Here is a 144,179-nt window from a genome sequence, read left to right as displayed (position 1 = left end):
TAGGTGCGAGAATCTAATATCGAGATTTCTTTCCGTTTGCGGCAAAAATTAGGACAAATTACTTCAATTGTTACTCGCGCATGATCGAGTAATTGTAAAATATTCGTTTTAGAAAGATGTGTTTAAAACACGTTGAATTAAATTTCGAATCGTTTTGAATGTTACTTGAGACCAAAAACCTGTCGAAAGTTTGGAAAGTTTTAATTATTTCGAAAGTTTGAAATGCGAATATTAAAAATATAAGACCTGACAATGATAGTTGTTTTTATTGCAATTCATTTTTCAATTTATATATAGACGTAGATAACAAATCTATTTCTTTTTATTTTAAATTATTTAGAATAGTTCGAATCTTTACATGATCAAACTATTAGAAAACTTTCAAGAAGAAGAACGAACGTTTAAAGGAATTAATTTTATGAATTTATAATTCTATAAGACATTCAAAGAGAGAGATTTAAGCAATCCACGATCTCGAAGCAATTCACTTTATGTGATTATTTGCGACATTAATTCGAGAAGTATTAGCGAGAAGAATATTATAATTGCAAAAGTATATATAATAATTTGTGCAATTAGTTTTCTTTCCATTCCGAAAAGTTTCATGCGTGTCATCTCCTTTAGAAGAAGATGAATAATAAGTATTATTACATGGATTAGAGTTACGATATTCTTTTGAGTGAGAAAATTCATTGGTATCGTTGTACTATGTTTTAGCTTTATTTTGTCGAGGCGTCGAACGGAAGCGAAGTAACGTAATCGAAGTAATGTAATCGCGCTTAAATCGTACGTCGCGTATTATGTACGGTAATTAACGCAGCGCGCGCTCAGGCGCGAGTTCGCGTGGCGGAGTTCGCCACGCAACGCGGCCTTTCGCGGCGACGAGATGGGCATTACCGCCTGTGTAATCTGGGCCAATGGGTCACACCACACGAGCGAGTTTCCCGCGTATCTTTTAGTCGTCGCGCGCGCCTCGCCATTTTGTCGGCGTTCTCCATTTGTCGGCGCTCCTTTATCGCCGCTTTCGCGAAGGAGGACGACGTGACGCGCGTCTACCGCAGAATCGGGAAAAAATTAATGCTTAGGTGCATGTAGTACCGTCTTCTAGCCATCGTAGAATTCCTTCGTGATTAATAAATCAAATATATACGACACACACGAAGTAGCGTTTTTTAGGTCAAAATTATTATTTCATAAAAAATCTTGATAATTTTTTATTTCGACGTAATAAAGGCTTAACAAAATTTACATTATTTACAATATGCCATAATTTTGTGCGAAATTAATAACGATATTTAATACGATATCTTGTTAAATTGTCATTTATACAACCTCGTTGAATGTTTCGAGTTGCCTTTCGACTCGCGACGGCTTTGATTAGAAAAATCGACTAATTGCGAGGACCGGGGATATTACACGGAGTTCACGGTAAGCCGGTCGAGGTCGATAGGCGAAACGTGCGCACGCCACGTTTATTACTTTTTAATTTACGTTAACCTGGCAACATAGAGTTACGTTGATATCAGCCGATGTAACGGGATCTCGCGCGACCTTGCAATTAAGATCTGCCTATACATATAGGTATGTGTATGTATGCACCGCGCGGTTCTTTGAAACCATCTCTTACGTAAAAGTGGTAAGTGCCTGCGAACGTAATACTTCCTACGTTTGCATATTACTTACCACTGCATAATAGGCGCCGATAGAGCGCACGCGACACATACCGTTGCGTCCAGAAATAGATATTTTGCCGCGCAAATATCATTTCAATATCGTACAAACGTTTTTGAACTCGCGCCACGCGAATAATATACACGATATCGATTCTCATTATTGTAATTCATGTTAATTCACGATATAAATCCTTGAGCGGCTTGCTTTAGGAAAATGACCGCGATTGCTTTTGCAGTCGTTTCGCGCGTTGTCGCGATTTGTCACAATGCAATTCATGCGTCTGTGTAACATTGTTCGCAATCGCTCAATTTTGCAATCCCTGCAATTAGCAAGTCTTACTCCGACTCCAAAGTTGCATGTAAAATAAACGATTACCTCGGGAATAATACATCGCGACGCGATGTTTACGGAAATGTGTGCGCGGTGCCGCCGCGCGCAAAATGCGAGGTTGCTTCGCGTTCAATGCCGAGTGCATTCCAAGTCCTTAGACATTAATCCTTGAATATTTCTCTCATGCTTCTCGCGGGAGATAACTACGTTTCTGTAATTCTTGAAATTTCCGCGCCGTTATTGCGGTCCTTCGAAAGACCATAAATCTTTCGATTTACCATGCAAGTAAGCTTCTTTAAAACTTCTTTTTTTTTCTCCTTGGGCAGAGATGCCATGGGTGTCGAGGATCAGCGCGTCGCACTCGCGCGACGACTTCGTTTCCGAGCGCTCGAATTCTCGGCCATGACGACGCGGACGACGACGACCGCATTTCGCGCGACTTGCGGCGCGCACTCGCGCGAGAAGCGCGATGCGCCGCGCCGGCTATTGACACCGACGGTACCCCGATTGCCCAATACTCTCCGTTAGTCGGTTGCCTCATCATTGTCGTCGCCAGTAACCGACAACCGGTTGCCCTATCAACGGCCGTTGAGAACCGCAGGAAGTCGATTGCTCATCTTTTTAGCTAATTGCTAGACCTTCCGTCGTCGCCGTCGCCGCCGTCGCCGCCATTGTTGTTACCGTGTCCAGTGTTATCGCGCGATTACGCATTGACGCGAGAGCAAACAATGATTATAATATAATTGCTAATGTCACGTATCATTCGTGTGCCCCGTGGTTATGCAAAATTATATATCGCTTGTCCGATGAATTGCTTCAAGAGCCAATGAAATCAGCTTATTATGCTATTAGCCAAGTGCAAGAACAGCGATCGATTTTATTGTTATAATATATTTCCTTGTTTTTATACATATTTTTATCTTGTAGCCTGATTGATTTATTGCGTATTGAAGATTAGACGAGAATCGGCACGTATAGATATTTTCCCCAGTTGCGATTCGATACGATGACGCATATAGTCGAACTTTTGCAACTCGCGCGCGCGAGCTATATAAACAAAGATCGCCTTTGGCAGCGAGATGCACTTAAAATTCTACGAACCGGTTTCAGGCCCTGCCGCACTCGCAGGTTACTCGAGTACCCGGTATCTCGTTCGCTTGAGTTACATTTATTTAATTTTAATCGGCTCGCGCGGTTAATATGTATCGCGTGTGTGGCGCGCATTGCGAAACGTCGATATCGCGCGGAGCAATTTATTAAAATTACGGTGGCTAATCCGCGTCGGCTTATTTTGTAAGCGTTAATTTTGCAACTCACACGGGGCTGTGTACGAGCTGTGTGTGTTGCGTAACACACACGGCCGCGGAATAACACACTACTAATAGCGTTAAACAAGCGCTTGAATAATGCTTGAATGAGATGCAACGTTGATGATGCAATATGCGCGCGCGCGATTATCGGTTATTATTTTATATCGACGAGAGGAACGACGTATGGCCGTCGTTTGAATATCGTCGCGGCTAAACGAACGAATCCGCTCCGTCGTCGACAGCTACGCGCGCATCCTTGTTCCAGTTTCGTAAAACTTTTTTCTCTCCCGGGTTTTTTCTTTTTATTTTTTATTATCAGCCGATCGCCGATTATGCAACGCGCGCGACGTTTCCCGTCCCCGCTGAAACAAACACCGCGTCATTGAGGACGGTCGCTTTTTAACGTGACTTGTCTCGGCCGTAATTAATTCCCTTTTGCGATCTTATCTGTCCCGTAAACCGTGATTATGCGGATGAGTGCGCAAGTTCGAAGACGGCGTCGATATTAACGCGAGATTTTCCGCGGCTTTTTAAATAGACGCTTGCGAGACGTTCGAAGGTTTGAATTTGTGGTTCTTTGTGTTTGGCTCTTCGCGAGTTTTTTTTTATTTTTGATATTTTTTATTTCGTCAAACTTTTGTGTTCGTCAACTTTTTAAATCCTTGATGCCCGGAATCTTCGAATTTGTTCGATTCTCGCTCGATTCTTCCTGGGACAATCGGATCGAGGAAACGAAGGGATCCACCGACGCGATCGGCGCGTTGCGGTCATGAAGATTTATCGCAGATATCTGCATAAGGGTGTCGCGTGTCGACGTTTTTAACCCATTATCGTTATTGCTCTGCCCCGGATACGCTCGATAGCGTCCCACATCTCGCGCCGCGCCGCCTGGTGCCGGCGTGGTGCCGATGTGGAGCAAAGGTGAGACCTCTTTTAGAGAGCACGCTCGTCGGAGTCACGAGAGAGAGAACGTCACGTCCATCCAGGACGGATTCGCCTTGCAGTCTCGCGATTACCGTTAAACTACGCACCGGTAGACACTTAATTCCCTAAACTTGCACGGGCTCTTTCCCGATCTTCGTATTCTCTAAAAATTTGGATAATTTTACGACAATTTTACGTACGTGCTTGTGCAATTTGAGTTGTGTAATTCGAGTAGTTGCAATTTATCCTAATTCTTAGTAATTTAAAATCTTTTGTCGTTTTTTTGTTTTCAATGTTGCGATTTTTAGACGTAGAAACGGAAATGCGAGTTGTAGACCGCGAAGGGCCTCAATCTGACGATCGAGAATCGAAGAAAGAATTAAGTGAGACGGTCGTTAAGACGGTTAGCGACCGTTTCGATCGTCCGAAAAGGGATCCGAGGTGAGGATCCGTAATTCGGTTTACCCTTATTCCACGGCTGCATGTAACGGGGAATAGTTACCGTTATCGCGCGAGAGTCCGATTTGTTCCGATTCATTACCGATCTTTCTGCCGATCGATAACCGACTAGCGTCCACCCACACACGTAGGCACCGTGCCGCGCGTCTGTGACCGTGGGCGCGGTGCATATTTCTCGACTCGGATAATCGACGATGTATCAAGTAGATCGCGATTTATGTACTTGTTCCGTTCCCAACAACTTCGGGTGATTAAACGAGATAATGAGATAAACGAACGGCGTTGTTATCTTTCTTTCTCAATTCGGAAGTATGTTCGCCATATTTCGATTTTGACATTTACTTTTATCTTTAAATTGCTTAACGCTTCTAAAATTTGGTTTGTAGATAATTATAGAGGTAATATTCGCGTCTGTTGTCGATTCCATTTCGATAACTCGAGGGAGTCATTCTCGGAAGGACGCTAATTTCTGTGGAGTCTTAATTACGAATTAAGGATTGCGTGGTGGCATCGCTAATTGCGCAGCAGCCCTATTGCAACCCATTGACCTATATGCGTAATGACACGACGGCCGCTCGGCGTATTATGAAATCTGACGTAACATGACTAACGAATGGCCGAGAGATTGCCGAACTACAACCGTTAGGCTGCAAAGAATGTAAGCCGTTAGCTGAATTAGAGAAAGAGAGAGAGAGGGAGAGAGAGAGAGAGAGAGAGAGAGAGAGAGAGAGAAAAAGAGAGAGAGAGAGCGCTCGTGTCCTTCGGCATCTCTCTTCGCCTCCGTCTCGTTATCGCGCGAGATCTCGAGGATCGAGTTGAGATATAAGTATAATATTATTGAAGACAAGTTCCGCTATTTCGAATACTCACGAATAATCGTGATTATTGAAGAGTGATATTAAGTATTTATGACTATTATATAATATTTAATATTATAAATGTTAAGTATGTATAAATAATATAAACATATATAAATGTTAAATTGTCAAATTGTGACATTAAAATTAATTAAGTGTTATTATTTATAATACTAATTATTTATAATATGTAGATGAAACAGTCATAAAATACTAATATAAAAGTAAAAGATAAATAAATAAGTATAGATATGAATAAAAAATATATAAATATTACCTTTTTTTTGGGCAATATAAAATAAATTTTTTAAGACGATTTATTCGACTGTCTTTTGGGTTGAAGAAACTGAGCGATTTCGTGACAGTGAGACGATTACAACGCCGGATAATTAAGCGCGCGTGTCGCAAGCGCGTTGGAAAGCCTAACCGTAAATTCGTGGCAACATGCTAATTATTGATAGCGATTAGATTGACGAACACATTAAGCCGCTATTACGTAATCGATACGCTACGCCCCGCTGCACCTCACGTCAATTAATATCTTATTACGAAATGCTTCACTATTTGCATCACACGGACGCTGGCCATCTGTGTCTAGGCCTTACCTGACTTCTGCAGTTTGTTCGAAGGCGTTTGTTGTTCCCGATGTGTTAAGTGCGAATCACTCTTGCGCTCATCGTGCGCGAAGAAGATTGTCCGTTAATTGAGTTAAAGTAATTAAGACATAATTATTAACTAAATTAAAATTAATTAATAACAAAATATATTTGTTCTATATTATATTAAATTTTTCACAAATCGTCAGAATTGATTTAAAAACAATATAATTAAGATGGATATAGCAACGTTTCTTACTGATATAATGTTTTAATACATATATTGTTAAGTATTTTTGAAATTTTTAGTTTAGAAAATTTTTAATGTTAATATAATTAAGTTTTATTGCTTTCCAATTTTCTAAGTTTATAAATTTTTATAGTTTATAAATTTATAATTTTAAATTCTGGAAATTTTTAATTTACGAAATAAAATTAAAAAACCTCGAAATTTTATATTAAACTTTAATATACAGTTTTAATCATTTAATTAAAATTTTAAATTTTTATATTAAGAAATTTAAGTTAATATATATATATATGTATATATATATATATATATATATATATATATATATGTATATATATATGTTATAATATAATTATATTATAACATACGATGTCTCGAGGTGATCACTTAACATTACGGGAAAAGGAGGAATAATTAGATACGCATATCGATTTACATAACTCTTCAAGAAGTGTATACATATAATATAATATATGAATAAGTATAGAAAAATGGAAATATTCCACACAGTTATGTAACAGAAACTAACAACTAGATATCTATATTTAATACTACATGTTTTCGAGTTATTTAATAAAACATGCACGATTAATAATTAACGCATTTTGTGTTATGTTAGTTTTTTACAAGTTATCCATCTATTAATAACAACTTTGAATTATGACTATTATATGCGATTTCATGTGCGACCAGTTATAAGAAATTAATTATAAAATATCGTACGATAATTGTAAGCTCACTTATGCTTACATACGCCCCGTGTACGTAAGAATATTTTAGTCAGGGATATATATTATGTCTGTGGCTGTCCTCGATGACTCGGTTTCCGCGCGAGGTCACGCGCATTCGTTTTCTGCGAGATTTAAACATGTTTTTCTAAACGCAGACGGAGCAACCCTTTCGGGCACTTCACCCTCGATAAGTGACCCGCGGCGCGGGTCGTATCTGGTGCATGCAAGTCGCATGCAAGAAACCAGGCTGCGGCACACTCTCAAAAAAAAGAGGGAAGCGAGAAAGAGCGGCCGCGCGGCGTAAAAATAATGTTTCGCGAACACGTCATTAACCGGCGAGACGAAAATAAGGCGCGAACGTTGCGCGTAAGCGAGAGAGGAAGGAATAAGGGAAGACGGGCGAATAAATCACGGTGGCTTTGCCCCGCTAAAGTCACTTCTCCACCCAGACAAAAATCGTAAAAGAATTTAGGGACCAACGAGACGTCCACGGGTGTCTCGGCTGCGTCCTAAAAGCTCGACTGCATGTCGTCGACGTCTTCGTCGTCTTCGTTGTCGTTACGCGGTCGTCGTCTTCCACCGGCTGGCGTGTCTTTGTCTGACGCCAGCTGCATCCTTCGCCTGGTCACCGACATCCGAGGGATTTTACCTCGAGACGCCCGTTCGAGGCGAGCACCGAACGTGCCAAGAAAAATGCTGCTCGGCGAGGCCGAGATTATAATGATAATAATGATACGCTTTTAAAGCCGCGCCGCGTCGCTTCGCAGACTGTAAACCCGCGGGAATATGGCGTTATTAGAATAATAAATGCAACGCGCGACGTATAATAATAGTGGTGATATATAATTTTGCGCCATTAATTAGAAAAGTGGGGATTAAGTGCAGAAGGAGGATATACGCGAAGCGAGCGACACGGCAACGTGGAAGCGATAACGCAGCTCGACGGACAAGGACTGTGACAACAGATTTATGACATGACATATCGATGCATTTTAATCTGGTGTTATTTGCGCGATCGAATTCGCTCGCGTCGATAAATCGAGTTTTCCTTCGGATAATTAATCAGCAATCAAATGAATAGTTTTTGCCTTGAAAAAATAAAATAAGTAATAGCAACAATATCGTCATTCGATTTGCCGGCTTAACTCGGTCGCGATCCGCAATCATTTTTGTGTTTCATGGATCCTAATAAAATATAAAATATATTTTAATATACATGAAAATTGGCGGACAGATTAAACGCTTCGTACTCGCTTTCGTTAACGCGCTTCGACACACGTGAAAGAAAGAGAGAAGAAAAAAATATTACGTACGCGGCGCGTTGCATAAACAAACCGGGAAATTGCACGACTTGCGTAAGGAGCTCGTGCAAAATGGCGTCTTTATTACAAGGTCTCGTTGTGTGATTATGCTTATCCACCTCGCTTACATCATGCTAAGCAGGCATACTTTGTATGCGCGTAGCGGTACACGCGGCGTATATCTCGAAGAAACGATTAACGAACTTATACTACGACGCGCGGTATATTCCGGGAAACGGCGCGACAGCTAGCTTCTTTTCTTCTCTCGCGACTTTCGAAATCCGCGCGTGATTTTTCGCCAACGACGGCTCTCGCAGCAATTAATAACCGATGCCTATTTTTAAACCGATAAACAGATAATCAGGAATTTTCTCGCGGTTTGTCGATTCCGACACACACGAGAGAATTACGCGTAAGAATACAATCGTAATTAAGGAAATGTTTTAATAGTTTAATGGCATCGAAGGGAGAATGAAAAAAAAAAAGAAACGAACGGCGGACTTTGGCTCGCGATACCTCGCGAATATACTATTGCGGATAAAGAAGGTGGTTTACACCGCCATTAATCCGCGCGGGCATCTTCCATAATCCTACGATTTAATAATATCGTCCGACCGTACGTTAGCTTCCATCCGTAATAATAATAACGAGACGCGCCGTCATAATTTCGAGCAACTTATCGGGGGTGCCGCGTCGAGTCTCTCTCTCTCTCTCTCTCTCTCTCTCTCTATTGCTCCCTCTCACCCCTCAGCCTCGTCAAGGTAGGTCTTAAAGGTGAGCATTGCGCGCACGCGGTGAGCAACGGTGTAACGCCGGGGATCTTGTATCTCGCCGTTCCGTCGCGGAGTGAAAGCCAACAACCTTGATTTAATAATAAAGGTTGCGGAGTCGTCCCCCTCTTCCCTCCCTCTCTCCCTCCCTCCCTCCCCCTTCCATCCCTTGCTTGCATCGCGCGCGCGCGATGTTGGGCGCTCCAATAAAAATAACCGGTAGACATTTCCCGCTCTCGCGTCGCAATACAAAGACGAGAGACTTGCCCGATAATTTCTCTTTTATTCTTTTTCTCGTGGATACCCCGGCCCCCGCTAGAGATCGGCGCGAGGGTATCGCGCGACTCGTGCGAGATCGCCCCGTCGAGAGATGCACGGGGAACGGGGCGCGCACTCTCAATAGGATCTTCAGCAGTCATTGATCGGTGAAGAGCCAAAATGACTCTGCAAACAGCGTCTATTGTGAGGTGTTTTGAAGCGCAATCCCTCCCGTCAATGCTAATTCATTTACTGCAACTGGGTCAGCGCGCACATGTGTATACTGGTAGTCCGAGAGGAGTGTGTTTGCATTTAAATAACAAACCGATCACTGTTCGGAGAGTTTAGGCGCGGGTGTTCGGGCTTATCTACGAATCTTCGCGAGATATATATATGTATATGTTTTATTGCGATCTCTCCATTATATCACACGTGCCTTCTATTATGTCGTAACGAATTTCAATATCTAGAGATATATTTGTACTCACGTAATATCTTTTTGTGGACTTATACAAGAAGATTTCGATCAAATTGAGTGGAGTTCTTCGACAATTCCCGTGAGCAACTTTTCAATAGATAATAAATATTGTTTCAATAATAAGTTTCAATAATAATATTCATATATGCACAGGGGAGTTGTTTCACGAGTTCCTCAATCGCGCCTGCAGCGTATTTATGTAGTAAAGCTTAAAAAATTTTGGCTTAGAAATATAAAAAAAAATACTTTTATTGTTTTTATATTTTTATTCTTTAAATCTTCCTTTACTTTAATTTTTTAGAATAAATTAATTTTTCTTTACTACTAAAATATTTATTCTGAATTTTTGTTCTTAAAATAATTTAACACCGCTGAGAACCCTTCTTCATCACCCGCTTTACAGCCCCTAGGTCCCTACTGATTATTTTTTATTTTCAAAATTAAAGTCCGATTTGCGTGAAAAAGAATTTCATCATTCAATTTCTTCAATTCATCAGTGATGAAGTACAAGAATAAATAAATTTATTATATTAAGAAATAAAAATAATCGTTTATTTTATTTTATTTAATTTTTTTAATAGCCTTGCATCGGAAACTTTTTACGCGTATCTCAATTACACACGCGAAGAACCCGAGATCCCAGGACTCTTATAAATTAACGTTTTTGAATTTCAAATCGACGATAAGACTAATTGGCGCCGCGAATTCGCGGGGACTCGCGACGATGACGATTTCCGTCGCCGCGCCGGCGAGCCGCGGCTAGTTAAGTCCCTCAAATCGCGAGTAATTGTTATTCGACGATTATTATTCAACGAGATTGCAGACACGCATATCCATATCAATGCGCGCTGACTCATTTGCATTCTCATTGTCGCTCGCGCGATTGTAATGGTCCCACGTAACGCTTGTAACGTGTGTAAGTAGCACGTAGTAGATAAGCCTCCCTCTTGCCCCATCCTTCACCCCCTTTTTCCTTCCCCTTCCCGCTGGATGGCTCTTTTCACACCGATGAAACGTGCTCACGTGTACGATGTACGATCTAGTTCCTCTGTTATACGCTCGTTTTCGAAAAGTTCATTTTGTTTGTAACGCGATTGCATTTTATTTACGTTTGGACGTGATAAGCGGAGGTAATGTAATCTGTTGGCATAATCGGTTGACACAAACCTTAATGTACCTAATCTCCGATGGACTTGACCGAAGGGACATTGTTTACCTTCCGATTTTCATTCGGGACTGAAATGTATTTGCCCGAATTATCTCTCATTATAACAGGCCACATAATCGGAATTTTATTTTCCGTGCAACGAGCCATAACTTCGCTTTTGCGTTATCTCTCTCCTCGGCTGAGAATACGCCGATTAAATTAGAACGACGGCCGGCAGGCTGAGATAAGAAATAAAAGGTTATGATTATTTTTGTAGCAGTTTTTTTACGTAATGTAATTTTAATTTGCCGTAAATAAACTGATGCGCATACATAATAAACTGGTTTACGTCACGCCGCGCGCGCGCGCGGCTAAGGTCAATAAAAATCAAGCAATTAAGTATTGCCGTGGTTCTACGCTTATCTCCGGGGACGCCGCATTAATAAATCGCATTATCGCGTCGCGATCGCGGCCGCGAGTCTTGCATCAAATCGCTCAAGCCTTTTCATATCGATCGGAAAGCGGATCTGCAGCGCAGAGCGCATTATTCGTATGCAAATCGCCCTCGAGGGCAACATTCCGTTTTCATCGGCGCGCACATGGTCGACGACATCCACGGTCGATTATTCGCGCGCGCGGGATTTGCGCGAAAATATAAAATGTAAAAAATGAAGTTCGACAAAAGGAACGCGGCGTGCCAAGGTTCGCGTCTTTGCACGCCCGTGTCCTTCGTTCGTAATCCAATTCACGGACGTCGCGTGCGATTTTTTCCGTCTGGATTAACTCGCGATCATAATTTACGTCTGAATTTGCACAATAATTCCCGCGTAGTCTCCCGCATTTTTTCACGCCTCTCCTCTGCGACGTCGATGACGTCGGCGCACGATAAGACGCGCACGAAAATCAGTTTCTCGATTACTGTAATTCTCGAAAATTTATTTTCGATAATTTCGAAGGTTTAGAAAACTTCAGGATTTTTTAATATCTATTTACATATTTATATAAGGTGATTTCGGTATCTAAACAGTTTCTCTACAATTTTCCCAAAGAATTATTTGTTTATTTTAGGTTTTGATGAGAATACAAGAATACCTGTCCCAAACTAGATCTCCTTAATTTTTTATCCTGAAATTCTTTCTGTATTGTTAGGAAATGAGTCAAAGTATGTAAAAGAATGGTACCTGATGTTGCGTCAGATCCGAGGATCGAGGATGTCCCGTTAGATAATGGGACGAGGATCGATCGGACGAGGGTCGCGTTTACGAGGCAACATTGTGCATTCTCGCCGTTGTGTAACGCTCACGTGCTCACGTGTGTGAGGAGTGCACGCTCATCCGTGGAATTTTTGCGTCGTTAAGTAGAGCTCGTTAAAACGCGGCTTTTTTTCAGCGTTAAGCCGAAGGGGCGAGGGGGAAGTCGATTAAGATGTTTTGTATACGTCGAATAATACCGTCGTGTCACGACGCGCTTGTCGGATTTTTCCGCGAATTAAATAAAAGACGTAAATCGACGAGACGATGGCGGTGACGACAGTTAGCGATTTAATAAGATACTGAACGCTATTATTAGAACGATGGCCTGGAGAAGCCCTGGAACGGGAGAATGAAAATTTCGAGGTTATTTGCACGATCGGACGGACTTTGCGACTGCATAACTTCCTCCCACAATATCTCGCCGGTTGTATAACGATCACGTTTTTCTGCTTCAAGCTCCAAGATACACGCGAAGACGGGGGGACTTGATCGGCGTCCTGTATCGAAATCCTTCTTCGTTCAAACGCAAAATTGATGTATTTGCCTAATATTTACCCTTCGGCTTTCCGTCGCGTTCATCGCCGCGAGTTTTCACGATTTGAGCGTAATTCGTTAAAAAACGGAGTCCCAGGTAGAACATAAAAAATCGCTATAAAATAAGATTAAAACTGTTAAAAGACGTCAAAATGATGGTAAAATAATGGTAAAATGACAAAAAAAAATCATTTTACTGTCATTTTGACATCATTTTGACTTTATTGTGACTTGCTGTTCTACCTGGAACTCTTCCGCCGATGTCCGGGAATGGCGTATAGCTCGCGCGCGTCCCGTCGCCGTTCCCTCTTTTTTTAGAAAAATAAATAACGACAATCAGAGCTAATTGCCGCCTCACTTGCGACGTATCACCCGCTCGATCGGGCGTCTCGAGCGGATGACGCAAGCGGCATCGATTACGGATATCTTTTGAAAGCGGCGTCGCCCGTCTAGTCTCGTCCCTTCGATCGCGCACCTGCCTGTCGTCCGATTAAATCTATCGTATGCAACTTGATTTCGCAAATTGCAATATAGACCCATCGAGCTCTGAAAACATTCATTCGCTATTCGAGCGGAATTTACACCGTCGAACTTATAGTCCAATTTTGCTTGATGCGAAAGCTTGTCGACGTTCATCGGACATCAAAGTAACAATTAAATAATTTTGACATAAAAAATTGCATGTTGCACAACATGCTTCTCTTGCGAATCTTTTGGAATTTTTTTGAAGAAACTGTTAGAACGATACTGTCATAATAAGAATTACGAAAAGAATACGAAAATGGATACGAACTTAATGTATCCATCATTAATATTAGTAGGACTTGAAGCGTTCTACCATAAGGATTAGTTAAAGGTTTTAAATAATATTTTATTATTTATAAATATAGTAAATATGATACATGAAATTTGGATAATATTTATAATTATCTTTAATTATATTTTAATTAACATTTTAAAAAGAAGATAGTTTAATTTATTTTAGAAAGACAGGTTTCAAACGCTCCGATTGCAGTTCTCGCACCGTGGGTCTTAACGTCCTCGTGAATCACCGAGTTACCGCACACACCGTGATGCATTCACCCTTGACGCATAACATGCATGCGTGCGGAAATGCGTGGCGAGATCGCGAACACGTGACACGCGCGGGAGCGGAATATACGTGATTCCGCATGCCTCGCACGAGCCGCGAGTAATTACACACTTTAATCGGAGCTTCCATGATGTAAACAATCGGAGCGACGATCGTTCAATCGATTTCGTAATTTGCGACTATCGCGAGGGACGGAAAGAATGCTTGTTCGAGGATTCAAAGAGACAGCAGCCCCGATAACTCGCGTTGTTTAAATCTTGCGTGTGATATTCCGTGGATTGATTTCGAGCGAAAAGATCGCGGGCGTATTAAATTATGTTAAAACAAATCTCTGCGTCTCAACCGCGATTCGGCTCTCGTTAATTACGAAACAACACATTTCGGAAGACGATTAGTCATTTCTTTCGTCAGAGACACGTGTTTAGCGCTGCTCACGATATCCGCTTCTTTGTGGGCAGTCGTGACTCATGCAGCCCGCCCGCTCGCGTATATGTATATGGTCTACATACCCGACCTAGTCCCGTTTTTTTCTCTTCTTTCCAGCGGTTTCGTAACTAGCCAATCCATTCCATTTTCTGGCTCAATTCATGTGCGCGCGAATTATATTTCCAATCGCGCCGTTTTTCGGATCCGGCAGTCTCTCGAGAATCTATTTTTCTTTCCTCGTAAAAATGTAATATATTTATCCGCGATCTCGATTTTAATCTGAACCTTAAAAATGCATTTCCAGCATTTCTTCCATTCTTAAATATGAGATGGAACAATTAATCGAAAATAAAATGAAGATCAAAGATTGAAGTACGAGGATTACTTACATTTTTATCATTCCTCGTTAATCCTTAATACACTTTAGTTTTTACCCCGGTTTTTATTTCATAAATATCGCGAGACAAGTCAATAAATCAATTATTCGTCCAGGACTTTATTAACCTTCGTTTCTTTTTAATTAATGCAGCTCCATCAGTTTTCTCGCCCTATTTTCCACAACTTCTGTCGCGTACTACGGGCGTTTAAACTTTCGCGACAGGGGAGATTGTAGTAACGTTGTGTCGCACGCGTATTTATGCGTGATCTCGCGCGCGCATGTGAGTCGCGAACACGCGAGAGGAGACAGAAAAAGGAGGTGGGGGGAGGGGGGAGAGAGAGAGAGAGAGAGAGAGAGAGAGAGAGAGAGAGAGAGAGGAAAAATCGCGTCGTTACGTAACGGCCGGCCATTCCAAGTAGGCGAGCTACGTTACTACGAGGTGTGGTGCATAGTAGTCACGTGCTGCTCGTAGGATAGCTTTACAGCCGGCGCTAATGAGAGGGCTGCTGCTGCGCCTCGCTAACGAGGCTGCCTCTTCGATCACCCCTCTCGGTTAACACAGCTCGTTGCCTCCTTGATACGACCGAGATGTAACCGAGACCTTTGGAGCAACGATGTTGCTCGAGAATGCTCGAGAATGCTCAGTGGCGTTCGCACTCTTAGAATTAATTGAGTTGAACACTTATAAATATTGAGTATACCAAAATTCAGTAGAAATCTTGAACTGCACGTAACTTTGGCACATTGTGAGGATAGAAATTTGAGATAATTATCATTATCGATTTAAATATACAATTGCTCTCTGTATGTACATGATTTTTTAAATTTATTTGCTTTATTTCTGCAGCTTGTGAGAAGTCGCGTTTAATTATTGGTCGCGAAAAAGAATTACTGCCACCGAATAGCAATGATCTCGATATTAATCACTATCGAAAAGGTCATCCGGTCTGGTATTCAGTATGTATATCGGTTATACTTGACATTGTATTCTACGCTTTTTCATCAGAGAGTTTAGGTTTCATTATTAATGAAGAAAAGAAAAATTCCGTCGCAGATTTGCGGTTTTCTGGGTTTTATCCTAAATTCTCAGACAATGACGTTAGAATTACCTTTGGTTAAGGGCCAGTTCCACAAACGTCGGTTAACTCTTAACCTTAGGTTAACTTACTCTTCGTCTCTTTCTAAGGGGGACGTTAGAAAGAAACAAAGGATAAGTTAACCTGAGGTTAAGAGTTAACCGACGTTTGTGGAACTGGCTCTAAAAGATGTAAGATTTGTAATCAGATCAAGGTTTTTAAGAAAATGGATAGGTGTAAAATTATAAAGATTTGGTACAACTGATTGGTTTTTTAGTATCTTGTTGCCCACTCGTTCAATATGGTTGGGCACGTATAAAGGATATGGGAAGAGAGAAGTATTTAGCCTTAATAAATTCGGACCCCGAGAAATATTATTGGCTGCACCTTTAAAAAAGAATGACGCGGGGGGAGCGGGAGAGCACGGATAGTGAACGTCTTTAGTTTAACTTTAGAGTTTATGGCGCCCTCGGCATAGAGTCAAGGAGTACTACATTTTATCTTTCGTTCGTTTAATCTTTAATCATTTGATTATTCGCTGCATCACGATGCAAATGTACGACGCGATAGCGAGATTAAAGTCGCGTTTACGGCAACGTGAGGTCTGTTGACTGTATTTTTAGTCAAATTACAGCCTAGCCGCCACTGGAATTAAATCTCATTCTGCAAGAACGGCTGACGATCTCAGAAGCGATTCAGCACTTTCATTCATTTCTACATGACGTTACCTTATTGCCGGTCACGCGCTCGCATATTAATTGCTACGAGAAAGCGCACGTTGCTTTATGTTGACCAGTGTTAATTTATAAGCTTCCACCGTTCGATTTCCATTCGAGACTATTATCTGAAATCAAAATGTATCGTCGCAACGAGTATACATAATAAAGTGTCCGCATTAAAATTTTCTAATATACGTGTTGTTGCGAGCTTGACGACGCAAAACTGGATTTTTAAGTATATAAAATCCAGTTGACAGAATAAACGTTAAAAACAAACGTGTTAGCTTACGAACACTTTTACTAACGTATATAGCGATCAGCGTGACAATATGACGTTATTCGCGACTCGATCACAGGCAGTCGCGATAACGTACGTCCTGGATGAAATCACGGCGTTATGAAATCGTCGGCGCAGTACTCGTCGATGTCCATCGATCGATTCTTTTTTTTTTTCCTTGCACCCGACCCGCTGCCGCGCGATCGGATTCCGCCTCCGTGAGTCATTCACACACACGGTTTTCATACACGTGACACGCGGTCGGTCGTCATTGATGCCTCGTCGCATGCAAAAACGTATTATCGCTTACGCTGCCGCGTTGCGTAAGCGAGAATCGCGAACCTCGGGCTCGTCACGTTCCTGAAGGTGAAAGAGAGAACGCACTAATTGAAATCTGTGCCTCGTACACGTGACCGGAGCTGACGTCTACGATTTCGCGAAACGCGAGTTGCGCCGCGCGCGCGCGCGTTTCGATAGAATCTGCGTAGTTTTCTCCGATAAGAGGCGAGAGATGCTTTCGGCCGAGTCTAACTTGAACCGCTTCAAAAAGTTACACTGGATGTATCACATTTTCGGACGAAGCATATATATCAATCTTTCATAGCCGACGTAATGCGGTTGAAAATATTCGCTAATTATAATTGAACTGATCGCGTTTGTATAATTTATGGACGCGCTAAAAATCGCCGAATCTGAAAAGATATAAATTTGATGGAATAAATTAGGTCGCCGGTTTTTTAATTATAAGATTAAAATTGGAGTCAGAAGAATTGGAGACAAGATAAACATCTTTTCTTAACAAAGCTCGAGTATATTATCGACGTTATGTCATCGTTATATAATGCGAAGCCGTTTTATTAGCTGCGACATCAAAAACACGAAATTCTATTGTATCACGGACTGTACTATCTTTAGCTCTCGTTCGTTATCGCGATGAAATTCGATCTGAATTGAGAGAGATCATTGGGAGTCGACCCCGGCGAGGCGATTGCGCCAGCAGCGGTTGCTACATTACGAAATTGTATAATTTCTGTCGTTCGTAATCGTAGTACAAACAGTAGAAAATGTGAACGCGAAAAATGACGCACGACGTTCGACTTTTTGTGTCGCGAGTGCGCTGGAAATGAGTGCCATGCAAGCTTTAATATTAATACTTTTCAGATAGCTGCATGCTGTTCTAAAACTAACAGTTTAAGTAAACCGCAAAAAATTCTAGATTTAAGTTTAAACATTGTAGAATATATTCTTATTATAAAAAATTTAACTTTTGAGTGGCATCTTGTTAAAAAAAATTCTTTAAAAAATGTTCAAAAAAGAGGTGTGACAACCAAGGGTTAATACTACGTTGTCTACTCAGAAATTTTTGTATGGCTTACCGCGTACTACTGTAGAATTATTAAAAATACGTGATGATAAAATATTATGTAATATGATTAGATATGTCTTTAGTCTCATAGGTATTATAAATTGTATTTTGTTTATTTAAATACATTGTTTTCTTTATGTCATTTAAATTTTTATATTAAATTATATTAAATAATTCAAATTGTATTTAATTTTATATTAATTTTTGCAAGTGTTTTGATACTAGAACTACTAAAGAGGTCAAAATAACTTGTTTGATATTTTTTTAAAATAATAATAATTTTTTTTTAAACTTCATAATTTCTGAAATTTTCTCTGACTTTTATTAAAATGTACAAATAATGAAATATAATTAATTTTATAAATATATTTTATTTTTTTTTTTTATTTTGATTTCTTCGGTAGAAATAGGTATTAGATTAATCTTCGGTAGTTCTAGTGTTAAAGAGTTTCAATAGAGCTAGCACTAGGGCACCACTGGAAAATCAGGCGCCGGTCACGGATGATTACCGTGGCAGTTACCGTATCAATACTTAGCTTCTTTTCTTCGCTCGTCAGTCTCGCGTCGCATCGACGACGTTCGAGACTGATTTCTTTGTTCTAATCTCTTCCGGATTCTCTTTTCGTCGTAGAACATTGTTGACAAAGGCGGGATTGAGAGCGGGTCGACCGTGTGTGTGTGTTTTCGAAACAGACGCTGATAAACCATCCGCGCCCGGCTACCCGACGCTAACGCTTTTTGACGTAAGAGGGTCATTGAACGTGTGGGCATTGCAGCTTCGTAACGCGCCATGCAGCGATGAACTTTAGACTCCGGCGCTCTCGTGCTCGAGAGGAGGCCCATTGTCGTTGCATAACCAACCGCCGCGCGCCGCGGAGTCATCGCGCGCGACGGAAATTGAAGACAACGATGAAATGTGTTATCACCCGCTCCCTCCCCTCTTTCGCCAGCCTTCGCAAATAACGGCGAGTCGATAACGCTCCCGTAAGGAGCTAACCGACGTATCGGCGCAAGATGCAGCTGGATCTCCTACGATTTCGCGTCTTTTGTGTTTTCAAACTTCGTAGGTATTTACAATTGAAATGAATCTTCTCGCGTGATAGTTTCGAAATTCGGATTCCAATTGATTCATAATTTGACGCGCGACTCTCGCTCAAACAGATCTCGGTGTTATTTTATTACTTACGAATTTAAATGTATCTCGAGGGATCTTCCATCTGTACGTTTTTTTGTAGACCGTTAGAGTGTATACGTGGGTCTGTCACGCGTTTGACGTTATTTTTCCTTATCTTATTTAGTATTTAGTATTTAGAAAAATCTGAAAAGATTCACAAAACATCTGTTTACATTGTAGTTGAAGATTTTATATAGTCATTTTGATAATCATTGTTTATTTAAGATTTTCTGGCACGGTTTGCAAGTTTTACAATTACGAGCAGATTTCATTGGCTCGAACGCCTACGTAGGTATACAGGATGGTTAATTCGGTGAATATTTCTATTCGTGCGATTCGTGGCGACGAATTCGAGGTGCGTTCGCGCGACCGCGTTATCGAAAGACACGTATTGACCTAAAGAAGAGAGAAAAAGAGTGAGATACGCCGTGCGTCTAAATATAAGCGTAAGTGTGGGCTTTTATCGCAGCGGTGAATTTTATTTCCGTCGTAAAATCAATCTACGAGAAGGGCGAACGTGCGATATAATTAGCTGCGGTGGAAAAAAATGGCCGTCAAATGGGGCGGTTAATGCGCCCTTCGGTCAAAATAAATGCTGCGTTTATCTTGCGGTGGAAATCGATCGCGCTTTATTTTCAGGACGAATCTTCCCCCCCGTCTTTGCGTACAACTAACGTCGAAAAGATGTCCAGGGTGGAATGATGCTTTCGAAAGTCGCGAATCAATTCAGACAATACATAAAAAACTGTATTTCTTGATTCTGCAGGTTTTCAACGAAAGTATTATAAAAAAGTAATAAAAAAAAAAAAGAAAATAGAAGTACATGGAGAGAATTTTCTCTTAAAATTTACCCTGAAATCATGGTAGTTGTGGGACAACATGTACCACCAAGAATTTTTTGCGAGCTATTCTGATTAATATCTACCATAATAAAAAATATTAATATTTATTACATTAAAATATAAAATATGTAATTTTTTACTAAAATATATCTAGGAAATTTCAATATTTTTTCAAAATCTACCAATCTGCTTGGTAATTTTTATCACGCTGTTTGTAAAATGTTTTTTATATATTTCAAAAATTCCTTGGTTGCCAAGTTGTCCCACAAGTTTGTAGCGAATTTAAGGGTAAAATATAACCAAAAAATTCTCTCCGTGTAGGAAAAAGGTTGATGTGAAATAATGCGAAGATTTCTTAAACTTTAAACAGCCTGATAATTATATGCGTATCGCGAGATTTCACATGTTTTCTTTCTTGCGTTCGTTATAATTTTCTTTCCTTGATGCTGCAGATTTTGTGTAACGAAACGTAATTATTTAAAAGACAATGGAAAATATTAATATAAAATTAGCGAAGATTTTTTTAAAGAGCAATTTATGCATATCGAACGATTTCGCACGTTTCCTTCCTCATGTCTATATAACGTATCTCAAGACTATAATTACATCCTTTGTTTCGGAATGCAGCTGCGTCAAATACGTGCTTTGGTCCGCGTGCCAAAAACGCAGGCCTTTGTGCGGACTTTGACAAACGCGTGAAGGCTGAACGAATATTTTTCGCTTTTTTCCTGCAAATGTTGATTCATTTGTGTCCCAAGATATCTTTGAGATTACATCAGCCGCGTATATCAATACTCTCGTTTTTTCAGCATTGCCTTATTGCATTCCATGACGTGTGTTTCCAGTTTAATCGAAGTTTGGCAGAAGTTCAGTTCGAAAGTCCCTCGCGAAAAATATTCATAGAACGAGAATCATATCGAGAATAAAAAAAAAACATACAGAAATACGAAGACGATCGCACACTATTTTATGCTATATTATAGATAAAAAAACTCGCATTCTTCAATTCTTTTTTCAGCCCATTACAAGTTTGCAGTGGCAAGTGCATTATTTGTTGCGCAACGCTGTGCAATCGGGCGAGCTACGTTGTGAGATTTAAAGTAATTCTTTGTTTTTTAAATTCGAGAACGTCAAGACGAATATAAATGTGTTTCAATTTTTGATTCGACGTTCTCGAGAAAGGGGATCCCGGATCTGGCTTCTGTTGCGTTATTTAAATCCTTTAAGCGAGATACATTTTTTCCCCATAGAATCGGCATTGTTCTCCTTCGATCTGGGAATATTCCTTCACGCTTTCGCCGCTCGGCGCTTCTCGTGGCCGGCAATCGCGAATCGCGAAGGCGTTTCCGAGTAACGATTCGCAATTAACCGCGGGGACGAGAGCGTCATTGAGCGAGATATCGCCGACCTTGCGGCGTCGGCTCCGCGAAATATCGCGAGTAGGCGAGCGTTGAACTTTTGTCGATCGCGGCTTAAAACGGCGAATCGCGTGTCGCGCCTTTCGGCCCACGAAGACGACGATGACGGCAGTCGGGGTCCCTCCTCTCAGTCCTCTCCTCTCCTCTTCCCCGCCACCCTCCCAATCGATTCGCCGCCGCTCGGTGCATCTCGCGATAACAGTTGCGTCACGTTGCGCAATCATTGTTTACGCCCGCCGTTAGCAATAATCGGCCGTCTTGCCTGCTCGAGGCGAGAGAGCTCGTTTTATAAATATAGAGATTTCCATGCGCGGCCGCGTTTCTAGACCATCCGAGGCGCGTCGTTCTCTCTCAAGGCGCCTCGTAATAACGGAAAGTTAATACTCGGTACGTTACGGATTTGGATATGCGAAACATATATCTCGCTCTAGTTTCTTGGATACAAAGGATCAATCGATCGAAGTAGAGACACATGAGATAGATCGAGAGATAAATGAAAGATGATCAATATTTTTCCTTTGTCTTCTGTATTTTTTTTTATCGATTATTGGAAGTATTTTCTCTCTCTCTCTCTCGCTGTGCCGCGGAAGCCTGTTGTGTCGAAACCGCAGGTGCACGAACAGCACATTCGGATTCACAGCACGGCACATATGCACTTCTGAGTTTGCATTCCTTACGATTCATTGTCTCGTACCATTGTTTGACACTATGCGGCGCGATGCCGGACGCGGTTCGACGACCGACGATCGCGCATCCTCTTATCAAAACACGGTCGAGTATTTTCGCAGCGCGGTGCAGTCTAGACTTTTATTAAATAAACATGGTTGTCGCTGGCTGCCGTTGCGAGACAAATTGCGCAGAAATTGTTGAACACGCGTGAACACGAGTTACTAAGTTAGGTGACGTGTTTCGACTGCTATTATTATAATTATTTACATTGTTTAATTTAGGATTTTCAATATTAACTTCCTAATACAAATATTATTGTTCCATGTAGATTGTATTAAACATTTTTTTTCTGGAGAGAAACGGAAAACGGAATAAATAAAAAAATTAAATACAAAAATTAAATAAAATAAAAAAAACTTTAACGAACAAAAATCTTGAAGTATAATATGTAAAAAGGTATTGACGGTTTCTACAAATTAAGATGTTGGCCGATTAGACGTTAATTGATATTATTATCTCTTTTAATTTGTTAGACGATCTAATCTCGGAAATGTATCGACACGCCTCTTTAAATTGATTTTTATTCGACAATAACGCTGTTAACACGATCGATAATCGAGGAGGAAAAACGTGCGATCTCCGTTCGTAACGGATGCACTCGCGAAACGAGCGGCACTTTTATCGCACGTTTACTCAACCGGTGGATTCCTAATTAGAATCGCTCGCTCAGAATAGTATCTCGCTAATTAACGAGTTAGTAATAAATCACCGCTTTTGCCTAGCGCTGAATTACGCGCGCGCGCGATTAACATACTAACTGCACTTTGCACGCGAGGATGTGTACGTTTGCCTGGTTGGCGCGTTGCGTCCTATGGTCTTCTTCGCATTTTCCGATCCCTTGCTTGATGTAATCGCAATAATTATTGCCGTAATTCCTCGAAAACATATCGATTATAATATAAAGCAGACGGTTCTTACATCTTTATTGATTAAGTTCTCCGAAATTTCTTTATTCTTTAAGTATATAGCAATTTACTTTTCAAATTGCTTATTCTTTGACTTTTCAAGAAGTATGAATTCTTCGCAAACATTTAATCAGTTTCTCTCGCATATTCACGTCTTAATTACGTTAAACTTTATCTGCGCAAAAAATACGAGGAGCGATGCAGCTGGAGAGGACACGCCTGCGGCTTACTCGTTTCTGCCTTCGCATTCGATTGGCAAACACAGCTCAAATCAACGGCGGCGTTATCAATGTCGCGCGATAAGATGAGCCGCAAATATATAGAATGCACGCGCAGATGCAAACGGTGCGCGCGTTAATTCGGTGCGTCGTCGAGGTGAACGACGAACATCATTTCGATCGTTGTGCCAAGATGGATCCGCGATCAGCGGATCTCCCCTCTCGACAAAACGCAGCTTCTCGGTGCTTTCGACGAGATTCCCTCGAGATACAAAGCTCCCCCGCACAAAACGCATTTTTCCGCCCGATCGCGTTGCATTCCGTGCCGTGAGATGGACGCGAAATGTCGCGACATTCCCGGCAGCGAACGGCTATATTTAAATCGAAATCCCACGGTATTATGTATACGGTTACATCATGCCTCCTCTCCCCTTGCTCTCCCGATTAAAATAGCAAATTTGCCCGACGTGTGATGGAGTCGCGTAGCTTCGATGATAACGGACGATCTGCGCGGGCTGGCCGCGACCGCACAGCTGCATTGTAACCACGATAAGGAGGCCCGTTATCAATTCCTGACGGCGACGACTGCAAATATGTTTGCGCGACGCTCGAACGCGCTTCGCCGCGCGGCCGTGCGCATCATCGTCATCGGTTCCTCGCCTTGTTATTCGGGCACGTGCATCACGCTTCCACCTTGCTGACTTTGGACTTTGCGTTGCATTGTTGCGATGAGATGATAGCCGGTGCATTTCGTCAGCGCTCGGCCATCGGAATTCTTACCATCTCTATATTGTAAATTAAAAGAGTTTAACGTTTAACTTAATTAAAATTAAAATTACAATTAATTTAAAAGAAACTTAACTTAAATTTAATTAAAATTTTAACAAATTGAACTAAAATTTAGTTTGGTTAAAGATGATTAATTTAAGTTTCCACTAATTTGTCAACTATGTCCGTCTTGCGTCCCGCAAGAACGATTTACGAATGGCAGGTAGATAAACATAAATCTAAAACCGTTTATCTGAAATTTTTCACGTGCGTCGATTTGTCTTCGAGTCGTCCGAGTGATATTAGTTGGATTTAGGTCACGTGAAAAGACCAAGTTGTACTATTGTAATGCGCAAGAGTCTCACTTATCGCGTGTGTTTATAAGTTATTGCAGCGGTTCGCGGTGAACCGTGCAGTCCCCTGGTAGATAAAAAGGCAAAGAGATTAATTGAAAAATCATCGCCGATGCTCACAACGGCTGCGATTGTTCGATGCACTTGCGGTCGTACCGCGAGCTACGATTATGTAACGAGCAAACGATGTAAATATCAAGCGAGCAATAAACAGCGATATTTTTTTTATCTTACGTTACCTTGAAAGTTTAACTGTTGTTTGTTAATATGAGTTAGAATAAATTCTTCACAGTTAATCGTCCGATTAATCGCAAAAAATCGTACGCGCTGAGTACGGAAATCTGGCGCGTTCTGACGCAATAATAAATCGCGTCGACTGACTAAAAGCAATGGCGAATCGATTTTGAGGGAATTACGAGTGTATAAATACAGCCACGGATATATTGCAGTTCTGTCGCTTGAAATATCGGAATTGGAGAGAGAAAGAAAGGAACATCCGCGTCGCAATAAAGCGTCGGCACGAGGCATTAATCTTTGTAGCGAGCAATTGCACTTTAGTTTTCTTCTAATCGGTTCCCTCGGTGTTCAAAGTCTTCTTCCACTCATTCTTTACATTAATAGCGCCCGATGCGATTGATATACCAGATAACACTTTGTGCTCTCTGTACTCATACGATTCCTCTAAGAAGATCGCGTTAGAAACGCGACAACGTGGCACGCACAAGCGATCGCCTATAGTCCGGTTAGGTAATTGACGCAATCATCTCACAATAGGTCATTCCGCAAATAGAAGCATTATTCATAGCCGCAAGTTGCGCTTTTCCATTGTAGTAGAATTTATTTATCGTCACATTAGATCCTGAAATAGATCTTGGCACTCAGATTTATTAATATCTCGATTTTTGCAAGGTTGATCGGCTCGCTTCTTTCGGAAATACTCCAGTTCGCGAGCATTTATTATTTACAACGAGCTCGATTATTCAAGATTCGCACAGGGACGAGGGAGGGGAGGGAAGGGGGGCTGAAATCGCCCCGGGTTTCCTCGGCTCGCAGGGCGCTCGCTTTTTTTTCTCTTTTCTCCCTCGGTTGACATAACAGCCGGTGGCACGCGAGATTGCGGGGGATCCGTCGTCGCTGTGCCACGGTGACTCGAAAAAGTAGGTTTCTGGAGCAGACGAGGGGGCCCGGGCTGCACGCTCCGGAGGCCCTGCGCGGAGGAACGCGAGCGGCGCGGCATGGCGGAACGGAGCCGCGAGATAAGTGTTACGCGGCATGCAACGCGAGTTAGCGCGTCGCGTCGCTCGGCTCGTTTTCCATCGTGGGCCACCGCGTTATTTTTCTCGGGGCGTTATCTACGCTCCGTCCAACAATAGCCGTCACTTCGACGATAATTACGACCGACGGTGGTGCCTCTGGGGTATGCTATCGCAGCGCTGACAATAAGTGCGACGACAGACAGTTGACGAATTAATAGAGAGAAACTTACATATTAATTATCTTTAATCAAACTAAATAATTATAAAACTAAAATTATTTACCTTTCATTTTTAAATTAAATATCTCTCCTTATTTATTCGCGATTCATTAGCCAGTCGATCGATTTCTAGAATGCTTTTCGCTGCCGTGCGTGCATATTTTTCTGGAAGACTGCAACGATAGTGAGATTGAAGACACGCTCGATTGGACCTTTGCGTTAAACTTTTTTTTTTATTTTTACGTATCTTGACATTCTTGTCAAAGGGGCGGGATAAAAATAATTATCTCCGTGCGCGAAGATACATAACACACAAAACTCGTGGGCGTCTTTACGCAGAGGTATTTCGTATAGAGAGCGAGGAGGACGTCCATAATTATCGCAGCCGGCCTCGTTAAGGAGCTGAACCCATTCCGTCATGTACTCCACAATCTCTGTTCTTAATTTTAATTTAATGAGATTTCTCGTAGAACGTATTTTTAGAGCGTATTTATCCGTATTTAGGAAATGTCAGGCGGATGTTTGTTACGCGTTTTAACGAGGAGATACCTGAAAATATACATATTATAAAATAAATAATACAATGATATAGTCTTTAAATTAAATTTTTTTAAAGCAGAGATTTTTTGGAACGCACTTTGGCATTGAAAACACTGATTATCGTATTAAATCGAACAGACAGTAGCTGGTTATTTATTTTGCAGGTTTACGTAAAAAAAATTGGAATCAATATCTTTTTCACAAAAATAGGTGATTGTTATACGAAAAAAATATTTGTTATTATTATATTCTGATTATATGCATATACACACAGAAAAATATCATTCTACAGCCAAGAAAAGTAATTACTTATTTTATTTTATTTGCTTTAAGTAATAATTTTCTTCAACAAAGAATATTTTCTTAATAATAGTTTTAAGATATACTTGGCACACAAGTCTTAGAAAAGCTCATCATTTTATGCTCAAACAAGAATTTATTCTTCTTTCAAGAATATTATACATATATTTAAGTATATGTTTCTCTTTCACCCTATATAGTAAGTAAACCGAATTCTTGTATTAATTTAATATTCTTGTTTGAAGTACTCCAGACTTGCTAAGATTTAGATACTTTGTGATGAGACTTTATGGTATATAGATTTGCGGATATATAAACTTATCAAATACTTATAGAACAAATAATATTTACTTGCAGATAGTATGTGCTTTTCTGTGTGCACAATTATGCTTATTATTAATTTTATATTTGTCTGCACGGGCGAAAAATTAGAATTTAGTTTTGTGCCAGACTGGGCGGCGGACGAATCATTGCGCTACCCGCTGCCCCCTCACTTAAACGAGAGGGACGCCCGAGGGGTTTTAGCCGGTAAAAATTCGGCACTCCCCTCGTCTTTTCCCGGAGGCGAGGGGGTCTTCCCCTTCTTTTGAAGGGGCTACTGGGCAAATCGGGTTTTGGCCTGAGATCCCAGCAGTAGAAGATATCCCCGCGTTAAAAAAAAAAAAAGTTTTGTGCCAGACTAGAGTCAAGCTCAACAGAGTCTTCTTTCCCCGCTAATTTTTCCAAGCCCGTTCCCTTGGCAGTGATTTCGCTAGATAGTAGATAGGGACAGTGAGAATCTCATTAAATCCATTCATGCGCGTCACTAAATAGATGACGAGGCATTTGGTTACCTTAAGAGAGTCATTTCCCCACGGAAATTGGGATTCTCTTTCTCGGAAGTAAAGTTTAATATTAACCAGCAGTCTATCGCTACGATCGTACGAAGCGCAGGCGTGGGTGGAAATACACGTTCAGATATATCTACATCCGTAACCCGCTCTCTTACATAAGGATCTCGCGTTCACCACGTGTACCGGAGATCACGTTATAGCGGGCGGTCCGATAAAATTGCGTCAGGAAAGGCGCCGCGACGCGTGGACACGTGTGGATCCCTCGTAATCGCATCCGTGACTCTTCGCTCAGGCGCAGAGTGCTGCACACGAGGGAGGCGCGTGACTCGGGGCATCGCGAAACAATTCATGTAAACGGACACGGCGGACACGCGTGTAATCGGGCACGTGAAACGCACTTGGACCGTCGCGCAGGGCGATTGCGCAGGAATTCCTGCCCTCGCGCGCGCACGTCAAAGAGAAATTCGGCCTAATCGCGCGTCCGTATACGAATGAATGAATAGTGGTACTCTGCAATTCAGGACGCACAGAGGGCAAGAACGCCTCGGATCCGTAGCCATAGATAGTTTCGCGCGAGCTTGCCAAAGCGCGCCGATGTCAGAAATGATCGAAGTCTCGGCGATTGTTCTCTTCGGCGATTCGATAGCGCGTCGGAAATGTATCACGGGATGTATCGTCGCACTTCGCCCGTCGTAAATATAACGAAACGCTTAAAAATAGTCCACCTTGCGCGGAGGAGGTGATGCGCGTTCCGCGCGAAGCGCATCTCACGCGTATAAATCAGCTCTCGTCGTGAATTTCGCGGAACTCTGAAAGTATAACCGCCCGTGAATTCGTCGGACTTTCTGGTAACTTCATGGTCAGCGCGATTCGCGCCGACGAATTCGACGCGCGGACGAACCGTTACTATCCGATTTTCGTTCGAGAGGGTTCTTCGGTAATTTCAGAATTACCGATGCAAAATTATTTTAAGGATATCTGCGAGATATATTTACGTCTCAGAATTTTACGCATCTCGTCGACCAAGTGGATCGTTAGCGAATATTGAATCCATGCGTTCTGTTCTCTCAAATTTTCTTGGAATTTAAAATTTTCATGTTTACTTTACGTTTAAATGTTTTTCTCGTTTTCTTATATTTATTTCTCTGTTCGAGGTCAGCGAGTTTACGTCGCGCTGCGATTTATATATTTTTATATGCCATGTATATTTCTTCATTATTTTCGATTCAAACGCAACGCGTTCGCTCGAACGTTCCGTACAGTTTAATTCCTCGACGTATCGATTTTGATGCAGGCTCGGCGGAGAAATGACGTATGATAGCGCAACTAAGGCACTAATTATACGCTATAAACATTGCCATTATCCCGGCATAAGTGCTCCCACCTGGCCTCTGAACAATGTGACTGGACACGGAGACCTTTGCGGGATTTGTCTTGCCCAACTCGCGCGCGAGCGGTGCGGCGCGGCGCGGCGGCCGGCCTAGCGAAGTGTCGCAACGCAGCCGCAAACGAGCGAAATTATCGTTAACGGTAAAACTGGCGACAGAAATATTCGCGGCGAACAGCCGGGGATCTAAAATTAATTCTCATTATCCTATACGGCCGTAGCCGTGTAATCGCCGAGAAAATTCACCGCCCCATAAAACGCGGAACATTTATATTCCCCGCGAAGTCTTCGAAGCGACGGCGCTTGCGTCATCGAGCACGAGGAGCGAGAGAAAAAAAAGGAAAGACTGTAATGATAATATAAACAGTTACTTTCCACGGCCTAGATTCGGCAAGTGCACGCGCGAACGTAATTCTAATAATTCTTCGCTATTTTATCTAACGTAATTTGTTATTACCTCGCTTTCCTTTTTCTGAATCTCTCTTCGAAGAGATTGCTGCGATTAACACACAACAGATGCACGTGACTCTGAGAAATTTAATTGAGAAGGTAAAGTTTAAGTCAGTCTATAAAGAAAAAGTAATGTGTCGGGGATCTGTTTTATAATATCTTTGTACACCGATACCAATACCAATATCAATACCAATACCAATACCAATAATATTTCCATTTTTTGTACAATATAATATTTTTGTTTTTTTTTTATATTTAATATATTAATTAACAGATAATATTTAAGATAATTACAGCATAATATTTTTTTGTGTCCGCCATGTCTGCTCTACATTAATAAATATTAATCTAATATTTATTCATATCGATAGATATATCAGTCCGTAAAGGAAATTGCGTTGGCTCTCGCGCGCTCGCCGGTTTCCCAGTTAGTGCGAACGCGGTGTAGGTGATTGGCGAGCCTATTATGTCACAACTCCTAGTTGCGGTGGCAAGGTAGAGTCGGGCCGTGAACTCAGAACACAGCCGGCGGCACGTTGCACAGGCGCACGTGACCGGTTCTCTCCGCAGGTTTTCTCTGGCGTCTCACTCCCGCCTTCTCACCGACTTTTCAGTCGGGATAAACGTGCGCTCTCTCCTTCTCTATCTTTCTCTCTCGCGATAACTCCCATGGGGAACACGCCCGTTTCCCCGACGCCTTACGCCCCCGTATTATGTTCCCGCCGCGTCTCGGGGCCTTGCAGCCCGCGCGCTCCGATCCCCATGTTTATCTCTCAGATGCAAAATAGCAATCTGTGTTGCACCGTTATGCACGCTCACCTAGAGTAATACGATCGGAGCAACGCGGAAAGATGATATTACTTTTAATGCTCCGAAATTATTTATTCTCAGTTGTTATATAATCATCCGGGAGAGAGAGAAAGAGAGAGAGAAAGAGAATGAAAGAGCGATATTATTTTTATACCGGAATTAATGTTTCTTCGTCGAGGAAGCTTTTTAACATTTTCTCTCCATCGATAATTTTAGATGATACACGTTTTCCTGCAATCGTGTTATTTCCGCATGCTAAAATAGCCGAGCGCAAGTGTCGTACCGCCCATGCTTGCTTCATTATTCGCGCGATAATAGCGCTTCCATGTATACACAAACAGGCTCGTAGAGAGAACGCGCGCGTGTGTACGAGCACCGTTACACGGCGTAGACAATCTTATCTAAATATTTGCATGTCATTGCGGGATTTCATTTCAGTCCTCCTGCGCGAAGTAATCTCTTATTTCGATTTTATCTGCATTACGCAATCGCATTCCAGCTGTGCGCCGCTTTCTGCGGGGGCGACGCGAGAGGGTTAATTTAATTTATCCTCCCCCCCCCCCGACCGACGGATCCCGTTGTGTCTGATTAACTTGTATTGTGACCGTTTTAATCGGGTCCGTCCGGATGTCGAGTCGGTCTCGAAAGAGTCTTCTCGAAAGGGAAAGAAAGCTTCGTAGGAGGGAGAAAGAGAGAGAAAGGTCAATTTCGCTATATATAAAAAATTATATCTATCTGCAATAATATAAAGTTTATATTTAGATTAAATATAGGAACTTCCTGTAGCACATTTTATGCAAAATATATTATTCCTTTATTGCTTATACATTTTTCTGAAAAGAAACATACAGTGAGTACAGTTTGATTAGGATGAGAAATGTCACTTCGCTAAAATGTTTCTCTTCTACCGGTACTCATTTACATAAATTAGTAATTTGTTCAATAGTAATTACATGAAAATCGCATACATAATAATTTTCCCATTGATCGGTATTTATTACGCATAAGAGAAGTTATGGTAAAATATATTCAAATAAATTAATGTAATATGTAAAGTTTATAATATATCATATATGATATATATATGTTGCAGGCATAATACAAAATCAGGCATTTTACAAAAAGTCGGCATAACGTCATGCATGTACCTACTTATAACGCGCATCATTTAGATTTTGCTTAAATATTTGAGAAATATAAGAGTCTCAGTGCTAAGGGAAGTAATTTGCTGATATGTGTGTACAGACAGTACATATGTAGGCAAGGGAGGGACGTAGCTCCTTCCCCGCATAAAAAACTAATCTAACTCCAAGCCCATTTTAACCAAGTTTCAGTTTTAAGTTTTTAGAAATAGGCTTGGAGTTAGATTTTTTTATCCGGGGGAGGAGCGGAGCCACGCGCCCACGCATATATTTACAAATTGTTTTTATTATATTATGTACAAGAATCTCATTTTTCTAAACTCTTCTTATCTAAAATCATTTCTAAACTATTTTTTATCTAAAAATCTCGTTATGCCGGCTTTTTGTAAAATGCCTGATTTTGTATTATGCCTGCAACATATATATGTATATATGTATGTATGTATATACATAACTCAATATTATACATACAACGAGATTTATCATATATTAATGTATTGGCTTATTTTAACATAATTTCCTCGCGTGTGATATTAAGCGTCGTTAATTAATGTATATCACAAATTTCTTATAGGACATCCGTAATGTATTAATTATTTATGGCAATATCAGTAATTAAATTATTTATTAATTCGATTAGCATATTGTTTAAAATTCCGATAAAATCCTGCAGTCAAGTTTTTCGTGCGACGTGATTGGCGTATTGCAGCAATCTTCATCAGTGAAGTAAGAATCACTTTCAGAATAGTCGCACGAGGACCGCGACAAACGTCCGAGGGAGTCCGCCATAGTTGGTGCACGTATAATTCGAACCAGGCCGTCGGCAATCGGGCAACATCCAAGATGGTGAACTTTACGGTAGACGAGATCCGTGCCATGATGGACAAGAAGAAGAACATCAGAAACATGTCCGTCATCGCGCACGTCGATCACGGAAAGTCAACTCTGACCGACTCCCTTGTATCTAAGGCCGGCATTATCGCCGGCGCCAAGGCTGGCGAGACCCGATTCACGGACACGCGCAAGGACGAGCAGGAACGTTGCATCACCATTAAATCCACCGCTATTTCCATGTTCTTCGAGCTCGATGAGAAAGATTTAGTCTTTATCAAAAATCCTGATCAACGTGACAAAGATGAGAAGGGCTTTTTAATTAATCTGATCGATTCACCCGGACACGTAGATTTTTCGAGCGAGGTCACAGCTGCCCTCCGTGTCACTGATGGAGCCCTTGTTGTTGTTGTTGTTTGTTGATCTTAGAACACAAGAATAAATTTATAAAAGAGAGAAATGTCATATATATTATATATCTATACAAAGTATCTACACTAATACATCTATACACTGTTGGAAAATTTGTGTTAAATATAACATAAATTACATGTCCAAAACGGTCCACTCAAATTTTTGTGTTAATTTAACATAATATGGATGTGTTAAGTGGTAACACTGATATTATGTTAAAATATTTTAACAGAAAAGAAATGTAATTCTGATCGTAATTTGAAGTTAATTATGTGTACAATTAACATAACTTTTATGTTGAAGTTGAGATTGTAAGATAAAATCAACACTCTATTTCTGTAAATGTTTATTCCTACTTTTTTTATAGAGTAAAATCAACATTCTTTTTCTGTAAATTTTAACACATTTAATAAATACGTTCAAATTGTGTTACTTTAACATATTTTTTAAGTTATTTTAATTATTTTACATTTTAAATTTGTAAAGTTCAATTAACATAGCAGGCATATGTTAAATCTACACACGTATGTGTTGATTATTTTACACAAAAATTTTAACAAGGACTTTTTTTAACACACAGGACCTCTGTTTTCAACAGTGTACAAGAAATGTCTGTACATGAGTTGATAATTATTTAGTTAAAATATTTTCTTAATAATGGTGGTTAAAAATAATATTATTCACAATAGTTAATAGTAGTTAATAATTAGTTCCGAGTAACAGATTGGAGTAATCAAATGTCTATAGCTTTTGCAGTAAAACAAATAATTCTCAAATTACATCGTAATTAATAAAATTATATACAAAAAAGAAATTATAAAGAAGAAAAATAATGATAAGTTATACATTATCACATGGAAAGTAGTCACGATTATCGTCCATAAAAATTTAACAGCTTTAATTACAAGGAAAGCAGTTATACATGTCATGATTATCCTCCATAAAAATTTAAGATGGTCTTTGAACGTACTTTTAGAAAATATTTCCGCTGTTTGTTTCGAATCCTCCTTATTTTTAACTGATTCCTCGATTACCGAAGACGTTCCGATATTACGAAGAAGTTCCGATAATCTTGTACTTGTTGAGGCTCTCGTTCTCTCGGATCTGTGTTTCAACTTTTTTTTCTTTGTAGTTATGATCTCTCCACAATCCGTACAGCCCGAATTGTAGTCGTTGCTGTTACTGCTAGACGAATCAGGAAACCAGTTTTTCATGAAGTCTCCTATTAAAACAAAATTTGTATAATAAGAATGTATGTATATATAATAATAAAATAAAAAATAACGTATAAAAGTATATTAGTACTTGAAATAAATTAATAAAAATAAATTAGCTTGAGCTATATATATCCCGAATTGAAATATTTAATATGTCTGGTTTCTGGAAGTAAAATAAATAGTCGAAAATCTATCGCGTGACAGTCATGATAGGTCGAGTGTTATAAGTTAAAAAAATGTGGATTTAAATGTACAACATGGAATTTGTGCGTAACGTACTCTCAGAAATTTCCGCCACTACGTTCTTCGGAACTTTCTTACTGCTGATCAGTTTTAGAGTTCTCACAGTTTTCGTTGTTTTTAGGTTTTTTGAAATTCTTGCCGATGTCCTCTTCTCGGTTTTTGGTACTCGTTCCTTAGGTGTATACAGCTTGACATTACGTTTTATGTAGACCGACTTACGATCGCAACTGCTGGAGGACTCGGGATAGCAGCTTTCCAAGGCTACTTCTACTACAAATTTATATAGAAGCAGTGTGTGCTATTAACGGAGTCTTATTACATTAGTCTAATGGAAAATAACCTTGTTAATTTGATATAATATGTCATGTTCTTGATTTAATAAAACAAGTATTTATTTTATTAACACTGTTATACCGGGATTGCTGATATAACAAAGATTAATATCTAATTACCGGAATACCGGAAGATACTGATATAACAAGATTATTTTTCCAATTAGATTTAATGCTGTTAATACATAATTTTTTTTCGTGTATAAAGTATAATTAGATAAATTATAGTTTTGATCTGCCGTATTCAACTAAACTCATATTTAATTTTTGGAGTTAAAACAGTCGAAAATCTGTCAAATTAAAGCTATGTAATCGCGGATAGTATAATTAGAAAGTATTTTAAGTAAAAGTTTTGAATTACATAGCGCTTTACGAATGTGAACGTGTAACGTACTTTTAGGAAATTTCGCCTTTTTCTTCCTTGAAATGTTCATAGTAAATAATGAAAATGATTTCGCAGTTTTTCGACTTCCGTTAGACGTCTTCCTGAAACCGTTTGAGGATCTTACGTACAGTGGTCTGACTTTACTTGTCAACTTGCTTTTGTTCTTAACTGTATACGTATAGAGTGCGTAGTCGCATTTCGCGCAACCCGATTTGCAGCTGCAATTATCGGAGGAATACGGACAGTAGTTGACAAAGAGTTCGCCTGTTAGAAACAAATATACTTTAGACCAAACACGAAATACAAAATAATTCGGCAAATTGATCCGGATCTCTCAGAGAGATCATGCTAAACATTTGATTCTCGGAAGCGAAGTGGACAGTCGAACAATTTTTTGTCAAGTAGGAATTACGAATAATAATTACGGATGTATGGTAGACAAGTATTATGATTGAAAACTGTGGATTGAAATATCTAGACCCTATACAACGCGAATTCGAAACATACTTTTGGATTTCGTTACGGTCTTCGTTACGGTCTTCACTACAGAGACTTCGTTGGTTTTAGGCGATTTCGTATTCTCCTCAAATGAGTTAGATGTCTTTTTAAAAGGAACAGACACTTCAACAAAGGAAGACCCCTCGGAAGAAGAAGACACCTCAACAAAGGAAGGCCCCTCGGAAGAAAAAGACTTCTTTGCACTCGGGAATTTTTTCCTGCTCCGTCTCTTGTAGGCGCATTTCTCTCTTATTTCGGCAAAAGCTCCATAATTACACTCTTCGCAGCCACTTGCGCAGTTACAACTGAGAGTTAGAAAAGACGAGTCGGCTGTCGATGGGGGTAAATAAGGCCACAAGGGTAACAAGGACAAACTCCCGGCTTCATCCTTACGTTGCTGCGTTCTCTCAGCGTTCGTCGATTCCATTTTTCTGACGTAGCATTCCCGGCGTGTTGCAAATTGTGCCAAATAATTTTTGGACAATTTTCAATCCTCTGTGCTACAGTTGCGGAAAAAAATATGCCTTGGAATAATTCTGAAAAAGATGGATGACATTTGTATGCTGCAATGTTTACGTTTGCAGGTTTGAAGTAACGCGACGTATGAAATGGTTTGATCCCAAATTACTTCATATTGTTTATGCTTTATTGCGAATAATATAATTTTGTGGAACAACTATCGAAAGGAATCGAATTTTAATTGCAATAAAACTTCTCCAGCACATCACATATCGTAGTTATAATATGCCAAAATACACTAAAATAGTTCCTTTTTGCAATTTTAACTGTAAAATTGTGGTAGAGCAACTTAGCAAACGGGATGCTATTCAGCGTTCAAGAAACTATAAGAAACGATTATTCTCGTTCTTGTGCTCCAAAAAAGTGATTTTTTGTTAAACAATGTTGAACATATATATGCATTAAGAAACATGAGTTTACTGTTAACACGAATGGGCGCCGGATGAATTAATCAGAAGGAATTTGCTTTAAATTAAACAAGACGTAACGTTCGCTGGGAGCCATTTTTTATAATTTGAAGGCACACACGATCGAAATAACTGTTAATTGTTTAATAACGTGTTTCTTGAGTAAAATAAAGAAAAAAAAGATAGTTTTATTTAAAATACTTAAATTGTATAAGCAATATTAAAGTATCTAAAAATAATTGTAATAAATAAATACTTAAGTTTTAAACAATAATAGAGTATCTAAAAATTATTTTAACACGAAGTAAAGTGAGACAAGGGAAACAAATACGATACGTAAACAAGATACTCGTACCTCGTGAAGAGAGTAATTTCTCTGATTTATCTATCCAACGTGTAGCACAATTTATCCGTAATATATCAGGCCTTTCGTTTCACGGAACTCTATGACATGCAAATAAATGTTATCACAACTGAAACGAGCGAAGCGGAATGATCTAGACAGGCATCGGCGAAGACGAGGTGCTGGCACGGTAACGCTTGATCGCACAGTGATTCGAACTGTTTGATTTTCGTGTTTCTTACATGTGTTTGGCATCCTCACCTTTCGACATGGTATATTTACAGAGGCTATGTATCGCGTGTCGCGACAGAAACTAATGGCAATTCGGTCTCCTCTGTGTTAAATTATAAGTTTGCGTCTTAAACCTTAGACGATCTACATGTCGATTCGTGTCGGAATTTAGGATATTATTATTCTATTTCTAATTTTACGTGCCGTGTAAGTCGTGTCAGTCTGCATTTCGAAATGACTGAAGAACCAGAATACCCATGTATTTAAAATTAATATAAGAATAGACATGAGAATAAACGTGGAAAGTTTCTATTCTGAAGTCCGACGTGTGAATTTAAGGTGAACTTCATTGTTCGCGTCGAGAGGAGAATACCTCGTCCAATGTGGATGTTTACGTTCCAACGGAACGCCTATGTAACGATTCTAGCTTGATAAACCGTCGATCGTTGGCCAAGAGCCACATATTACGACGATAACATCGTGATATCCCCGTCGATAGCGCTGCAAAATAGAAATATCGTGATCGTGAACGCGACGGGCGTGTGCGCGCGATACGCGGAGTTATGCCATATTACAGATCATTATGCAACGCGCGCGTATTGACGCAATTCAGATCCGATCTCGAGCACGAACCGATCCATGGGAAATCTTGAATTACACGTTTTATATATCGGCCACCACCACCGCCGCCGCCATCGCCGCCACCGCCGCTGCCGTCGTCGTTGTCGTCGCTACTGAGGAAATTGAAAGGGCCGTCGTGACTGTGATTACGTTAATTTCTTCACTTATGATAATGGCACAGGGCGGCCTTGTGCTCGTAAATTTTCGTTTCATAACCGGAGGAATTACATATTGACACGGTTGGCGAGTCCGGCCGCGCCACGGAAATCACGGAATAGCTATAGATTTACATTTCGTTATGGCGCCGCGACTAACGTACAGGGTGTCGAATAATCGAACCACGGAGTGACGAGTGATGATTTTTCGAGAAACGTGAAGGGAACTGATCTTGATTTTCGAATCAATCTTATGCAAAAAAAAAATAGTCAATTGTAATTCTTTAAAATTAACTCGAGAGAAAGGTAATCTAAAAGAGAAGTTAATCAATCTTGATTTTCAGAAACTAATTTCTCTCCGAAAGGACAGATTAGGTAATTTTAATTCTTGATAATTAACATGTCACCGAAGATTGATCTCACTTTCTGGGAACCTACCTTCTGCTTTCGATTGTACGAAAATGCTCTCTCTCCGACATTTTGCACACTCGACGTTTCGAAAACATATACCCCGAGCGCTATTCGGGACATACAATTTCACCCGATAGCCCTGAATACGAGGGTGGCGAATGTTTACGATGTCCCGTGGGGTGCGATAGAATGGCGTGACTCAGCGGCTATGGGGATGACGTAAGAAAATGGGGATTTCATAGTCTTCTAGCAAGGGCTGCGAGAAGCCCGAGCACTTTATCCTCTTTGTCAGTTTCTCTGTATTCTCTGTATAATATCTTTTATTTTTAGTTCTCTATTTATACACATGCATTAGGAAACTGAAGGAAAAAGATTGAATATATTTTTAGAATTGAACAGTAACCTTTTGGAGTTAAACGACATACGATCGTTCTTAATCCACTGCAAATGTTCCACTACAACCTCTTCATTTTTTCCAAAGAAGATATCATCCATTCAAAATACAGAGTGAAACAATAAAATAATAATAACTTTGTTGAAGTGAAAGAGATATGAGATAATATAATGTAATTAATATAACATAACAGAATAGTAATAATAATAATAATGTAACGATAAATCATACATGGAGATACAAAACTTCGAGTAAAAGCTGTGTTATGGATTATCACGCGACGTGTCAACAGAATCGCTCGAAGAGGCGCTCGAATAAATTTGGAAAATTGTGGATGAAACATCGGCGCGCGAAATTCCATCGGGGATTAACGTCGAATGGATCGCCGAGTGAGATATACGCGAATTACCAGGCGGGAGAATCGAGGTGCGGCTGCGTCAGCTGCGAATTCTCGTTCTCGCAATTCCCGACGCGGGATCACGAGGGGACCGGACGAGGTGATTGTATGGCACTTTTCCATCTATAATACGACAAAAGTGCGCACCCGTTATGGCTCGTGACGGGACGCCTGTCGTGACTGTCGTGCTTACGCAATTGGGCTCCAGATCCGATTTAAGCGCCGGAATGTCCTTCGCGACACCCGCCAGACGTCAACCTCCATTCATGTCTCCCCCGCTTCGTCATCCGCAGATCGAGCCGCTACCCCGCATTGTCCGCGTTGATCCTCGACGATCTCCGTTGGAATCGACAGCGACGAGACGCGTGTCTCGTGTCAAAAATCGTAGCAATCGCCTCTCGAATCCTTTTGACCGCGATAACAACGTGAAAAAAGGGTAATAATTACATATGTAGTAATGTCTAAAAGTTCCCGGCTTAAGGATAAAATGAAACAATCGTTTTTATTTTTCAATATAATTACTCTTTATTTCAATAAATTTTTTAAAACGATAAATTAATTTTTCTATATCGTAAAAAAATAGTTTAACATTGCGGAGATCACCTTTTTCATTATTTGGTAAACTTTTTCCATGCAGAAATTAGACTTTCGAACATTATTTCTTATTTTTAAGTGTTACGGATAAAAATAAGTATTTTAAGGATCAAAATTCAGAATAGTTTTTATTAGTATAGAAAAATTAATTCATTATTTTAAAAAATTTATTGATATAAAGATTGATTATATTGAAAAATGATAATAAAACTGTTTTTATTTTTTTATATTCTTAGGCTGAAAACTTAAATACCTAACTACGTATGCATAATTAAATGTATTGCATAATTTAAAAAAATCTGAACATGAATCTGATATGAATAAATCTGATATATGAAATACATTATACAGAGCCTGTTATCTTTTTATCCGTTGATCTTTTATAGAATGTTACGTAAGACATGACGTAACAGGAAAGAGTGAGAAATAAACCAGTTTTGTTACAATTGATGATAATAAAACGAGGACTGTTTAAATTAGTTTAAATTCATATAAATGTATTGAACGATCGTTTTACACGATCTGTTGGTAAAGCTGCGAGTTAATTTCAACGTGTATACCACTGACTCCATCTGTTGACTGTAGATGGAAATTTCAAACGTTATGTTCTGATAATTAAGCGCATATTATTATACTTATAATCAACGATAATAGCAGTTGCTTTGCGTCACGTTAATTATCGCGCTCCATTAATATCGAATCATCACAACGATGAATCGAAAGAAGCATTTTTTCCCCGCGCAATCTTCAATTTGAATTTATGACGAACGAAAAAATGAATAAATTATCGTTCACTTATTATACATTTGTGAAAAATGAAATTTGACGTAAAAATATTGGTTAAAGCTATTTAACAGTTAATTTAACAATTAATTTTCCCCCAAAATATTACACTATGACACTTTTTACAGTAACCGTCGCAGTATTTTAATTTTTGTCTTCACTTTGTGTTATATTACTGCAATAATATTTTTTTCTTACGGCATCGAAATTACGTCGCCCGCGCGGGCCGTTCACTTTCGTTTTCCGGGGTGGTTGTACCCCGTCGGATCAACAAACACTGACCGGCCGCGAGGGGTTGAAATCCTCGGCAGTGCGCAGCCGCGCTGACCGCTGTCCACTTCTCTCTTCCTTAGAATTCTCCGGATTATTCCCCTGCCATGCTTATACTCGCGTAGCGCCCAAGTGTACCACGAATACTGCTCTACTCCCGTAAAAGTGAAGCGACGCGCGTGTCAGTGCCGCAATCCAGGCAGTAAGGGTTCCTTCCAATATTTCACGATCCACCGGCAAAATAAGGGGCTCCAGGGTGGCGAACGGCGAACCGAGTGAGTATATCGTTTCCGCGAGCGCGCTCTCCCGAGAACGAGGGTAGAGGATCCACCCTCGGGAGATCCCGTGTTCTCCAGATCTCCCGAATCCGCGGTAGCGTGCCGTCGCATCTCAGTCTCGGTAGATCGGCCCTCGCGGTGGAGAAACGGCGTCGCCGGTAACAGGAGAAGAAGAAAAAAAATAGAACCGGATCCCTCGACTTTTTTTTCCGTCGTAATGCGCCGAGACAGCGAGTGATTAAGGACGAGGAGTAGTAGCGAGTCGGAATAGAATCGCGGAAATAATTGATGACGCGAAGCAGGTAATTCGATCGGCCGAGCTCCACTTTGTGTCTTTGTTGGACACCTAGTGGCATGTGTAATGGAGGAATTTATTATTAATTGGAGCGAGAATCGCGTGGGAGTTCTCCCGGGGAAGTTTTGCGTTAACTAAAACCCGAGAACGAAGTAAAAACCCCGCGACGAGGAAGAATCGGAAACAGTCGCAGGCTCGGCGGTTTCTCGGTACTTGAAACTTTTCGCGAGTCGATAATCGCGCGTAGCGTAAAGCGCAGACCGCGTCCGGTCGTTTATGAGCAGGGGGAAGAGCGGCGATATAGATACGATCTGCAACTTTTCTGAAGGAAGTAGGGCAAAGTCGCGGTATCGTAATTTCTGGTTTACGTCTAGTTTCCGTTCAGGCCGCTTCTACACCCCATAATTCTCGTAATTTTTTACAGATTAGCCGAAATAGTATATTGTACAACTAGTGGGGAAAAGTGGTCGATTCTGAATGAGTGTGAAGTTGGTCGCACGAGCGAACCGAGTGCGACCATCACACTCATTTGGGCTCGACTACTCTTCCCACGAGTTGTTCATACTATTTTTCCTAACAAGAGCGTGAAACAGGCCGCTTTTCGCGCTTGTTTTACAATTTCATTTCTCCACTAGTTGAGAAATGGCTCCATGTTTCAACGCTTACGTCATCATTGCGAAATGGATCGTTTTGCTCACTCAAAACAAGCGCGAAAAGCGGCCCATTTCACGCTGGCGTTATAGGAAAAATTATTTTTTACCTTCTTGTCACTGCGACAAAACATGTGATATATTGTTCTTTTCTCGAAAAAGGAAAAACGGAAAAAATATCAAACAGTTTGCTTTCCTGCCTCTCATGACTTTAGTCTATAAATCTAGTCTAATTAAGTGATAACATGTCTGCATGTCGTTCAGATAAAGAAGCACGAAATCTTTTTCAGTTCATTCAATTGATAGGGTTATTTTTTTAATTTAAAAAGTTTATGTTAATAAGTATATATGTATTTTATACGATTTTTTATGCTCTAAGAGAAATTGTTTTTGAAAAGAAATATATGACGTCGAAAATTTATCTCGGAGCGGCATTGCACTGGCATTGCAATCGTCCTCGCAGGGGGCGACGTCGCGACGCCACGTGCCTATAAAAAAATCCGCGACCTCGTCGCGCAATCCCGCTATAGAATCTGGCCGAGTGCAACAGTTGAAGTCAAGACGGGGAGAGTTGAAAGTGTAGCCCCGTTGCGTCTCGAATCGATAGCCCGCGATTACGGGAAGGTACACGCTATACAGTACACGTAAATACGCGCCCCCCCCCCCCCAACGCAGTCGGGTCGCGAGATCGGCGAAGGCTCGTCGCGCGTCGCGGAGGAGGCGATCGCGCACCCTTGATCGCAACCCTATTGTCCTCCTCTTTATTTTCTCGATCGGGGGCGGGTAATTCCGCTTGCTGACTCCGTCGCACAGCCAGTGTAGCGCGCGAATTTATTATTTAACGGGAATAATCGATGGCTTATGGATACGTGTACCCGGGGGTACGTATCCCTCGCGATAGTCGTCATTTTCGCGATGGTGACGCGCCGCGTGGCAGGGAAAGCCGCTCCTCGTCCTCGTTTGCCGCCGCGAGTTGGCGGCGCGTGAAAGTCGCGAAAAATCACCCCAGGGCGGGAATAAAGAAAGTGTGACCACTCGGGCCACTAGCGGGGAACCATGCTGGGGAGATTCAGGAACAGCTTCCGCTGCGGCATGCCGAAATGCCCGACTATCCGTATTCCAGGGATGGAGAAGCCGGAGTCCTCCGCGGCGGCCGAGAGCGCCGAGGAGCTCGAAGATCGGGACCCCAACAACCTGAATCAGCATCTTCAGGTAAACGGAGCTGCCTCCAAGCGATCGATGTATCAGAACTTGTACTTGTCTTCGCAAAATTTTGCACATTGATGAAAGTTTAATGCGGTGTGGATTTTTTTTAATCAACGGAAATGAATGGCACGCGTCCTTGAAGTCTGTTTCTCAAATGCATGATTGTTTCATCTTCTCATCTCCTAACAAAGCACCGTACCAATCTATTGCATTACACATTGCAAGTTCCAAGTTGAAACTTCCAACTTCGTTACATAATTTAATTATTAGAGAAAACGATTAATCAAGCTTTTTCTTGTTCGCACTTTTTGTATTTTTAAATTGTCGGATTTGTAAGCGACAGCGTGAAGGGAAAAAGCTGAAAGCCGCGAACCACATTTCTCCGCGAAAATAATTGAAGATCGATGGTCAACGACGTAGACTAAAAGGGCCACTTCGACCAACGCCGATTAACTTTAATCGACGATTAACTCAATCAGCAGTGTCGCCAACAACAAGATATTTGTCGTTGTGTATGTCGTTTTTAACCAATCTTTTCAAACATTATACTACTTCTCTTTAATTTGAATAAAGGTGTTTCGATTTTATTTTAAAATATCTACGAAAACGTGTTTATGTAACATGGATAGAATTATTAATTTTTTATTATTTGATGAATACGAGGGTTATGATCTTTCAATAAGAAGGAATCGACGAAAATCACGTATAATCAGGCCGTTGATCAGCGTTGGTCGAAGTGGCCCTAATGGGACTTTAGGCTGACGAGGCTGACTATCGCGTTGCTCACAGTTTTGCCCGCGACAAAGTAATAACCGCCGCTTATCCCCCGCACGATCGCATGCATGCACCGTGTCGAATTAAATGGCGCGATTGAAGCGCGATTGATATCGATTTTACGCGAGCGTGAACGCATCGTACGCAGGTGATGTGGGACGACGTGATCGGCGAGCCGGAAGGAATTCGAAGTCCCGAATGCGCCTGGCGGCTCAGCGGCCACTGCTTCCGGCTCTCCAGGGGATGCTGCTACGTACTCCTCTCTGTTCTCATCGCGCCTCTGCTCGCCCTGTGTTTGGGTTTCACATTCGCCTGTCTCGCGTTTCAGGTGAGTCCGATAACCCACCTCACGGCGCGTCCGTGTGTTCCCTCCGATTTCTACCGATCGATTCCGGGTGTATCCCGCGTGTATCACGATTATGGCAAGTGGAAAACGTCACGCGTCGAGTGCTTACTCAAGATTGATTTAAGATCGCGGAACAGCAATTAAAACGTCATGCATATTCATTTTCAATTTAATTAATTGGTCTTAATAAATTTAACATAAACGATTACGTTTACACAGAAAAAACAAGAATATTCCTGATTTTGAAAATATCTTTAATTTTAACGTGGAAATGAGATTATATTGCGTTAAACGAAGAAAACTTGCTTGAATAGTCATTTTATATAGTTCCAAGAAAAGAAGTTGAAATAAAAAGTTGAAATTGTTACAAGAAGATTATAGATTGTTGCGTATATACAAACAATGAATAGTTAATTTGAGTATATAAGTTTTGACACTTTCTTCTGTACATTAGATACCGATAGTTTGAAGAAATCTAATATTTATTACAGTTATAAACAAGACGGACAATTCCTTTATTCTTTTTTGAGATGCGAAATAATTATGGAAAGAATTTATATTTTCCCTCGAATTCAATTTTTCTCAAGCTTTTCCGGGAAAAATCTAAAGCAAACGGATCGCTTTTCGTTCCTTAAAATTTCGACAGTTAGTGGCTGGTCTCGTTCGACTCTCGTTAAACGATTCATATATATTCATCTACCCTTGTTATCCCTTGCAGCATATATGGTGTCTCGCACCATGTCTGCGTGTGTGGAAGATTACGTGCGCGGCGACGCGAAATTTCTTAGCGGCGGTGACGCAGGCGATCGTACGGCCGATCATGGAGGGGTTGGGTTACCTCTGCTACAATATCCGCGTATTCAGTCAGAAGCTACCGGACGGCCCTCACCAGAAGGAGGACCTGCTGATCGTGTAATCCGGCGGCGGTCCCAGCGGCGCCAGCGGCTTCGACGGGCGCCCCCCTTCACCGTCGAGTTCGCGTGCGGCAGCGACTTTCTGCTATCGCAGTTTCCGCATCCTTCTGAATACAAACGCGCCGCGATGCGATCGCGCAAACCGTACATGTCGGTAGTGTTATAGCGTTTAGAGTTAAGCGGCCAGAGAGGAGGCGTCTAATTAGAGATACTTGCGATACACTTGCGAGACGTCCAAATGAGGGACATATCAAAAGTGGGATACACCATAATTTTTACGTAATATCCTAATATAAACATCGAGAAAACGCGGACGGTCTAGGATAGGCGAGAAGGACACAGCGACATGCGCATCGTACATAATCGGGGCGGTATATTTTTGTAGCTCATAGTTATATTGGCGCGTCAAAGAATTTTTTTTCCGTTAAACTACCTGCAATATAGCGTGTAACGAGTCGCTGTTAAGTGTACTAGTGAGTGTAAAGGTCTCTCGTGCTGGCCTTGTAGGAGGTATAATATAATTTTAACTCGTGCGCATGTCTCGGAGTGGACGCAGATCGGGAGTTAAGAAGCTCGAGTAGCAGGCCAGTCGATACTTTACACGGGCCAGTCTTTTTTTGTTTACTTTTTGTCGTCCACTCACGAATCCAAGACGAGAGAGAGGTCTTGGTGCTTCGTCAGACGAGAAGATAATTATTATCCAAATGAGAAGTGATCTGAATACGCGGGCCGTCGAGCGGGATCCGTTTAGTAAAATATTAATCTAAAATTCCAATTTAATTGGGAATATAAATTATTAGGGAGAAAATGCATACGAGGAGAGAAATTATTAATAGGCATATAAATATGCAAGAGGAGTACATGTTTATTACGTCGCGTCGAAAGCAAAGAACGCAAAGAGGGAAAGATCCGTCCATTTAATTTCTGTACAATCGTACAATTAATATTAACGCAATCAATGTTTCTCGATAAAACGATAAGCGTAACACAGAGCTGTACTTTCAATACTCTATATAGCGTAAATTTGTCATCGTTACCATCCTATCATGGTTTTTCTCTGCATTCTCAGCCGCTGTAGACAATTGTAAGCGGAACATCAAGTCCCAATAACATTATCACTATATCCACTCTCTCAACCCACACTGCTCATTCCAAATATTTCAATAAACTCTAACACGTCTCGATATAGCTCAAAACAACCTCATCAATCCAATTATATAGGTATTATAGGTACTTCATATTAAATAACATATAAATTTGTAAATTGTTAGTTGTTTATAGTTATATGTCTTGCGTTACATCACACAAAATCAACACATTACATATAAGACATATAAGACGCTACTATAAAATGCGTGATATACTATAAAAACACCTTTTTAAAAAAGTAAACTAAGGGCGCCAAGTGTTCACGCCCTATTATAAAGTATTTAATGCAAAAGAACTCGTTAATGAGCATTAAACATTATATTTATCATGATATTTAATTCTTTTATTATTAAAATCCCTATTATAATAAAGTATTTAATGCAAAAGAACTCGTTAATGAGCATGAAAAAATATATTTATTATGATATTTAATTCTTTTATTATTAAAATCCCTATTAAAACAATAGAATATTTTGTCTTAAAAAACTTGGCGTTACTAAAGAAATATCCATGTAAATGTTTTATGTGCATGTGTGAAGTTCGTATGAATGAAGATCGAGTTTATAATTTAAAATATGAACAGATATATGTGCGAAGTAGAATTAAGATTTGCATAGATATTTATTTAGCAACGCCAAGTTTTTTAAGTCGAAATCCCAGTCGAAATATTCTGTTATTGTAATAGGCATTTTGATAATAAAAGAATTATATATATATATATATATATATATATATATATATATATCATGATAAACACAATTTTTCATGTTCATTAATAAGTTCTCTTGCATTAAATACTTTATTATTCTATTAAATATGACAGAAGAATTAAATTATTTATGTGCGAAAGGATTAAATTTTATAATATGTATAAAATGCTTGGCACGATGTCTGATGTCATTTATTACACCTTACTTTTATAACAAATATAGATTAAAACAACATTGTTTCGCGCAATAGCTACGCGCAATACGCGAACACTTGGCGTCCTTTTTAAGGTGTTTCTATGGTATTTTCCACAACATCGAAACTTAGGAGCTGTACATACGAATCTTCTGTAAGAGAACTTTTGCAAATAAAATGTAGAATTTACACGAGAAAGGTACTTATCTTCCGGATTTTGCACTGCGAAGACACGAAATGTTGAGAGTCTTTATAATTCAAACAATTCAGACAATCCACCGGCGAAAGTCATATGTATGTATATATATACATATGTATATATGTATATATGTATATATGTATATATGTGTGTGTGTGTATATATATATATATATATTTTGTTCATATAAACAATATTTGTTATACAAACAATAATAAGTGAAACAGAACATGATTAAGCTACCAAGATCCAGCCCGAACTTTAAGTAATTTCTTTAATTAATTATATATTTAAGTATTTTAATTTTGAAAATTATATAAAAACAAAATATTTCATATAAAAAAATATTTTTATTTCAAAATTTTTTTATATTATATACATCTGACACAGCGATGACCGAATTGTAATTAAAGTCGCAATAATATATATACATATATCTAACTTCCTGGCCATTATAAAGATTATGGATCTCTTGATAAAAAAGTTTGGGAACCCTTACTCTAAACTCTAAAAGACCGACGGCCATTTAAACTTGCCTCCGAATTGTCGTGGGGCCAATCGCAGCCAACCGCTATGTAAAGTCTCACGATGCTCTCGGCAACAGCTGACTAGTCATCGACTGCTGAATAGTCGAGGCCAGTCCACCGGAGCTAGGTATTGAATGAAGTATTTATGTCGAAACACTTGCTTGAAGTCTTGATCGCTCGATGTAGGCGCGCCTTTAAGCGCGATTGATAAGAGAATTTTTTTTAACGAGATCAACAAAGTCAGTGTTTTGTCGCTATCATCAGTCGTTGCTCAACATGGCGAGCCACATGCAGAGATTGTTGTTGAGGACCGGCCGTTTGTGTCGCGTTAATTCCACGAGGCGTATCCTTTGAAAATCCATTAGGGACCTAACCGACCTTAGGACTCTTAGGACTCTTCGTTAGATCATGTGGTCGTATCAAAACTCGTCGTATTCGTCCTTAAATCCTGATCAGAGATCTCCGCCTCAGCCGCACTCCGAGGGAGACGTAAGTCACACTTAATTGTAAATCATATCTATAAACATCAGGCAGATAAAAGGCAGATATAGGTGATTTGTACTGATCTATACTCTGATGATCTACAGCCTTGACGTAAAATGTAGATGGTAGCACGATGCAGAGGCGCGACTCAGTCGGTAGTTCATTCTGTCGACATTACGATTTCGTTATCTCATCTTTACTGATAACTGATAAAAGATGTTTACTGTTCTATCGTTATATTATTATGATATTACACAACGTATGCTGTCTATACCAGGGTTGGGCGTTTACGCGTAAAATATAATAAATCTACATCTACATGTATACAATATAAACTATGTAAATAATGAATAATCTATGGAGAGGATCATTGAAGATTCATATTTCGTCAGAAATATGGAAATTTATTTATAATTTTAAACTTGGGCACAATTTTTAGGATGCTAGAAAAAATTAACAACGATTTTAAACATTTTAATTTTATATCTGCGAAAAGAGAAAATAAATATTATGTATATTGTGTGTTTTGCAACTGTGAGCTAAACAATGTACTACTTTTTGTTGTTTAAAAGCTTATAGAGATCAGCGTAGATAATAATATTTCTATATTAATATTATGCATTTTTATGCCAGTGTGTACAATTAATAAATAAATTAAAATTGAAATGCATTTAATTTAAACTAGTCTAAAACTTTTTATTTTTGTAGGACTATTTGCAAAAATACAGTTCAAAGAAAATCAATTAATCAATCGATCATTCAATTTATAATAATTTACATTGTTTATATTGTCTACGTAAAATATTCGTGTAAACATAATGTAAATAATCTATATATTCTCTATGAAAACGGCACAACCCTGGTCTATATAATAAATTTTGTAAAAAGTATAATTCACACACACACACACACACACACAAAGAAGACATTCATTTTCGTAAAAAGAATATTCAATTGCCTTAGAAATTAATTCAGGCGGCGCGTACTTTTGATCGAAAATTTGAATTATTGAATTTCGTGGGTCAGCTGCCTTCAATTGGGAGGATCCGTTCGAGTTGGAGTCACAATTGACGCAGGACGAGATTCTGATGAGGGATCAGTTCCGTACCTACTGTCAGGAGCAGCTCCTGCCGCGCGTAATTGAAGCGAATCGCAAGGAGCATTTCGACCGGGAGATCATGAGGCAGATGGGCCAGCTTGGGGTGCTGGGCTGTACCATGAAAGGTTACGGCGCCGCCGGGGTGTCCTCGGTGGCTTACGGGCTTCTCGCCAGGGAGATCGAGAACGTCGACAGCGGGTATCGATCGGCATTGTCGGTGCAATCCTCCCTCGCGATCGGCGCAATCTACATGTTCGGCAGCGACGCTCAGAAAGAGCGATTTCTGCCTAAAATGGGTGCGTGCAAGCGGTTTTTGGGGGTAGAATTACTCTCCCCAGTTTAATTTCTAAAACAGATTTTAGAACTTTGTACAGTAAAGTATTTAATTATTTATCTCCGAAAACTACGGAAAATAAAGCGACGGACGGAAATAAGACTTGATTTTTACTTATGAAAATTAGATCGATAACAGATTTATTAATTTAAATTAATTAATTCAAAAACATTAATATAAATTGGCTAATAAAATAAATCTAACGAAAATTAACTCCAAATGTTGGAGCCGTAAGCGATAGCTTTTTAAAGTGTATTTCAGTTTCCGGGGAAAAGATCGGTTGCTTCGGCTTGACGGAGCCCAATCACGGTAGCGATATAGGAGCGATGGAGACCCGAGCCATTTATGATTCCGACAAAAAGGTCTACAAATTGAACGGCAGCAAAACATGGTTAGTTCTCGCTAGTACTCTCTGCCGTTCAAAAAGAAAAGATATTTTCTCGCGAACGAGCATATTATAGTAGGGGAGACCGGGGTTCGTTGGCACCGTTTTCACAATTTCGACATTTGAGTTTTTAAACAACTAATTTTCATGATTAAACAGTACTAATATGATAGAGAGAACCTTTCTCTACATTTTCATGCCAAGAACGCTCCTGTATACTGTACTTATATTTTCTTTGTAATAAGTGAAATACGAACATGCTGCATTGTAGCCAACTTGCTCCGATAGTAGAGTAAGTTGGCTATGCGACAAAAGTCCATGTTAAATTAATAAAAACGTAATAGAAACACAAAACGGGTAACAGATGTGTACTTCTTGATAAAGATTGTATCTTTTAAAGTTATTTTATAATGATCGATTAGCAAAATGCTGTTGCAAAAGAACAATTGTAAACTATTTTAGATGTAGCTTTCTTTAATATAAAAATATTAATATAAATATAAGTATATCTAGCTTCTGTCAGCATTGTAGGTAGCAAATCACATGCTCACACAGGTCTCGCGTGCGGCAACAACAAGTCAAGTTAAGCATGCCTTGATATGAGCCAACATACCCCATCCCTACATACGTTTGATTTCAGTCATTTGTTTACAATAAATTACTGTTGTTCTTCAATATGACATGCTGTATAGTAGCAGAAACTTTTCTTTTAACTAATAATACGTCACTTTATTTACTTCTTAAGCTGAAGAGCATTAATACGATATTTTGAAACGCTCGAAAATTTACTTGTCACCTCTTGAAATAGAGTTTTCTCTTTTTCTATTGTAATACTTGTTTGATTTAAATAAAACTTTGGGAAAAGTACCTATATCATAAAAGAAATATTTTGTGATAACTTTTCCATTATTTCTTTTGCTATAAATACATAAAAGGGACGCATTGCCAACTTACACACGGAACATAACATCCGTTAGACGTCCACACAACCTCCATAGCTCCATGCGACCTCTAACTCCACGGTGGACATCAGATAAATCTCTAATAGAGATCCATACTGTTTCCATCATAGATATCTTCTACAAATCCATAATGGACATCCATTAGACGTTTATTATGGATGTATAATATATTTATATACATAATGTTTCTAACAGATCAATATTTAAGTTTTATAAGTAAATTTAAATTTTTAGATAATTTAATTATTAATTTTTATACAATTTTTAGAAGTATTACGTTATATACATAAACGTCTAAAAGAGATCTATCAATACGTCTAATGGAGGTCGAATGGAGGTGTGAAATGCGGAACTATGGATGTGTAGTGGACGTCCGTGGGAAGTTACATGGATGTCTAATGGAAGTTTTTAATCTCCATGATGGACGTCTAGTGGACGTCTATTAGAGCTTTTTGTTCTGTGTGGGAGCTATTGTCTCTTGTGCTAACGAGCCCCGATCTCCCCTACCTAGTCAAAATGTCGAATCTCGTTTAGGATCACAAACTCGCCCATCGCCGACGTGTTGATAGTATGGGCGAGATGTGATGACGGTCAGATCCGCGGGTTCATCGTCGAGAGGGAAGTTGCGGGTGATCGATTATCCACTCCAAAGATCGAGGGGAAGTTTTCTTTAAGATCGTCTATCACCGGCATGATCCTGATGGATAACGTAATCGTGCCAGAAGAAAATTTACTGAATGTTCAGGGACTCAGAGTAAGCCTGCTAATAACCAGAGAAATTTCTCCTATATATTATGCATTTTCATTTAACAATAGTCAATTGACGACTCATTACCGTTGACCGTTAATTATCGTTATTGGTTGATATTTCTAAGAATATATTAAAAAAGAAGTTAATGACTATAAAAAACGGGGTCGTCACACGCGATCGTGTTCTGCATAGCTTAGGATATCTAATAACAGAGAACTTGATAAAGGGACCGTTCAGTTGCTTAAACAACGCACGGTACGGCATCGCCTGGGGTGCGTTGGGTGCGGCGGAGGCCTGCCTGAAGATCGCCCGATCTTACACTCTAGAGAGGAAACAGTTCAAAAGACCGCTGGCGGCGAATCAGCTCGTGCAGAAGAAACTGGCGGACATGATGTGCGACATCGCGATCGGTCTTCAAGCTTGCCTGCGAGTCGGTAGACTGAAGGACGAGAACAGGTAAAATGCGCTTCAACTCGAGCGAAGAGCCGATGATCTAATCCGTTCCCGAAGACAGATAGAGTTAATGCAATATTTTACCACTCTTCTAATAGGAAGATATAATATTTTAATGTTCCCAGATCAATCACCCTTTTTTCACCCTTTTTACATAATATCATTTACGATATTAAATTAAATATGAATATACATATAATAACATGTATACAATATATATAATAATAATGATATATATCATATAAAATTATATTTGAGTATATATTATACATGTTATATGTATATTAGCGATATAATAATATTATATATCGCTAATACATAATATACAACTATGTGCGTGTAACATGTACGCGCGCGTATAAGAAAGGCAAGAAATGATTTCATGTGCCGTAGAGCCGCGCCGGAAATGATTTCCATCATAAAGAGAAACTCGGCCGTCAAAGCGTTGGAGATCGCGCGATCCGCGCGAGATATGCTCGGCGGAAATGGGATCTCGGACGAGTACCATGTGATCAGGCACGTGATGAACTTGGAAACGGTCAACACTTACGAAGGTACGCGGAAAAACGGCGATCGTTTAGCACGAGTCGTATTTTAGTCGTTATAATCGCGGTCATTAGAGACTGTTTTTGTTTCTCCTTTTTCTCTCTCTTTTCCACAGGTACAAACGATATTCACGCGTTGATTCTCGGGAGGGCGATCACCGGTATCGCTGCGTTCTCGGGATAAGCTGGACTCAAGTGACCGAATGATAAGACTGTCTTTGTACGTGCCACGTGGCTATCGATTTTCACGTTTATAAGCGTTCGACACGCTTATGCTGAATACAGCAGTGACAATAGTCATTGTCAATTTTTTTCCCCTCTATGATCATTAATTAATTACTTTTATAATGAGAATTTTTTTTGTACATTTTAACGCTGATGTATTAATATATATCTACTGATATATTGAACAGCTAAAAAGTATTTTTATCTCTTTTACAAAAGGTTGAGGGCCTAATAAATTTATTGCACAAGATCGATACGAAAAAAAAATGACGATAATGGTGTCTCTCCCTTCCACTTTCCTCCGCTATTCCTCCTCGCATAACCGCGCAATCTTCTACCTCTGCATTCGGATCGCCGCAATAAGGCTTTAATCACTCGATATACTTTATTGCTCGTTTATTCTCTACTTTACGGTTTTAACAATTTCATGGTGTGTGCTCTTTCAATATACGCCGTCACTCACTCTCTCGCTCTCGCCTTTCGTATCCCGCCGTTCACGCCGCTCTTTCATTCGTTCGCGATTAGCTATATGCACGCGTGGCTCTCTCGACGGAGAACAGAATTTGCGCGACAAAAGCGCAAATCGAGACTCTTCTGTTCTCCCTTCTCCTTTGTTCTTCGAGAGCGATCCCCGGGCGTTTTTGCGATTCGCGCGATCCCGGATCGTCCTGGATCGCCCGGCCAAGATCAACTTTCATGAGGTCGCGCGTTTCAAAAGGGACGCCCTCGAGTCCCGAATAGGATTCCGTGTCAAAGCTTTAAAAAAACGCGAACTTAAAAATTAAATCGCGTGCCGAAGGCGAAACGTATTAACGGCATGCTTGTTGCGCGTGTCAGATATACGTTCGCGATTGAGATCGCGAGATCATGAAAATTGCCCCGCGCCACTGCGTCTCGAAACATTCGCCGGGAATCGAGAGAACGTCGTTGATTAGCGACACCTCCGAAGAACGCGGTCAGATTCCCGTTCAGTGGTCCAAATTAAAAAAAAAACCGATAGGATCGATATATTTACAGATCGATCGTGCTCTTTTCCCTCGTCTTCGTGATCTTAGATTAATCAGCCGCGTAATGTACAATGCCGGCATTCCTCATTCGCGCTTTCTTTCTCTCTCGCTCTCATTCTCTCACTCTCTCTCTCACGTTTAATCTAATAACTAGGTCTTCGTATAAATATAATATATATCTATATATCTATGTATAAGTGTTCAGTGCCTTTAGACTAATTTGATACTAAATGAAAATATAAAAATCTATACGTCAGAACTACGGTTGTTTATTTATTTATATACGATGTTGGGTGGCCCGATCTCGCAAATTTACGAGTGTGACTGCCACGCTACATCTCGCGATGTGATCGCAGATATTGTGTGTGTATCACAAACAAGCGCCGCCAATACGCGGCAGGAAAGTTAATTGAAATGGCTCCGTCTCCTTGTGATTTTGTTAATAATTTTCTAACTATAAATACTCTAAAAGCAAGCACAATTATCGCACCTCCTTTGCTCCGTGAAGTTTCTCGAAAATGTCTCACCACTTACAAGGTAACTAAATGACTAGAAGTAACTTTCACTAAAGAAAATTGATGTTTCCATATAAGTCATAATTTAATAGTTAATTCGTTAATTAGATTATTAATTGTTTAAATTTAAAGGCTTTTTAAAGCGCCCTGGGATAATAAACGTTGTTAAACAGAAATAAGCTTGACGGTTTGCTAGCATTTTTCACTTGTTTCGCTGCCAAATCATTTCAAATCGCCGATTATCTTTTCCCTGAAATTTCATTCTTTATTTGGACTGATTTCTGCTTGAATTTTATTGTGAAAATTTAACGAATTGATAGCTCCCTGAATATTTTCTAAGGGAATGCAATCCCTATCCGAAGCTGTAACGAACTGCCCTAAAAATTGCAGGGTATTGCAAGCGATAGAACGCGATTTCTATCGGTAGCGTTCTATCACGTAGCAGTTATCGCAGCTGCCTTCGATCGCCAACAAGATCGATCGATCCTGGACCGATTGTCTCTCTCGGACTGATTGCACACGATCCGCAATAACAACAACAAGGGCGTCAACACAAGCGACTCGAGTAATCATAAATAAATTAAGTTTAATTGCTAAGTAATAAAACGTTAATTACATATGTCAATGATAATTAATTTAAGTTTACAACACACGTTTCGTGCAAAAGTGTAAAGAACGTTTGTCTTTTTTTTCTTTTTTTTCGTGCTACACTCAATACCATTGTTCTTCTGTTTTTTTTTCTTGTACGATTTAATGTGTATGTGTGTCGCGAGTATGTTGTGTATGTGTGTGTCCGTGTCATTTAATGATTTCTCGACTACAATAAGCTCTTGGTAAAACGTAGTAACATTGTAGTTTACAGTAGTTTACAATCGCCTCTCCCTCGCGGCCCCCGATCGCGGATGCGTATATACGTGTGTTTGTGTATGTGTGTCTATTACATAATTACACATCTCGGTATATGCCGGGATCGAACCATCGGCGCTCCCGTTTCCGCACGTTTTCTTTTTTTTATTTTTTTTTCCAGATCGTCGGAGGATCCGCTTCGCAGACGACGGCTCTTCCGCAAAAGAGGGAAGTGAGCACCACCCCCGCACCATCCCGGTCGATCCGCACATCGGCGGATTGAGCTGGAGGGAGGAGGAGAGGAGATTTTTGCAACGCCGGGGGAATTCGCGCGCCCTTACAGTCGCGTAGTTCGATCCCGTCATTTTCACAAGTTATCGATCGTCGGCCCGTCGACCGCGCAAGAAAATTCAATGGCACGAACCGCGAGCCGTCGCAACAACAGCGTCGCTCGGGCTCGTATAACCACACTTGGTTGCCTCTACTAAAACGGATATACGTAACTGTATAAATAAATTAATGACTCGCCTTCTCTCTTTCTCGGGCGCGCATAAACACACACACACACACACACACACACACACACACACACACACGCACACACACACACACACTCACGCTCTCGTCTTATTCTCGTCAATTCTGCTCTTCTTATGTACGCACACACACGCGATGGACACTCCCGATCGATCCCCGCTCTCCTGCCGACATTAACACCCCGAACCCAGATTACCTCGTTGTTCGTAACATTGTCACCCCGATTGTCGGCGGAAATATTAAATACGCTCTTCAACCTGTCGTATTTTCTTCGGACATCCAGTTCCCACGATCATCGGATATCGTGATCGAACTGCCGTGATTTATTAACTTACCGATGCGACTCGCCGGGCTTGAGGTGTTAATCGCGATTCTTCGACGGACGAAATTATCGTCGCGACAGGACCCCTTCTTTCTCTGTCTCGCTCTTCCTTTTCCGAGGAATAGATTATGACAACAAAGTGATGTCGACTTAACGCGCGTTTATCTCTACGTGAATCTACGTACGCTGTATCCTTCGTCCACACGCCGATCTTTTCTGAATTTCCGACCGGAGCCCCCGACACGTCGTCCTGCGCTAATCGCGACACTGTCGTCCACTCTTCCCTTTTTTTTTACATCCGAAGGGTGGGCCAGCAGTCCGGCGCGCGGTTGTACGCAGCGCGAAAATCCTCGCGCGTTACAATAAATATAATAATAATAATATATACCTGCTTTTGCACTTGTATTTTACATTATTTCGTCTCTGATTAAACTAATCGATACCTTATTGTCGTACGAACTGCTTTCGTGTTTTCTTTCTTTCTCTCTTTCAGCTCTCCTTTTCGTCCCGTTCGAGAAGAAACGCCGATCCCGTGAATTTTTCCAGAAATCTCTCTCTTACTTCGTCCCGTTTCCCTCCCTCTCTGCCTCCCTCTTAGCTCGCTTCGATCGTAATTTATTTATGAAAAACCGGACGAGCCGAGATAGCGGTCACAACATAGATCGCAGCCTGCGTTGGTTCTCACTTTCTCCCTCTTTCATTCTACGGGGGTGAAAAGTTCTAGAGAGAGTGAAAAATTAGAGTCGCGTTGTCTACCCCTTCAGCCTCGAACGGACGAAAGCGACGGACTTTTCTCTCGCTCGAGTAAAGTCTCGCGTCGAGCCTCTTTGTCTCTCTGGTTTTATTTTTCCCGTCCTGTCTTTTTTTTTCATTCCGTCACATTCCGCCGAATCTCTTACCCGCTGTCCGTGGAAAAACGAAGTGAAAATTCTCTGCGAGTGGGGTGGAAACTAGATCGATATAGACACCTAATATTGTACATGTACGTTGTCGTCGTCGATAGTTTCTAATCCACTGGATATGTGTCACGTAACGATGTAACTATCGAGACGAGCTCCTCTCAGCGCAATATATAAATAGATCATCGAATTTTACTCTTTCGCACTCTCTTTTTTTCTCCCTCACACACACACACACAGACACACACACACACACACACACACGCACGCACGCACGCACGCACTTTCACACGCTTTCAAATTTTAAGACGCGCAATAGTCATTATCGATCGATCGACTTGGAGATCACTCGATAATCGCCCCCGCAACGATCAACACCGTCCGCCGTGATCGACCCCAATAATATCCGTATTTTATATATATATATATATATATATATATATATATATATATATATATAATATATATATATAATATAATATACATATAATTTATTTATACTTATGTCCATATTTATATTCATATTTGCATTTATATTATATTTATATCTGTATATATATTTATATTTGCATTCATGTTTATTTATATCGTATATCAATTTATATATATTTATATTTATATATATATATGTATATTCTACGCTCTCTTCGTCACTCTTTCTCTGGCTTTTCACTCTCTCTCTCTTGCGCTTGTCCTCTGTGATGTGTGTACGGTTTCTTTCCCTTCTTTAACTATATGGCATTTTACGTCGTCTTATTTTTTTCTCTTATATAACAAAAACATTTCTCGCGCATACATCTGCCGTGTCGTGCAGCAATTAATAATCATTGTAATGCGGTAATCGTAGCGATAATAAATCTTCCTCTTCGCGACTAAAGCTGTATTTACACTGTATTTATCGTACACCATCGATCCTATCGATCATGTATGCGTATCCTTCTCGTGTGTGTGCACGTAATATGCCTCACGCGTGTCCTCAAGACCAAATGATGAGTTCCGACCTTCATCTTCGTCGCGAGTTAAGCCATAGTTCCCCTATTTCCTATTTCGTTTTGGCATTAAATCAATAGCCGCAATTTTCTCCCGGGATAATGAAAACGCGTTTCGCAGTAATTATAAAATCGTAATAAAATAAATACAAAAATTCTCGCAGAAATTTTCCTAGGACTTTTAACACTGGCGTTAAGATACCAACATTCGCGCACTGTCGTCCAAATTGCAAGGTTAAATTATTAGTCGGTTACTTCCGTCAAAACTGACTTGTTAATCGCGAATTCGTTGAATCGTCGGAACCATGGTGAAGGAACATCGCGGGGTAAATTCCGTCGCAATTCTTGCACTCTGTCGTGATTATCGCGCCTGACAACGTGACACAATCATTTTCAACGAGGGTGGAACTCCCATGAGAGAGAGAACTCGACGCTCCCCACTGATTCCGCGTTTTCTTTCGCCTCTTTCTCTTCCACGATTTAACACAGAGTCCTATTTGAACATACTCCGTCGAAAAACAGCGCGACCGCGCGCACGTTACGTTCCCTCATATATATAATATATATATTATCTTATGTATAATTAAACACTGTTATTACAATTATATATATATATACAATTATATATATACAATATAATTATATATATACAATTATATATATATAAATATATATGTTTACTTTGTACTATATATGATCTTAAACCGACGACCGAGGAGGCCGCTCGCGTCTCTCTTGGTACCGTGGATTTATCTTCGTGTCGGAAGAGATCTCGCATCCTCTCGCCCGCGATCACAGGACAACGCGGCTCCTTCGAAGCAGGAGCGATGGGATGCGAACCTGTCCTTTTCCGCGTTTCGAGCCGACTGCCGATTCGCCATTTGGGTATTCTTTAATCCAGCACGGAGCACTCAAGTCTCCAAACACACTCAGAATTGTGATGCTCGCTTTGAATGACCGTTTATTTGAGACGTCGTATGTGATAAATTAATAATAAATAATCAGAGTAGCGTTGAAATGCTAATCAATTAACGTGCAACTTTAAGGGAAATTCGTGTATTCGGTGTGTACTCGGATTCTTTAGAGAGGAGATTGTTGCTGTTGTTGTCGCTGTTGCACGAAAGCGGTAACATACCTCGAGTCGCCATGCACACTAAGGGGATTCGATATAACTTTACAAAATATTACACAATAAATTACACGCTCTCTTTCTCTCTCTCTCGGTGACGAACTGCTGTTATCTTTCGAAAGCTGGTTCAAACGCGCCGCCCGCGCATCCTCTCTACCCTAAAATATAATAAATTAAGTAACATGCCGTAGATAACATCGCCGAACGAACATCGAACGGGCGTTTTCGCGTGCAAAAAGGAGACATTCCACTCGCGAGAGACGAATGATCGCATACCCTACGAAACCTCGCACGACGGCGAGTCTTTTCGTGCTTCTCGAGAAAACTGATCCCAATGTATCGAGAGTCTATCGCTTTTCAAAATTCGATCGATTCATCGCGAAATCGCGGTCGCATACATTTTATTTATTTTATTCGGTCTGTTTGAATTCGTGCAATCGAAAAATAATTAATATATTCCCTCCAATCTTTGGTCTTAACGGTATGAGATTTTTTTACGGTCTTTGGATTGCAAGCCAAAGGAATTGTAAAAAAATTTTAATTATCATGGAGTCGATAAAGCACGCGAACATGTAGCAAATTTATTTTCGCGATCAAGCTCATCCCTCGATACTCCTGGATCGTTTTGTCAATCCCCGATTGAATCTCGGCATTCACTCGCGATTCATTCTGTACGATTAATCCGACTAGCATAAATGATCCTCTCGCGATCGCACAAAAAAGTAGAAGGGCGTGATATAAAATGTCGTTTCCAACGAAATCTCGCAGAAACGATCGCTCGTCACATCGCGACGTCGCGTCGATGTACGTGTGTATGTGTATGTGTGTATGTGTACATATATATATATATGTATATGTGTTTTGTGTGTCGAAGCACAAAAGAATTCTCTACGCAGGAGCAACAGACGCGAAGTGCAAGTCGGCTAGAATGCACTTTTCTGCAATCAAACGTCACACCGATTCGTTTTCGCCCGGCTTAGCGAACGCCGCTTACGTAATAAAAGTGTGTACGTGTTATGTCTATCTGTATACGTACGTGTTTGTTCTTTTTCTTCTTTTTTTTTTAAGTATGTACAATAGCACAGCACAATTGCAGTACGATATCGAGTGCGGCTCGCTAAAGTCTCTCTCTCTCGCTCTCTTTCGTTCTCACTCTCTCGCTCTGTTTTTCTTTCTTTCTCACAGGCTCTCATTCATTCTCTCTGTCTCTGTCTCTCGTACACAGCGGTGCAGCCACCCATTTTAAAAATTGCTCTCTCTCTCTCTCCCCGTTTCTCCCTTTCCCCACTAAACCTCCCTCCCGCCATCGGTTCGCACAAAAGAGTGTCCACTCTCTGATATACATGTTTATACATACATATATATATCACTTGGCACGTGTACCCTCACACGAAGCCACTTTGAAAATTGGTTCACGTTTCGTCTGACCAACGAGGGACACGACGAGCCCGGTCGCGCATTTAGCGCGCCGCTGATTGCGCGATCATCATCGGATCTCACCGCTAACCGGTTAATTCCTCAAGGGGGTTCGATTTAATAATACGTACGGGGTGCGTTAAAAAATCGCGTTCTTCCCCTCGATCGCGCTGCGCGCCGTTTTACTTTACAGAAATGGGATTTTACAATTTCAACAACTGTCGGAGAATTCAAACTATACCGAGGAAAAGGCAAAATCGAGTGCGTAAAAAAAATCCGCGAGAGAAATCGCGCGATTTCAAGCACACCCCGTAGTATCGGAAACCGCCAGTTCTTCACGAATCAGTGAACGAAATAAAATGTACTTTAATCTCAAACGAAATCGTTAACGCACGCAGTATAGGATTCCGTCAATCGCTGCTTCGAAAACCGCCAGTTCCTCACGAACCAGTGAACGAAATAAAATGTACTTTAATCTCAAACGCGCACGCAGTATAGGATTCCGTCAATCGCTGCTTTAACTCGTGACGTATCTCGATCGAGCATCGGAGATTCCTCGAACTTCCGGCGCCGCCGCTGTGCGCGGCTAGGGAGAGGGCTTGTCTCGAGGATTAAGAAAAAGTGGAAAACGGACTCTTCTAAGTATTTACTCGCCCGCGATTGTCAGAGCGCTTGGAATTCCGTGCGGTTACTCGACATTTGCTCTCGCGATATCTGCTATTCTTAAAGCAGCGACCGTTCTACTCTTAAGATGAACAAAGAAAAATAAGGTAACAATTAAGAGCCAACGAGCCCCCGGAGTCTCGAGGTCGCTTCAATAAACGCCCCCGTTTCGGAGCGGTGAATAAAACATAACTTATCTGCGCGAAAGGAAGAAGAAAAAAAGAAAGAACGCGAGCGCTTTCGAAGCAACTCCCTTCGCATTTTTCGGCGCGGAGGGCGGATTCAGAATTCGAGCTTCTGAATTTTGACTAGAAGAGAGGAACCACCACCTCGGCCTCCGATCAGTTTGATGAAGGGCAGGCGAATGGCTCCTCTTGGAACTTATTACAGTGGACTAGAACGCTAAGAATCGGGCGCGCAGCGCCGAGTTACAGGATTAACTTATGCTAATATGGCAAACTATGGCACGAAGTTTGCGAGGTGCTCGAAGTCGAGACACGCGAGACGAGTCGTTATCGTTAACGCAAGTTGCGACCTTAAAATTACGGCACATCGTGAGAGGAACGGCCGGTTTACTCTGTGAGAGACAAATTGCGCGTGAGAGAATAATAAATATACGTACGGGTAACTCTCGTGTGACAAATTAAGTAGAAAACCATTGTATGTAATCGACTCGTTCGTTTTTCGACTTCGAACATCGATTTAAGAGCTTCAACGTGGAGCGATCTGTCGATCGTGCATACTTAGGAACGCACTAGCCTAAAGAAAAAGAAACGCAAGATCGGCGGATCTAATCCGGATCGCTTCGCGGGAGTTGTAATGATCGTTCGCATTCAGCGGCTAGGACGCCCCTGCTCGACACAGTTCGATCTTCAAAGACGATCCTCATTGACGCGCATTCAACACGATAATAATTTAAAACGATAATAATTTAATATCTTTAATTTTACATAGTCTATAATCTCTCGTGTGATTGCAAAAGATGTCTGAAGATTTAAAATTCTTCAAATAATGCTTTGCTCGAAGTTAATTGTTTATCAAATGTCTGGTGAATTAAGTGTCGAATAAATAAAACGATTCTAGAATTTTTTGTTTGGCTAGCCGATATAAGCGATATCTCGGATAGCCAATTGTCAACGATATTCTGAACGTAGAGGTGACTTGTGAGAATTACAATTCGCGTGACGCGTCGAGAGGTCGTCTGAAAGGCCTAAGCGTGTCGGCAAGGATACGTCCGCGAGGTAGTACGCTGCCCTTACGAGAAGGACAGGTCCTCGTCGGGCGACTCGTCGTGGTACTCCTCGTGGTCGGACGTGTGTCACAAAACGTCGCTCGGTTGGCGCTGGCCGATCCCTATCGTGGGCGACAACTGTTCCTCCTCGACCGCGACCGTCTTCGGGTCCTCGTCCTTCCACTTGTCCATGGAGCGGCGTCGGGCGTTCATGAAGAAGTTCCCGACCGTCGTCGGTTCCAGGCCCAATTGCCTCGCGATTGTCACCTGCATCTCCTTCGACGGCCTCTTGGTCTCCTGCGGGAAACAAAAAATCTGTATATATTCTGCATTCAGATTTATTTGTTTTGATATGAATTATTTTTAGCTTCAATTACATACTATGTTATTATTTGGTCTTTTCGTAAATCCCGCTTGTTTATAAAGGTTACTCTGCCCGCACGTGCAATTTACATAGAATTTAATTACTGGATAATTATTGGTTTTGGCATCTTTATATTTTGTATCGAGGATGCTGGTTCACTGCGTAATCTTATTATATCGGACGGGATCAAAGCTTTATACATTTAGTATTATCATTTTTGCTGAATTATCGATGAGTAAAAAATTGTGTATTTTAATTTTAGACAATCGACGAAATATATTTGACAACAAGATAATAAAACAGTGACTTTGGAACGATATACATATATATCTCTTTGATTTATACATTTGTGGAAGTTACAAATGAAACGAAGTTTCTAGAAAATGGATTAAACATGTGAGTTTAATATAATTATGTTAATATTTAATGCTTTTAATGTATTATCATATTTTATAGGACGCGTCTGCACATGGTAAAGGTATAGTAAGATATTCTATTGGTTCAATCGCTGCTGAATTAATCTATTCGTCTCTATGAAAAGATCCACATTCAGATGCAGATTCGCGGTATAATGTACCTCCCACGAAATCCTCTGTGTGCTAATTTCGACTGTGTACCAGGCGAAAGTATTGGCTGGCAATAATTGTTACTCCCGGCAATCGATTCACTCTATCTCGAGTCACGTTATTGATCGCGCTACGTTGGGTAAGAAACATCGCGTGGGAAGAAAACGTGGTAGCCCATTTACCACAGGGGACTGTTTATCGTCCACCAATGGCCCCGAACGAGTGGTGGATTATCGTTAAACATGTCGTAAATAATTCCGGAATATTTCTTCCGGTCGCGTTTCGCGGAAAATAATTTTGTCGTGTAAATTTGCGACGCGTAAATTTGCAGCATGTAAAGATATTTAAAGAGACGTTAAAATAATACTAAAATAGATAAACGAATTGGAAATGAAGAACAAATGTATATTTGAACGAAGCGGATTAAGCGCGGCATTCGAACGAATTAATTTGGAGAAAATCGCGCCGGAGGAAATTTCGTATTATAAAACACAAAATTCGCGGAATTTTATAAAATCGCGTTGAAGGAAGAGAGATACGCGATTTTCTTGCCGTCACTTTCGAAGGGCCTTTCTCCCTCGACCAGCCAGCCAGCCAGGCAGTCAGCCAGGCAGGCAGACGCGATGACGTGACGATGTATACGCGTATACGTACGTTCACGCGAAGCTTGAAACATACACGGGGCCGTGCGCGGCACAGTGGCTGTCAAGGAATAATCACGATGCCTCGTCGCGATAGTGTCCCGCATTTCCAACAATTGATGCGCCGTTCTATACGCGACGCGATGCGACGCGACGCGACGGGCACCGCCTTCGTGTTTTGCGGCCGCAGGCAGGCGCGCCGCGCACACACGCCAGCCCCCTGTGAAGTGCGGCCGCGGATATGCGCGTATCAATAGCGACGGCTGTGTGCCTTAAACGAAGTCCGGCGTGTTCCGGCGCGAGTTAAGCGAAATTAACGTCCACCGAGAGTTAATTAAAGTACGCCTGTCGCGATCGGCGGCGGTGACGGCGGCCGGCCGCCGCCACCGACGTCGTCGTCGTCGTCGTTTGAAAATCGAAACCCCGGCGCGTCGATTTCCCGCGTCACCGCGAATTAAATTATTAATTAATTTCGGAGATATTTAACACGGTCCGAAAGCGTGCGGGGCTCTCGGCCAGCGCGACCCTTGAATTTGGAATTATTTAATCCTCCCGAGATTCGCGGCTATCTGACCGGAATTCGTGCTGGATAGCTGGAACAGGCACGCGTGTGTCTGTGAAAATTTTATTATTAAATTTCAACTCCTTCCTATTAATATATAATCGATAAAAGGCGTAACAAAAATTATTCAGAGAGAGAGAGAGAGAGAGAGAGAGAGAGAGAGAGAGAGAGAAAGCAGGAGGGGGAGAAATAGCGGCAATTTATTTCTCGTCGATTAGAAACAAAAGTTAAAGAAATAAATTTTTTCATCTATTCTATATATTTATTTATCTATTTGATACTGAAATATATTGCGCTCTAATTATTGCGTCTGGCTCTTATTGCCAATTTTATCAACCTTATTTGATTTATTCAAGAGAACCTACATTTTTATTTTATTGTTCTATATATTTAATCCTGTAAATTTATTTTCTTTAGTCGCAAAAATGTTCGACGTTGCATTTATCTATCCGGCTATCCCTTCAGGACTTTTTACAAATATCTATTCGTCAGGCTGTTGAAAGAAGCGTAAGAAATTTGACTGGAATTCGTCAGCGGATAATGGCGTTGCTTTGCGCGTCTTAAAGAGAGTGCTGAAAAGAGCCTCGGGTATTTTTTTTTCAAATCGGGTTAAAATTTCAATGTAAAAGGCGTCGCGTCCCGCCGCTCCAGTGCCGTTTCCAATGAAACGGAATATCAATTATCCCCGCAATTACAGCAATTAATACTCGATCATCCGGATAGAGACCGAGCCGCGCCGTAAAGGCGATGCAAGAGCTACTTTGAAAGTAATCGAGGGGGAGGGAAAGGGGTGGTCTGCCTCATACGTCCGGGACAAATAAAAGTCTCATTCGGAATCTCTGCGCGCGGCCCATTATACGCAAATCGCGGCCCTCGAAGTGTTTTTATTATAAAGGGCGCGTATTAATTATCCCTGCAATTAAAGCAATTAATAGCGATCGCCTGCAGGAGCTGTGCACGCGCGCACCTACGCGCTGCGTAAAGACTCAGGCAGCCGCGTTTAAACGCGACTCCCTCTTAAAAAGGGACGGGCGTTTTCTCTTTTCGAAGGGGAGAAATTTTATTTCTCCGACATATTTCCCGGGCAACGCGCGTTCAACTCGTTCTTTTTTTTATTTCCTTATTAAAGGAAATTGCTTTCGTGAGTACGATCGCCCCGGCGATCGCCATTATATTCTCGAAACGCAATGCATTTTACGCGAGAGAAATCTATCCTTCGATATCAATTCTCCATTTTGCGAGCATCATTTGCGAGTATTAATTTTATCTCCATATGTAAAGCAGTATAGAATCATTTCGGTTACGTCAACGTTAGCTTTCATCCAACTTGCGATATATATTACAATAACACCGCGTTTTTCTTATCGAATACTCCAGGCCCTGATCCTCAAGGCTCAAGGCACTCGCGAATGTCAGCCAGAATGGAATGCCGGGCAGATCAAGAAATTCCCGCGTGATAATCCGATAATCGCGCGGGGAGAAACAATTGGGGGAAAGATTGCGCGGCGCGAAATGCGCGAAGTGGGCTAAGGTCAATTCGCGAACTATTTGGCGTTCATCCAGAAAGAGCGAAAGAGCGAGACAGAGAGAAAGAAACCCGAGGCGCGGACTTTGTTTTTATTTCTTCGTGCCTTTCGTGTCCCGCGTCGATCACACGCGAGGCGCGATCGCGATACGGATAAAACTTGCTGGACGTTCATTAAGGCGGCTCCCGGATTCCCCTTTCGCCGAGGAATCGAAATTTCCCATCCGTTTCTGTCTCATTATTCCGACGCGGAACTTTCGCGGCAGCTGTGACCATGGATCCCATCACTCTCGTGGGCGTTTCGAGTGAGGGAGGAAAAATAAAAACACGTGCCCTCCCCAAATTGACCCTAAGCTATCGATCAAGCCTACTTAGAACTTGATCCGTTCACTCATTATTGAGATCTCAAAATTTCGAGGCCTCGCAACTCGTGCGTTCGCGTAAAAGAGTCCGGTGCGTCTCGCTCCGCGTGTACTTGGCGCGAGACACTACCGTGTCTCTTGATCCTTGATCGTCGCTTAAACGCGAGACTGTCGCGCCGAGCGTGACTCCCCTCAACTGTTTGGCATAGTTCCCAACAGTAAGCTCACACACTCGAGGCCAATGCTGTGTCGGCTGGTGTTAACAGTTACGCATTCGTTTCTCATCAATGTCCCCCCCCGCCGTCCCCTACCACTCAAAAGACCTTTCCTGGCATTCTTAACACTGCGCAGACACCGTGTTTTTGGAGCACTCATCCGGACACCCTGGGACTTTAAGTCCAAAAGGGTTTTTGAAAGCGTTTCTGTGTTACAAAAAATCCATGTATCAAGATTCAAAAGGTTTTAAAAAGTGATTTCTGTACTCACATAGGCCGGAACTGTTGCAATTTTTTTTAAATGCTGAAACATCAAGAGAAAAGTGCAAAATACGAAAAATTGACTGTGCCTAAAAGACCCATCGTGTCCGCGCAGTGTTAAACGTCGCTAATTTATTGTTTTTTTTTTAATTTAACACGATTGCCCAGCTTATCGTGTATGCTACAGTAGAATTTTCATCATCACATGATAAAATAAATAATGATAAAATACTGTGTTACGTGATTAAATAAAACTACTAACCTCATATGGTAATTGAATCGCGCCTTTTTTACTTCACGTTTTTATCTATTTGTGCCATTCAAAATTTTATATTAAATGTCATTTATTTTTTTGCAGATGCTTTATTAAATTTCCATAACCCGCCAGACACCATCAGGACATTTGGTGAAAAGTTAGGCGCTCGATAACCACCATGGCAGTCAACGTGTCAACAACGGTATTTCTAGATCTGTACGAGTTGGGAAAGTAATTTTCAATTAGATATCCTGTTCATACCCACGTACACCGTACATCGCGCGCGCACAATGGACCACTGTATATTTGATATAGCAAATTTACTCGTTTATTTCAGTCGAGTGTTTTGCCACTTAGCGGTTCTTAATGAAATCGATCGGAGCATCGGCGCTTCTGATTAAATTAATTCGATTAAATCGTTCTTTCGGTTTTGAACCGATTGACTTTCAAACCGAAAATGTTTCACGAAATAGAATGTCGGGCTAATAGGCGACGCGTGATTCCCGTGCGCGATTCTGCAATCGCATTCTGGATTATATTCCGTTCTATGAAATATCGTTCCAATAATCTGGCCGATCGAGCGACTCTCGTCGAGATTTATCAAATTTGATGCGAACGACAAACACACGTGCGTGCGTCACGCCCTTACACGAGTATCGCCCGGAAAAAAAAATTGATCATTAAGAGTAATACTCGCATTCCCCCGTTTCCACCCTCCCTCCTCCCCGCCACCAATCGCGAAAAAAAATGTCTATTCGATCTAAAAGCAATCGCTTTTGCGACAAAGCAGAAAAGTTGATTTCGCAGAAAAGGCAATTTCGTGTATGCGTCCCCCCCTCCCCCCTCGCGCCGCTATTTATGCGATAATTTATCGTCATCGGAAACGAGTTATCACGTTTCATTGTTCCACGATGCGCATCTGCCTGTAATTGTAATCGTAGTTCGCAATAGCCGCTGTAACGATGCAACGTGGGTCACACGTTCGCGATTTCGTGAGTTCGATTCCTATTGGCGCGCGAACGTCTGGTTAACTCTACTGTATTAACGATATCATTTTTTTTTATTCTTCGCCGGTTTCAAAACCTGTCTTTTGGACCATGAATGAACCCAAGTTTGCTGTTACCAGAGTTCCTCTGGTAAGACTTTGAATATCGTCTGCCATTTTTAGGCTGGAACGCTTTTCAAAAACGTTCAAATCAGTTTAATATCAGTTTTTTAATACAAAAATGAATTTAATTCAATATGTATGTAAATGTTATACTATTGTATAGATACTGTTATTATTATTACAAGTAAGTCTGTAAAATAAATATTAGTGAAATAAAATTTTCTTCGTGATTAGTCTAAACTAAAACAAATTGCGAGTCAATAAAAAATTATCCAAACGATATTCAAACTTGAGGAACTCTGTTGCCACCATTTTCAGGCTGGTGCGCTTTTTAAAAACGTTCAAATCAGTTTAATATCAGCTTACTAATACAAAAATGTTCAAATCAGTTTAATGTGCAGTTTCTTAACATAAAAAGAAATTTAATTTAATTTGTGTTTTTACGTGTATAAATTTTTATTACTATTATTTCTATAATAAGTCTGTAAAATAAATAATAGTAAAATATAAATTTCTTCGTGGCTAGTCTAAAACAAATGGCGGATCAATCAAAAATTGTCCGAATGGTATTTGAGGAACTCTCTTGCCGTGTCGTGTCGTCGCGATGACGATCGGGGGAAACGCGCGTTTTCGATAGCGCTATACTTTTTTCCGCCCGTGACGCTAATGAGGAAACGGATAATATCAATGGCCATTCTTGAAACGGTGACGGCGACCGCCAGTAGCAGCAGCACGACGTTGCAATCAGCGGGCTGAAATACGAAGCGCATAAGTAAAGAACCGGCCGCGAAATTATTCAAGACCGATCGATAGACGGAGAGAGAGTGCGCGCGGTCGGTTGACGCGCGCAACTGAATTTCAGGTATATCTGCACGGCACGGCGCGCGGCGGCGTGTTTTTCCGCCGCGAAAAACCCCCGGACCGACGCGATTTCCCCCGTTCTTTCTCGTCCAAATTAGGAATAATAGGCCATGTGCGCGCGCGCGCGCAAAGCGCTCGCGAAAATTTATTTCCCCATTTACCCTCGGAGGTGCCAACAGCATCCCCGCGGGGGTGGAATCGGGTAAACGCGCCGACGGCGATCTCTCCTCGCGATTTCCACGAGTAAATAGGCGTTATTTGGAAAAGGGCTGATTTCTCCTCTCAAAACTGTTATCGCGATTCGATATTTAGAAACCTCGTCGTGGGCTCTTACATAACTCCACGATTGCGTGTACCATCTGTTCCCTGTGTGAGGGTTTACTTGGCGCGGGATGGAGGGGGAGTCCCCGTGTAGAGCCTACCGTTTTAAGAAAAACGTCTATCGATCGAAGGAGGAAGAGGGCACAGGTGTCCTCGCGAGTGCGATGAGTGCAACTTCGAACTCGCGTACGTATGCGCTCTCGACCGCGAAAGTTAGTTCGCCGCTAACAAGCGGCGGATCAGTCCGCGGGCGGTAGCGCTCTCTCAATATTCAATTGCCTGTGCATATCGCCGAGGGGACGGGAAAGAAGAGGGCAATTACTATCGATCACAAGGGGTAAGAAGTTACGTGTTGTGTGTACGTGTGTGTACGTGTGTATGTGTGTTTGTGTGTCTCTACGCGCGCGCGCGTGGTACTCACTTTAAAAATAGCCTGTAGAGTACGGCGCTGAAGGTCTGTGAAAACCAGCCGCGGTTTCTTGGGGGCGGGCTGTTGGTGTTCTGCCTGGTTCGCCATCTCGTCTTTCCTCTTGCATGCTGAAATTAGAGGAATTCGTGAGAGAGAGGTAGAGACGCAGAGGGACACGGAGAAAAAAAGAGAGATATAGAGGAAGAGACAGAGAACAGTGCAGTGCACAGGTGCGTTCCCGTTTCACGTAATGCGACATGCGATTGGGAATCGAAACGTACGTATATTTGGAAGTTCCTGACTGGGTCTGTAAAGAAGATGATAATCGCGGGGCGAAACTTCGATAATAGCGTCTAATTTCGATCCTTTTCAATGGTAACGAGAGATTGGTATGCAAAATAATTTTTCTCTTTGTATTGGTATACAAGATCATTTTTCTGTTTTTAATTAGACTCTTCGTTGCCGGACGCATGGGCTTCAAGTTCGAGGATTCCAAAATCGCGATATTCCGAGCAATATTCCGAGAAATGAAAATGTCACAAAGAATTCAAGAGTTTCGTCCAGAAATTATTATTAATAGATTCTAGGATCGAATATTCTGTTTTCGACTGTGAAGATCCTAGAACCCGAGAGATAAAAAATTCTCCAAAAATGATATTATCTTTTTTATAATTATACATGTTTCTCGAGAGATTGTACTTGCGACTGTAAGATCTTCGAAGATTCACGTTAATCGGAATCAATTAAGCGCTATTATCGAGACAGTTCGAAGCGATTCGGGAACAAGTTCTGATACAGGAGGGAGGGACTCGCGTCGCGCCGACCGCTTAACCAAGTCCTTCAATTCGCACTTTGGTTTCCATTCACGAAACAGAAAGGGCCTCGACACTGGCGTGCCGTGACATTTTCCGCATAGTTCTTCCTCGCTTCGATGCCCCTAAGCGGTCTAATCGACGATAATCGCAATTATGGAGGCGAAAAGAAGTGCGAGGGAGGAAAAGATCGGGTCGGACGGGAAGAGACGTAGGGTGGGAGACGGAAGGATGGAGGAGAGCAGTTGCGGTTTTTCAAACGTAATTTAATCGTACTTACTTCCGCGTTGTGGAATCTGTGCAGCTGAAAACAGAAAAAAAGACCGATGTTAGTCAGTGGGAACGTGGCTGATTGTCGCACGACCTTTCTCTCTTTCGTCTTTTTTTCTTTTTTTTTTTGACAGGTCGTTTTTATCTTTTCTCTCGCTTCGTTTTCGCGTCCAAGACAGATATACATTAATAAGGGTAATAGGTACGTAACGTAGCATGTACACAAGTCATTATAGGAAGGAACTGAGTTGCATACACGAATTCCAAACTTAGAGCTACTGACTGATAATAAATCATACATATCACTAAGGGGGGTTACGAAAAGGGCAGGGGGTGGATGCAAGTGTATCGTAAAGATGCGCATTCTCTCTTTCGTATAGAAGGGATGAATAGGGGGGGGGGGACGGAATGCATTGTGACGCTCCGCTGGCGCGAGAATCCGTGGATCCCTCTTAATCCGCGACCCCTCCGACAGCCTCACCGGCGGGAGGTCCCGGATTCGTCCGCGCGATCCGCGGATTTGCGATTCTCGAGGATTGTGTCCGCGGCGCTCCTGGGATCCGTGAATTCGAGGACTCGGGGAAAGGCAAAACACGCGTCCATCGGAAATTCGATTCCGCGAGAGAATACCGGAGGATCCGGAGCGGCCGCGGGAAAGTGGAAAAGGGGGCGGGGGAGGGGAGGGAAGAGAGTCCGTGGAGCGAATTTCGTGTTTGTCTTTCTGTATGAGAACGGAATAGTAAATGTTGTTTCATTGTTGCTGGGCGAGAGAGAGGTATATCTATATATATATGTATATACATGTATCATCATGACGTTTTAATGTGATCTGAATGACGTCGGTGTATGCCGAGTAAGTGACTTGATTTAGTCGGTCGCGAATCAAATTTTCATCCGTCAACGACCGCGGCGCGGTATAACATTATATGTATTCACGCGTGCGCGCGAGAGACGGAAAGATCTCGTCGGTCCGCGTCATCGCGCGCGCGGTATATCCGCCATATATCACCGTCGGAATTAAGCAGATCTGGGTTATTCAACCGGTTGGGTCCTTAACGATGCATACAAATATTACAAATACAGTCCGATATCGGCGACAATCAATTTTATTCACGCTTCTCGCGCGCATTCTCAATTCTTCCTGCCTCGAGCGGCATGCGTTACAATTAAATTAAAAGAGAACTGACACGATTCTATTAATTTTGTAAGTATACCGATATACGGCGGTAGAATTGTCGACTTTTCGCATTAAAGACGGTGGGAGGGAAAAAAAGTGTCGCCGGTCCTAAATTGCGGCATACGTGCACTTGCCTCGGACGCATACACACATATACAAACACACACACACGTACGTACATGCGCGCGTTCGCACACACAGAAATGAATACATAATAATTGATCACCAGGCCGCACCAAATTGTTAATAGCCATTCAAACGTAATAGTCCTCCATTCATCTATGAAATAACTATATTTTGTCGTTTCGAGTTTAATGGCCCTTGCCGATCGATAGGCGGTGTTCTCGGTTATAATAATAACAACGACTGCGTCGTTTTCAATTTGACCGTAAAATTAGTTCGAAATTGGAAATGATCGTCTCGCGACTTTTCGCGTTGCGCGTCGCGTTCTACCCCTCTCCTCCTTTCTCCTCCGTTTCAATTATGTAAATTCGAAAAAAAAAGAACGAAAGTACGAGAGACAGAGCAAGACTGATTTCGCCGCTCTATCTCGCGTCCATTTTCCTTCCCCCCCCCCCCCCCCGCGATGGGATATCGATGGGATATGTCGAATTGGAGGGATGTTATATTTAAGATCCATTTGCTCGTCCGAGCCTTTGTTGAATTTTTAAAACCTTTCGAGATGATTCGGAAAGATTTAACCCCTTCGCGGAAGGAAGCAGCCCCATTCGAGACGACACGTACATATGCGCGCGCGTTTCACGTTTTATTCTCTTTTTCCTCTTTTCCAATTCAGATAAATAAATCATCCTGATATTTATTTAAAAGAAAAAAAACGCTGTATTTCGTCAGAGAGAGCGAGAGCAAAGTTTAAGTGCTTTCGGATGCCGGAAGCTACGCGGAAATTAATGGAAAATAGAGAGATCGTGGAGAGAGAAAATAAAAGAAACGCGGAAAAAAATTTCCTTCCTTTGCTGCCGCTCCCGTGAAGGGCTAATTTCGCAACGTGCCGTTGGCCGAACGAACATTCGCGGACGGGGCAGGCGGGGGAGGGGAGGGGAAGGGAGCCGAATGTCGATCCGCGTCGCGAGAAATGAAACGTCAGGATGGGCTCGCGCGTGTCGCCGACACGATCGCGGAGGGCAAAGGTCGCGGATATGGGCGCAGTCCGCAGCCCCCCCCCCCCACGCCACCCGTCCGTCGGTCAGACGCGGGAATACGCCGTTTCCCGGATAAACGCGAAAGGCAATCGCGTGCCATTAGCAAGCCGGCCGATAACAGGTGAAAGGAGTTGGAAGAAAAAAATTGCACGAGAAAATAGGGACAGCTTCGTCGCGGGAGGGGCAAGAGGAAGGGGGGGGGGGGGGGGGGGTCGAGCGGATGGGACGAGATAGAAAATTGACGCGTTCATTATTGCTCGGAGCTTTGGGAGCGGAAAACAAAGAGAAAGAGATAGAGAGAAATAGAAGAGATCATAAGTCACATCGGTGATCGACTCGTAAGAGCTACGAAGCCACTTCGTGCGCCTTTTCCGACAATCGAGACGATTTATTTATCTGACGATTACAAATCTGTTGCGAAAATTTGAAAACTGGAGATGCAGAATCCAGGAAAACAGGACGTGAATTTTTCTTCTTCATTTTAAAATTATTTCTAAATTTTTAATTTATATTGAAATTACTTTTAATATGTATAAGAGTAAAATACAATTCTTTAAATCATTTCTAAAACATTTATTTATACGATAACGAAAAGTTGTTCTCTGTAAATATATGTACAATTCATTAATTGTATTTTTTACATAAATTTGCAGTTAAGAATGAAGTGGCCAATTGTTGGCAAATTACTGGCGTGTCTAATGAAATGCGATCAAATTATTTCATCAGTCATACAATATTCATATCTGTCGTTGTATCGCGCGTAATTTCACTTCAGCACTTTAATCGAAGATCATGTTTTGGAGAAACACGAATTGTGAATACGGTCGGAAATTGCCAACAAATTAGAATAAAAGAGACGGAGAAAAAGAGAGAGAGAGAGAGAGAGAGAGAGAGAGAGAGGAAATGATTGCTCGTGTTGTCGATTCTGTCAAATTATTGCATATTATTGAGAATCAATTACGAGATATGAAAATAAAAATCGGTCTGCGTGTGTCGCGGATCTTCCATTCTTAAATTTTCAGGAAAAATCACAAGAAAAGACGTATCTCAACAATTAAACGATGCTTTAAATTGGCACTTAAGTAACGTAATAATTAATGCCAAGAATAATATAATCCCGTTTAATTCCATTTCTTGCCTTATTACCGATTACAGTTTAATATGCGTCGTCGCCGATATTCTTCAAACTTTTCGCGAAATTCGATCCGCGTTTGTTAGTCGCATGCGAGAGAGCGTATTCATAAGTTTTGTCGCCGTAACTTCGTTCCACACAACGCGTAGGACATCTTGCTGTTGCTGAAAAGTTTATTCGCCGCGGAAACATTCCGACACCGACGACTCTCCCGACACGACGACGTGTCTCGCGAAAATTTGGGGCCGCGTCAAACAAGCGACACGTCAAACTATATCCCGATTCGCGTTGCCGCGTGATGCATCGCGATAAAGGATTAACGCCGTGCCCGACGCGGAAACTCCTCGGAAAATAATTCAGACGGCGTGCATTTGCACTTTGCGCTTTACGAGGCCGTGGGTGGCGAAAAGCGACACTTTCGCGGACACCTCCGAGGTATCCGTCAGGCAGAAAAATTCAACCGAGAAGACTACAAAATTCAATACGAATTCACTAAACATTATTTCAATTCACAGTTAAATTTGCAAGAGATACCGAATAAAATGACGATCTCTCTTCTCTCGAATTTATTTTAATAAAATCGATGTCGAGTTTAATTAAAGAGGAGAAAAAAAAACTTGGAGTTAAGGACGGGTCGTTAGATTTTAATGTGTTTATTTGGAATCGACGCCGGGATGGAAAGACGAGTTTAAAAATACCCCGAGCTAGGGAATTAGGGAAACAATAAAATCGAGGGTGTACCACGGCGTTGGGGTGGTCGGCATACATATATCGGGCGAGTTTGTCAACGACACGGTCGCTTTGACGAACGGCCCCGTGCAACAGCGGCCAATCAGACCGCGTGAAAAATCTGATGGAGTACGTGCACGCGCGCGCGCATCTGTGGGGCTTAATCGAACGTGGTTCAAAGTCGGCGACGATGCACCGCGATCTCCGTCTATGTGTGTACGTGTGTTTGCACACACATGCACGCGCGCGCGCTGCATACGGACGTAACAAAAGCGGAAGTGACGGCCGGGGATGCTCCCGTTGCTTTGTGTGCCTCGCCGGAGAGACGGCGCTTGCACGAACAGAGTACGCCGCGACAAGCTCCACGTGGGTCAAAAGGTTGCAAAATGCACCTCACCGGAAGATGCGCCTCGAAGAAGCGTCCCCCTTTCTCGTCCCATTAATTTTAAACGTAGTTCCAATCACGAATTTGCAATCAAAAGGGCTAAAACTTCGCGGGGCGGTAGAGATTATTCCATGTATTATAAATTCTCACGTCTTTATGAATCCCGTAATATTATTCTTAAAAAGATAGCATCTAAAAAGCGAGCGGTTTGTCGAAATAATTATTGAAGGTAAATTTTCGCTATCGGAGAGGTTCGCCGGAGTGGCTCAACTTGACTCGAGAAGACGTCAGCTCTCGAAGGCTAATATACCGGGGGTGATGTAGGTAGCCGGGGCTAGCCAGCTCCCGCGGATTGCTTCGTTTTCCAATCAAAATCGAGTTTGTCACTCCAGGGGGTGGCGAGACGAGAGAGGGGCGGCGGACGGTAGGCACGTTCACCCACATACTCGAGGACGGAGAACTCGAGCCGCTGTTTGGAATAACTCAAGAATGATTGCGATCTCGTTCCCGGAGCGAGGTTCCCCGCTGGCGCCACGTGGCCCCAATAGCCCCTTGATATATGTATATAATAAAATAATACACGCACGCGATCACCCTTCACCCTCTCGTTCCTCGCTTAGAATAACTCGGGGGAATATGCCATACTTAAGAAAAATATAATTTTTTTTCCTATTTCTCTTTCTTTTTGAGGTATCTTTGCATACTGGTCTTCTTTTTCCTTCTTTTATCTGTTATTTATATATGGTTTTAATGAAATATTTTGATTCTTTACTATTAAAAAGAAAGAAATACAAAAGTGTTGCAAAATTGGCATATTACCTCCATGTGGGGGTAATATTCCACATATACAAACATGTATAGTAATTCAACTTTAGAAGGGCATTCTTGTCTAAAAACATGTAAAAGAATATTTTTATTACAATTTCAATAAAACACTAAGAAAATTCTAAAAAGCACGTTGTCATACTTGTCATACTGTACTTACTCCATAAAAACTATAATACTGACAGGAAGTAAGTAAAACTTGGGCAAAACGTCAGATATAATATTTTTAACAATTTCACAGTATTTACAACAACGCTCCTAGCCGTAGCTTTGTTAATTATAACGAGTGGCATATTCCCCACACTGGCATATTCCCCCCAGTTACCCTATACACAGTGTCTCGGGGAGACTATCTTGGTGAAAAACTGAACTGAAAAGAATGGCGATCGTGTGTGTCCGATATATCAAGCTAAATTAAGAGCTCGAGATTTGAATTCGTGATGAGCAAAAAGACAAGTAGAAAACTGATATTTTCAGTGCGAGATGTCAAAATTACATATTCGCGACAGCTCGTCGTTATGAATGCTTATTTGACTTTTTCGAGATTGCCATTATGAAGAATTTTAAAATATTTATCCATAGATCGCCAGCGCTATTTTTTTGTACACGAAACGCTCTTTTAGCCGTTACCTTTTTATAATTAATTTTCAAATTCTCTCATCGCGTCTGACAATTTCGGGACAAGACTGATATTTCGACAATATTTTCGATAATGGCGGTTCAAGCGTTAAATTCGACTTGCGCTATAGCAATAAGTGAGAATCACTCGTCAGGAATCTAACGATTCCGCGCGCGAGTGTCCCGCCGCCGCCTCGTTCGAATAGGCTCCGCATTCGGCAGCGGGGTCCGCGGACGCGGCCGGCTTCCTTCGAATTTTCTCGCTTCGTCGAGATTTATGGCGGCGATTCGATTTTATTGCTTATTGCCCGGCGCGCCCACCGCGCCGCGCCGACCGGCGATATTCGCGGTGTCCCATTTCGTGTTTCTCCCCTTCCGCTCTGCCGCCCTCCGTCGCTCCCCTTCCCTCCGCGCGGTTCACCCTCGATATCTCTCGTTCCTCGAAAGGGCGGAATCGACGCGATTTCGGAGATGACGTTTTATTCCTGGCGGAACAGAGATTACCGGCGGACATTAATTTAAAATAATGAAAATACGAATGCACACGATTTTTCGTAATTTTCAGCGAATACATATATAGCTGTTCCACTTGAGGAATGGAGCGGACAGTTCTACGATTGTTACAAGGCCGATCTGAAAATAAGATAAAGTCATACATCTTCCATCTCGCACACACGTAACATGCACACACGGACACGCTGCCTGTTTAAGGGAAATAGCGACGAGTTTGAACCGACAGTCGATTGATTTTACGTTTTTACATTTCGCGATATTGGTAAATCGGTGGCAAATTTTTCGGTACTCGCAGATGTTTGGTGTTTGCTGTTGTACTTCACTCGGTATATGTATAGCTCGTGAGAGAGAAACTCGATCGACGCGTATATGATACAGCACACACACGCCCGGATATCATGAAAAGTTATAAATCAGTCAAATCACCCGCCGCGGGTTTATTCCCCGGCTTAAATCGATAATTATTCCGTCGAGCGCATTAACGACTACGTTAATTACAGATTAACGCGTAAGTCGATCACTAATTCAAGCGTCAAATATCAGAACGCGCGCAAACAGACGCGTGACCCGTACGTAACCCGGCATGTAAATCGTGAAACGTCGAGAATACGTAACTAACGTCGTTAATACTTACGTGTGTTTGCGTGTACAACACGTCGTATTGTACCTAAATATAATTAAACATTATGCATATTTCGTGTAACCGTCCGGCTGACCTTAAAAGAGAGAGACTGCACGTTTGGCGGTGAGCAGCTAATTTCGGCAAACCGCCCTGAATTCAACAAGAGATATTACCGGTCTTAACAAAGCTCGCTCGCTGGTCTCGCGATATGGAGAGCCTCCGTTTGTCGGAGATATGAATTAAGGGCGGTTCGGAAAGACGAACTTACTACTTTTACACACACACATTTTTATACATTTCGCTGTTCACTTGCTGTATGATATACGCGCCGAGTGTATCCAGCTGGTGGGATTGTACTTGTATCTGTGCTCGACTTTCTCTCGACATTCATGCTTTGTCTTGTTGAAGAGTGGTGGAGGGCTGGTTTTGACTAACAAATTACGGGGCGGCTGGTTTTTAGGGCTGAACAAAAGGGGCGGGGGGGGCGGGCAAGTACTACCTGGCGGGTGGGTCTATTTGTCAATCCATTTAACAGCTAAGTAAAGGGTTTGGTAACTCTCAACGACAACTCTCTAGTCGTGGGGGGATTGTCTGGCGGAGAGGGGTGTTCTGCACGCAGCAAGATGCTCGCGTCTATCGAGACATCGCATTCCCAGGGCCACGCGTCGACAAACGCGCCTTTTCGCCCGCCTGTCGACCACACCGCGATGATCCCGGCTTGTCCGTCCGCGAATTTAAGGACTGAAATTTTCTCGGCGGGAAACACCGTCCGGTCCCGTCACTCTCATAAGCGGACGTCGGCAAATTGCGGAGATTGAATTACGCGCGACACGAAATGTCACGCTTACACCGCGGACGGTTTCGGAGAATTTCAGCGTGTCACGATATATGTTATACATATAAGTGCTTCTGCCGCGACGGCCCGTATTCTGCAACATTAAGGTCGTCAGGCGCGCGCAGGGCGCAAGTGAAACTAGTCGACGCTTGGCGCGGCGGCAGTTCGTCTAAAGATCACTTTTCCCCGTGTGGTACGTCTTCGTGTCGTGTTCTAAGGACAAAGACGCGAGAGACAGAGAAGGGCACCGGAAACGAGGGCGGCGCCGGGGCGCTCCGTCAACACGCGCCTCGTTCCATCCTCGTTTCCATGCCGCAGCAACGTAACAAACTTTCGAATCGCCGTCGTCGAATTCGCCACGAAAGGATCGTGGTCGCGCGGCGACCACCGGGTGTCCCCGCGGGTCCCGTTCTCCAAAAGGCGCGATAGGGTGTTGCGCGCGCGCGCGAGGTCTGACGCGAGGTGCAATTTACGTGGGAAGATCTACAAAGTAGATCAACCTTTAACCCGTTATTTTCGACGTAATAACGCGAAGTGAATCAAACGCTTCGGTCTTTGTTTCGTTTTTTTTTAATCCAGATTTTCTTGCCAATTTTGAGTCGATTAAAACTCGAACGCGTTGTGATGCCAACCGACAATCGCATTAATGCACACGCGCGAGAGGACGCATCGCGTTTTGGTGAAACGGAGAGAGAGGGAGAGAGAAAAAAAGACGCGCTTGACAGCTGGAGATATCGCGGGATTGTCATATTTCGCGTTTGAGCAATATTTCCCGGGCTCGGAAATAAATAAATTGCCTCACGTCAGAACACCTTCGCTCGCTCGTGCCGGTCTTACCGCGTGTACGTGTACGTTGTGTGTACCCGTGCCTTATTTGTGCCCATGTGTGTTTGTCTTTGGGTGTGTGTTTGTCTTTGCGCGCGCGCGTGTGTGTGTGTGTTACACTCTCGCGGCGGCGGCGACGATGACGGCGCACAACGCCCTTGTATTGCGCGCTTGTGGCGAAGTTATTTTCGTTCAGGGACACCCTCGTGGCGCGCGCGCGCTTCCCCCCTTTCAGTTGTTTTGAATTATCCCGACTACCCTGCTCCCTTCGCGAAACGTGCGTTCTTTTCGGGTGAATCGACCGGCGACTCGCCGCGATGTGCACCTTCGTCACCCCCTCTCGTCGCGCGCATCGCGGCGGAGGACAGACCCGAAGACGCAGAACGGAGGGGAAAACCTTCGTTAGAGTCACTCTCGTGGATTACGTAATATGTATATGTTAGCCATGCAGTATATGTACTACTAATAGATATATATAATATAATATATATTTAAATAAAGATATATATATAGATAGATATATATATATATATATATATATATATATATATATATATATTGACTGAAATATACAGCCCGGTGGCGTTTTATTGAGAAATTCATCTCTCTCTTCCTCCGAAAAAGAAAACCGACTGACCGGCCGTATCGTCCCCCCTCCCCTCCCTCTTGTTGCTTTCAATCTCTCTTTATTCTTTCTTTACTAAAAAAGGCGCTCTCCCTCTCTCTTCCTCGGGCGATGCAACTCTCAATTGCGTTAAACGCGCACCTCTCGTGATTCTCGCAGCTTTCGCTCCGTTCCGCTCGTAAACATCACCGTGATATCAATTTCTCTCGGAACGGAGAGTTAAATAATCTTTAATACTCTGACAGCTCCGCCGATCGCGAGGGGTGCCTGCGATCGCAAGGGTGTTTCGGGGATTCCCTCTTTTTTTTGCCGATGTATTTCAACCACGGGCACAAGTGTTCTGTGGGCGAATTGAACGTTCGCTAAACGAGCATGAAATTTGGTTCGTTTCTTCGCAAATAATTTCAGCCGAATTTGAAGTTTCAGTTTCTGTCGTACAAACAGCGACAGATTAATGAGCTAATTTTTTGAAAATGTACAATTTTGCGTGCGTGCGTGTGTATGCGTGTCTCCTGATGTACTTGTGTGTGTGTGTGTGTGTGTGTGTGTGTGTGTGTGTGTGTGTGTGTGTGGGTGTGTGTGTGTGTGTCCCAGCGTGGCTTCGTGCTTACTCCTCGATCGAACGAGCACATGGATGACGGGATCGATCGTAACCTTCGCAGAACGTGATCGTGACTATCGGGGCTAAAGAAACGTTTCGACTCGTGCATGTCTCTCTGAATCGTGATAGCGAAAGAGCTCATTCATTGTCATTCGTGACCCGGGGAGGGGATTATTACACATTTCATTCGACAAGTCAATCTTCTGAATGGAAAAAGGAATCCTAAAACACTGTCGCGGTCTGAATAATTCCTGAATAAAGCTCGCGGGATGAAAACTAACAATGTAAACTCGCAATATTTTCAGCGGCAAACAATTTCCATTATTCTTGTCCTAACGCGCGCGACACATGTGATCGTTTTATTAATATTCCCGTTTTGTGAATCGCGGTTTCGAGTGATAAACCCCCTCACGTTTGTCGTGCACACCACCCACCCAAAAAAGGAAAAAAAAGAGAAAAGATGAAGAGACACGACCGTCATTTTGTGTCATCAGCGTGTTGTGTTATTAGAGTCACGTTTCATCGGCGTGGCTAATTTGGCGCGCTTGTCGGGGAAAATGCTGGCCGGCCGAAATAAACGGATCCCGATTAATATCATTATTAATGAAACCGGAAATCAGCACGCTATTTATCGGTAAACCGATATACCGAATCGTCATGTCGTTTTTTTGCCGCGATCTCGAGCGGTTTTGCTTGAAATACATCGACAATCGTACATCATCATCGTCGGCGGACTGACGCGTCTTCCATGCTGGCAGAAAACGTTAATCACCTCGCGTTATAGGAAAATTCATTTGGCAAGTCGCCGGTGACGAGAGAGAAAAGGTCATGTCGAGGCAAAAAAAATGTCACGTGCTTTTTACATTCTTTCGTCAATATTAACAAAAAATATTCTGCCATTCTTGCTGTTAACATGTTGAAATATGTCGCGCATTTATGCAATTTAATTTATGCAATAAATGAAGTTAATGACATGTGAATATACAGACAGGTACTAATATAGTATCTGTTTGCATATTCACACGTCAGTCTTGGATCTCTACTTCTATTCTCTATTGTATTCTATATTTATTTATATATGTATAATATATACATACATATATAAAAATTTATACATATGTATGTATGAATCTTTGATCTTTGGAAATGAAGGAGAATGACAAATACGGAGGGTATGTCCCGCGCGTGTCGGAATTTCCACGTTGTGTAGAAATGATAAACTCGGTAAACAGCAATTATGGTTATGAGGCGTTAAAAATTAATGAAAACGCGGAAACCAATTAACAGCGAGCGCGGCGAGTGCGTTAGGATCAATTCGGTTTTCTCATAGGTCACGGTAATTATTCAATACGCCATTTGCTGCGTTACATCATTCAGCGGTTCGTCATTAACTTAATTATTTGCCGTTGCCGATAAACATGCCCGTAATTTTCGTGACCAGGGGACCGTTCCCTTTCGAGGCCAGGGGATATATCGCTTTTTGCAGAATGGAAGAGCGCTTCGTCCTTCTACCGAAAGATGCACGAAAGAAAATTTTTATTCCTCTCGCGTGAACTGTTTTACGTGCTGGGTGGCATTGTCCGTGATCTGTCTTAATGTCTTTTTCAAAATTCCGATTAGAATATTTGCAAATAATTTAGTTTTTATTTCGCCAGGATTTTATCTTGACATTAATTAATGATAAATGATCTCGTGCAAATTTTAATAAAAAAAATAAAAACTTATTGTCTTTGATTTCAAAGTACTCAACGCAAGTTTTAATGAAAAATAGAGAAACTCTAGTCTTTTATTTCAAAATGCTTAATGCAAAACATTTAGATGTTTTCAATATTCGAAGGATAATTACGTTTAAATTACTTTGAGAGGACTTTTTCAAAGGTATGCCCAGCATACCTTTACGAACTTGTGGCGCTAAGTGGAAGCTACATAATTATTAATAATTCGGTCGGGCGAGTAAATATAGATCGTCCGAGAAGGAACGATGCATATTTAATCTCGATGAGGTATCGTCGATAGCCAATACCACCCACTTCCGGTGTCATTCGCAGGGTCGTTCCGATATAAGCGCGTGGGTGCACGCGCGCTTTACACTTCGCTCCGTGAACAAAAAAAACACCTAACCGAACGCTTCCCGCGGACTTAATTTTCGGACGGGAGAATTCCGTCGAAAGCGTTAATCGAGGGTAGCGACGAGCAGTGCAAAGTGACCAAGAAACAACCCTGCCAATGACAGGCGGACATTTCACGCCCCTGTCGCGATCGTGTCCACGTCAAGTTGGATCAATCCGATCGCCCAGTGATTTGCTGCGTGTAATCTCCCCCCTCTCTCTCCCCTCTCCCTCTCGCTCGCTCGCTCTCGCTCACATACACTCTCTTCCATTCTCTCTCTCTCTCTCTCTCTCTCTCTCTCTCTCTCTCTCTCTCTCTTCCACTTTTTCTCCGTGGTCTCTCTTTCCGATTCGCATATTTGGTTTCGAATTTAGAGTGTGGCTGCTCGGTAGCGACGAGGTTACCCGCAAAAATCGCGAAAGCTGGATTTCTCGCGGGCGCGGATTAACCCTTTAACTGGATCCTTTCATCGCTCTTTGGCAATCGCGATCAATTTCAACCTGGATTAGACGTGTCAGAGGAGGCGCGTCCCTTATTGCGCCTCTTCGTGACGGAGAGCTGCGAACGCGACTAATGAGATTAATCCACAATTTGTCTTGCACTTTTCTTTATTTTACTCTAATTACTCTGACAAAAAAATTGAAGTTTGAAATAGGACAAATTTGTCGACAAACGCCTATAAAATACAATACAGAGTTGAGAATTAGTTGCGACTTTTGGTGCAATTTTCGTAGTTGAGAAACCGCTGAATGTGTGTTTAGTTTCAAACGCGATAAATGTGCCACGAGTACGGTGGGATCGCATATCGCCAAATATCGCCAAGATTCGTTTTATTCAAATTATAAATGGCATAAAAATTGTGTAAGAAAGAAAGGGGAATTCGACAAAGACCTTGGTGATATTCAGGACGATAAGATCCGACTGCATTCGCGGTACATCCTCGAAGCCTTGCGGCAACAGGAAGCAGTTGGCGTCTATCGCGAAAATTAAAAGTTGCCACTAATTTCCAGCTCTGAGTCGCACGATAATTGATCGATGTAAGGGACATCAGTTAAAGGGTTAAAGGGAACTACTTGAACGTTGCCGATTCAATTTGGAATACGGTTCCCTGTTCAATCCTCGAAACAGAGCGTTCGCTTTTCCCCTCTTTTCCTTCTATCCGTCGGCCTTTCCTTTCTCCCCCGTTTCCACCCTTCTTTTTTTACTTTACTTTTTTTTCTCAACCCTCTCTATCAGTCCAACAGCAGCGACTCGAGCGTCTTCTCAATAAAATGCCTCCGTACGTGTGTCACTTGTCTGGTATATTGTACTATCCTTGTTTTTTTTTCGGAATTGCTTGTAATGGTTAGTCACATATACATACGACTGGATTTCGTTGTAGTGTTGTGGTGTGGCTGTTTGTTGTGTGCTGTCTGTTTCTCTTTAATCTAAAGCTTACGTTTAAAGAAGCAGCAGCAAGATACGGTATATATATATATAATATATAATATGTAGGCGGATGGGTATATAGAGGCCATAATCACGTATGTATATATATATAAATATATATGTATATACGGTTCATACAGGTACAGCGAGCGTGCATGGATATTCATTGTATATATGTATATATTTTCCCCACCCATGTGAGATTTTCGCTTGCCTTTTCGAGAGCTGTCGATGCTGGTCGCACAGCTAAATCAACAAACAGAACTCAGTCATAATATATAAATGCAGCCCGCCGTCGCGCTTGCCCATCTCTGCGCTCCTGTTTTTGTACCGTACGTTATTCCCGATTAATTTTTAATCCACCCCCTCCTCCCGCCCCGTTCGACCCCCTTCCCTCTCGCGCGCGAAGATGTATTCTGCCGCGTCGGTCCGGTTCTGACACACGCGCGCTTCCGGTGTCTCCGTCCAAATAAATTTGACAAAGATCGCCCGACAGATATTTTCTTTCGCCGAACCGAAACTAATTTTTGTGCGACCGACGATACCGATTAGGCGCGACGATAGTTCTTCGAGAGAGCGCGAGATACCTCCGATCTGAATTCTGCTCGGAGGAGGTTTACATCGCGCCGAGGGAAAAAGGTCGGGAACGTCACGAGAAGAAAGGGGAAGGAAAGAAGGAGACTGGGGCCCCGAGCACGAGGCCGGGGAGATTCGCGTCTCGCGGAAGACGTGCCGAAGGAAGATGTCCTGCGACCGAGGCCTGCGGTCGCGGGACATCCGTCGACTTCCAGGCACGATTCCACCGAGCGCGAATCTCCCCCCGGCCTCTTCGATCCGATCCGATCCGATCTCCTCAGGGGGTCCCGGTCAATCGGAAAAATCGCTCGTACGACGACGACGACGATGACGACGCAGCGTACGCCTGCGTCGCGTCACGTCGCGTCGCGACGCCACCATTTTTCCCGTCCCGTCGTTTCTTCGGCTTTTTCGGATTCTTCTCCCGCGGGAATCGCGCGCGAAAACGTTTTCGGTTTCGATTTCCCACCTCGATTTCGCCGATTTCGACTCGCCTCGCTCGAGCGGCGGCTGCATGGAAAAACAAAAATACGAAAGAAAGAGAAAACAATCGATGGATGGAGGGGGCAGAAAGAAGAAGAAGCTGCGCTTATAAAACGTAGATATGTATAATATCTGTACATATATGCATAAGATCGATCGATCGATTCATCCATCGGTCAGTCAATCGAAAGCAATTGACGAAATGACTCAGCCGGGGGGAGCGAATCAAGAGAGGGGGACAAACTGACTGAACCAAAAACGCAAAGGCAAGTCGTGTGTTGAATGTCATCGGCAGAGTGTCTTTGCGTGAGCAGAGAGAAGTCCAAACCTTTCGAAAAAGAAAAGAAAGGGAAATACGGTATCGATATTTTGTGGGGGATGATATTCGATTATGTAGAATCGCGTTTTACCAAGAGCCAATTCTGTTCAAAGGAAGCACCGGCAACATTTACCAAAGGATTTTATTTCCCGCGCGTGGCATTTTTGCCGTCGCCGCTTCAACAGATTCGACTCGCAATAAAATACGACATTTCTCGAAACCGAATTTTGATATGTATTTTCAATTTTAAGAAAAGATTTTCTCTGTGGGTAAAATCGATTTAATCGAATTAATCGACGATTTTGCTTAGCGAATTCAAGATTCGAGGAGGACTGTGAAAGAGGGGTTTCGAAAAAAGGACTCCTTTCCACTTACGCGCGCGTATCCGTGTGTGTCTATGTGTGTGTGAGTGTGTATGCGTATTCGTATAATATATAAAGACAAAGGTCAAAGGTCAATGTAATCTCGAACCATTACAACAATGTCATAGTAATCTGGTTTCAGAAACATGTGTGGTTATCATAGGTGGAATTATTTACGAAACACCGAAACTGAGAGACTCACAAGCAGGAAGAGGAGGGTGTTTTCCTTCGTTTAGAGTTGACCGATCTCACGTTAACATTGCGCATCTGGTAGTCTGCAATGCAAAACACACTTTGGTAGGGTCAGGGACGGACGACGGCCTTCGACGAGACGACGAGAAACGGAGAAGGCGACTTCTTTTTTTCTTAACTCGCAATTCTCTCTCTCTCTCTCTCTCTCTCTTTCTCTCTCTCTTTCTCCCTCTCTTTCTCTCTCTCTCTTTCATTCTTCCTCTTTCACTCTTCCTCTTTCACTCTTCCTCTTTCTCTCTCTCTCTCGTTCTCTCTGGTCTCCTTTGTAGAATTAATTCTACCAGATTCACGGTGAAACGCCGTCAGATAACTATATACGGCGCGTAAGTCGGTCTCAGTAAAAGAAGCTTCGTTCGTGATGCCATTAAATCAGAGATGAATAATTAATTCACTTCTTCGGGAGCGTTCGATATGCAACGTCAATGCGTTCGAAAAGTGGCGCGCGAACGCATAATAAAAATTTTATTCAACCATCTGCGAGTGCAGATCATGTGTCAAAACATCACGGAGGAAATAGTTTTACCGGGACCGAGTTTGCGGGCGGCTGCTTAATTATCCGACGGCGGTTCTCTCTCTCTCTCTCTCTTTCGTTCTCGTCGCCGTTTCTCTCGTTGCCGCTTTCTCTTCTCCGTCCTGCACTCTCCTTTCCTTCTTTTTTTTTTACGTTACCCCGACACTCCGTCTCTATCTCTTACTCCGTCTCTGTCTCTTAGGTCGGGGCGACGCGCAACAAACCCTCTCGTTGCCGATTTTCTCTTTCGCGTTCTCTTCCGCCCGGCAGAGAAAGCGACGGCGACATCGCGAGACGTATTTTAGGCTCGATAATCGCGATCGAGAACGATACGTAAAATTACGTCGCGGTATTCCCATTACAAAGATAATCTTTACTTTTCGAGTAAGGAGAAATACATTTTCTAGATTCCTTTTTCTAGAAATCCGAAAATAATTGAGAATTTTATCTACCTAATTAATTGAAATGCACGATTTATTTATAAAATTACAAATACCGACGAACAAACCTCGAAATTACACAAATAAACCGTATCTCCGATGCCTGATCGAATACGACCGTAACTCCTGATTCCATGTCTGACCATACAGTAGTTGTAACTCCTTGCTTCCCGACTGACCACAGGCGGGCCGTAACTCCTTAAGTAAACCGCGTTACCCCGTCGTCGCTTTCTCTTTGTTTTTTTTTTTAATTTAATTTTATTTTATTCCTTTTCGTTTCCCTTCCTTCCACCGGGGGGATCGAATTGGCGACGAAAGAGAAATCGCAGGGACCCGTTACGTCTGCCCGCCATTGAAATAAAGAGGGACGCTGCGTCGATCACAGAGAACAAGAAACGCAAATCAAGTGGCCCTCGGCGCGGACGGCCCTGTCGCTCTCCTTGCCTCGGGGTATACTACCAAACTACGGGGTAGAAGTCCACTCTAAATTCGAAACGAAATCAACGAGCCGAACCGAGCGGCCGCTTCGCGAAAGCGGAGAGAATTCGAGGGTCCTCTGTCTGATCTACGCCCGGCTCGATCGGTCAAGCTCTCTTGATTCGGCGACCACTTTCCCTTGGCGCCGACGTGGAATCCGAGGATCCGCACGGGTCTAAGGAACTTTCCGCGACTCGAGGACTCGACGATCCGCGGATTTTGAGACTCGACAGTCCAAAAGGAAAAAAAATATACATATACATATGGAATATCTAAAAATCCGAGAATTCGAGAATCCCGCGAAACCGCGGGACTCGAGGAATCCGAGGACTTTTGAACTCGTGGAGTTCCGAAGCGCCCGTAGACTTGCAGGATCCAAGGATTCCAAGGTCCAAGCGCTCGCTTCCAGTTGAACGTCTTCGAGGGTCCGCGGGGCTTCTTGTCGGAGAGAAAAAAAAATCCGCGTTTCACGACCAATTATCTCAAATTGCGATTACCGACGCAAAGTTTACTCTCTGCCCCGCGGAGACTCGATGGACGTGTCCTGATCCTGAAAAGAAAATCGTTATATGCTCTTATGAGATAGGAGGATGCGGGGAGCGCGTCTGTGTATGTGTGTATATGTGTGCGTGCGGCTGTGTGAGCGCGTGTGTGGGTGTACACACACGTATGCCGGGCGTTGTTAACGCACGCCGTATTTAGTCCACGCGAAAAGCGATCGGGGGACGTAAACGGACGTAAGCGGGAATAAAAAGAGCTGAATATCTGTCGGGGCCGGCGATTTGCTCGTCCTCATCGTCGTCCTCGTCCTCGTATGCGCGCGCGCGCGCGTTTTCCATCCGCGTTGGCGCGGGATACTCATCGCGCTCGTGCACTTGCAGCCGATATATTTTTCGCCTGCGTTCGTCGTCGTCGTCGTCTCTTTTTTCGGGAGATGGACGATTAAAGAGAAAGGCAAAAAAAAAAAAGAGAATGCCGGGGAAGGGTGGAGCGGGGTTCGTATGATCGGGAAGCATTTTGGAACTCGCTCCGCGCGCCGATTAGTCGCCCGGAGCATTATCGAATCGCCGCGCCGAGCCGAATCGATATGACGTGTCTTTAATGCTTCTTATTTTAAAAATTATCATGACGTTATGTATCCGATTCGCAGATTTAATGTCCGTGAAATTGCTGTCGCCGTATCTCGATGTTAATTTTATCACGTTCGAGTATTAAATCAAGTTGAAATCGAGCGTCGTGACAGGAAACTAAAAGCTAAACGTGAAATCAACGGTCGATTTTCGAGCAAAACAAAGGATGTTCTTTTTAAATTACAAACAAATTTATTAAAATCATGTAAATACAAATCATTAATGTTTCGATCAAAGAAAGTGTTTTGATTAAATTACATGTCATACAAAAGATGAAGTTAGAAATCAAAAATAAAATAAAAAACCGCGAGTAACAATCAACGCATTATGTCAAGACGATTTGAATAAATTAGCTACGGTTAACGGTCGGAATTATAAGGAAACTAAAAATTGACGATAATGCTCAACACGTCATTTGCATAGTCGAGAGCGATATCGCATCATTTTCATCGTTAACTTAATTAGTCCACTTCCGCGTAGGTTAATGATACTTCGACGTCGCTATCGCGAGATATCTCTACCGCTATTCCTAGCGGATGTTACAGGTCTCGCATCCTGAACGCGTTACGATAGGGATCACGCTATCTCTTGTTTAAAAACACGTATAGGAAACGTGCGCCGGCCGGCAAAGAACGTTACGCCATCACCTCTGTCCCGCTGTGATAAAGGTAGATAGCTGTAACCTTTTCAAGTTTCAAGGTTTACGTCTTCGATACCGTCACACCGTTCAGCGAGGCCAACGTTTAATTAAATTGAAAACCAGCGGCTGTTGATCGAATTGTTAATTAAAGTCCGCGGACTTATTTATTGAATATCGCAGCCGATCTCTTGTCGTATAATAACGCGTTGCCCGAGTCGGAGTCGAGCGAGACGCAAACAAATGAAGCGTCCGTCATTTCTGTCATCCCGCGACGAGTCGAAAATACGATGGAGATGATCGGGGACGGCAGGGGGAGGGATAGAATAAGAAGTCGGGACTATTTTTCAGAATCCTTTCTTCGCTCACCGACGCGCGACCCGATTATCTCCGGAGCAAAGGAATGAAAAATAAAAAAATCACAAACTCCGCGTCCATCACCGTGCGCGCGATTCGACCTCGGATGATTACAGCCGTCATTTTGTCGTTTCAGCATTTCGGCAAAAATACCCCGAGCGAAGAAGTGTCATTTCTCATTCCCAAGACGGTGAAAGAATAGCGTTGCGTTTAATGCATCCATCTGTGTTTTTAATTCGATCCGCCAAAGCGTATATCAAGCGCCTCGCATGACGTTCGCCTCTTCGATATTCCGAACACAAAAGATCGCTAAATGCGCTTTTGATTATTGAAAAATACGATTATATATTCGCAAATTTTTTGTGCATTCTAATCGATCGTAGATTGAAGATGGTTTATCAGATGCAAATGACTAAATTGAAGAAAGTTAAACGTAATTTAAGTAGAAAATCAATTAAAGAAAATCAACTTTAATTTCTTTGGATTTCCCTTTGGAAGAAATTTAAGGAAATTTCTCCGATAGCCTGAAGTTTCTCGGTTTTCTTTCAGATGGAATTTAGGAGGGCTCTCCCTTTTTTTATAAAAAAGTATTCCGTCTTTCTATCTACCTTAAGGTACGAGGTTCCAAGAATTCAAGTATTTAATCACCAATCGAAAAACCGAGAATCGATCGACACTGCGAATCTATAAAGAATCTGACAATTTCATTGCGTAAAGTTTACGCTTTTTCGAATCCTTCCGGGATTTAGAAATCCTGAAGATGAAGATCGAAGTCAACGCGATCTTTGAAACAGGAGAGATCGTCAGGGCGAAATGTCATTATTACACTCTCCGTCTCTTCTATCTACCCTGTGCCTCGCTGGTACGAATTTCCCTTGCACTATTCTCGCATCTCGTCGGTCGTAGAGAAAGAGAAAGAGAGAGAGAGTCGATTACCTTTGACGGAACCACCTGTTCGGCGTTATCCTCTTTTTTTCTTAAGCGACGCCCGAATTCGTTTCATGGCTCGCGTCCGCCGCCGCTATGGCGCATCCGCATACGCTATAAAGCGGCAAAGTGGTCGGTCGGTCGCGGATAGAGAAAAGCGGAAGGGTGAGAAGACCCCGATGCATCCAGCATGGGGGTATGGGCGGACGTCGAGCGGCGTGAGGGGTGGGGGGACGGAGGGCGAGCCCGGGGGGGGTGGAAGGGTGGGAATTTAAAAGTAATTTTGACGTCGGAAAGAGTGGCCGGTGCTGAGAGAGGGCACCGACGGATCGTTACGGTCCTTTGATCGCGAATTAAAAGCTCGAAGTCGACAGTTTAGCGATGCCACCTCTATCGTGACGATGGGCGGCGAGCGATGGTGCTCGCTCTCTTTCTCTCTTTCCCTTTTTCTCTCTCTTTCTCTGTGTGTGGGTTTCCTGATTCGTTCTCTCTCTCTCTCTCTCTCTCTCTCTCTCTCTCTCTCTCTCTCTCTCTCTTTCTCTCTTCGGTGCAAACTCCGGGGTACCTATCCACCATCCGAGTCTCTTCCTCCTTCCTTCTCCTCCTACCTCTGTCTTTTTCCGCGCAATGTCCATCCGCCTGTCTTTCTCTTCCACCATCCCCTCGTAGGCGCGCTCTCGCGCCATATTTCCCTGTCTTCTGCGGCCGGTTCGTTAACCTGTCTGCAGCATTTATTGGCGCTTGCCGATGTAAAAGGAAGAGCTTACCAATAACATATTACTGTGTTTCAATTCTGCAACGGGCGTAGGTAGAAAAAGAGTGGAGGGGCGGGAGAGGGAACGGCGTTTCGCGGATAAATCCTTTGCAAGAGTCGACCGTTGCGTCAGTCGACGGGAACGGGCCGCGTTCGGGGCTTTTTCCCCAGCCCCAACCCCCCTTCTCGCCGCCTAACCCCCTTTGGCCCTTCGCCTTTGGTCTCTTTGGACGAGAGAATCAACGGAGGGTATCCTTGGATCGTCCCGTCGATCGCTGCCGATTGATTTGCCGATCGGCCGCTTGTCGCCCGGTACGGCCGGCTGGCTCGATTGTGCTGATTTCATTACCATCGAAAATTTAATTTAACTTTCATAGCGCCGCGGGGCGACGCCGGCACACGCCGTGTGCTATTAATAAGAGCAAATAGCGCGACGGCCGACCGCGTTTCTTTCTAACTGTCGAGTCAATAATGACGTGCGAGCGCGCGGGATAAACAGAGGGGCGAGCCTTGAAAAAAAAAGAGGGTGAGACCGCGGAAAGAGGCGGCCGTTCATGGCGCGACGAGAGGAATCAAAGGTTACGGAATAATTTGCAAGCGAATGGCCATAGAGAGAGAGAGAGAGAGAGTGCCTTTGGCGACCGATCCTCGTGGTCGAAAATAGACAGATTCCTGGTTTTCGAGTGCGGTCTCTTTTTTCTTCCCCTCTCGAAACTTCGCCTCCGAAAGAGATTGAGATTTAGTTGTCAAATGAAAATTTATGGCAAACAGTAGCGGCTCTTTTCGAAGTGAAGTGCTTTCCTCCGGGGAAGAATCGACTCGAAATTTATCGCGAAATCTGCGCTTTCCGACATCAGGTGGGCTCCGAGACACTCTCGACTTGTCTCCATTATCTAAACATCTTATTTAACCCTCTCGGAGTGTACCGCGATAAAAAAATTTATGCTCGTCGAGGAAACGCGACGAAGAATTACGACGTCGGCGTCGGCGCGATTCCGATTACGTTTATCTGCCGGCGCCGCGGCGCTGAAACTTGGAATCGGACGCGACTCTCTCGTGGGCTTATAATAAATATTTCGACCGCGTCGACGGCGGGAGAATCGGCGGACGGGAGGGAGGGGGGAAAGAGGATGGCTATGCACGGTGGAGACGAAGCCGTTTAGACGGGATACGTTCGATTTTGTTCGAATATGACGGCTCGACGTTGCATACGAGAGTCGCCGCGAGTGAGCGGGATGGCTCGCGGAGAGAAAGGGAGAGGAGGACGACGGCTCGTGGATAGCGGAGGTTGCGCGGACGGACAGGGAGGCGGGAGGGAGTGGGTGGATTCGAAGGCCGGGGCTTTTTGGTCGAGAGTTTCGGCCGGAATATCGGAAAACGCCGCCGAGTTAGAGTACAAGGGAGAGTCCGGAGGCTTACCCCGATATATATGCATATAAACACAATACCTTGCCGGTCGCGGGGAGGAGGTGGTGGTACGCGCCGCACACACAGAACGCACGTTCGCACACCCACGCGCGTGTATGTACGATGCACACGCACTCCCCGCTCCGAATATCCACATCCGTGTCTATTTTATATCCGCTAGGGCGACGAGGGAACCTCGAAAAACGGGGGGGGGGCAGGCAGGGGGAAGGGAGATCTTCCGCGCGGGCGGACCGTTCGCCTTCTCTCTATCAGCGTCCGCTAATCCGAAAACTCGTGTGTGCTCGAAAATCGCACGACGATTATTGCCGTCGTCTGTTTCGGCCGGTGGAGAGGCGATCGCGACTGTCCGATCGAGCGGATCGACTTGCGACGGGTCCGCATCCCGTGAAAGATTACGCGGGGATCTCGAATTTTGGGCTCGACTCTTTTTCCGAAAAGAATGGATAATAAAAAAAAATAGGAGGCGATATTCGTTCCGAGTTCGCGTTCGATGTTGCCCGTCCGAGTTTCCCTTTATTCTCGTTGCGCTGAGTTTTTCGATTCGGCAACTTCGCGAAGTCGTTAGAAATCGCGAATTTTGGACGGAAAGTTTCAGCCTGCTCTCGCTAATCTTTTCGACATTGTTCGGTATACTGACTTTCAGCTGTGAGCAGTCAATGTTTAATATTATCGTTTTTGTTAATAAACGATTCGTTCTATTTAATTATTAATATATCTATATTTTTATTTTCTGCACCCTTTCTGTATATTTAGTTTAATAATATAATTATAGTGACATCCAGAATTATAGTGATAGAAAATCTCGGGAAATTGAACTTTCTAAAAATATAATCTCGGTAGAAATGTCACGTTTGCTAAACAAACGCCCACCACATTCAACACCCGTTCTTATTAGATGAATTCCTAGTGAATGTACAACGATGTTATATTACTACTTTGCAATTATTATGAAACTGTCTTTATTTGATTTGTTTTTTTTTGCCTGAATTCGATTTACGATTATTTTGAGGAATTGTTTCTTTATGTCAGTAAAGATAAAAATTGGTTAATTACATGATTACTCGAGTGACTTTGATTTTGGGGAAATCGAGTTCGCCCGTCACAAGATTCGCACTATGCAGGACGCTAATTATCAGCGCGGAGTCCGCGGGTGCATCGACCGGAAACGCGACGCGCGCGAGTACGGAGATTCACGTCGCGCTGGCAGGTTTTTCCGGCGGGTAATGCCGCCAGACCGGGTTTTCAGTTTGCTGCGTAGCAGATTTCGAAATCCCTCAATTTGATGAATGGCCGTGATCGCGCGACGCCGACGACCGGGACGAGGGCAGGCGAGGGAGGGGGGGAGGTGGGGGACGGGTGAGTCGCATGATTAATATGCATTGAAAACGACGACGACGACGATGACGTCGGCGACGACGACGACGACGCGCATCGCGGAACGTGACGCCGAAATCGCGCCGCGTCGCGGATCGTCAACGACGTCGCTCGACTGCCAATCGCTCGTCGTGGCGATAAATCGTTCTTCCTCCCGGGGGAGGGGGAGAGAGAGAGAGAGCGGGGACATCGTGCTTTCCTGCCGAGAAGCTTCGAACTCCCGTCGATCTCCTCTTTAATCGTTTTGGATTGATATACGCTGCGGGCAATCGAAACGTATATACGTTTTAATCGTTTGGAGAACGCGCGCGAAAGATACACGAGAGATTTCATATATTTTTAGAAGCCGACTTTTCCTTTAATGAGAAATGAGAGATTATTATAGTTAAAGAAATTTCTCGTTTCGAGAAGTCAAATATAGAAATAGGGTCGAGAGTATGCCGTTACTCATCGGTCCAATAAAATCAGAAATATACGCAATGTAGCAATATTTAGCGTTTTAATATTAAATACATATTTAGTACAGAAAAAACATCGTTTGCAATTAATGTGTGAGAGAGTGTATTATTATAATAATTATAAATACATTTAATGATGTTCAATCAGTTATCAATTAATTAAGATTATTTTTGTATCATTCTTTATATTATTATTATTATTAGGAATCATAATTGTATTATTTTAAGGAATACAAAAATTCACTGCAAGAAGTTTTATGAGTTAATTGCAATTAAGTATTTTTTAAAATGTATTTTAGCTCTTGTTTTTTCCAAAGTTTTTGGTCTTTTTAAGGAAAAATTGAGAAGAATATGTGGTATAAACAAGCTGAAAATCTTTAAATAATTAAATAAAATAAATCATTTTAACAGAATGAAAAAATTGTTAAATTATAATAATTCTTATAGATTCATAAAATAATTGTGAAAAAAGTATACTTTTGAATTCAATTTCGATCACTTTCTTGAAATGACACAAGATTTACGAAATCATCTCGGGAATATTATTGTTACAGCAGTTCTGCTGTAGTCCTACATAGCAGGATTTTGTAAATAGAAATTTGGATGCTTATCAGAATGGACGAATCGGACGAAGGGCACGATCCCCTTCTCGTTCGCGTCGCGTTCCCCTCACCTAATTATTTTCCTCTTTTGTCGATCCTCTCACAGGCCACTCACTCTTTCGTCTCCTCCCTCGCGGGCTTGTATAACGTTACCGGTAACCTAATAACGATCGAAAGGCGGCGGTAACCGAAACCGGAAGCGCTCGTGAACGAGGAAACCCCTTCGACGCGCGACTAAGTCGATTCGTCCGGCTCTTTCGGTTTCATCCTGTCCCTGTTACGCGAATTCAATACCACACCTCCTTCCTCATCGGTCCTATCGTATTTTCTTTTTATACGCAAGTCGTGTTGGACAGTGTGAACATCGTATCATATAGATATGATAGACCATGAATTTTGGCTGAGAAAATTGTAGACATGTAATGAGAGCGGTCTTAATTAATTTTTAATTTTTAATTTCAGATTAACGTCTAAAAATTTACATATTTACAGCCATAATTAAATCGCGAATGAAAACTTTCCAGACCTCTCATTGTCGGATCAAAGGGCTGGCAGTTGCAGGTCTGGTATTTCCGGAATCTCTCTTTATATAAGTTCGTAAGAAAAAAAAACGGACGCGCGTTATCGGTACCGTTAACAGAAAAATATAACGCGAATGCAAAAGATAGTCGAGCTTCGTCATCGATAATCTTTTCTCTCAATCGCGGTAGAATGGAATCTGAGTTTAGATTGGATCGTGGGGGGCTTAGTAGACACAGCAAAATAGATTGTTAAATAATACAGCGCGTAAAACGGGCACTGCGGGAGGGGGGAGGGGGATGGGGAAGGGGCGAGGGAGGAGAAAAAGAAGAGGAGAGATTGGCGGTCGTAATAAAATTCTTCGCCGCGAATACCGTGTAATGGAAAATTTGCGAGAATTGTGGCCACTTCGTGTAATGGACAATCACGCGATCGGCAAAAATCGCCGGGAATTAGAGGATATTACACACAAGTCCGTCGCAAGGATAATGGAAGTCCACTTCTCATTCTTTCCCTTCTGAATTGCCGATCCCTTTCGGCGTTCTCCGAAGGAGATCTTCTTCGCGGCGCGGGCAGTTCAACGTCGAAAGGGGTTGCGTGAGCGAACTCGGAAAAGACGCTACCTTTCGGCGGAGCCTTCCGCACGAAATAGGATAGTGGAGCAAGGTCACGGCTTAGAGAGAAAACCGAGAGATGTTAGATTACGTGAGAGTACTGCGGAGTGAGTCTAACTTCTATTAACGCGAGGTTCATTCTGAACAAGTCGGGCGGAATTACATTCCCATCGATGAAACGTAAATAAGAGCGTATTAAACCGATTATATAAATGTACGCCGTTGTTTCGATAAAATCGAAACATCACCGAAACGCCGTCGCGCATACAATACATAACAATTAACTGGTAAACTGATTTTAAAGCTCATCAATTTTTATTTACAATTTTTATACAAACGAGTGTTTATAGGATTATAATAGAACTGCTGTATAATAATCCATTGGGATTTTTACACGAGGTGCTTTCACAAACCTCGCTTTGTCTCGCAAGATCAGGAAAATGATCTACATATATTATTGGACTCACAAGAGAATATAATTTTCTAACCATTTACGCGCGCGGCTGTCAATATTTTAATGCCTGGTCCAGGCCTACTCTCTCGACGTCTCACAATCAGCGACGTCGAGCGATCACGGTGTATTCGTTGAAACGCAACAAAGACATTTTCAGTTCGCGTTTGCACGTCGCGATCGGTCTCGATATGCATTTCGACGGTCCAGGCCTCGCAAAGGCGAGCGTGAAGATGTCCTCGGGAATCACGAGGAATTAATATAGTCCGACAATGTGGCGGGAGTAATTATTATCCCGCCGAGCCTCTCTCCCGCTTTGAGCGGGCGTGATTACGCGCGCGCGCGCGCGCCCGCGCGCATGCACGCAATATGTGCCGAAGCGACGTCGACGCGACACGGCCGGCGGTACTTATATGCCGTGTGTGCGCGACATATATGTACCAGGTATCGCGGCCATATATACCGAGGCGCGCGTATGCATCTTATTGGCGCACGGAAATCCGCGTGGGCGCAACGCACACGCGTGCACACGCACACGTGCATCTAAACCCTAGATGCTCGTCCCTACCCTCTCGCGGCGTGCATCTACATATGTAATTAGCGACACGGATTACGGGTATATCATCCGCGCGAGCTTGTGTACATACGCGTGTAATACACGCATATGCGATTAACATCTGGCTGCCGACGACGATGACGACGACGACTGTGCCCGCGCCGCACGTCTGTACACACACGCTGTTTGCGGCCATATGCATCACGGGGAAGCGCGTATGTGCGTATGTCTGTGTGTATACACGCGTACGCGCGTGCACGTCCGTGTGTGTATGTACGTGTGGGGTATGCGTGTTAATATAGGATCCCGAAATTAATCCGGAACGCGCAATTAGTAAGATGTGTTTGACCGTCAAGATACAATAACCCGTTTTTCCGTGATGAAAGGAGGACGGAGAGAAAGGGAGGGAGGTGGGAAAAAGAGAGAAATAGAAAGCTGTCAATTATATTAACATTAACGTGAAGCTTAGCGTTTCATTGTCATTATCGTGTTTTTGAAATCCATTAAGCTGCCCTTTCAAGACACGTGCCGCATTATTAACGTTATTAACGTTATTAATTTATCATATTATCTATTAATCAAATTTCACGTCATTGGTAAATAATTACGCGCAAACAGCGCGTGGGATGCTCACTTTTACTAATCCGCGCGATTTAATTATCTGTAATTAGACTCGATAATTATCAAAGCGATAGGTCACATTTGATTTTTGCCTGCCCGCCCTTACTCGCAACTTCATCGTAATTTCTCGCAACGAATATAGTTTCGCGTCTTTGTTCTTCTATCTCTCTATCTCTCTCTCTCTCTCTCCCTCTCTCCACCCAACAAGCCTGTTCTCTCTATCCTCCAGCGGACCGAAACTCGCGCGCAATTACTTTCCAACGCGTCATCGGGCCGCGAATGCATCTCGCGACATATGTACCGCTGCCAATATCGAGTAAGATCGCGCGACACGCACACCTGCGCGCGCGAGCATGTGTGCGTGCGTGCGTGTGTCTGTGGATGCACCTGTGCACGAGAAAGCGCGCATGCATACATCGCGCGCGCGCGCGCGCGATGGCACCCCTAACCAACTCGGTAATACATACGTTTATACATACATATATATATATATATATATATATATATATATATATATATATATATGTATATGTGTATATATGCAGTATATATAATATATTATATAGAAACGCGAGCATTATATATACATATATACCCAAGTGCACATCGCGCGGCAATGGTGCACCGCGTTCCAAACCGACCGACCGACCGACCGCGCAAGCGAGCGGATTCCCCTTTCGTCCCCCTCACCACTTCGTATCCCCCGGCCGCCGTTCCGCTCGCGAAAATTAATAAAGGTACAATTAATAAAAATTACATATTTTTCATCCATCGGCGCGGAGTGGGAGCGTACGGTGGTCGAAGGGAGAGATGGGGTGGAGGAAGGAAGGCGGAGGGGGGGGGATTGGGGGATGTATGCCGCGTGTGCGCGCCTTCGACCTTTTTCCTTCATTTTTTTGCGGGGGCTCGTTCCCCCCGCTCCTCCCTCGCCGCCCGCGTTCTCGCGGTTGCCGAGTTTTCCCTCCTTTTTTTGCCTTTTGCGATACCGGGCGAGCGAGGCGGGCTTTCTTGCTATTTAAGGGCGACCGCGGGCTATATTGTAGCTGCGGCCCCGGGAAATATGGGCGAATTTGGTTATTAGGCACCGCCGCGCCGCGGCCGCCCCGGCAATTTTTACGGGCCACTCTGCCGCAGTTCTTTTTTCCCCTCCCTCCTCCTTTTTTCTCGTGCGTCGCTGCCCTGCTTCGGGAGTAAGTAAAAGGCATCGATTGCAGGATATACCACACACGCAGTCCTCCCTCCCGTCTCTTTTTCTCTCCTCAATGATATAGTGTTCTCGATATTATGTATAACTGTGCCACGCACATTCTTCACTTGTTTCAAATTGTCATCTGACATGTGATTCTTACACCATTTTTTCGTCATTATTTTCTGTCATTACATTTTAGTGTTTTATCGTATTATTATATTATTTATACGTATTTATTTATAAGAATAATAAATTTTAATTTGTATTAAAATTTGTATTGTGCCACGCAGTGAAATGTTATATTATTAATAGTATATTAAACAAGAAGAACCTTGAACTTTGAATCAGCAAAGTTCTCTCAGTAAAAAAAAATTCGAAACCTTTGCTCAAATATTAATTTAAAAAATTTATATTACGAAAGTTAGTAAAACGGGAGAGTGACTCTAAAAGATGGTAAAAATTAGTGAATGCGTTTGAAATTCTTAAATTAAAATTAAGACGCTTCTGGCGATAACGTACAGTAATTTGTGGATCGGGCCAATCGCAATTCTCTAAAAAAAGGGCTCTAATAATTATTTCTAATAAAAATATCCGTCCACGTGTATCTGCAGTTTATCCTTGTCCAAATTTCCTCGCGTGAACTCCACGCAGAAGGGGAGGAGGATTTTTGGGGAGGGAAGCAACAACCGGTCGGCTAATTCGCGTAAACAAAAACACGAGCACACGCCTTTTACGAGGGATCGCGTAACTGCGAGAGACGAGAGGGAAAAAAAAAGCAAAATAGAATAAAGAGGGCGAATCAGTGATGTCGGCGCTCATACACACCGCCCCCCCGACGAAAAAAGCGCTGCGGGTGCATACTGGGTGCAAACCCCCCGACAACTCCGCTCCCTTCCACCCCCTCCCCTCTTCCATTGCCCGTATCCCTCGCGTCTACCCCTCTCGCTCACCGCGAGGGAGGCGAAAAATTTAATTACAAAAAAGTTTTGGCATTCCGTCAGTTTGGTTTTAGTCGCGATATATCGTCCAGAATTTCGCCTCGCTCTCTCTCTCTCTCTCTCTACATCTCTATCTTCCGCTCGGTTTTCATCCTCCGGTTTCTCATCTCGTCGTTCCATCCCTCCCTCCCGGCCCCTCCGTTCTCGTTCTCTCTCTTTCTCCGGAGGTCGGCAGCTTCGCTACGGTCGCGCGCGTATCTGTGGTTTATTCGAGCCCGCCTCGAACCACATACATACCCCGCCACCCGCGGTCCTTCCCCACCGCCGCGTCCCTGTTGGCCGCCCACGCTTTTTATAAAGCGCCGTTATATAATATTTTATTAATAATGCGATAGAGTCCAACGAGAATACCCGCCGCCATCGCCGCCGCTGCCGCCGCCGCCGGAGTTTCGAAGGCTGCGGTGGTGAACGGGTGCATCCCGAGGCCGAGAGAGTATCAACGTCAATAACCGGGAATATTCCGCGAGAACCGGCCCGGCCATCGCCGCGCCGCGATTTTTCAATCCTCTCGGAACTTGGCCCCTATTTACCGAGCGAGGAATTCCAACTTATTTATCAGTCATCTCCATTCGGTTAAATTGTGTGGCGTGCGTTGATTGGAATTTTACTTGAAAAATTACTTGTCTCTTGTGTAGTATGAGTTTGATTTTTGTTATAAATCTAATTGAAGAGCAACCATAACACTTTGCCTTTTTATTTCTGTTTGCAGAAGAATCGTTCCCGAAGGGGTTGAGAGATGCTAGATCAAATAGCCCCTTGTCGGCCGTGTTTAAGGCAACAGCACGACCCAGTTTCTTTTTGAGAAACTTGAGACGCTCTAAATTTTATTTTCTGAAGTTGAAGACTTGATTCCTTCAAGCACCTTAGAGAAAGCGGATTATTACTTTGGGCCATCCAGGGATTAGTATCCTGCGATCGGAGGAACTCGAGGTAACTAATCTAAATTTTGTTTTCTAAACTTCCGGACGAATTTCCGGAGTCCTTGGAAAAAGTGGCTTAGTCTTTTGAGCTCTCCTGGAGGATCGCATGCAGCATGAGAAGGATCCCGGGGCGAATTGTTTTAGAGGTGCTTTTCGCACCTAATTAACATTCCAATCGGCAACACGTGCGACGAACGAAGCGACGCGGCGCGGAGGACCCCGAAAAAGGTCCGGCCCCGAGAGCTTTTTCCACCGTGTGCGGGGGCGAAGCTTCGGCCCGGGGGTTATCCCCGGGAATTATTTGCGCCGCTGCGTCGTTCGATAGCTCTCGAAGAAGAGCTAACGAACGAACGAACGAACGAACGAACGAACGGACGGACGGACGAACGAACGAACGAACGAACAGAACGGACGTCCAGAGCCGAAAAGTCAAATAAGCAAAAAATGAAAGCCGGACTCGATCGATCGATAGCGCACGGGACTATACATTGATAGCCGCGGGGTATACGAGACGACTCGAAGGGGCAGGGGGACGGAGGGGGACAGAGGAGTACGGATGAGGGGGTGGCACGGTCGGAGGTTGCACGAGGCCGGCCGAGAGAGAGAGAGTCCAGCGTCGTTGAATTCTTTTTCCAGGAGTAAGGGGATGGGATGAAATAACCGGCCAATTAGCGATTTTATTGAGAATTTGTCAAGTTTTCGCCTGGGAGACACCATCCGCGGGGCGAACGCCATCCGCGGGGCCCGAACCAAGAGTTTTCGCGGAGAGGAAGGGAGAGGCCGGTGAACAGGCGGAAAAAATTACTTCTCGTACTTTCGCGTGCCTTCCCCTTCCACTCCCTCTGACCGCAGTCCCCCATGGGCCTTTTCTTCGACCCAATTATCCGTCGCTTTTTATAAAAATCAGCGCGACGAAGTTTGCGCCAGCTGTAAAGGTTATCGATTCTTCCTACGTCGTGATTGAATTATTAGGTCACTAAGTAATTAATTCTGATTTAGTAATTAAACTCGTAATAGGATGGGAAGTATTTAGGAGATTTTTCAAATTATCTTTCTCGAGCGCGAGCGCGGCAGCATGTTAAATATCTTCACGTCGAACGTCGAAGATTCGAGCATCGCGATCTCGTCGTTTTCTTTCCATCGTTCTCGAAGCTCTGTCGCGAATGGGAAGAGAAAGTCCTTGAAGAAAATCGTTAAACAGTCAATCCGCGATACTTCCCGCAACGATTCCACGCGAGCCTAAATTGGGCATAAAAATCCCGCCGCGCGGATGGAAACATATCGAAACGGACGCGATTAAAGATATTTACCGTCGACGGTAATTCAGCGGCTTCAAGGTCCCGCCGAATTATACGGCAACAATTGTATGACAGTAAGTGGATCGGGGGGGGGGGGGTAATCCCCCTCCCCCCTGCGCGCCGCCCCTCGATGTAAACCCAATTTTCTATCCGTGCAATTTCCAGCCGCGGGAACGGCGAGCCCCGGAGAAATAATTGTATTACCCCGTGGCACGACAGAAGTTAGAATTTAAACCGCAAGGTCGCTCACTCGAATTGTGTTTGCGGACGACAGAACTCGGTGGTCCCGGGCGCGAGGCGTGTGCGAGCGTGTGCGAGCGGGTAATCGATTTCGGTGGGCCGCAAGAAAGCTCTCAGACAACCGAAACTTCGTTATCCGGACACCCCCTCCCTCTTCTTTTCCCTCCTCCTCCTAGGACTTAACCCTCCTCCCCCCCCCCTCCCCGGTGGTAACGCAGCACAATGTGCCTACTCGCGCAGCTGGTACTCGACGGTCCCCGAATACGCGAGAGTCTCGTAATGCGCAAATTCCCAATTCCGTTTTCTTGCTTTTCGGACACACGGATACAAAAAAACTTACGTGCCGCGTTTGGCCTTTGGAGGGGAAACCAAACCTCTATTTAACCCTCGGTCCTATACACGTGGGTCTACGGCGTCCGAGCCAAAATGATATCTGCTCGTAACTGTAAAATTTGCAAGTTTGCCAGAAAATATTAAATAAACGATGTTTATCAAAATTACTATAAAATCGTCAATTAAATGTAGAGAGACGTTTTGTGAATTTTCTCAGATTTTTTTTAAATACTTTAAAATAAGAAAAAATAGCGACAGACTCACGTATGTACTCCGAGGGTGCAAAAAAAAAACGTATACAGACGGAGGGTTAAAATGTAGAGCACTAAGAGTATCTCAGAGTTAAAGAGATAGTCTGATCGATTTAATGTGATATTTGCGCTCACTTGGAAATCAGTTTAATTAAAGTATTATAATCTTTTTCTGAAGATTAATTTCCTGGAGTCCTTCTAAAAATTGCCATATCGCTGTTGCATCAATTAAAGGACAGGATGTAGAATCAATAAATTGTAAAGGCGAAAGTTTCAGGGTGAGAGAACGACAGGGAGGGAAAAAGAGAAGAAGCTCTACTTTTCTGATCGGCATTTATGTGTGTCATCGACGTAGTTAAATTATTAATTTACCAAACGAGAAAGGAATGCCGAGTAAATTTCAAATTAACGGAGTGAGCAAAAGGTCAAGGAGAGTCGCTAACGTAGTCTAGATTTAATGTTACAATTATTTTGTATTACTTTTCGAGCATCATTGTCGTCCTTGCTTCCCTCGCGGCGCCGTCGACCATCGACGTATTGCGGGCCGTCAGAATGTATATTTTTTGACGAGTTTTCCGGGAGGGATGGGAAAAGAATGGAAAGGCCTAGCGCAAGTTCCCGGAGACTGACAGGGAGATAGAAAGGAAAGAAAAAGAGAGAGATGGAAGATAGAGGAAGGAGAGCGGAGGAAAAGGGAGTGCAGGAAGAGCGAGAGAGCGACGGAAATGGAGGAAAAGCGAGACAGAGAGTGAAGGATAGAGAAGGGAGAGAAAGAGGCACGACGGAAGCGAAAGGGGAATAAAAAGCCTGGTAGGCGAGTGGGACGAAGAAGGGAACGGCGACGTGCGGGGAAGGGATGAAAGAGGGAAACGAAGAGCCTAGACAGACAGAGGGAGACAACGGACAAGGAGACAGGGGACGGAAGACGAGGAGGGCGAGGAGAGCGAAGCTCGCAGATAGGGAGGGTAGGGCGGCAAGGGGAATGGCGAACGGAAGAAGGAAAGGGGAACGGAGAAAGGAGAGAGGGTGGACGGCTGGTTGGCGAGGGAATCGAAGGGTGTACGATGGAGAAAGAGGGTGGAAGGAAGGAAAAGGGATAGATAGAGGAATAGAGAAAGAGAGAGAGAGAGTGAGAGAGAGAGAGGGGGGGAGGAGAGAAGCACACCGGGTATAGACGCGCGGAGAGAAGGCAAAGAGGAAAGAGAGCGAGAGGTGGAGGAGAAAGAGGAGGAGGAGGAGGAGATGGAGGAGGAGGAGGTGGGGGACGCAAAGATTGGTGGTCTCCCTCTCGGCGACCACCCTCAACCGACCGTCCGCCCTCCCGCGGCCCTCCGATCCAGCCGCTCGCTTCTACCCACCCCACGGCAACCCGCGAACTGAGGACAAAAATCAATATGAACGTGTAGCCATTTCTCTTTAATCTGCCGCTTACTGGCTAGGAACCGAACCGAACTGCGTCGAACCAGAACCGGACTGGTCGGCGCGGCCTCTTTCCGAGCTGGGCCGGCGCGCGAGCGGAGGGAGGATGGGGGGTGGATTCACGTCCTCCTCTGTCCCCGCACGGCCCACCTCCCCCCGCACGGTCCTGCCACCCTCTCGCTGTGCCACCGCCGCTGCCGCCGCCGACGTTTTCGAGGCTATCGAAATTAGTACCTACCCGTCATCGGTTACGAAATGCGAGGAATTTTCGATACGAGTCCCCCGGCCTAACTCCCTCTCCTCTCCTCTTCCTCTTCCGCAACCACCTCGCGCCGATCGTCCACCTTCTCCCCCGTTCCCGTGCCCCGCCCCCGCCGATCCCTGCAGTCACCTCGACCAACTTTTTCAACTCGAACCCTCCACGCACACGTGGGAAGCGGAAGGATGATAACATGGACGTCCGGGGGTGACTGAACCCTCGTATTTTTCAGACAAGTGAGTGAGTTTTCGGGAGCGTCAGAATTTTTTTGGAGACGCGCGGACGGACGGGGTGACGAGTCCTCGTGGACGCGTGGCTTTGAAGGCTTCGCTAATTTTCACAGAATTGTCGAAATTTTGAGGTCTGCGGGTTTATTCGAGAACGCGTGCTCTCGCTCGGATGAAGAAACTTTCGGACGAGGGAAGGAAGAGACAGCGTGATTGATTCTATTTCATCATTCGAAGTCCGAAGCTTGTACCGAAACGGTCGTGCAAACTGCGCTCGATACATGTCATGTTATTGCGCGGAGCTGCGTTAAATCCGCAAATAAATAAATTCGGTAATTTACGTAAGCGCGCATTTAGACTGAACAAATGTTCGCGTGCATTTTTAAACTCGTTTAATAACTCGTCACACCTCCGCGCGTGCCCGCCGCGCCGCCGCCGCGCCGTATAGCTGTCCTAGCAAAATTTGTTTTTCCGTTTATTATCTCGAAAACACAATAATCATTTTAATAAATGCGGACGAGCGAACCGGCACGGACGATGACAGCGGCATTTGTATTCGGGCACAGGGCATCGTGGATTAAAATCTCGAATTCCATCCCCGGGATAGTCTCGTGATCTGCGCGTCGACGTTTTCGCCGAAAGAAATTCCGACTCCACCTTGATCGGATAATTTATAACTGGAATGTTATTCAGCGATTCTAGTCCTCTGCTTTTTATTATTACATACGTCTATTGCATATTAATGTCCAAATTATTATTAAATATTAGCAACAATTATTAAACTGTAGCATGTATTAGTAATAATTACTATTAATTATTACCTCTTCTTAATTATTTTAAATAATAATTAGGAAATTAATCGGCATAAAGATAGATAAGCTGCTAAAAGTTTATTTTCTCATAATAAGAACTTCATACGACTTAATCTTTCAAGCGTCGTTTCTTTAGGACTTTCGATGTGCCAGTCGATAATTCTCGCGGTCTAGGAAAGAGTCGACTGCCGTGCGCGCTCGATACTCAACAGGCTCGCGAAACCAGCAATTCGCGGAGGAGCGATTTCGCGATTTGCACGAACGAGCCGGTACAATTCAATTCGTGCTCGCTGTGCTCGATCACCGGCAGTTTTCGGATCTCTCCGGCGACAGCAGGACGAACGGGACTGTCGCACCAGTTTTTACGTACGCGTCACAAGTGTTAACTCTTTCTAATTTGTTCCACTCAGTATGCTTGGGTTGAATTAAGACATTGAAGTGAATCGAATTTAGAGCCACTCGATTCAGTATTTATTTAAAATAAAATCTACGATTTTAAAGTCAAAGATACTTTGGAGATTATAAGCATAATCCTCTTGGAAATAATTAATGATTCATTAAATCAGTGGTCGACGAATTATTGTCCGCCGTCTGTTTTTGTACGTCCCGCATTATTATTATTATCACTGTCATTATTATTATATTTTGTGAATTTTGTCATTAACAGATTTGTGGAAATTAATTTTCGATCTCGTTACATAAGTATCTACATAATATTCTCGATATTGCCTCCTGGTTTGCGCAGCTTAAAATATATATTTATCATCCCTTGATAGAAAAATTATGTCAATCCCAGCTTTAAAATATACGAAATATCAACGGAGGTGTCGAGAAAATCGTACAAGAAAATCTTTTCTTTCCCTTAGCTCTTTAACTTCGATTTAAAAATAGGACCGTGTGGGTCTCTCGCCGACCCAATTCGATCCGGAGTTGGACACTTCGTGCCTTCGTCCCGCATCATCGTTCATCCCGTGACTCGTTTCGCGACCGCAAATATCGCTCCCGCGATTAATTATTTCGCTCGCGCGCCGCGCCGGTGCATCGCGCGCGCGAGTTCATCCGGCGGATCGGGCCTCGTTGGGGATGCGTTCCGCGCGCCCGGCCGACGCGCAACTTTTAATTTCTCTCCCACGACTTTAACGCATTTTTCATCGCGGCCGGGCGCAAGTTATCGCGCGGTTTTTTTTTTTTTAACGATCGCCGCGCGAGCAAGAGAGCGGGGAGATTTATTCGCCGAGCCGCGCTCGTCGCTGCAATATTCAGTGCTCGGGGCTCGCTCGCTCGCCGCCGTCGCCACCGCGGTAGTTTCGTGATCGCGCGATTACCTGGACACACCACCGCACCGTCCGAGCGGCCCGCCGGTGGCCGGCCGCGTATAGATTATTGATCAGGTAATGGCGGTATTTTTGGAGAGCCAACTATTTCAGAGAAACGCTCTTCTCCTTTGTGTAAGCTTTGCTTTTCGGAACGCGTCTGAGTGTACACAGGACGATGGAAAATTCGCGCGCGACCCACTTTGCCGCGCGTCCGTCGCCATCCGCTCGGCGAAATATAAAAATCCCGCTCTGTCCCAGAAAGATCCACCCGCGAACCTCCAGAAGAGATGAGAGAGAAAGAGAGATCGGATCGGTCCGACGATTCGCACCTGTTCGGTCGCGCATTGGAGATTACATTGCAATCGAGGAACTCGTATTTTCAAGTTATTTCAATTTTCGTATTTAAAAAAATGGATATCATGTTCGAAGCTGCCCGTAATATCCATTGCTTGAAATATGAAGACGATTTTCGGGAAAGCACTATGCGGGGCGTGTTCAAGGAAATTCCTCTCGTCGCACCAACAGTTGTCGCTTCGCCATACTCCTTTTTCGCGCCGGGGGCGACCGGTTGGGGCGGGGAGGTCCGACTCTCGAGATTTATACGTTAGCGATACGCAGCTGCGATGCATAGGACTCGGAGCTTATGGCGAGCTTCGTGCTTGCGCGGGTTACGCGGACAGCAGCTCGCCCTACGGTGCCGCTGGTACTACATATAGATTATTGATCAGGCAATAACTCAAGGACTAGTTGGGGTGCATATTACCGCCGGGGCGGGGGCGCGGGCGCAACGCTCCGGCTGGCGTTGCCGTACGTTGTACGACGGTTATGCTAATTAAAGGCAGCCTTTCGGCCGCGTGAGAGCGAGAGAGAGAGAGAGAGAGAGAGAGAGCGCGCCCTAGCTAGCCGAGCGTCATTACGAACACATGCGGTTGTCCGTTTCGCGAGAAATACGTACCTATATCGAGGCAGCGAAGTGGAAGAAGTGTGTCACGTTCTCGCGAAAGTGGAACTCTCGCAAACCTCTCCCTCCGAGTAAATATACCGCGCGAGATCCTATACGAGCTTGTAAATTCTGAGCGGGCTACGTAAACAAATAGTTTATAATACGCTTCGTTTGAATATTGAATGTATATGAGGGGCGACCGCGAGTAAATTCGCGAACAATGAACACATTCCGGGGAGTCAGAGAATTGCCCGAATTGCAAAATTTCAAAAATATCTTCATTCTCCTCGTTTCCAGTGATACATAATTAATTTTTACGGTTAATTCAATCCTGTTAATCGAGTTATCGTAATCGGGCACGAAATGTCAGAAGTGTGCGGTGTATCTATTCCACTCTCGCGCTGTCACCCGCCGCGAACAACGTCACACAAGACGATCAAATGATAAATGACTTATGGAGGGGGGGGGAGGCTACAAATTAGACTTGTATAATGTTTCTTCAATTTTGAGACCGTCTGCCAATATCGGGAGCGAACAGTGATCCTATCGACAGGACGTTTGCGAATAAATCTCTATCGAGAAGGGAATTAATATCTGTCGAGCGTTTTACTTTACCCCCAAAACTGGGCCAACGGATCTTGCAACGAGTCATAAAATAGACGATCCTCCGCCGTGTGTTTAAAGCAGGCTAGATTATATTTTCACACAAATCCAGACTCCGATTTCTCTCGGCGAGAAAAAAAAATAGACCGCATTAGAAATTGAAGTATGCGCGTCCCTCCCACGTTATTTTTCCCGATTTACCAAAATGTTTCTGGGGAAATTCTGAGAAATTTATATTTCACGAAGTCGTAAATGCTCAGCGGCGCGAAGATTAACGAAACATATTATTATATTATTTTAAAGTCGCGTGCGGAGTGTTGAATATTAAGGATTATCGCATTTGCTCCTCTTCCCCCTCTCTCTCTCTCTCTCTCTCTCTTTCGTCAACAACGAAAAATAACTCGCCCAACGGCGAACCGCGCGGCGGATTTCCGATATTAATGAGATTACGTAAGTCTCTTATCCAACGTAAAATCATTAAGCGTGTCCCGATTATGTAAGACACCGTAACCACGCCGGGAGGGATTATCGCGTTTTAATACTTAAAGCTCGGTCTACATAGGCCGCAGTTCGCAAAACGCAAGACACACGCACAGTCTACATGTCTCTGTGTATAGAGTGTGTCTTGCGTTTTGCAAACTGCGGCCTATGTAGACCGGGCTTAGGAGCTTAAGAGAACGCGCGTAAGATTCGTGTCGTCGATGCGATCTCTCTTCTATTTTTTCCTTCTTCCTTTTTCCCTTTTCGAGATCTCGCGCGACGAACGTCGTCTCGCGGATCGGGACGTCGAATGTTAATAATTGGCTGGTAATCGAAATTCGATTTCCACGTACAAATCGCACGATTTGTCCATTAAATCCGCGACGCGCTCGGCGGCGTCGGCGACGTCGTCGTCGTGCGGGAAAAAGGGGCCGGGGGACGGCGGCCCCGCCACGCGTTTTGCCGCCTGCAAAAGCGCCGATACTTATTGTGCAATCCGCGAGAGCTTCCGAAGACTTAAAGTGCACCGACGATTTCCACTTTGCAAAGCAATGCATCCGCGCGACCAATCGATAAGCCGCCACTTCGCGATAAGACGAAGTACGGGTCTCTCAGCCCGGCTGACAGGCTTGCGAGTAGTCACCGGGAAACTACATACCGGGTGACCTGGAAAGCACGGCGGCTTATTTGTCCGGAGCGATTGTTAAAGAAAGAAGGGATGAATCACGAAAATAGTTTGAAATGAATGATCCATTCCGAAATCCATTTCGTCACGACAAATATTAATTCTTAATTCTTTAATTAAGTTTCCCTCGGCGAGGAAAACTTAAACAATTGGATTATGACGTCCTATAAACGGTTAACAAGCGGAAAATTTAGAAAATTACGAATTGATTTGACACGGGGACATTGACGTTGTTTTCAGGAGTGATTTCAATTCCATTAAAGAATCGCGCGAAAGAGAAATCTGTCAGTTCAGACTTTTCGAAATAAAAGTTTCTTGAAATTTAAAGCTACAGTTCCAGGTGATTTTTCTTTTAAACCTCAAGGGTCTAAAAAGCTGTGGAATTTATTCCACAATCTTATGGTGTTAGCAACTAGATTACTGAAATTAGATTCTTTCAATAAGCAAGCGTTACAGAGTTCCAGGATCTCAAGGATCTGAAGCATTCTCCAAGTATGTGTGTGTACGTACATATATGGAGGGGTAAAAGGCATAGTGGCGTAAGTCAAATTTTTTTAAATTTTTTCTCGCGTGCATAGATGCAATTTATACAATATATAAATTGCATTTATGCACACGAAAAAATATTTTTAAAAATTTGACTTACACCACTGTGGTTTTTATCCTTCCACATGTATATGTTTCGGGCACCCTATAGGCGCACCTGTTAGCGAAGCTCGCGATATATAGGCGCGATTTTATAAACCTAAAGCATATTCCGGGGAGCGGGAGGACGGCGACGAGCCACTAGAAGACTAAGAGGATTCTCTTCTTCGAAAAAAAGCAGAATAGCGAATGGCCGAGGACCAGGAGACCGAGAGAGTAGGATGGGGGCGGGGGATGAGAGAAAGCAAGAGGAAGGAATACAGAAAGGAGTTGCGGGGGATGATGTCCGAGTGAGCGACAAGAGCCTTTCTCTTCCTTTACCGTGGCATTTTCCATAAGTGGATCGTTACGTCGATCCTCTGGGCTAGAAAGAGAGAAAGAGAGAGAGAGAGAGAGAGAGAGGGGCAGGGGGAAGAAAGAGAAGAAGAAGATCCAAAAAGGAATCGATGTAAGGCGCAGAAGAAAACTCCTAATAAAAATACGCGACAAGGGTGCGTTAAATACGTACAGAGAACCTAAAACAATACGCTACCCTTTTGCGGATCGGGATACATTGCAGAAAAACAGTTCGCGACGTGTCTGACAAAATATTCCGGACGATCAGTAAGATGGGAGTTCGAGCTAAAAAAAGCATGCATTGAAGTAATTAAAAATATTCTTAAAAAATAGGTATATTTATAATTTCTTTAGAATAAAATTACTCAATTATGTGGTAGATAAGAATACAATTTAATAAAATTATTAAGATTATGCTTAATTTAAGGATATAATTTAATAAACAATTAAAAGAATTTTAAATTATTTATTAAAATAGCTTCTATATGTATGTTTATGTTAAATATATTCTTTATTTAACTGCAGAGTATTTAAAAATTTTTTATGTGTATCTAAATCAGATCAAATACATTAAACTACAATATTTAGGCCCGTTTATAAGATAGCTCATAAAATTCTTACAAAATGAGATATGTCCTCCTGTATTTTGCGATATCGCGACCGAGGGGCAATTAATTGTTAGGAATTAACGGCTCGGTCCGATTTCACGCGTTTACGTAGTAAATTAATTGCGGATCGCCGAACAGCAATCAGCGCGAATACGGTTTCGAGCGGGCCAAAGGCGAAACGCGCATACGTATCCTACGTACCAGGATCGGCCAGGATCGTCGATGATCCAGGACACGCGATACGCAACCTTCCCTCCCCCGTGACCGCCCTCGCCGATAGCTCGAATTTCGTCGATATGAAACGCGCGCCACCACCGCGTTCGCTCGGGTTGCACAACCTACTCCGCCCCCCGTGGGACCCCGCGGTGGGAGGCCGCGGGGGGGTTGGAGGGATACCGCCGAGGGATGATTCATGAGGCCGTCATCGCGTGACCGAGTGACACGCTCGTGCGGGACCTAATGCTTCGCAAGAAACTAGACCCCGAAATCGGTCCTTTTATTTCTCAGTTTAGCATAAGTGATTCATCACGCTGCAGAACGAGCGATACACAAAACAGAATTTTACGGAATTTTTGTGCAAACCACGCATAGCAAAATCGAAAAAAAAAAAAAAATATATATATATATATATATATGTCAAAGTTGCGAGATTCGACAGAGATTTCTTCAGAGTCGTGTGAAAATACTGAGCTCAAAAAACTATTATAAGATCCCTAAAAGCCTAAAGATCCAGATGTTTTAGAATTTGAAGATCTGAAGAATCTGGAATTTCAAGAATTTACGAATGTCGAAATTGGGGCGTTTAAAGGGCTTGAGGGGATCTAAATATTTCCAGGTTCAAAGATTCGTAGATACACGGAGGAACTTGGAGGAGCCGGGCGCGGTGCTTCGACTACTCAAATATACCAACGCTTCGCCTACGGAGAATTTTCGAGTCTCAGAGACTCGAGGATCTAAAATTCCACGGATTCAAGGGGAGTCAAGCGCGCGGGAATATCTCGGGATTTTTCCTCCCCCTTGTACGTCCGATATTTACATGTAAATTACAGAGTGTAGATGGCGATAATTCGGAACACGAGGATTCCTTCCCCCGGAAGGGGAGGAACCGCGCGCGCTGAGGGCGGAAACGAGACGTTTCACTTTGAAGGGGAAAGGGACGGGGACGGACGAGAAATTCGGCGCCCCCGCGCGCGCCCGAGCGTAGCGGAGAGACACCCCCCCCTTCGCGATATACGGTGCAATGTACTGCGTCATGTCAGTCGGCGGCGCATTATAACGTTGGCTTGCAATCTAACGACGACGGCGACGACGGTAGTCGCGCGCGGTTCCTCTCTCGCTCCTCCTCGGATGCTCGTGTAACACGGCCAGCCATCGGGGGCCAGCGCCTTTGTAACGGCGGCGCTGGTGGCACCGTGCATGTAACGAGTTTCCAATAATGGCTCAGCTGCGTACCGCCATTGGCCACGGAGTTCGACTAAACTATATAGCGAGAGAGCGAGAGAGCGAGAGAGCCAGAGAGAGAGAAAGAGAAAGAGAGAGAGTCGTGACAGCGACTGCAAGGACGCGCGGGGGTGGTGAATCTCACCCTGACTGGTTCCATCTCTTGGCCGCAGTTTTCCGTTCTCTCTCTCTCTCTCTCTCTCTCTCTGTCTGTCTGTCTCTCTCGCTCGCTCGCTCACTCTCTCTGTACCTCTTGTTGTTGCCCGCTCTCTATCTACCCGCTTAACCCCTGATACCGCGACTTTATTTCGCGAACAAGCCACTTCGGGAGTCCAGCGGTGCTTCCCGTTTCTCGACGTGTTTCATTTCTTCGGGAGAGAGAGAAGGCAATTTTGTCGAAATTCTAAAGACCTCGTGGTAATCTTTTTCCTATGAGGAAATACGTCGTTTTACAAGAAAAGAGAGAGAGAGATACGTGTAAAGATAATTGAAGTGTAATGCGCTAATCTTAGCGATTTCCTGAGAACAAAATATACGATGAGATATATATATATTTCTTGTGCGACGATTAGTTAAACTTTTATTCGGTACACATTGTCAACGAGTTATCTTAATTGTCTACGTAATATCGATATTAATTATCGCGTAATGTTGTTTTATTTAAAGGGTAATTTTGAGGTGACATAAAAAAACGTATACAATTTTTAGTATAGATTATTTCAGATTAATTTCGATTATTAACAGACACGTCAAGTAAAACTAACATTGCAACAATCGCGTCTGTGTGCGCATACGTCATTAAATTGTTTAATTTGTTTAATAAAATGGCGTAGTTTGCAATAACACCCGCGATTTTCGATGCGTACCACTTTTTCAATCCCCTCCCCCTCGTCACTCGTTTTTTTTATTTCAGCAATAATTACATTCTGCGCTTGATTGACTTTGTCGGCAATCATTGAAATTCCATTTTCCGCGAGCGCGGCGTTCGTGAAAAATCGTCGATTCTCGACTAATTACCTTCCGCCGTGTAAACAAAGCTAATATGAAGGCGATGTGTTCGCGAGATTTTCCGAGCGCGCGGAATTCACGTAAGCGGAGAGGTAAAAAATAATTCATTGTTCTCTCTATATCCCTCTCCCTCCATCCCATTTCCCGCCTTCCATTTCGAATTCGAGGATCGTGTTAACACCGAGCAAGAATCGCGATCGAATTCGTTGACGCTCGCGTCGCCGATCGATTCTGGACGCGATTTGCGAACCGATTCTGGCTCTTGATAAGAATTATTAATCAGGTTCTTATTTTCCGCGAAACGATCTGACGAGCGCGATTAACGCGCGCGACATTCTCGGTATCTCCCTATTTAGCCCCCCTTTATGAGAAAGAATGACGAACGACGTCGCTTGTTGACTCGTTCGTATCCAGCTCTGTGTCAACTTATCGACTCACTTGAATCGGACGCGTTTGGAAAGAGCATGTATCATCGCTCGTACGCGGGGCATCCCGAACGCGAGGCATTAAACGATTTTGATTGACGCCTGGCACATCTCATCTAGGAGGAACGGACCGACCATTGGTCCGTTTATTTTAGCATTCGGGTCATTCAGCGCCGTCGTTTCATTCGCGACAAAGTGACGATAAGTGACTCCTCGCGAGTTAGAAGGTGAAAAAAACATTCCCCAGCAAATGCTCCGCCATTCATCGCGACGCGATCCCAGAAACGCTCTCGAAAATTTGCGCGTTTTCTTGCAAATCAGTTTTCTTTAGAGCTTCCTGCAAGAGTTTCATAACTCTCGTTCTTTCGTGTCCTATAAATTGATCACTAAATGTACGTGGTAAATCCACGAACGAAGCGTCACGTCTCTTTCTTGTTCTCCCTTTTTTTCTTTCTCTCTTTCTCCCTCTTCTTCTCGCGAGCTTCCAGCGCATTTATTTAGTAGGGCACGAAAATGAAAAATCGCTCGTATCTCGCAGACGACGTTTGTTCCTCGCATTAGATACACGCGACGCCGAAGAAAATCGACGAGAATGGATGGGCGCCAGGAATGCATTCCCGGGAACGTCACCGATAAACTAATGCCTCCGATTTCCTGGCTCAGCCTAACAGAGACATCCCACCATTACGGGATGTCTCGCGATGCTACGGGATAAAGCGACTTTTTCATTCGGACGCGTTTAAACAATGATATTATATCAGAGACTAAAAACTTTACGGGTTTCCCTCCGATCAGTGGTTTCCCTCCGATTTGGAAACTCGGTTTCCCGAAAGGTGAACATTTTAAAACGGAGTAAAAGCACTCGAGAACTAAACACTTAAGTAAACTTGCTTTTAAGCTTTTAAGTGGGTTTGAATTTCAAGTTTCTTTCCCTTTCTTTTTTATTTTATAATCACAATAGCAATAATCTTTGTTGTAATGTACAAAATCATATTCATCGATATATAACATGCAAAATTATATTCACAGAGGTACGAGGGATACATTGGAGAGCAACTGTTGAGAGTGGACAACGAAGAAATTAAGTGCGTCGCCTTCTTCCGACATACTACCCGATACTATATTGTGTCTTAACAGTTTCCGATCGTCCCACGCGAGAGTCAACCGCCCCTCTGTTCGATATCTACCCGGGAAACACGGGGAGGCATTAGCGACTTTCGAGACCGATTTTAAAGTGGCGACAAGTGGCCTCGCACCACCGAGCCGGTGAACCGCCGCCTCCGATTTCCAACCCCCACGTGCGAATGAGAACACAAAACACTTCGTTATCGAAAAATTGATCTTATTAGGCAGGAAGGACGCGGCTTCGCCTTCGAAACTTTTCGCCGAGCATCCCTCGACTTTCCCACGGAGGGAACCGGAACCTTTTATAGATGTCAACCACGCGTCTTTCAACTTTTAATTGTGAGATAACGCTCAGGCTGTGACATTTCTTTGCTTAAGTTTTTTTTTTTTTTAAGTAGAACTTTCCTATGCAATTGGAAGCAAAAATGATCGAAAAGATTTTTAATAATAAAACTGAAAAAGTATACGAAATTGTATATGATCGGTAGTTTTCGAGTAAAATAATATTCATTTTAAAAAATCTATTTTTGGAGCTAATTTATTAAATTTTTAAACTCACACGTCGAATAAAAATATAAATTCATAAAAACTCGTAAAGTCGATTAATAATTTCCTCTAATTGTGCCTAATTAATTCATTTTCTAAAATTTCTCGCTGAAAACCTTTTTAATTTGGATTAAATTCTTCTAAATCCGTTTGTACGTTTTTACTTCTAATTCCACAAAGAAACAACGAAAAGATAACGAATATCGCTGGGAGGGGGGAGCCGCGTAACTCCTGTCATCAACGAGATTGCCTCGCGCTGCAGCCAGCTGTTTATTGCCGTAGGCGAATAATTCTTCGCGAATTCTTGATCTCGCGTTACGTAGATCCCGCACGTGCTGCGACGGGCGCGCGCGCGCGCGGAAGTTAATGCGGGAGGGTGCATTACGCGGATGGGCGTGCGCCTGACAAGGCGAAACAGCGGAGCGGAGCGAGCGCGCCGGGAAGATTACGGCAAAATCTTTAAACGGGAGCCAGATCAAAGGGCGCGTCGGGTAGGATAACAATTAGTTTCATTAGTAACGAGGTAATTAGCTCCGGGGAGATGCGCTCGGCGCGCAGCGTACGCCTTGCCCATTTCCATCCGAAACTGCGCTTTAAAGACTATACCGCCGAATCTCGCCCCCGGGAGACCGCCGGGAAGATTTTATCCGCCCAAACCAGGCCGTGCGGGGGAGGAGGGACCGTGCCCCCGCTGTTTCGCTTTTGCCCGCGCGACAGCAAGACCTGAAGACAAGACAAATAAGTTCTTTCCGTCCCTGGGAAAATATCTCCGACGAATTGCGACCTCGGATCCCGAAACCGCGTAATTACGTCGAAACCTTGGCTCATTTTTGAGCCGTCGCGGTGCAAGAGTACGACGTAATTACGGCGCAAGCCACGCTAAGTTTCGGATTCCCGCGATTAACAGCCTTACAGCGAACTCGCGGAGATCTCGAAAGGTTTCAAGTTATCACGAGAAGAAAATTCCCCGTCGGGTACGCGTTTCTCATTTTTCCTAGGAAACGGAGGTTCTAGTATCTGGCGCGCGCGGCCTCTTTTGATAAATATAATTTTATAAGTGTGTACGAGGCTATTTTAATTACAAAAGAGTACCCGCGTGTTATTGAGAAGAATTCTGCTGATAACAGCGGCTCGGATAATAACGGATAAGCGCTCGGCGATCCGGCTGGCTGACGGAGAAATAAGGGGCGGAAAAATGAGGGGGAAAGAAAAAGGCCGATTGCCGGCCGGCGAGATGCGGCCCTTTCATGCATAAATCGGACAACATGGCAGGAACGAGCGAGCGAGCGAGCGAGCCTCCTCGTCGAAGGTAGCATCAGCTGAGAAAGGTAATCTCGCCGCTTCCTCGGCGACTCATTGTAATTCTACGCTAAATTTCAATCCGCGGCCGAACAAAAGCCGCGTAGCCGTCGTTCCACCCCCTCCCCTCTCCTCTCAGCCGTCACCCCCTTGTTTCATCTCGTCGAAGCCCTTCAACGTCGCCGGACAATAAATACTTGAACCGCGAGAACGAGAGCGTCAAGGAAGCGTACGAAAAATCATCTAAAAAGAATTGAGCCCTTTTTGGAGCGGGAGGGTGGGTAAGGGGCGGCAAGAAAAAGAGTGTACTCGTTGCGTTGAAAGAAAGGGCTTCACATTTTGTAGAAACCGTCTCGTATTGGCGCTTCAATTATTGATGTTATGAAAACGTTTATTATTATACAGTTAAGTCTAATGTTAGTGTCATTATTGCTAAACGTAGCGTAATTGTTATTAACATAACATGCATAATTGTTTTATTAATTTGTAATACGTTACTCGTTTATTTTGTTCGTATCAGATCAATATCGCTGAAATGAAAGATTGAAGAAATTCGAGTCGCAAGTGCGTGAAGGTCTCAGGATTTCGAGCATCTGACGTATACGCGAAATAAAACGTGTCTTTAAGGGATGCGGCTTTAATGGGACGTCGCGGGAAGGGAGGGCAAGAAGGCTCTATCTCTCTTCTCGGGCGCTGAAAGTCTAACGTGCCCGGTCGCTTTCCCCAAGTTTAATTAGGTACGCCCTACGTATCCGTTCTATCCGTGTGTATACAAACCGATACCATGGCGTTCGGTATTGGCGAGGGAAACGGACGTTAGGGATGCACCGCGGACGGGAGGACGCGAGGGGACAGCCTTAAAAGGACTTCAGGGAGACGAGGAAAGAGACAGAGAGAGAGAGAGAGAGAGAGAGAAAAGCGGCCGCGTGTACATATATGGTGTCTCAGAACTATCTCTTTGCCGTAAAAATGTCCAGCCATTTGATCAATCTGGAAATTCTGGAAAAAAACAATTGTCAAATATTGATTTTAAAAATATCAGCTCAAAGTGTCCCAATTTTATTAAACATCACGAATGTCCAGTTTTCAATTTCTAATTTACCGAAATATGACTGAAGAGTGCGATTCTGAACCATTCACAAACCCGTAAGAATCGCGGGCCGAGTTTAGTATGTAACACGAAATTTTGGTAAAATTCTAGTATCGTCTCGTATAAATCATTCGCGCTAGATTCTCCTCGCGCTCCCTCCGATCGTCGAATCCTTAGGGGAGTTCGTAATTTTATGTCAATCCATTGTTCAAATATTTACAAGAACCTGATACATAGATTTAGACGATCTCCCCGATAAGTTTATTCGAAAACCCGCGAGGTATTCCGGGCTTCCAGGACACCCCGTATACGCGTATACGTTGGTCCATCAGACATCGTGTGTGCTCGTAGAGGGATGGGCGGGCGGGAAGGAGGGAGGGAGGGAGGTGGGGAAGATGAGGATCGCGGAAATGGACCGTTGCCTGGAGCTCGCGTCCTACGTCTCCGCGATATAACGGAGTCTCGAACGAGACGGTGAAATCGGGACGAGCGGGGGGAGGGAAAGGTTGGTGACAGGGAGGGAAAGGGCCCCGACTTTTGTACACGTCAGATTGAAATTTAGCGTGGGATTTCAATGAGCCGCCGAAGTAGCGAGATTACCTCCGTCGACTGATACTCCCGCGACGTTATTCGCGTTCGCGACTCGGAGGACGACGCATCGATCCTTTCCGCCTTCTTTTTTCCCTCTCCCCCTTCGACCCTTCTCCTCTCTCTTTCTCTTTTTACTTTCTTTCGTTTTCTTTCGCGTTTTTCCTTCTCATTTTTTAATTCTCGAGTTTTCCCCGCGGTGTCTCCGTTCCTGCGCGGAATCGCGTCCAATCAGCCCGGAAAGGAGTTCGGACTGCTGCAGCGGATTTGTTGCTTCCGAAAGTTCCTGATCGCGAGCTTGACTCGCCGCGCTTAATTCGCCCTTCGACGAGAGCTTAGTAGCTCTCGCTAGGGCACAACTCGAGGGGGGACGCGGCTCCTCCCGACTGAATAATATCCGCGCGCCCCGACCGATTCGCGTTGCTCCTTCGCTGAGATAAAGCTGCGACGGCTTTCGGCCGCCGAGCTTTTCGTGCTTCCGAACTTCGGAATCCTCGCGAGATTCACAATCGATTCTGTCCTTTACAGAAATGCTGAAACCGTAAACGTAGAACTCACGGCAAGAATCGAGTACGAGTTTTGGTATTGAAGAGTCAAGAGACGGCGATTGTATTTTTATTGTGACGGATATTTCGAGGCGTAATTGTCGAAAGTTGCGAAGGCTGCGAAGAAAAATGGCACGCGAGCGCATAATTTGTCCGGCGAAAAAGATCGTTTTTATATTCACGACGCTGAAATGCATTTCCGGGATTCGATGCGAACGAATTGCTCTCTACATCTTTCTGATTAGCCGAATGAATGAAAATATTAGTCGAAGCGGAACGACGTCGTCGCGGGGACACGAAATGCATATCGAGTCGGCTCCATAGATATACGCGTCTATAAATTCAATCGCGGTGGGATCGGTTTAAAAATCCATCGGAAGTCGCGTCGATTAATCCGATGGTGAGCCGATCGGTTCGAAGTGCCGTGTAATCGTCGATGCGTTTTCTTCTGAAATTTATTCAAAATTCACGTCTGCTCTCTCGCCTGCCATGCCGAGGGATCGAAATAGCGCGCGTCGATTAGAATTTTGCGCATTATTCAACAATCCACCGGAACGGATTAGATCGATATAAAAGCGAGGAGGGCCGATTAATTAATTCGATTACGCCGGATAAGGAGCTGTTCGTCATTTAATCATCGGCCCCGATCGAGACATCTGTTTCGGAATGCGAATTGAATCCCGAAAAGGTGTCCGTTCTTTGCCTCGCGCGCGCGATCGTCGAATTAAAAAGCAAGTTAAAAACCACCGATTTACGATTTTGATTTAAACGATAAACACGGCTTCCGTGCGGAATGCTGGCCGTAGAAAAATTTCCAAGGAGAGGATAAAAATGATAAATTAACGAGGGGATGATAGCACTATCGCGGACTCTCGCGATTTTATTCGACGGTATGTAAGTCGGATACGGATAATTAATTCAATTCGCGAAATGCGCTTTATATGTTTCATGTGTGCGAGGTAATTCAATGCCCCCGATACGATTTCCGTGCGAAAACTCCACGCAGCGAAGAAATTTATAATAAACTTAAGCTCACTGAAATTCTTGGATATTATATTGTAGATACGGCTTGAGTGACATCATCGAGAGAAATCGTCGAGATATTCTCGCTTTCCTGGTGCTTTTGTACATAATAACGTATTCCAGCAAATACGTTTAACAGTAATACCATTAAGGCGATGCTCGGAAAAACCGCGAATCGACATCCAAATTGATGGAATCTATCAATTTCGACACGCTGAGCAAGCGAGCTCTTTAAAGTCTTATGTCGAACAGCTGCCGTCATTATTAATTTCGCTCGGGTCCAATGATGGAAATTCGTGACCCAATTTGTATCTGAGAATTATTAAACAACCATAGGAAAAGGTTTTGTATTATTCCGTTCTTCGAGCTCCGAGCTCAAAAACAAAAAATACCAAGAAATCCTAAAAGCGCAAAGTCGAATTAATTTATCCGAATGTTTCGTCCAACCAATGGAAATGTGAGATTCCAAATAAAGGACAATAATGGGAACAAAAATTTAATGAACAATAGGGAGGAAGAAGGGAAGAATAATTTCTTCAACAAGTCCCATTTCTCGGTGGTTCGATATAGCGAAACTTGTTTGTCGTGTTGTCGGCGATGCGTGGTTCAGCGTTGAACACACGGTGCTGAAAAGGTCGGGGGGGGGGGGGAAAGGGGGTGAACGAAAAGAAACGCGCCGCGAAAAATGTCGAGGACTTGAAAAGCGCTGCAAGCGCGAGCGCGTGAGAACCCCGCGCGCGGTATCTTGGTTTGCGCGGGGGGTGGGGGGAGAGGATTAATTACTATTATAATGAATTTCATATTACCATAGGAGTTGTGAAACTGCGGATGGTGCGAGTCGATCCCGGTTCCTGGGTGGTGCATGTCCAGCATGGCGTCCGGCTCGCCTCCGCTCTCAGAGCAGTTGCTCAGGGCTAAAACCAAACCGATAGACACACACCTTGCGTTTACACTTCTCATCAGTCTTATTTGGTATCGTCGAACCATTAGCCCGTTTATAATTTCTTTCTCTGTTTGTCCCTCCTGATTCCGTTCTCCCGTCCCGTCCGTTCCTTCCCTCGCTTTTAGCGTTTGCTCCGACCTCCGGATTAAGCGGGGCGATCGTTTACGTATTAAATTGTCAAAGGAAACCGGGTCCCACTGCGAACCGTCAGATGCCCGAGAGGGCATCCCCAAACGGGAGGACCCGCGGATGTAAATAAAACAAACTTCAATTCGAATTGAAACAAAGCGTCTCAAAGTGAATCTAAAAATCCGAGATCCCGCGACTTCGAGAATTTAATAGGTCGTAAATCCAAATATCTAAAAGAAGATCCGAGAAATTTAAAATCCAAAGATTCATAAATCCAAGGATTTAGAAAACTTTTGAGAATTTATGTATGCAATCAAAAATTCAATTAAAAAATAAAAAATCCGGAAAAATTCTCGAATCCCCAACATCCCTGAATGCGCGAATCAGAAACCACACACGGTATACGTTTTGCGAGCCAGGAAAGGAACGGCGCGGAAGTAATTCGAACGGAGCATGACGGTAACTATTGAATTTAAAAATTCACGACGGCGACGATATATCGTTTGCGAGCGTTATACGAAAATTCCGCGCTCTATTTCGTTAAGATTGAACCCACATGTGCGGTTGCCTTCTTTCCACTTCTTACTCAACGGAACAGAAACGACAAGATCACAAAACGGAAAAGCACACTGTTCAAGAAAAAAATCATAAAACATAAAAACGGGGCGTCACACACTGACTTAAGGTTCACGTAACTTATGGTAAAACTAAAGTAACTAAAATGTAAGTAACGGCAGCGGTATCTTTGCCGATCAATCATCCTCGTTGACATGCCGGGGAGGAGAAGTTGGAAATATCAGATAACATAGAAATTTGAGACACCGGGATTTTAATTCTTTCCCTCTTCTTTAAAAAAGAAAACAGAAAAATCCTCAACTCGCGATAATCTTCGTCACCGTCTCTTTACTTGCTATCCCGCGGTTTATGCTGGACTTTCGAAAACGTATTAACAATTTGTCTCATATTTCTATTAAAACGTACTTTCTCAAATTCGTGCTTGAATTGTTGACGGAAAATGAAAAATTCGATCGTCAAAGATACCGCCACGTCGATTTCTACGAATTCCAAGCGTTTGAGCTGTCTAAAAAAAATATATATATATTTTGTCGGGAAAAGCGGGACACGGGATACGGGGGACGTGACTGTTGTAGGTCGTAGGTTGTTGTCCCTGGTAAAACAGAAAACGAAAAAACATGAGGAAAACCAACTAAATCCAGCGTTCAATCGCAGCGAAATATACAGGGTGTGAGAGGAGTTCCCGCGCGCGCGACTTTTTTTTGCAAAAAAGAGCGTTCATTACAGAATAGAGGAGCGTGCCAGAAAGATAAAAAGATTCTCGCTGTAATTATTGTAATTGTTAATTGTCGTTAATTATCTTGTTGTGTAATTAATAATTACAACAGACATATGTCATCTCGCTGAATTTATCGCGACGAAAAATCTGAATATTTTTGACCATAAAATATAATTTAATCGCGCAATGTTTTTTTCTAGAAAAAAAAATATTATTTCTTCCTTTCTCTTTAACAAATTACAAATTTTTTGGTTTTTCTAAAAAACAAAAATCCTCATTTCTTTATTTCCTCAGTAAATTATTGTTTGTAAGAAGAGAAATTGACACACGTCCTTTTTCCAATGATCGACTCATTTTGCGATTCGGGATTGAAATGCGGGCTGTAACGCGAACGGGAACGATCCTCGCGTCCTGCAAGGCGCGCGGTCTTTCTCTCTCGCGGGCGAATCCTCGATCGGAGACGAGAAAAAACGGTAAAACGGCAAAACTTTGCGGAGTCCTTCGTGGTGCGTTTGTCTATCCGTTTGGTTAGGTCGAGACATTTACATTTTCGCGCACGAACGGGAGTCGTTCGGCTCTCTTGGATGGAGATCGAATCGATGCTGCGCTGTCGCAGTTCTCTCTTTCTCCCTATACTTTCGAGACTCTCAGCTGTGGTATCTTCCGTGTTGGCGTCCTGTCGACGATAATCTTCAGACGACGACGACGACGAGGAAGAAAGAACTGTTTGCAAAAATTATACAGACGGGGGACGAGGAGAACACACAGAAGAGGGCTACACAGATTCGAGCGACGAACAACGAAAATGAGACAAGATCGCGAAATGTGTATAATTATCGAGGGGAGACACCGATAATCCTCTTGCGATTCTTTTCGGGAAGGGGGGAGTGCGTAAAAGTTGCGAATTGTCCTGCAAAGAGAGAGCCTTTCGCGAGGGAATACGAAGAGAGAAATATGGGATTAATGAAAGCCACCAGAGATCCGAGTAAAATGCGGGAAAATGAATGAAAGACCACTTTGTTTTTCCGTTTTCGTCGAAATCGTTCACTCGCGATCTTCGCGGCTGTTTTAACACGATCGATATTTGAGAAGCTGCGTTGTGAGAATTATTTGCGGGAATTTTAATCGCGTCTACGTCGTAAATAAAAAAATAATCTCGAAAATCTCGAGTAATATTTCATATTTGTCTAATTAAATGTGACGAATGAATTATGCGGGACTGTTTCGAATATCATTATTAATATTAGGGACGGTTATTTTTGTCGCTTTCGATCCAGATTCCCGTATTTAGCCGCTAATTCATCGTTGATTTTAATGCGCTGCGAACGTATGCGTGTCAAAACAACGTGAATCGATGTATAGCGTTTCGTCCCAGGAGTGTTGACCTGATCGAACAATAAGTCGGCCCTTATCCATTATCGACATCTCTCACCGATCTTTTCACCTGAGCAACCTGCCGACCTCGTAGATCGGTCTTAATTCTCCGAACAATTCTAAAACGGCTTTTTATCTTATCGCGCGCCGCAGTAATTAAGCCCCCGAGTTCGATTTCTGCAAAGAGAAAAAGAGTATCAGTAGGAAATGGAGCGAAAATGGCGGACACTTCTCGAAGATTTCACCGCGTGGTACTATCCGCCTCCGAATTTCCTTTTCTCACGGGGTGTCGTCTCACCCTATTTCTCTTTCTCTCTCTCTCTCTCTCTCTCTCTCGTTTCGTACCACCCTGTACGTACGCGGGACACGTACGTAACAGTTGTGAACTGCAGTGTGTATGCGTCGTATAACAGAAAGCTGGTTCCCACTGAACACCCCGTTTCTACTACGTCTACGTGATAGAGAACGAGGGTATGGGAGGTAGAAGAAAGAGAGACGGAGAATCCGGCAGGGGTGAGAATAGCAGAGAAAAAGAGAGAGAGAGAGAGAGGAGAGAGAGAGAAAGAGAGAAAGAGAAAGAGAGAGAGAGAGAGAGACTTCGTGTAGCGTGCATTGTGTGCGGCCTACATACATGGTGTCTCGAGCGTACTCGCTGCCTTTCGAACGCGAAAGATTCGCGCTTCTCTTAAACTTGTGCATGGACGGCGAACTATAGATCATTGAAAGTTAAAGTACTTTAGCGGATTGATTTTCAGATACCGACAGAGGATGGCAAGATCTTATCCTTCGAATTTTTATTTCCAACGGAAATTCAATGTCGGGCTTGGTCGCCCCAATCTTTTATTGAGCAGCAAAAGAGATATGCGACTTTGGGAGATTTTTAAAAAAGATTGGCTATACATATCGGGTCGAATTCACGGGCAGAAATTTAACCGCGATAGAAACCCGGGATAGCACCCCGTATATATCGCATGCGTGACGTGGTGGATGAGTCAGCCGGTGGAAGCGGTATCCGAGAAATTCGTCCGGAAACTTTCCGGAAATACGTACGCCAAAAAGCAGGATGTGCTACTTTCGATAATAGTCGAACAATTATCAATATTTAATCGTCGCACGGTGGAAGTTCTACAGTCTTCCGTCTACAGCCTTTTCCGTCTTTAGACCGTAGAACGAGGACTTCTAGCTCTTTCGAGCTACACTCGAATCTCTTCTCTCGAGTCAGATATTCCTCGAATTTTGCGTCTCTCTCTCTCTCTCTCTCTCTCTCTCTCTCTCTCTCTCTCTCTCTCTCCGTGGACAGATTTATTTTTAAATAACTGAAGACACGTCTTTTTATGGATATATTTATTATAGCGCTGATTTTTTAACAATTGATTGTTGCGCGTGTTTAAATATCGCCCGGTATTTTTAGAAAATTTCTGCGCGTTTGACTCCTCCACCGGAAATAAACAGAAGGACGCCTCAGAATTATAAGTTATTTGTATAAGCGTTTAAACTCGACAAATTGAAAATTTTAAAATTTTACTTTCCAAAAGTTTAAATTTTGAATCAAGATCTTCATTCAAGAGATCAGGCGCCTATTTCCACACACTTTTAAACCCCATTTTCAAAATTATCACTTTTTACCAGACTTAAAGCGGTAAATATTAATCGAGAGTTTATTTTCAAGCTCACATCCGTGAATAAAGAAAGAGGAAGGTTAATTTAAAACGATTCGCGGAAATAATTCTCAGCTACCAGCCAGCCGGAAAAAGTTAAAAAGTACGTAGTTTCCCTTGAGTAAGCTTCCCAATTAACTTTGCCGGGCTGAATTTGCGGATGATAAAAATATATTCGCTCGCGTGCGACGTCGTCGCCGCGATTAAGAGGCGCGTCGTTCCGAGGAGAGCAACGCTTATCACAAAACATACCAGTGTCACCTTTCGTATTATCAATGATCTACTTGAAACCCAACCCGACCCGTCGCGGTCCCCCCGCCGCGCCCCCGCGCGGGGGCCTCTATCGAGTTCGCTCTAGCGACGCAATAGCGAGCGGACGCATCTCTCCTCGTCGTCGTGTGGATGGATGTATTATGAAATGCAGGCGCGCGAAAACGACATTTCAGTCGACTCGGAGCCGAGGCCCGGCTCCAAGGTGTCGCGCGGACGGCATGCGGGCGATCTTGTCCCATTTCACGCGCGGTGCGCATCTGCCGAAATTCCGCGAACGCGATTTCCCTGGCGAAGCCAGGTATTACCCGCGCGTACAATTGTCGCGTGGAGCGGAGATGCTTTCCGCACGAATGACCGCGACCTAATAATTCGACTCCGACTAATATCGCAATCGCGATTTTTCCTCCTGTCCATTGTCGGCTGCCTTAGATACAGATGTTTAAAAAAGATTAATACGTCTTCATTATTCTTATGCCAAACTAGGTTTTCTTAATGACCCACACATCGCGTTCGAAATAATGTAATGTAACGTTTCAGCGCTTGTCAGGATGCTATTCTAGCATGTAACAAAGAACGATATCTGCTGTTTTAAAAGAGCAAATATCATATCATAGACGAGATTATACGTCCCGCGAGAATAATTAGATAAATGTTCGTTCGCGCTGACAATCCTCGTATTTTCGAGAGCAACAGAAATATTTAGATCCTCTTTTTTTTTTTAGACAGTCTGTCCTGTATACGCTTGAGATACGCCGCCGCTTCGTCATGAGCACACGAAGCAGAAAAGTTTACCGTGAGGCATGAAAGCCACGGTTGCGTTCTATCGGCTCTCGCATAGCGTAACAGCTGTACGACGAAAGGTGTTCATTGATGTGACATCTGCACCTTGATTCCCCTTCCTCTTACCGCACCCGATAGAACGCACGTTTTAGTGAATGACCTCTTCCCCGGCAAGTACCGCGATCTCGAAAAACTCCTCCTCGTAGTACGAAATAAAAAAAGAGGCGCTAAAACAATAACAATTTATCCCGCTTTGACGTGCAAAGCCCTTGAACTCTCGACACCCAGGATCCGTTAGATTAGAAGGATTTGAGACGTTCCCAGGGAGATACGCTTAACAAAAGAATCGAAATTCCGGGGAACGGGTCTTCGTAGGGTTAAGAATAGAGATTTAAGAGGGTGCAGAATTGACAAATTCGTTTCAATGGCCAAGGAGCTCAAACGTTCGCGGGAGGAGGATAAGAATTAAGATCCGAACTTCGAGAACTTTGGAAACTTAGGAAGACCCGAGGAGGATCTGAGAGGACGGAAACTAAAACTCCGGCGCCTTGTCAAATTGCGGGCGCGCGAATAAGGTTTTAACAGGCGGAAGCACTCGATTTTAATCCCCCCTGCCCCCCCAGCAGCAGCGAACCAGTCCGTCGACCGAAAACTCAGATGTCGCTTTAAAAATAAATATATCGATAAACTCGATTTAGTTCCCCCTCTTCTGGGGAGAGGGGAGAGTTTACCGAGATTTATCAGAAATTTCGCGGAGGATAAAAGCGCGGGGACGGGAGTAAGGGCGCCGGGCGGGGTGAGGGCACGAGAGAGCGGGAGGGACGGGCGCGCGCGTTCCCCGCGAGCCGACGGGGCATCCCGTAGGAACGACGACGGGCACGCGGGACACGCGGGGGCGAATTCGTGCTATGCCCGACATGTGAGCACGCATAGGGCCTCTCCACACCGCCGGGTGTCGCGTTTCGGCGCGTGCTGCGCGACAACACCGTGGAAACCGCACCGCCGCGCGAGATACGTCACTTCACCTCGATAGAGGCACGTTGGGGGAAGAAAAAAAGAAACTGAGAAATGTCTAAAACCCCCTTGATTAGTCAAGCGTATAGGATCGCGGGGAGCCTGTCCGGAATAGAATTGCAAAATTGCAGACGAGCGTGGTATTTTGATTAAATAACGGCGCGAACAGAATTTATCATTTGTTTAATCGAGGTAAGAAACCGCGCTGGATGATTGGCTTCTAATTGAACAACATCATGTGGCGTGGTAATAAAGATCTCGTGTGAATAATTATGTTACGAGAGTTGAACTAGAAGTCAATTTGCGAAGGCCAATTTTCCGAGGATTTTTCCTGGACGAACTACGGTCTTGTTTCGGGAATTTTGTAAAGTTTTCTGGCTCACAAGAGAACATTTATTTTGCTAGCGAATTATTCCATCATCTATCATGACGCAAAATGTCATAAAATATAAGAATGTAACAATCGCACTTTAAGATCAAGGATGAAATCAAATCGAATTTATTTTAATGTTAGATGCAGAATCAACCATTAGATTGCTAATAAAACTCGTCGCGCTTTTATTACGTACCAAAGTAAGTTACAACCAAAGTAAGAATTATAGTTTCCAAGTAATTCTTATTAATGAAATTAGTCGTCGGGGGCCCCCGGTATATGTATCTTTACCGTCTAGAGAAAAACTTTTCAACTCCTTTCTGACCAACTCTACGAACTCCTAACTTTATTTAAAACAGAAAATAGAAGTGCGCGGAGCGAAGTTCCCGCGCTAAACCAGTACTAAGCGAATTCCACCTTCGATCTTTCGAAACTTAGAAACTCAAAAATTCACGTTCACGGGGACGGCGGCGCGGGTATTGATCGCCGCGGCTGTGTGTTAAAAACATAAGTGTAGCGCGCGATGTAACTCCGTGATAAGCAACTCCGTGAGACAGGGAAACGACACAGCCGCGTATCGATTGTTTTTCCTTTCTCTTTTTCCATTATACGTCCAGTGCGTGTAAGAAGACACGTGTGCGGGCCGCCCGCCGATGTAAGACCCTATACACAGCGCGCGATGTCAAGCGTTGACGTTGAGGAAAGACGACATTAATTATGTGTAGCGCGTCTGCACTTATTGCACGCGTCAGTTTCGAAATTCGGCGAAAATCCCATCGCGTCTCGCGGTTCACCGCGACATCTCTCGCAATATTTAGCATAAATTTGGATTCTCAATCAGGTTTAAAAGTTCGATTTCCCATAAATTTAGATCCCCGGAAATTATATAACAGATCGTTCAAGCGACCAAATGTAAATATAATGTAAATCGTGTGAAAAAAAAGTTCCTGTACGATTTTCAAAATAGTCGCGCGGAGACCTAATCCGAATGAGGGTCGCGAAAACGAACGTTCGTAAATCATCTAGCTGGGCTTAGGAATATTGCACATGGGGAATGCATCTGGCGAAAGTAAATAGAAAGACACGAGGAGCTCGCTGCGACTAATGCACCTGACCCCCCTCCCCTCCCCCCCCCCTCGTGTGACGATCGATAGCGACGATAACGGTGGACGCAATTAAACGCAAATGACATCCAGCAATGAGGCACGCGTACCTATAATCATTACCAGATGAATTCGAGCACGAACAACAATAGCAGGCGGCATAATAAAGGCAATTTATAAGAGTGCAACGTTACGCTCGCCCGATTGATTGCCGTTTTAACGGCCGAGCGAATTATTCATCGTCTGTTTAGAGCCGCTTCCTGGAAGACCTGGGAAAGGCGTTCTACCGACATTCCCCTTGAGAAACCTATTTCCCACGTGATCCCGCAAATCAGGCTGGCAGTAATTTATCGGTTTCTTTCCCATATCTCAGAGTTTCTCAGTATAATTCGAATTTCGATTTTAACTCGTAATTTTAATTCGAAACTCGATGCGCCGCACGGTTGACGATTTAACATTAATTCTTCAATTTAATTTTTGATTTTAATTCGCTGATTTAATTTCTAAAGATATTGATGAAATGTCTTCAGATCTTCAATATTTTTTTTTCTTTTAGAAATTATACGCGATTACCTCATTCTCTCCCGGTCGATTTGCAATTAGATTTAGAGGTTTTGCGCACGAAGTGTCGGCCGTTCGGATCTGCGAACGTGTTCTAATAAGGAGACGGGTTTTCGCGAGAGAGAAGAAAAAAAAGAGAGAGAGAGTGAGAGAGGGGGGAAGAGAGACACGTGGGAAACAATAGCGGGAAAGGCTCTAATCTGAAGAGCACTGAATCGACCCTTCTTCCTTCTTCTTCTTCGGCATTGTCTCCTCCCAGCAAACCCTTTACTCCCAGGCCTTGCGGCGCCTTTTCTTCATTCCCCACCGGCCTTTTTCACAACCCTAAGAGAGTTTCGTACCACGAGGGGCTACCGGTAGAACAGTAACCGTAGAGGTAGTCCCTCTTCCCGACATTATCTGCATGCCTCGGTAGACGCGCAAAGGAGTGATGGAAAATGGAGAGAAAGAGAAAGAAAGAAAGAAAGAAAGAAAGAGAGAGAGAGAGAGAGAGAGAGAGAGAAAGTGAAAGGTGGAAAAGGGGGTGAGAGGACAAGCGTTATTTTATTTTTCTTAACGAGAGCCGAGGCGTTTGCGCGATTTATACTATTGTTTGAGAAAGGACACCTTGAGCTACGAATGTATACAGAATGTCCCACAGTTCGTGAGCTTAACCCTTTCGGCTCTGATGTCCATTAACATAATGGACATCAATTCCGCTGTACTTTAGTCTTCTTTTACGTTATTATGAAAATGTCATATATGAAGATATATTTAAGCATGTGAGATTGCTTCCAATTTGTGTGCAATAAAAATAGGGGGACGAACGAATTAATTTCAATGATATTCTATGACGAACCCGTCGAGGCCGAGATACTAACAAATCGTTCCTGAAGATTGAAGTATATTGTATAACATTCTATAAAGAAATATCGGAGGAAACTGTATCAAATTTTATATTAAAAAATTAAACAGAGAGGATCACTCTGCTGGGAGATCACACTCGAGTGACGCGAAAGTCGCGAATCCCGCGCTGTGCTACTCGGTAGATGAAAGAAGGTGGCCCACAGAAAGGGGGAAGGGGTGAAGGAGAGAGGGAAGGACGACAATGACAACGAGGACGATGACGACGGCGACGGCGTGGCGAACATGGCGGCTCCGAAAAGCGAAGCCGTGCCGAGCGAGGCCGAGGTCGCGCGGCTGCGCCGCGACGCCGTCGTCGTCGTCGTCGTCGTCGTCGCCGTCGACGGCGGCGTCGGCGTTGGCGTCGGCGTCGGCGTCGGCGTCGGCATCGGCGTCGGCGTCGGCGGTGGCGGCGGTGGCGGTGGCCGCGTGACCGCCGCGCGCGATCAATACTTGCACGCGCGGCGAGCGCCGCGACGCCGAGCGTCGCGCACCGCGCACCGCGCCGGGGACGAAGGATGTTGAATTCGAAAAGTGTTATTCCGCGCGTCTATCTCTGAATGATATGGAAGGGAACGCCTCTCCCACGTGGGTGCCACGTGTGCGCTTCCGCTCTCCGCGCGCGCGTGCGAAGCGCGCGCGCGGATCCTTCGCGCGCGTTATCCCCGAATAACATTATCCCCCCGCGATTATCTCTGCGAGGATCCTTCGCATCATTATTCCCGGGGTCCCGCTCAAATCAGCAGGAGGGCCCCGGCATTCCCCGCTCTCGGGAAATGGGTTCGAAAGTGGAAATCTTCGACACTTTTGAGCAACCGATGTAGTTTCCACGGTTTTTTTTAAGCTGTCTTACGTTTTTATACATTCGTACATTCAACTATTTTTCACAATTAATATCTAATCTTATAGCTTTCGGTATTTAGTTATCTACATTCCAGGTTTGGTTTCACGCAGATCACGAGGGTAGAATCGCTAAATCTGAATAGCCGGTGAATATTTCATTTATCAGACTAAAAGGAGCACACAAAGACATTATTCAGAACTGCTGGAACACATGCAAACGTTAAGTAATTCCGACCGTGTCAATTTCCGGACATGTGAAATTGATTTCCGTTGTGTTAATAAAAAATGAAAGTCTCTTGTACTCGCGGATTTTTCCTATCGAAAATCAGAATACGAATTGTGATGTTCATTAGTAAAATTAGCAAATCCTCTTGCAATCCGACCGATTTCAATTTTGTTCGTTAGATAGGTTTTCGAATAATGCGATTTGGAATTCTTTATACATTAAATAGCTCGAGAAGAAAAAACGCTTTTTTTCCGAGCTCGTTCCAGAAGGGAGCGCTATAGAAGGGGGTACAGTTTATTTTGAATCGAAGGGTGCCGCCGAGGAGGCTTATAACGCGGTCTGTCAAGCAGGTGTAATTTACACAGAATTATTTTTAAGACATCTTTAAATCGCTCGGACGCTTGTGTGGTGAATAATAGGGGTCTCTATAATTGTTCTGAATGGTTCGATCCGTATTTTCTGAAAATCTCACTTTTCTCCAAACATGTTTGACTCTTCGTTCAGTTTTATCTTATAATGTCGCAGTTCTTCGACAAAGTCACTAAACGAACGGTTAGAAGTAATGTATACACGTTTTCTATATTATTCCATCTTTGTCTCATTATTAGAAGTAATGTATGATTTTTCTATATTATTCCATCTTTATTTCGTTATTTCGAAATTTTGTTTAGTTAACGAGAAATTATAATAAAAGCAAGGATTTAACATTTTTGCATTTTGCGCTTTTTCATTCTTAACTTATTAACTTTTGGAAATTATTTTAAATTCACTGTTAAAGAGCGAAAGGTAGCGAATTTACTGGGAAACCTAAGGGATCGCTCAGTGGACGTAGGGATATTAAATAGCCGCGAAGTGTGCCGGTGAACGACTCAGCACGAAGCGTCGGTATCTCGGTACATATCCCGAGAGATTTCGCGATCGTCGATCATGGATCGACATCAAGGATGTGCAGGACGAGAACACAGGCGAGCAGCGAGACACGTGTGTTTTGTTTACAGGTATTCGCATGTACTGTACGTATGCGAAAGACTCACACGACGATGACGACGATGACAACGACAACAATGACGACGATGACGAGGACGTCGATCAGAACCCGAGTGTGTTACATTTTTCTCGTTGTTTTTTTATAGAAATAGATAAATGCACAAAGTATACACGATAGAGAGGTAGGACTTTCGCGATTGAGTGTTGTTTCGATTCAAGTGGTTTGTGGGGGAGGGAGTATTTTGTATACGTGGTGAACGAGGGACGGGGGTGGAGGGGTCTCTCTCTGACGCGTGGACGACTAACCTGCTAGCCGCAAGGCCGACATTCTCTGAAACTCTGGCTCCTGCAGCCACTTCCACATCCGCCGGAAGGTCTCGCGGCCGCTCTTGAGCTTGGACCACGGCTTTGGGTTGCGCAGCAGGTCGCTGAGGGTGCCCTGGCTGCGGCACAGCACCCGCTGCGCGAAGATCGCCTGCGGTATGCTGTACCTCTTGAGCTCGGCGCTGATCCGCTGCGCGAGCTCCTTCGTGTTGATCTCCTCGACCTCGCCGGCGCTGCCGTTGCCCGCCGCCGACACCGTCTTCATCACCACCGACGTGTGTTGCACGTGCTGCGTGTGCGATATCGTCTGCTGCTGCGGCATCGACTGCTGCTGCTGCTGCTGCTGTTGCTGTTGCTGCTGTTGTTGTTGCTGCTGCTGTTGCTGCTGTTGCTGCTGCTGTTGCAGTTGCGTTTGCATGGTTGGCGGCGGCGATGCCGCGCTCGGCACCGAATGCGTGCCGGGCGGGGAATGATGCGATGGCGCGAAACTCGCCGTGGCCGAAACGGCCGGCGGCGAGGACGGGCTAAGCGCCGCCGGACTCTGCTGTAACCGTGGTAGAAAAGCCGGGTCGTAATGCGGACTCGCGGACGACTTGTGCGGCGAGTTGAGGCCGCTCTGACTGTACGCGCTCTGCGGTGAGAGCGGACTCGGTTGTAATCCCGCGCCCGGCGACGGATAATTGTGCGGCGGTGACATGCCCATCGTAGGTAGCTTGTCGTACGCGTACGGCGAGCCGCCCATACCGAGGCCGATGTTACCCAGGCCGTTGTTCTGCATGACGGCGAAACTACCGGTGACGCCGCCGGCCGCGTGACCGCCGTAAACGAATTTGTCGCTCATCGTAGAGATCGGCGGTAACGGCTGCAGCGGCGTCAGCGTGGCGTACGACGAGCCCGGACTGAAGCCGGGCGGCGACATCCTTTCGGCGACCGAGGTCAGTGTCTGATACGTCGGCTCCGGCTGCATCGCCCTGAAGTCCGTCGCGTCGATCATGCTCGCGACCGACACGCTGATCCCCGACGTAGGCGTTAGCTTGCCCGGACTGAGGAGCTCCGAGTCGTCGGCGTCGCGCGAGTCCACGTCCACGTCCTGAGGCGGCACGATCACCGACAGGGACTCCCGCGCGCTCTGCCTGCCACCGCCGCCACTACTACTACTACCACCACTGCCACTACCGCCGCCGCCGCTGCCGCCGCCACTGCCGCCGCCGTTACCACCGCTGCTGCCGTTGCCGTTGCCGTTGCCGTTACCGCCACCGACGGCGCGTCCGCCGCCGCTGCCGCCTCCGCCACCGTCACCGTTGCCTCCGATTCCGCCGCTGCCGCCGCCGGCACCGCCGCCACCGCCGCCGCCACCACTATCACCGCCACCACCACCGCCGACGCTCGGCGGATCCTGGGACGACGACAGATCCTCCGCGGCGGCGAGGTCTCGCTCCTCCTTGACGCCGAGCGCGCCAGCCGCGAGCAGTTCCAGCGGTAGGCTCGCGCACGCGATGTCGGGGCTTTGAGAGGCCGACGAAGACATACCCTCGACGCTACCTCCTCCGTTACCACCACCACCGCCGCCGCCACCACCACCACCCCCGTTACCACTGCCGCCGCCGCCGCCTCCGCCGCTCCTACCACCCCCCGTTTCGTGCACGACCTCGTGCTGATGCTGCTGCTGTTGATGATGGTGGTGATGGTGGTGGTGGTGCTGGCTGTGATGGTGATGATGGTGGTGGTGGTTGTGATGCCTACCCCCACTGAGCACGGTGCCCCTACTGCTACCTCCACCTCCGCTATCACTTCCTCCTCCTCCTCCTCCTGCGCCTCCGCCTCCTCCGCCACAGTTCCCATTCGAGCCGCCCCCACCGCCCCGGCCATGCGTAGACACCGCCACCGGGGAATCGACCGAGTCCAGTAATTGCTCGCTATGCGATTGATGATCGCCTATGTCCCCTATACCTTCCATTTACGCACATCTAGTTCGGTAGTGGGCGCACTGCCACTCGCTCCTTCGCTGTCGTACGCCGCCGACGACGACACTCCGTCGTACCGCGTGCCACACAGGTCGCACCGCACCGCAATACACCACACAGCGCGCGCGCGCTTAAGTAGTTCTTTTTTTTCCGCGATACTTTCTTCGCGATCGCGAGCAGTACTCTCTACTCTGTTCTCTTCTTCCGTTTACGTCGTTTTGAGAGAGAGAGGGTTGCAACAGAATCCTCTCTCCGATCACTGATCTCGTTGATCTACTCTCATCACTGATTACCGCACGACCGCGAAACGACGACGTGTACGATCCTCCCGGCGACTACCCCGCGAATACAGCGCGTAAGCGGACGACAACGACGATGACAACGACGACGACGCTGATGCTGAGGCTCCACCGTCACGTCGGATCGGCATAAGGAGCACCCGGTGGTAGCGCAACGACCACCGTGCGCCCATGACACCGCGCGAGTGCGGAGCGAGTGAGAGCGCACGCTCTCTGCGCTCGCGCGTCCGAGTGCGAGCGCACCCGGCACCGGCTCTTCCCGGACGAGGAGAGAAAGAGAGTGAGAGTGAGTGTGAGAAAGAGAGAGAGAGAGAGAGAGAGAGCGAGCCGCAGGCGGACCCAGAACACGAGACGAAGGGGGTCGATTTCACCGCACTCTGTCCCGCACCGCTGCCTCCGTACCGTCTCGTTCTCTATCGGGGACTTGTTCCGCTCCGCCCCCTTCCCCTAACGGTCCCTACTCCGGGTGTTCCGAGTCACACTACCGGCACCACTGCCACCTGGTCCGTTCTACTACCCTGTTACACTGGTCCGTATTACTACCACTATATCACTACCGCTCGCGCGCTTCTTCGTGTCGCGTGCCGCCAAGTTCCTCTCCTGGTCCAGGTGCGACCGCGTCTCCGTCCTCCTCTTCCTCCTCCTCCTCCTCCTCCTCCCCCTGTCCCCGCCACGTGTCAGTTTGTCCGTTCCGTTCGTTCGTTCGTTCACGGAGGGGAGTCCGTTTCGCTCACACACTATACACCACCACTGTCACTATCACTATACACCAGCATAAGGCTATACACCGTCAACAAGGAGCCGTTACCGTTGTACCTGCGCAGTGGTCCCGTTCGCGCCTTTTCTCCCCACGATCGGAGCCGAGGGTCCGCGTCCACGTGAAGGCGACCCGGAAAGACGGTGCCGGAAACTACCGAGAAAATCTCGCTGTCTCTTATCCCCCTCGCGACGATCCGCGCGCGACTACGAGTTTCCGGACTATCGGCCGGAAGACAGCTATTCGCGACGACTATCGACTTTCGCGATCGTCCTTTGGTGTTTTTCTTTCGCTCGCGGCTCGACGAGGTTGCGAGGGTGCGACGACGATAACTTCGTACGTACGCAGCAGTTAAGTGACAGAAGCGACCCCTTGCCGGTCACACTCGCCGGCTAAGCCACCACCATCAACGGCGCGCCACTAAGGGTGTGTGGGTGACACGAACACCCACCGCCCACCACCGTCACGACGTCGACGACGACGACGACGAGGACCACCACCACCACCGCCGCCACCAGCAGCGACTTCAACTACGACGCCGCCGCCGCTGGCGTCAGTCAGCTTTCTATCGATTTTCCGATACCTCGTGACCAACGTGGCTCGATGCGCGCGGCTCGATACTTCGAGCATAAACATCGACTCGCGTCACCCGCGTCCACCCGCCGTCACCGCCACCGCGTCCCGCTCGACCTCGACCCAGCCGCTGATGAGAAGGCTGCTCCGAATTCGACGCGATTCGATTCGCGATCGTCACCCGTCTTCTCCCTGCAACGAAACGTCGCCTGTCTTTTCGGAGTTACAGTCGGGGCACAGCGCGACGAATTGTTTCTCGAAGAAAATCGTCCGTGTCTCTTCAAAAAATCAGATACACTCCGCAAGGGCCTCCCGCGGAGATGTCCGCGACACTTCACAGTCTTCTTTCGCGATCTCCTGCGAGAATCGGCCTCGACTCTAGTTTCCAACTTCCTTTTTCCTCGAACTAGGTCGCCGACGTGATAGTTGACGCCGCGGGAAGTTACTTCGCCCTTCGCACCAAGTTTCTCGAGTGTGCAGTGCACTGCGTACTTTGCTCCTCTTCTCCACCGGAAAATCGTCGACGCGGTCAGTCAGGTTATTTAAACGCCGATCTGGCCGGTCGATCGCCGAATCGATACATCTCGGACTGATCCAATACGAGAACCGCTCTCTCCTCGCGAGGCGTCGATTCCACGCGCGCGCGCGCGCGGGCGCGCGTAAATCGCCTTCGAAATCACGCGCTGCCGGTCTCGCTCGACCTCCAACTTCAGGATCGAAACGTCGATACGCCGATAAGGTCCGCGTCGTCCACCATGACGACGGCCCGCCGCGCCGAGATTCGCTCTTCAAGATGTCGTCTTCCTCCCGTGGCCGCGAGAACGAACGATCCGCGAGAACGATAACTCGATCGAGCGACACCGATGGCGGAATTCACCCACATGCGTGTACACACATGTACACACACATACACACACAAACGCGCGCGCGCGCGCCGGGCAGGGGTGGCAGAGAAGAAGAGGGGTCGTCGACGATTGGTCGCGGCCGGCGTCGATACGGAGATCAATGGCCGCCCGCTCTCCTCCCGCTGGAGACAAAGAGAGAGAGAGAGAGAGACCGCGACGGCGTCGAATCGACTGTCAGGCGCTTCGGCCGCGCGCTTTCGATCGATCGGCTTTTGCCGGAGTCGAAGTCGCGGCTCGACGCTTCGCGCGGCGCGCTCGATGGCGCACCTGACCTCGAAGGGTGGCGCGAAGAGAGGAAAGACAATTCCTTCGGATACTTCTCTCCCTTCGGGCCCGGGCGGTACGGGTATACTTCGGACGCGACCGATCCTGGACTTCGTAATCCCGCGACTCGCCGACGCCGGCTCTCTCGCGCGCTCGCGTGCGCACGCTTCAAAGCGCACCGCGACGCTCTCTCTCCTCTATGTGTGTGTGTATGTATCTCTCTCTCTCTCTCTTTCTCTCCCTTTCCTTCTTCGCACCCTCAGCGCCTCCCGCTGTCGTCGGCGTCGTCCTCGTCCTCCCGAATTCCGTCGCAGTTTGCCCGGCACGCAAATTTTCTCTCGAGAAGAAGCGACTTCCTCGGCGGCGGAACGATCCCTCTTTTTTTCTTCCTGCTCTTCTTATTCCTCTTGTGCTCCGCGGTGATCCCTTGGACCTCGGATATCGGGCTGTCCGCGGGAACCGCGCGTGGCGAGAAGGAGCGTTTCTTTACGGCAAGGGCGCGCACGAGGTCGAATAGTGTGGTGTTGTTGGAACACACGGAGAGAAAACGAGCGCGTCTCGCGCTCGCACGGAGTTGTGCGGAGTTGCGCAAATCGCGAATGCTACGCTACGCGAGAGCCTCCAGCAGGAGGGTGCCTTTCTCTCTCTTTCTCTCTTTTGCTCTTGCTCTCGCTCTCTCTCTCTCTCTTGAGGGGCGAGACGGGAACGACAGAGTTGAGGGGCGCACGAGGGGGTTGCAAGAGCACCGCGGGGAGGAAGAGGGGCGGAGATCTCGCCACGGGGATCTGTAACGAACTCGATACGCAGGGGTCGAGGAGAGGGACGGGACGGCAACGGGGGATGAAGGGCGAAGAAGGGAAACACGGGGAGGGACGTGGGGGAACGAACTAGTCAGGGGTGGCCCAGGGACCACTCGACCGCGTCCGGTACCCCAAACGACGCACAATGTTGCTTCTCAATTAGACGAACCTCTTCCTATATGGCTTCGCGCGCCCGCTTTTTTTTTTCTTCTATTCCGTTCCCTCGCGGCAGCTTGGATCGATAGCCGGGTTCGATGCTCCCGAGGTTTATGATTTATCGAGCGACGGGGAACAATCATCGATTCCGCTTCTACTCGGAGCTGTGTTTGCTATCGGCGGCATTGTCAGGTCGATATCGATCCGTCGAATTGACTGACACACCGCGGCTGTCACGCCGCAGTATCTTTATACCGGCACCTGCGCGCGCGCGCATTGGCTTCTCAAAAATTTATTTAATTCTATTGAGCTGTTCGCGAGAGAGAGAGAGAGAGAGAGAGAGAAGACAAGACAGACGGAGTAGAATTTTTGAAATTAATGGGACAATCGAATGAACAACAGTATTTTGTATTTTGAATAATCGAATAACACGGTATATACGGAAACATTGAATTTTTCAATATTAAGCGCGCATACAGGATTCATTAATGTTCAATTCAATGAAAGCCAAATAAACGGAAACGAAATCATTTCTGTAACAGTGTGATATTCCAATATACAAAGCTTTATAGTTTGACGAGCGCGCTGTACTTACACTACTTACAGTCTTAACTTTATACGATTAAATATTCTGAAGTGCTCAAGAGCGTTTTGTATCTTAACAACAATGATAAGCAACGCCACAACAAAACATTCTATCGGAAAGAATAAAAATAAAAACAAAATTAATTACTATTTAGATAAAGATATGTCCGTTTATGTATAATAATATAGATAAAAACAATACTATTTACATATATATTTAGATATATAATACATAATATATTATATCAGGCACACACAAACAGATTTTTGCGAAAGTTAGGTGTTATTTTTTTAATTGTATTTTGTTACTGTTATTGTGTGTGTTTACGATCCGTCCAAAACAAAAACAAAATTTATAATCATAATTATGAACATAAAATATCAAATATTTTTTAAAATTGAAAAAGCAATGCTCGTGCCAACAATCTTACATGATTTTAATTAAAATATATATAGAAACAATATAAAAAAGTAAATAAATCTCTTCAGTAAAGAGAAGAGTCTTACATTTAATAATCTTCTTTCTTCAAAAATACCTACTCTAAGATTTTCTCGTACAAAATGAAAACCTACATGGATCGTTAAAATATATAAGAAGCTTAAAAGAATAAGTTAAAATATATATCTATACAAGAAAGATTCGCAACACTTTGGGATTGCACGCATGAACATATAGCATAATTTTTCACTCAAATTGAATTAAATGTTTTAAAAGTTTTCATATTTTCATAGCATATTTTATTACAAGAAGCGGGGAGGAGAGAAATAGATTTTGTACAACTTGTACTTGTCAATGAACAATATGTTTTTAGAATAATTAGCTTCTAAACAATTGTTTTTGTAATTTTCAAAACGCTTGATCGGCTGCTTTAAATATGCGTAATAATAATTAGTAAGATAAATTATACAGTATTATTTTATTTTATTTTATTTTATCTCATAACTTTTTATACATAATTCATGCCCCTCAACTAAACATATGTCACTATATAACAATAAGACTACAGAGTTTTTTAAAAATTACGTCATGTGCGCGCGAATATTTTCCCTCAAGCGGAATCGACGTCCGAAAAGGGCATAAAAGAGTATGATAAACGACAGATATAAAGAGTGTGCGAATCCATACGTCTTATTAAAAGGAAATCTGAGGAATCCGGGACTGTGTGTAAGTCATCGCGATGTTAGGCGCGGCGCTGGAATTACGGGTACACAGCCATGCGGAGAGAGAGCCGCGGGCGCTCCGTTGTTGTGTGCCTCGGACTGTTTGCTAAGTAGTTGCCAAGGAGTATAGAGCTTCGGAATAGAAGGAGACTTATGTCTGTCCGTCCGTTCGATCGCGGGAGCGCGTCGGATGCAGCCACGGTGCAGCACGCCGCGGCGGCGATGCGCTGCCGGCTCTACGAGGCGGCCATTTACAATTCAATTCATCCGCAATTACAATACAAGTGACTCACCCGCCCACTCATCTACCAACTCCCTCCTTCCCCCCTCCGCCCCTCTTGCCTGCCGGTTTCCAATTCTATACGTACAGCATACTCCGGAAAGGTCGCAAACTTTGTCGGGACTCCAGGTTCCGCGGCGCGGAATTTCTAAGACGAATCGGAAGGGGTTTCGGTTTCGTTTCTGATTCGCGGAATTAATCGAAAGTAAGTTACCATGAAAATAAGCTGCGATTTCTCCTGATCCACGTAATCAAAGATTCAATAAGTTTCAGGCGTTTAAATATTAATATTTACAAAAATGCTGGAAAATATGGTATATAAAAATGTGCATACACATACCGCGGCACCGCGCGTTCTCCAATGTATCACTTTTAAGATATCGCTAGTCGAATCTTGATAGCCGATAAAGTAATATTAGCCAGGTTATTAATGATCGATGTCGCCAGATTGAGAAAAATGACGAGCGCGATCAACGGTGGCGGAAGGCCGTACATCGCCGCGAGGTAAGGAATCGATCGGCCGATCGAGTATTCGCCGCGGCGCTTTCGCGACCTGATAACGATAGAACGCACCGAGGGCTGGGTGCGCGTATTGCGGGTATCTCGATTTCGAGATTTAGATAAGGCCGATGAGCGGCGATAGAGAGAACGTGGAAACGTAACGTAACGTAACGTAAACGGTATAAACGCGCGCGTAACACGGCGCGGCGGAGAGGCGCCTCGGGAATATTTTTCCAGGACGAAATCCGTCCGTCCGCGATGTATCCGCGACAAAGTGAAATCGATATCGGCGTTACAGTTGTATCCGGCGGCCGGAGTCGAGCGGAAAGAAACGGCGGATTAAAGCGCGAGCGGATAAATTCGCCGCGTGATTAAAGCGCGCCGCGGATTATGCCCGGCGCGGGAAAATAAATATTCAAAGGGGGATACGCGTAATATTCATATCGAGTAATATTCCCGAGCAAATTTCACACACGCACGCATGCACGCACGCACGCACGTATACACGCGCTATTTATTTATTTTGAAATTTGTTTTGCATTTTTTTCTTCATTTAATTTCCCGACGCACACGTTAATGAATCCGGAACGGACGGGTTATTTCTGCAGCATTTAAATTTACACAAACCGACGTTGCTTACATCAAAGTATATACATTACCAACGTATGCCGCGGCGCTCATAAATTACGCCCGTGCTTCGCGATTCTGCAAATACAGGATTAATCTGTTTTTATATTTAAAAATTTTCACATTTTTTTACAACTTTTTGAAATGCGGATTTTCCACTTCTACCCTGTAACATCTTATACGTCGTCAGGAAAATAATAGGGCTCGTTAATGCCAGAATTTTACGGTCCTGGAGGGGTAGTTTCTCGACGCCGCGGAGTGGGGGTACTCGTCGCTGAGGACGAGCAGGGGGGAAGGAAGGGGGGGGTGAGAACTGCGATGTAACGTCGATATCGCGCTCTATACGAGGCGTCGCGACGCCGCGAGTGGGGCGCTCGCACGGGGCGCGGGGACCAGAAGGGGCAGGAGGGGGAGGGGGCGAGTTCCACATGGGTAAAATAATCGATAGCGGCGACCGATATGTATGTGCCCGACCTGTATATAACGCGCCCGCACACGTGCACGCGCGACCAACCCCCTGCACGTTCACACCCTTTGCCGCGTGTGCGTGCACGTGTGTGCGTGCGGACGCGCGTATGCGTGTATGTGTGTATGTGGCACGCAGGCGCACAGTGTCGCACGAATTCACGCGCGCGTGAGATCGATGGGCACAGGCGGACGCGGCGTTACGTAGGGCTTCGACGACGACATCGACTTTCCCCGCGCAATCGTTGGCCGTTGTTGTTATAACCGCGAGACACTCGCCAATGGGGGATTTAAATCCGGTTTTCGATCTTTCGCGGCGGAACTCGCGCGCCGGCGGCGGTGCCGTTCTCGAACGGCGGAATTTACTTAAACGGATCGATTCGGCGAAAAACTTCTTCTCGTAATCGCGCACAGTTACTCCTATACTGTGCTTATATCTGTTTAATGTCCAAAGGCAAAGGAGCACCGCGCGTCCGCGACGCAACGTACAAAAGGGGGCGCCGCTTACGAATGGAGACATCAAACGGGCGAAACCTCGTTGTAAAGGTGTGAATTCGCTTAGGGCTAAATATAGCCGCCTCCATCGCGAAATCTCTGTTCATAAATAATAGCGTGCTCCTTTTAATGTTGGCGACCCACTTTTCCATTTTACGCGATATTCTCGCAATTTCCCTGAAATACCTGAAATAAATCGCGCGTTCCGTGAAAGAACTCCATTGCATATTCTTCGATCGTACGAAAAACAAAAATAAATCGACGTAAAATCGACGGATTAGATGTAATACGTTGAAAATTTTATACGTCGCGAAGTTTAAATACGAATCAACGTTT

The 144,179-nt window shown here is 44.1% G+C and overlaps 4 protein-coding genes across 13 annotated transcripts; 2 read left to right on the top strand and 2 right to left on the bottom strand.

The window, feature by feature from the left end:
- Window positions 1–31,198: 31,198 nt before the first annotated feature.
- LOC139822324 (uncharacterized) lies at window positions 31,199–40,667 on the bottom strand. 5 transcript variants are annotated; one of them, XM_071793938.1, is made up of 8 exons: window positions 40,528–40,667; window positions 39,100–39,357; window positions 36,756–36,844; window positions 35,484–36,010; window positions 34,986–35,240; window positions 34,296–34,529; window positions 33,770–34,021; window positions 31,199–32,809 (listed from the first exon to the last, which is right to left on the bottom strand). In XM_071793938.1, the coding sequence occupies exons 4-8, from the start codon at window positions 35,899–35,901 to the stop codon at window positions 32,676–32,678; spliced, it is 1,293 nt and encodes a 430-aa protein (XP_071650039.1). In that variant the 5' UTR covers window positions 35,902–36,010; window positions 36,756–36,844; window positions 39,100–39,357; window positions 40,528–40,667; the 3' UTR covers window positions 31,199–32,675. The 5 variants fall into 5 exon arrangements, with proteins under 5 accessions (XP_071650039.1, XP_071650038.1, XP_071650040.1 ...); XM_071793937.1 differs by having other exon boundaries at window positions 39,146–39,357; XM_071793939.1 differs by having other exon boundaries at window positions 34,296–34,526; window positions 36,756–39,357.
- Window positions 40,668–40,731: 64 nt separating this feature from the next.
- On the top strand, window positions 40,732–47,312 carry LOC139822326 (caveolin-3). 2 transcript variants are annotated; one of them, XM_071793944.1, is made up of 4 exons: window positions 40,732–40,874; window positions 42,946–43,034; window positions 43,951–44,130; window positions 44,867–47,312. In XM_071793944.1, the coding sequence occupies exons 2-4, from the start codon at window positions 42,948–42,950 to the stop codon at window positions 45,062–45,064; spliced, it is 465 nt and encodes a 154-aa protein (XP_071650045.1). In that variant the 5' UTR covers window positions 40,732–40,874; window positions 42,946–42,947; the 3' UTR covers window positions 45,065–47,312. The 2 variants fall into 2 exon arrangements, with proteins under 2 accessions (XP_071650045.1, XP_071650044.1); XM_071793943.1 differs by lacking the exon at window positions 40,732–40,874 and having other exon boundaries at window positions 40,896–43,034.
- Window positions 47,313–47,952: 640 nt separating this feature from the next.
- Window positions 47,953–53,989, top strand: LOC139822325 (glutaryl-CoA dehydrogenase, mitochondrial). Its single transcript, XM_071793942.1, has 8 exons — window positions 47,953–48,183; window positions 48,297–48,329; window positions 49,350–49,718; window positions 50,018–50,147; window positions 51,638–51,857; window positions 52,081–52,310; window positions 52,701–52,861; window positions 52,969–53,989. Exons 1-8 carry the CDS (start codon window positions 48,117–48,119, stop codon window positions 53,034–53,036), a joined length of 1,278 nt encoding a protein of 425 aa, XP_071650043.1. The 5' UTR covers window positions 47,953–48,116; the 3' UTR covers window positions 53,037–53,989.
- A 1,179-nt stretch (window positions 53,990–55,168) lies between these two features.
- Window positions 55,169–140,686, bottom strand: LOC139822323 (uncharacterized). 5 transcript variants are annotated; one of them, XM_071793933.1, is made up of 6 exons: window positions 133,994–140,675; window positions 122,054–122,161; window positions 86,691–86,763; window positions 71,175–71,198; window positions 70,095–70,210; window positions 62,790–62,928 (listed from the first exon to the last, which is right to left on the bottom strand). In XM_071793933.1, exons 1-5 carry the CDS (start codon window positions 135,966–135,968, stop codon window positions 70,096–70,098), a joined length of 2,295 nt encoding a protein of 764 aa, XP_071650034.1. In that variant the 5' UTR covers window positions 135,969–140,675; the 3' UTR covers window positions 62,790–62,928; window position 70,095. The 5 variants fall into 5 exon arrangements, with proteins under 5 accessions (XP_071650032.1, XP_071650033.1, XP_071650034.1 ...); XM_071793931.1 differs by lacking the exon at window positions 86,691–86,763 and having other exon boundaries at window positions 55,169–62,928; window positions 133,994–140,673; XM_071793934.1 differs by lacking the exon at window positions 122,054–122,161.
- Window positions 140,687–144,179: the final 3,493 nt, after the last annotated feature.

The sequence above is a fragment of the Temnothorax longispinosus genome, chromosome 11, assembly GCF_030848805.1.
Source record: "Temnothorax longispinosus isolate EJ_2023e chromosome 11, Tlon_JGU_v1, whole genome shotgun sequence".
In the NCBI taxonomy this organism is placed as follows: domain Eukaryota; kingdom Metazoa; phylum Arthropoda; class Insecta; order Hymenoptera; family Formicidae; genus Temnothorax; species Temnothorax longispinosus.
Note: the sequence above shows the minus strand (reverse complement) of the source record. Positions and strands in the feature narration are given on the sequence as shown.

What these genes read in the sequence shown, in the direction of transcription:
- LOC139822324 (XM_071793938.1), bottom strand. Translation starts at nt 35,901, where the DNA reads ATGGAATCGACGAACGCTGAGAGAACGCAGCAACGTAAGGATGAAGCC. An exon ending in GACCGTAACGAAATCCAAAA is followed by an intron (nt 35,241 to 35,483) that starts GTATGTTTCGAA and finishes TGTTTCTAACAG; the next exon opens with GCGAACTCTTTGTCAACTAC. An exon ending in AAAGGCGAAATTTCCTAAAA is followed by an intron (nt 34,530 to 34,985) that starts GTACGTTACACG and finishes ATAAATTTGTAG; the next exon opens with TAGAAGTAGCCTTGGAAAGC.
- LOC139822326 (XM_071793943.1), top strand. Translation starts at nt 42,879, where the DNA reads ATGCTGGGGAGATTCAGGAACAGCTTCCGCTGCGGCATGCCGAAATGC. An exon ending in ACCTGAATCAGCATCTTCAG is followed by an intron (nt 43,035 to 43,950) that starts GTAAACGGAGCT and finishes CATCGTACGCAG; the next exon opens with GTGATGTGGGACGACGTGAT. An exon ending in TCGCCTGTCTCGCGTTTCAG is followed by an intron (nt 44,131 to 44,866) that starts GTGAGTCCGATA and finishes TATCCCTTGCAG; the next exon opens with CATATATGGTGTCTCGCACC.
- LOC139822325 (XM_071793942.1), top strand. Translation starts at nt 48,117, where the DNA reads ATGGCGAGCCACATGCAGAGATTGTTGTTGAGGACCGGCCGTTTGTGT. An exon ending in TTGAACGGCAGCAAAACATG is followed by an intron (nt 50,148 to 51,637) that starts GTTAGTTCTCGC and finishes AATCTCGTTTAG; the next exon opens with GATCACAAACTCGCCCATCG. An exon ending in AGACTGAAGGACGAGAACAG is followed by an intron (nt 52,311 to 52,700) that starts GTAAAATGCGCT and finishes CATGTGCCGTAG; the next exon opens with AGCCGCGCCGGAAATGATTT.
- LOC139822323 (XM_071793931.1), bottom strand. Translation starts at nt 135,968, where the DNA reads ATGGAAGGTATAGGGGACATAGGCGATCATCAATCGCATAGCGAGCAA. An exon ending in GCAGTTTCACAACTCCTATG is followed by an intron (nt 71,199 to 122,053) that starts GTAATATGAAAT and finishes TTCTGTTTTCAG; the next exon opens with CTGCACAGATTCCACAACGC. An exon ending in ACAGATTCCACAACGCGGAA is followed by an intron (nt 70,211 to 71,174) that starts GTAAGTACGATT and finishes CTCTAATTTCAG; the next exon opens with CATGCAAGAGGAAAGACGAG.